The sequence below is a fragment of the Dromiciops gliroides genome, chromosome 1, assembly GCF_019393635.1.
Source record: "Dromiciops gliroides isolate mDroGli1 chromosome 1, mDroGli1.pri, whole genome shotgun sequence".
Classification (NCBI taxonomy): Eukaryota; Metazoa; Chordata; class Mammalia; order Microbiotheria; family Microbiotheriidae; genus Dromiciops; species Dromiciops gliroides.
In genome coordinates this window covers 500961964-501086490 of record NC_057861.1, presented here as the reverse complement: position 1 = coordinate 501086490, position 124527 = coordinate 500961964, and the positions used below count along the sequence as shown (strand labels likewise).

At 37.1% G+C, this 124527-nt stretch overlaps 1 protein-coding gene across 3 annotated transcripts; it reads right to left on the bottom strand.

Annotated features, from left to right (window-relative positions):
• Positions 1-11681: 11681 nt before the first annotated feature.
• TUT7 (terminal uridylyl transferase 7) lies at positions 11682-103419 on the bottom strand. Of its 3 annotated transcripts, XM_043981620.1 has the most exons (31): positions 103274-103419; positions 100125-100662; positions 94058-94236; positions 93628-93744; positions 85033-85210; positions 78243-78331; positions 75989-76040; positions 73185-73254; positions 72406-72532; positions 67982-68101; positions 64399-64533; positions 59890-60070; positions 57477-58570; positions 56987-57137; positions 55558-55644; positions 54604-54704; positions 52958-53015; positions 43712-43741; positions 43254-43357; positions 42710-42799; positions 41944-42057; positions 40689-40766; positions 39890-40067; positions 37627-37674; positions 37449-37540; positions 36708-36823; positions 33507-33832; positions 25719-25792; positions 24892-24955; positions 17130-17180; positions 11682-12714 (listed from the first exon to the last, which is right to left on the bottom strand). In XM_043981620.1, the coding sequence occupies exons 2-30, from the start codon at positions 100633-100635 to the stop codon at positions 17173-17175; spliced, it is 4572 nt and encodes a 1523-aa protein (XP_043837555.1). In that variant the 5' UTR covers positions 100636-100662; positions 103274-103419; the 3' UTR covers positions 11682-12714; positions 17130-17172. The 3 variants fall into 3 exon arrangements, with proteins under 3 accessions (XP_043837555.1, XP_043837540.1, XP_043837546.1); XM_043981605.1 differs by lacking the exons at positions 17130-17180; positions 103274-103419 and adding an exon at positions 102357-103108; XM_043981611.1 differs by lacking the exons at positions 17130-17180; positions 43712-43741.
• Between the last annotated feature and the right edge of the window lie 21108 nt (positions 103420-124527).

Here is a 124527-nt window from a genome sequence, read left to right as displayed (position 1 = left end):
AATGTCAAAGGATTGTGATAAGAACTTTATTTTCTGAGTCTTCAATACATGTGGCTATAGGACCTGCTGCCCAAGATGGTGCCTGAAGGCACTTGCCTGGAAGTATTACTTTTCCCAAAGCTTTTGGGTTCAAAATCCTGGGCTTTCTTCATCAGAGTCTGCTGGGAAATGGTGGTCAAGGCAGTGGTGGTGGCCTGACATGCCTGGCACATTTTGCCTCCTCTCTGCCATGTTGACTTTAGCAACAATTGGTTTGATATGAGAGGCAGTTGGTTGGTAGTTCCTTGGAGGAAGATTGGCTGGAAACAAGACTCTTGGTCTGCAAGGTGCTGCCACTCCCAGGGATCCTGTGTTCATCTGCATGTGGATGCTAGTTGGTCACCTGTTGCTGGTGGTGATGAGGAAGGTGGGTCCCTTCATAATGATTTCTCCCCTCAATGCTGACTGTGGGGACCAGGATAGTGGTTTGGGGAGGATACTTCCTCCCCAAAAGGGGAGGCCTTTTTGGATTTTCTTTTGTTCTGGCTCAAATTCATTTGCAGCTGAGCCAGAGATGTTAGTGGAACATGCAAAAGTGATAAAGGAAACTAACAGTAAGTATTTTTCTGAAATAAAAGGCTTATTCTTTGGCCAAGACATAAAAAAGGGTATACCTAATCTTGGCCTGGGAGCTGTCTGCCTGGCTTTTGTTTAGCTGGGTGTGTCTTCAGCCCAAAGAGCTTTCTCCTCTTACCACTATACAGCAAGAAAATAAAGGCCCAGAAAGGCAAAAACAATTCCTGCAGAGACACTACAGTACCCAGTGAGAAGCAGAGGTTGGAGGGAGGGGTGTAGAGATGTTTCTGTGCCCACTGAACAGGTACAGCCCACATACCATTTATACCTTAGAAATCAAGCACTACAAATCAGGACTTGATTTATTGTTTTAATTAAGAAAGTAATGGAGAAAATGAATGATGCAGATTAGACTTAAGTGTTGTTGTTGTTGTTTTTCATTCTATACGCCACTGTGTATGGATAATCTTCCTTGTGATGGAGTGCTCCTGGCTCAACCCTATCCCAAATGTCCACATAGCTCTCTGTCCTGTCTTCCTATGCAGACATAATCAGACAAAATGACTCATGGTGATTTTTTCCTTGAATTTCCCTATCAGTTTGGTGTGTTTTCTAGGTCTCTTTGGAGGATTTTTTTTGGGGTGAAACTTGTATTTCTTCTTGCTACTCTACCATCTTAGTTCTGCCTCTGATCCAAAATGTTTTTGACTGACTAGAGCATCGAATTGAATCTAATAATAAATGTAATAGTGATAAATGTAAAGCCTTGCACTTGGGTATAAAAAACAACTTCACAAGTATAATATGGTTAGATAGCAGTTCTCCTGAAAAAGATCTAGGGGTTGTAGTACACTGCAAGGCGCAACTGTTGTTGCATTGTAACACAGCAGCCAAAAAAGGTGAAACTGATCTTGGCCTGCAGCAAGAGGGGCATAGAACTTTTAGGAATCAGGAGGGGATGGTCCCACTACACTCTCCCCTTGTCAGACATCCTCTGAAGTATCCTATTAATTTCTGAACACTACAGTTTAAGGACATTCATTAGCTGGAGAGTGTCCAACCAGTTTGGTTCACTGCCTTTAATCCATGTTATATAAGGATTGGCTGAAGGAACTAAGCACATTTAGCCTGGAGAAGAAAAGACTTGGTGGGGCCAGGGAGAGGGAATGTGATAGCTTTCAAGTGTCTGAAGGCCTATTATGTGGATGGGTAATTATATTATTTTGTTTGGCTCCAAAGGATGGAATGAGGAGGTGGAAGTTGCAAAGAGACCAACTTCCTAATATTTAGAGCGATTAAAAATTGAAAGGGCTGCTCTGAGAGGCAGTGAGTTCACAGTCCTCAGAGGTCTTCACTATGAAGCTGGTAGCAAGTGAATACTTGTAAGGTATGTTATAGCTGGATTTCTTTTCATCAATAGGTTGGAATAAATAAGATTATTCCTTCCAGATCTAAAATTTAGTGATTCTGTGACTGGCTTGTGAGCTGTTATTTAGAGTGGACATCCTATGGAGGACCTCACACCTGGGATTGACTGTTCTGCAGACACCAATGGGAGAAGGGGGAGGGGTATATGTGGCATTTCTAAGGTCTGTAAAATGCTTTTACATCTATCATTTCTTTCAATCCTCACAACAACCCTGTGAGGTAGGTGCTTTTATTGTCATTGTTTTACAGGTGATACTATTGAGGCTCAGAATGGTTAACTGATTCATCATATTCAGGTTGCATTAACAATTGATCAAAGCCTACTGACATCAGGTGACCTTTGTCACTTTCAAAAGGGGTTGGACCATATAACAATTAAGGCTTATTTTATGAAGCTTAATTGTTGGATTATAAAAAAATTACTTTGCATTTATTTTGCATATTCTTGTATTTATCCTTATATATGTTACATATTTCCCCCCACTCCCACAGAATGTAAACTCTTTGAGGGCAGGGCCTATTTTATTTTTGTCTTTCCTTCTCCAGAATTGAGCACAGAAAAACAGGAAGGGCCTAATGGTGCCTGGAAATAGGAGGGGCCTAAAAATGCCTAGAAAAAGGTAGGGACATAATAAATACTTATTGAACTGAATTGAATTCCAGAAGAGGGAAAAGGTGGAAACCAGTCAAAGGCAGAAAACAATCAGAGGGGATACCAAAATGAATACTGGAGGATGATGGGACTTAAGAAGAAATGGATGAAAGAGAGGGGAGCAAAATAGGGAAATGGAATAATAATGATAATAATAGCTAACGTTTATATAGGCCTTACTCTGACCCAGGTGCAGTGCTAACTGCTTTGCAATTATGATCTCATTGGATCCTTACAACCCTAGGAGGTTGGTACTATTATTATCCCTATTTTACAGATGAGGAAACTGAGGCAATCAGAGGTTAAGTGACTCGCCCAGAATCACACAGCTAGTAGTAAGTGTCTAAGGTCAAATTTGAACACGAGTCTTCCTGACTCAAGGTCTGGTACTCTAACCAGTGCCTGTGAATAAAACAGGCAAGTGACTGAGAAAGGGTGCTGGATTTAGAGTCAGATGACTTGGATTTGAAGAGTCCGGGTTCTGCTGATTACTAGCCATGTGTCCTTGGGCAAATCACTTCGGCTTTCCGTGCCTCTGTTTCTTCATTTGTAAATGGGGAAAAGACCTGCATTATCTGCTTGTATTGTTAAGGATAATGTTCAGATTTGCTCCTACAAAAATGACACTCCAACACCAGGTGAAGAAAATCAAATTTAATGAGTATTATAGTACAGGAAAAGAGATAGTAGTTTTGCAACAGCAATAAAGTAAGCAGCCTAACAATGTAACTATTAAAGCAAAAGCGAGGGGCGGCTAGGTGGCACAGTGGATAGAACACTGGCCCTGGAGTCAGGAGTACCTGAGTTCAAATCCAGCCTCAGACACTTAACACTTACTAGCTGTGTGACCCTGGGCAAATCACTTAACCCCAATTGCCTCACTTAAAAAAAAAAAAAGCAAAAGCAACCACTATGTAGGGATTTAAAGAGAAATACAACACCAAATCGGGGAAGCACCAACCCCTGGGTCCATTTGGCTGGGGGGTCCCAGTACAGCCTTCCAGAGTCCTGATTGGGAATATCCTGGGCAGAGCTTCCTCTCCACGGGTGAGACTCCAAAGAGGTGGGGGCTTACTTTGACTTATATAGTACCTTAAACAAAAGTGGCTTGAAGCCACCAATAGCAGCTTGTATGATGAGCTAATTTTATGATTGACACCAAGTGAGTTCACACAGGATCACTGCCAGAGAAGTTGGAATAAACATTTAATTTCTCCGGACATACTCCTGAGGGGGAGCCAACCCCCCCAGTACTACTCCTGGAATTGTTTATAGTCCCTAGGAATGGCTAGTTCCTTTGGAGGGAACCTTAGGCAGTTAATCAGGGAGATATGCCTAGAAGGGACCTGGCCTGTATCCCAGCAGGGTATCCACCTTCACGTTCCCACTCTCAGTCAAAACAGGAGCAATTTCCGATGTTAAGCTATGTTTAGACTTAGCAGAAAACATCTGGGAGTTCATAGAAGGGGCAAACACAGACTTGTGAACTAGTCCTATGCCCGGATGATCTTCTAATATTCATTTACCTTTCACTGCTTTACAGGGCTATTGTGAAAATCAAATGAGAAATTGGACATTAAGTACTTTGTAAAGTGTAAATTGGGCTATAAGTATCAGCTATTATTATTATTATTTGCAGGGCAATGAGGGTTAAGTGACTTGCCCAGGGTCACACAGCTAGTAAGTATCAAGTGTCTGAGGTCGGATTTGAACTCAGGTCTTCCTGAATCCAGAGGCGGTGCTTTATCCACTGCACCACCTAGCTGCCCCCAGCTATTATTATTATTAACAATCCTGTCACCACATATCTTTGGTGTTCACCTCTCGTCCCACTCTCACCTGTGGCTTCAAGAAGCTGTACCATGTGGGGGCAGCTAGATGGTACAGTGGATAGTCCTCAGCCTCGCTCTCTCTTCCTTTGAAGTCCAGTGGATAGAACACTGGCACTGGACCTGAGTTCAAATGTGACCTCAGACACTTGACACTTACTAGCTGTGTGACCCTGGGTAAGTCACTTAACCCTCATTGCCCTGTGGCCCCCCCCCCCAAAAAAAAAAGAAGCTGTATCATGTGCACTGGCCACACCTTGGTAAAACCATTTTGACAGACGGGCTAAATCACTCTACTCACACAGGCAAGCAGCATTGAGAATCACTTTTTCTTCCAATGAGAAGAGTCTTATGCAAATGATTCGAGCTTGAACCCTAGTTTACACAACAAATATAGTGGAGGGTAACCGACACACCTCAAATCTGTGCATAAGTTAGGGGGATGTCTACCCTAATCATGTGAAGACTTGTCCTGGAGGAATGGGCAGATGAGAACAATTTGTTCCCAACGGCCATGAAGGCGGCTGAAGCGGGCATTGTACAGCACTTAGAGCTTGGTCAGACATCAAAGACATGAAGATCATCTACTGCATCCGGACCATCAGCAGTAATCTTGATTTTTGTCCTGCCACTGGACTTCAAAGGAAGAGAGAGCGAGGCTGAGGACTTGGGTCAACTCTGCCTCACTTAAATCTAATTCACGTGCAAGTCAAGACATCGCCCTTGTGATATCATTGGTCCTCTTAGAAACAAAGGACAAACAACAACATCTATGTGGCATTTTTAAAGTTTGAAAAATGCTTCACATTTGAACAGGGCAAATACATATAGAAGGCAATGGGAAAGGAGAAAGCTAGAGGACAAAAAGGAGCAAAATAAGTCATTCTGTCATGTTAATACTGTAAGTGTGTAACAGCTAAGAGCTAGTTACAAAGAGCATGTTTCACATGGAGCTAGACATGAAGCAGAGCACTGAAATATTTCCTAAAAGTGCAATTATTCTCCTCTCCCCTAAGAATACATTAGAAAGAAAGTTAATAAGGATAGTTGTCCTTATACCTAAACACTAAGAAAATTCCATTTATAATTGTAATTTACTCATTCAACGAACAATAAGTGTGGTCTATGTTCAAAGCATACAGACAAATGAAGTTTCTTTCCTTATAATCCACATTACCTGTCTCACTGCCTTGCACACAGAAGTGTGCAAGTAACTGCCTAAAACTCCCTCATGTACAGTTTATTCCTCCAACCACTGGTTATGTTTAAATAAATAGATACAATTTAAATAGAATGTTAAAAGTTACTCCCCAATTCTGTCAGAAGCATGTGTATGATAAATCATAGTAACTTTCTGTTCATCCATCTATTCAGCCATATTTCTATCTTTATTTGTTGTGCAAACTAGGGTTCAAGCTCGAATCATTTGCACAAGACTTTTCTCATTGGTAGAAAAAGCGATTCTCAATGCTTCTTGCCTGTGTGAGTGGTCATTGAGAGATCTTGGGTAAAGAGAGATTTTCTTGGTTCCTGCTTCACTTCATGAAAAATCCCAGAGAGAAAGGTAGTTGACCTGGGAAGGAGACACAGAGAGGAGCTGGTATTTCAACATGTCCCTGTTTTTTTGTTTTTGTTTTTTTTTTTTAGTGAGGCAATTGGGGTTAAGTGACTTGCCCAGGATCACAGAGCTAGTAAGTGTTAAGTGTCTGAGGCCGGATTTGAACTCAGGTCCTCCTGAATCCAGGGCCAGTGCTCTATCCACTCACTGTGCTACCTTGCTGCCCCCTACAACTTGCTTTTTAAAAGACTTCAGAGACTTTCCCTTTGGGTAAGATCAGGGACTTTCTCTCCCCCCCTCTCTGTCTCTGTTTCTCTATTGCTAACTTGCTGTCATACATACATACAATATAGGTGTATAATATATGCATGTGTATATATATATATATATATGTAAATGTGTATATATCCATACACACATATTTTCTTGCTCTAATGAGAAAGCTCATTTATTCTGCATATTATACCTGGTCTATTATAATCTGTATAACTTCCTTGATTTCTGTTTGCTATCTTCTTGGATAAAGGGGTTTATTTGCTGCTCACTATTTGTGGTGATCTTTTGTATAATTTGCATTTTGTGTATGTGGGGTCAATCCTTAGGATATAAGCTGGGAGTACTCCTTCCTCTTTAAGGGACAGCAGCACAGGAAGGAAGCTTGAATCCAGGAACAAAATCATTTTCTCTGAGACAAATAATATTTAGGTAGGCGAGCTTTCAGAGATATCTTTTTATGACTCTCTTGGACAACCTACTCAGACATACACAACCTCATATGGACAACCTACTCAGACATATACATCACCTATATGAGTAACACATACATGTTAAAGGTGTATTTATCATTCAATAAGCACCGTTTTGTGTATAAACTCTTAGTTCCAGCAAATAGGTACTCTCTGTTCCCAGTAACAAAAAGCACTGAGTGGTCACTTCTCCCATAATTGCTGTCCTAGCAATCTCTTTCCTCTTAGTAAGGAACATCAGAAGAGAATTTCCCCTTAATGGTTCCTTCACTTTTGGAAGGATGGAATCATCACTAAGGCAACCCAAGAAGTTATTAGCTGTTCTGCTTTTGCAGAGGGAATGCTCTAGCCCATGCTAGAATGAATAATTGTAGTTTCAAATACTACCATAATCATACCTCTGTCAGGCTTTTGACTTGTTTTCCAAACTCAACTAGTTTCAATATCTAGGTGCTTGATATTTTACTCTAATGAAAAAAATAACTTCTTGATCACTCCACTCCAGCCCCTTTTACCTACCTGTTATTGAATCAGGTGTACCTATCCAGTTTCATCTCATCAAGTATCACTGGTCCCTCTTCTTGCCTAAACTTTGGGCATTTGTATATAGACATTGCGTAATGTGGATTTGATTACTAATTCTATCCTTGCATGTTGTCTCCTGTGAACTTCTCGGTGTCTCAGATGCTATTCTTCCTACTTTGTGGCTATATTTTAGAGGATCTAACTGGGCAGCTGTACGTAGGTTGTTCTCTTCATTCTTTTTTGGTTTGTATAGGTTTTGAATAAATTTTTGCATGGCATTTGACAAATGCATTCCCACTAGCCCTTATTAGGTGTATTCTATTTTTGGTCAGGAATATGTCATTTCTATATTGTAAGCCATGGTCCAGAAATCCATAATCCATTCTCAGATACCACCTTCATAGCCAACTGTTCATTTCTCAAATTGGTTTTTCTTTTCTGTATCCCTTGCCTGCAGTAGACAATAATGAGAAAAAAAGAACCTGGGTTCCCAGTGGTTTTCAGTTTCCTACATAGGATTTCACAATCGCGGGCAATAGGTTCCTTGTGGAAATGTCATTTGTACTTACATGAATCATCAGAAGTAGGCAGTTGTCATCCATTTTTATAAGTCTTGGGAGGTTTTCTATTAAATATTTTTAAACATGCCCAGATAAGACAGAAGTAATTCCTTCTATTGTGATTAGGCCCACAAATAGCTTCCTCATTCCCCCAGGGGAGGGAGTGACTAACTACTTCCACTCTTCTTGTGACCCTTACAGGATGATCTCTCACTGAGAACTTCTTTGGTCCTATATCATTCTTAGGAGGTCAAGCAGCTTCTTCCTCCTTAGAGTATCAAGAAGAGCCTCAATTCTGCTTTTAAACTCTAATTATACACGGCATTTTTTTTTCTTCCCCTTTCCCTCTGTTATGTCCTTCATTTTCCTGACATCCTGATCATTCATCTTGGGTTTTTATCTACCAAAGCAACTCACAAATTTAGATTTTCTGGTAGTAGCTATCTTCTCTGACAAGTTGCTGGGGACATGATGAGCAACTAGCATCCAACCCTAACTTCCAACATCTTGAACTCATGAGGCCACCAATAGGGGTGGAGACATTTCTTAGGATTACTATTTGGTGACTTGGGACCCGGTGAAGAAACTTAAAACAGAAGAGGTACCCAGGGACTTGAGGTCCTGTCTCAAGCTCACCAAAGTAAGTACATGTAATGGTTGCCATGTGCTCTTATCTGTCATGTCTTCTGGAAGAGAAACCTCCCCTACGCCTCTTGCTGAAAGTTAGAGATAGGTCCCAAACTTGGCAGGGCCCCAAGAGAGAAGGAGGTAGAGCCATTCTATAGCTGTTATAGCTTGCTAAGGGGGTGGCTGTTCCTGGTAATTACCTTTGTTACGATCTCCAGCCATAGGGACATGTGATAACTAACCAGGAGCCACTGGTTTGGCCCTAAGGGACCAAATCATAGGGCTCAGTAGAAGGGGCCAGAGGACTTGCTCAGTAACGTGGGAAGTGCTGTTTGCTGTTTCCCATTGGGATGTTCCATTTTTGACCTTATGCCTTTTTGCACACCACTGCCTTCCATGTTTGGAATGCTCTTCCCGAGTTTCCTCTTGTAAACTCTTGTTCCTTTGTTTGCTCTTCCTGAGAGGCCTTTTTTAATTGCCTCATTTAAGTGTTCTAGCCCTCCTTCCCACCTGAAATTACTTTGTATTTTTTTCCTGTATGTCAGGTGGCAGTAACATCGATACATTTTGTATTTATCTTTAACATGTTACTTCCATTAGGTAGAATGTGAGTTCTTTGAAGGTTTGAGCCAGAGCCAGGCACGGGACCCGACACAATAGGAACTTAAATATGTACTTGAAAGGTCCTTAACAAAAGCTTGTTGAATTGAATGGCATCAGAATATTTTTTTTGTCTGCCTGGCTCAGAAATTCAAGTTGAAGGAATCTTAGAGGTTATTTTACATCTCGTTGGGCTTCCCTGTATCCCTCCCCTAAATCAACATTACAAGTAAATATTTCTGACAAGCAGTCACCTTGCATAGGTAGAGCAATGAATAGAGTGCTGCGCCTGTAGGTAGAAAGACCCAAGTTCAAATTTGTCCTTAGACCCACAATAGCTGTGTGATCCTGGTCAAGTCACTTAAAATTTTCTGTCTTAGTTTTGTCAACTATAAAATGGAGGATAATAATACTACCTATCTCCCAAGATTATTGTGAGGCTCAAATGAAATAATAATTGTAAAGTGCCTAGCACAGGAAGTGGTACATAGTATTAGCTGCTATTATGATTATGATTATGATATCTCCATTACTCTGGAAGTGATGTGGTACGTAATGAGGAACACTGTGAAAAGAACACAACTCTGAAACTGGAGGACCCGGGTCCAAATCCGGTTTCTGAGATGTGTATGACCTTGGGCAAGTCACAATCTACCTGATCCTCATTTTCCTGATCTGTAAAACAACAGGGATGTAAAATGATTCAACTAGATGACTTCTGAGGTCTTTTCAAACTCTACATCTATGCTTCTATGACCTGCCATTTATTGGATAGCTTTTAAATTATTTTCTGTTCAAATCCCAAGTTCAGCCAGCAACTTATTTAGGCATTGGTCAGTTCTTTTTTGGAGCCAACTATTGTATCTACTACATACTTTCTCTTCTCAATACCAAAACTCTAATCTAGGCCCTTCTTAGTTCACATTTTGAATGACTGCAATTATCGAGTTTATTTCAGTTTCTTGCCTTTTGTCCTTGCATGACACACTTCCAGCAAATTAATTATCATAAAGGTCTGCATCCAGTGTCACTAACAAACATCAAATGGTTTGCTTTTGTCTAAGAAATAAGCTGTAGACTTTTGGATCTGTCATTTAAAAAAATTATTTAAAATTTTTATTTTTTAATTTAATTTTCTTGATCTGTCATTTAATTCCTGCCATGTCTGGCAGTCTCTTATCCTATCACATACAGACATGTCATGATCATTTCAGCTTTCATATTTGCACCATTTGGAATACCTTCCTGTGCTTTTCTCTTAATGTTACTCAACTTTCAAAGCCCAGTTCAAATCCCATCTTCTCCATGAAACTTTACACTACCATTCTAGTCTACCTTGATCTCTACCCTTCTCTTTTAAAAAGTTTTTTAAAAAATATGAATGGGGGGCGGCTAGGTGGCGCAGTGGATAAAGCACAGGCCCTGGAGTCAGGAGTACCTGAGTTCAAATCCGGTCTCAGACACTTAACACTTACTAGCTGTGTGATCCTGGGCAAGTCACTTAACCCCAATTGCCTCACTAAAAAAAAAAAAAAATGAATGTAACATTTTCACAAACAGAAAAAGGATTGTAAATATGATGCCTTTTAAAAATGCATATATAATAATTTATTCCATTATTTCCCTTGAGAGTCTAGATCTTTTGTTATTCCAGATGAGTCATTTTGTCTAGTTCTATAGTTACTCACTGGTTGTGTGATTAGCACAGCACTGACTATAAATGAACTTTTAATTTTTTTTTGGTGAGGCAATTGGGGTTAAGTGACTTGCCCAGGGTCACACAGCTAGTAAGTGTTAAGTGTCTGAGGCCAGATTTGAACTCAGGTCCTCCTGAATCCAGGGCCGGTGCTCTATCCACTGTGCCACCTAGCTGCCCCTATAAATGAACTTTTTTTTTTTTTAAGTTTTTTTTAGTGAGGCAATTGGGGTTAAGTGACTTGCCCAGGGTCACACAGCTAGTAAGCATTAAGTGTCTGAGGCTGGATTTGAACTCAGGTACTCCTGACTCCAGGGCCGGTGCTCTATCCACTACGCCACCTAGCTGCCCCCATAAATGAACTTTTAATAGAGACCCAACCATATGTAATCGTTCTTTCTCCAGTTATTCATTTTTTTAAAGTACTGTTAAGCATTGTTTTGGAATTGTATTTGTATAATTACTGTTGGCAAGTAGATGCATACTGTAGTTATTTTGAATGGAATTATTTTTTCTATTTCCTTTTTAGTGATATGCAGAAATGTAAAAGACAAAATTAAAGTGAACTTTGGAAAGTCTCAGGATCATAAGATACTGAGAAGGAACCTGAGAGGTCATCTAGCCCAGACTCTTTATTTTAAACATGGGATTCAAACTCATGCTCATTAACATTTCCTCAGAATCTCCTGGTCCTTCTGTATTTAGTATCACATATATCTTCTTAATATATTAGAGAAACAACTGGTCACACTGGGCTCAAAACCAATAAGGCCTGAGAATAGCCAGAAAGTTGGATGTGGGTCATATATAATTTTCTTTTATAAAGGAACCGAAAATATTATGACTCACTCTTTTAAATTTATTTTGCCATGCTCTCAAGAAAGGTAGAAACATTAGAAAAAATGTTAGAAAACTAAAGATTGAAAATTTGTTTTTTATTCAAAATCATAAATAATGGAAGCATAGTTCAGACCACTTACTAGACATATTATTTTTCAGTGACTTGTGAAGTTAAAGATTATATCTCTGAAGGTCTCTGAACAGCCCAAGATGATATTGAGATCTTGATTGGCAGGTATGGCCTCTTTGATTTGTAGGGCATTAGAAATCCAGAGTGAAAGAACTTATATTTCTCTGACATGTTTTACAGATAGTAGAAGTATATTCTTAGCAGCATCAGATAGGACAACTTGTTTCACATCTCCATTTTTACATAAGTACAGCAAGTATATCAACTCATATTTAGAGAAGGGGAAAACAAAACAAAAACAAAAACTCAATGGCACTCCTTGTTCACAGAAATTTTACATAAAAGTTTACTAATGTCCATGTTATCAAATTTTCTCAAATTTTCTACAGATGTCTTTAAATTATTTTTGCAGATACAGTGGAGGCAGTCCACATCTGAAACACTTTTACATAAGGACTCAGTAAACAACAATAAATATACTATTTTCCCTTTTCAAAACGAAAAGCACATTTACAGGGGAGGGAGGAGGGCTAATTTCTACATCATATTTTTAGTATGTTTTGAAAGGATTAAAAACCATGGGAAGTATATTTATTACATACTAGGCCTTAACTACACATTTTTTAACCTAGTTATCAAAGACAAACAAAATGGATTTCAATTAAATTGCTCAAATTTAGTGAGAGCAGGTGCCTGTGGCAGGTGGACAATATTTAAAAATTTTTAAAAAAAAATTAGCAATTTCATTAAATAAAAAATAAGAACAACCAACTGCCATTTCCCTTAAATGTTAAGTTGAAGTCTGATATGTGCTGCCATGTCCTGTAACCCAAGCTGCTTTAGCTGAAATAGCCTAATTTTCAGAGTGTACGTGAATGCCATTAATGGTTCTCTGTTCCCTCACGAGTCTTGTTGGGTCCTCTTCGGTGAGGCTTTTCCCTGAGTCATGTATTTATTGGAAAGGCTGCCTAGAGTGGAGAAAAACACAAAATGGCAAACAAACCTTGAATTATTCACTTTGCAATTAGCAAAATTACTTTTTACTTTTAATCATTTGCAGCAGGGAGTATGGCCTTCATTCAAATCTTCACATGACTAGAATTACAAGTGTTTCAAATACGAAGGTTAGCTATAATGAAAATATACCCCCTTTCAAAATGAAGTTAGGTTGTCACAGTAGCACAATTTCATTACGTCCACAATTAGTCATTATGTTGGCGTGGAGGGACATAAGTGAGCTCTAATGGTTAAGTACAACCAGATTTATACATAGAAAATCTGGAAAGAGAAAATAAATGGCAAACGTTCATCTTGCTTGAAATCAATATCCTGAACCAGTATTTTTTAGAAAAAGTCTAAAACAACAGAGATCTGATGACAACTCACTAGGAAGTGGGTGGGAACAAAAGGAAAGATTTTGCTGCTTCCCCTGAACCTATAATGAGGACAACTACTCTCATCCTTACAGTACCACAGAAAAGGGAAGGGAAGCATAAAGTACTAAGAATCTCAGTTGTAATTAAAAAAACCTCAAGAATTAATGTAATATTCATCTGCAGGAAGTCCTCAGTTTTTCTGGAATGAAGACCTAATCAAGTCTTCCTTTAAGTGGAACACTTCCTCAAAGTAGTACTTAAAGTACTATTAATTTCCCAAGTTAGGCAGAAGGTTTGGATAGTGTTTACACATAGCAAATCCTTCATATATGTTTTTTTTTTTTTTTTAGCGAGGCAATTGGGGTTAAGTGACTTGCCCAGGGTCACACAGCTAGTAAGTGTCAAGTGTCTGAAGCCAGATTTGAACTCAGGTCCTCCTGAATCCAGGGCCGGTGCTCTATCCACCGCGCCACCTAGCTGCCCCCATATATGTTTTTTGATTAATGATAGATTGTTAGAGGTAGTTTATGGTGGTCAGACTCAGAGCAGGAATATCTTTTTGTTCATCAAATGAAGAGGTGTCCTTTTAATTTACCACTAATCAGTCTGAAACAGGGAGAAGTCATTAGATGGAGTAGTTAGGTGAAAGACATCTCCAAGTGTACTGGTTCATCAACATCAGTCTCTTTTTAAAATTTCTAAAAACTCTTACTGAAACTATGTCTTTTTGTTCATGGTTGCTGTAAAATTTCATCTTTTGTTTCACAATTTGTCTGTATGTCTCTCTATATTTTCAGGCATGAAAAGGGGTCTGGTAAGGTTGTCCTCTCTCTCCTACTATTACTTGGTTTCTCTTTTTTTGGAATGGATCTGTATTTCCTTCACTTGCTCTTATGAATTCCTTAAAATGCAGCCTCCAGTTCAGGTATCATCTGACCATGGTAAAGCAGAGTTGGAAATAGCACATTCCTATTGACACCATGCCTCTTAATGCAGCCTTAGGCTCCTATATCATACTGTTGATTTTTTCATGAGGACTAAATGCAATATTATTTTGGGACAACAGAGAGGCAGGGAAAGTGCACTTTATTCAAGTTCTGTTCCTCATGTGGATGAATTACTGCATTCTTTCCTGGCTCCTTTACCCTTGCAAAAGCTTCCTAGATCCAACAGGAATTCATTGCTGAAATGTGATTATGAATAAGATGTCCAGAATACTGTACTGCTACTTCAGTAAAATACCCACAGTAAGATCACAAGTGATTTACTATACGTTTAAATATTAATCTGGCCTTATTTTAGTGAATTATACTTCTAGAAGATGGCAGAATGAAAAGTTGCCAGGGAGCCAGTTTCTTCACACCGTCCTCAAAAACAAAGAAATACCCCTTCCTCACCAAACCAACAACAAAAGACTATAAAAATATCAAACAGATAAACATTAAACATACCAAAACTAGAGGTTAGCAGATGCAAGAAAGATGGAAAAAAATCTCATTCTGCAAGATATTCCAAGAGACATGCTCAAATCAAGAATGATATGCTTATAAAAATTTAATCAATAATTACCTTTAGCAAGAAAACTATACCAGGAAATAAAAGGACCTTGCAGAAATCCAAATATCTCTGGAGGAACTAAAGGTAGAAGAGAATGGTGCTAAAAATAATGGGGGTTAGGGAGAAAGAGAGAGAGATGACCAATATGAAGACTATAATAGGATCTGGAAAACATCAGAGAGGATGAAGAGCATAGAATTGTAGATTTAGTGTTGGAAGGGACCTTAGAGGTGAGTGCAAGCACCTCATTATTATTATTATTTTTTTTTTGCGGGGCAGTGGGGGTTAAGTGACTTGCCCAAGGTCACACAGCTATTAAGTGTCAAGTGTCTGAGGCTGGATTTGAACTCAGGAACTCCTGAATCCAGTGCTCTATCAACTACGCCACCTAGCCGCCCAAGCACCTCATTATATAAATAAATGAACTGAAGTTAACTGTCAAGATAATGGAATACTTGCAGAGGCCCTCCCTCTGTAAGACCAATGTCTAAGCGTCACATCCATGAGGGACTGCCCCTCTGGACAAAACTTTTCTCTCTCCCTTTTCTATACTGTTATTTACATATTGTTTGTTAGCATAGGGTGTGTTTCATCAAGGAACACCCTGTTCCTAGAAGAAACAAAGGGGGAAACTGTCAAGATAATGGAATGTGATAGATGAGATTTGGCAGATACTCAGGAGCCCACCTAAATGGATTACTGGCTGATTTGACTGGATTACTAGTTGACTAGATTCTAAGCACATCTGGCTGGTACTTGAGAGTACTTAAGAAAGCACAGTTCTCAGAAGCTAACAAACTTTGAACTTCTGGCCCAGTCAACCAACCAGCTTGAAGAACCTCCCATTTTTGGGAGGGGACAGGAAGGAGGAAGGAGAGCCTGCGCAGGGAGCTCTGTTTCTTTTGGTTCCTGACATTGCGGTGGCGGCAGGGGACTACACAGAGGAGTTGAGGAAAGATAGGATTGTCAGGTTGTAGGAATTCTGTTCTCAATCCTTCTCTTTCTTTTACTATCTTTCAATAAACCCTTAAAAAACTTAAACTTGTTTATCAGTGATTTTAGTCAGTTTCCCCCCAAAACTGGGGGGACAGATTAGAACCTACATTAGAAATTTAAATTACACAGGATCACACAGCTAGTAAAGTGTATGAGGTGGGATCTGAGCCCAGTCAGTCCTAACTGTAAGTCTAGGATTCCATCCACTAGACCAGAGGTGTCAAATATGTGGCTCACAATACTCCTTAAATGTAGCCTGAATCAGATTAAAATGTAATTGGGAAATATTTAACAGAATAAAGATATAATAAAACATAGATAATATTACATTTCAAAACTAAATCAATATGTACCCTGTAGGGATTCTTCTGTATAGTAAACCTTAAATGAGGTTGATACTACTGCACTAGACCAGACTGCAGGAAGTACATGATGCATTTCAATCACAAGCCAGTTCCAAAAGCATGATACAGTAGTGATTTCCAACTAATATTGGTTATCTCTCTGCCCTTCACTCACATTATTTCATCATTATTTTTAGTCCTATTCCATTCTACCTTTAGTTCCTCCATATATATATATATGCAAAGTTCTTTTATTTCCTGGAATGATTTTCTCCCTAATGGTAATTCTTGATTAAATTTTTATAAGCACACCATTGATTTGAGGATATCTCTTGGAATTTTCAAGATGAGATGGTTTTTTTTTCATCTTGACTTTAAATATGATCATAAAGCAGATAAACCAACAGGAAAGATATAATAGATATGACCTCCAGATCAGCTAAGCAAATGTAAACATCTATAAATAAGTATTGTAAGACAAAGGGAAATGAATTAGCACCTAATAGTGAAGTAGAAGCTTCTGTGGATTCCAAGAGAATATGGAATTATAGCAGGATATTCCAAGTAGTTTAAAAGAAAAATAAGAACTGTGAGAGAAGTAATATTGAAAAACTTTAAACTACAGTGACAAACTTCACCAAAGATACAAAAGGGGAACAATTGGGAATGCAAGCAGGCAGAAGTGAAGGACAATTTAGAATAAGAGAAGCAAAAAAAATAATAACATTAAAAGATGATATGATCTAACTTCATTATGTATTATATTTCTTGTCTTCTTACTAGGTGGGAGGAGTGGAGCAGGAAAGAGAGAAATTAGAGCTAAAAGATTTATGGTGTCTTCTAAACAGGACAGATTCAACGATATTTCTCAGCACCACATGAAATTTTTACAAAAAACCTGACCATGTATTATGGCAAAGAGATACTTTAAATAAATGTAAAAAGGCAAAAATATTAAATATGTATATCTTTTAGAAACCATAATTCAAAAAAATAGTAATCAGTTTGGGGAGCACGAACAAGAGACCCAGATACAAAGACTTAAAAATAAAATCTTAACTGAGTTGATCAATTAACTATGTGAAAGAAAATGATAAAGAAACAACATACCAAAATTTCGGGAATGCAGCTAAAGCGGTCCTCAGGAGAAAAATCATATCCCTACAAAAATACATTAACAGAATAGAAAAGGAAAGGATTAATGAACTGAATATGCATTCTAAAAAATTAGAAAGCCAATAAATAAACCTAAAATAAGCCCAAAAGAAGATATTAAAATTAGAGAAACTGATAAAATGGAAACCAAAAAAGCTATAGAAATGATGGATAAAACTGAAAGCTGGTTCTTTGAAAAGGCTAATAAATTTGATAAAACTTCAGCTAATCTAATTAAAAAGGCAAAAAACCCAAAATAAAGCAAATGAGCAAAGAGAAAGCACAACAGAACTATAAGAACTAAAAAGAATTATTAGAACTTACTACATATAGTAATATGCTAGCAAAACTGAGAACATAAAAGAAAAGAGGAATACTCTAATCTAGGAAAAAAAAAAAAGAACTGCGGAGTATAGATGCTGAATGAACCATACTATTTCTTTTGTTTTTGATGCTGTTGTTTTTTTCTATTTTGAGGTTTTTCATCATTGCTCTGATTTTTTTCTCTTATAACATGACTAATGCAGAAATAGGATTAATGTTATTATGTGTATATATATATATAAACCTATATCAGATTGCCTGCTGTCTAGGGGAGGGGGGAGGGAGGGGAGGGAGGGAGAAAAATCTGAAATTGTAAAGCTTGTGTGGACAAAGGTTGAGAACTATCTTTACATGTAATGGAGAAAAAATAAAATACTTTATTAATTAAAAAAAAAGAAACTAATTCAGGCTATTCACTGAATTTCACTTTAGTATTCAAATAGTAAAGCTGAAGTTTAAATACTTTGGCTACATAAAGAGAAGACAGGACTTATTTTACCTTTATTCAGGGGACAAAATGTCAAGAACTTTAACTCATTTGTTATACACAAATAATTGCTGATGATTACCAGTAAGTTCTCTATTCATTAAAATAAACCAAGAAGACTCCTAAACTTTAAAAAAAGAAAAAAAAGAGGGATACTTTAAAAACTTTAAAACACCTGGATAGTCTTAAATCTCAGAAAAAAAAAAAAGAACTAGCTGTAAAGGAACTTTCAAAGAAAAACATACCCAGTCCTGATTGATTCACAAGAGAATTCTATCAAACTTTTAAGGAAGAATTAGTACCAATACTATGCAAATATTCTCAAAAACCAAGAAACCCTACCCAATTCTTTTTATAAGATAAACAGATTCCTAATTATAAGCCAAGGAGGGATAAATCACAAGAGAACTATAGACCAAAATTATTAATGAGAATCAATTTAAAATTTTTAAGTAAAATTCTGTCAGCAATAAAATTATGCTAACAAAGAAAAAAAATCCAAAACCAAATGATTACCTCAACAGATACATGAAAATTCTTTGAAAATGTACAACAAATATTTATGCTAAACCCTCCACAAAGTATAGGCATAGAGGCACCTTGTTTTAGTATCATAAAAGGTATCTCTCTAAAACCAAAAGCAAGTATCATACATAAGTGAGAATGATGAAGAAGTAGGTATGAAGGGAAAACATATTATAAAGTACCAGTCTTCAAAACCATCTGGTATTGGTTAAAAGAAAGAGAAGTACAACAATGGGACACACTAAATAAGGTGGAATCAGAGAAAATGGAACTCTATAACCTTGTATTTGATAAACTGAAAACAAATTATTTAGGAAATACATGGAGACATGTACTGTGTAGTATTTTTTAGAGTGTTGCTCTAAACTTAATTTCTACCAGACTGCATTATAATGTTCTCAGCAGCTTTTATCAAATAAGGAGTTATTTCCTAAATAATTTGTTAAACTATGACCAGGTGGGATTTATACCAGGAATGCAGGGCTAGTTTAATAATAAGAAAACTATCAACATAACTGATCACATTAATGACAGAACCAGTATAAATCATGATTATCTCAATAGATGTAGAAAAAAACCTTTGACAAAATATAGCACCCAATCTAGAGAGCATAGGAATATATGGAGCTTACCTTAAAATAATAAGTAATATTTATCTAAAACCATCAGCTAAGTACAGGAAAAAAACAACAACAAACCAAGGCACATCTACTACATCACCACAGAGTGTAGTATTTGTAAAATGCCCAGGATTCCTGGTTATGCCCCTGTTTATGCTGATTTGCAAAGAAGCAGACACTGGGATAAGGGTATCTTTTCATCAAGATGTTAATGTTCACTGCCTCTCCCTGTTACCCCGTCCCCTTCCTCCACTTGTTTATAAATGATTGCCATTATTGGTCAGATCCAGCAGTAAGTTCATTTTTAAACTGGGGAGGGAGGGGGTGTGTGGGAATTGCATGACTGATGTGGCTTTGTGATGAGGTATTCAGCACCAAATGTCTAAGATGCTTGTCTTAATGGGTTTGTTGGCAAAACTGGTATGTATTGAGGAAAGGGAGGGGAATTACTTCCTCCAAACCCTTGCCACGTGAAAGCTACTTCTAGGGACCATATATAGTTCTGTTGTTGAAGGGTTTTCTAATGTTCTTTCCCACCCTACAGTATTCACTGGCAAGACAAGAAGAGTTGAATTTAAGCATTAGGGAGAAATAAAGGGTAGTCTGTCATTTATCTTTATCAAAACACAAATGCCAAGCAGACCCACCCACCTGCTGCTTGAATCTCTGGGAGTGTGATGGTCATTGCGCCAGTTTGCCTGGCAAATGCTTTTTATGTCATTAGAGCTATAACTTTCACAGGTGTCAGACTCATGTCCTGGCAGGGAAGGTTGTTGTTGTGCTGTTGATTGGACATTAAGCCTCTGCCTCACACGTCCACAGCTCTTTACAGGCTTTCTTCCTGAGAGGTGAAGCCATTGAAAGGAAGTAGTAATGACTTGTGCCCATATTGTCAATATGCCATATCCAGTGTTTGGGACTTTGTATTTTGACATGGGAATTGCCTCTCAGTTCCTTCTATGACCCATCTACTGAACTTTCTAGCTATTGAGTCATTTCAGCAGTGGACATGCCTTTAGTTTTTTGCAGGGGAAAACTCTGAAATTGCCATTTTGTTCTACCTCGTACCTACTATTATTACTAGTTGAACTGATAGCAGTATAATGGGACTTGAAGGTGGTGTGGCTGGAGCAGCTGGGGATGGTGAGAGAACATGGGAGGGGAAGCTGGAAGCCACCTGCTGAGCAACCCGAGGGTAAAAATGTTCATTAAAAAAAAAAAAGAAATACTTGTTGACCAACTGATTGACCAGTCTTAAGCAATGAATAGAATTCAAGGGCTTCAAGGGATCTTACAGATCTTCTAGCCCAACCTCCTTAACTTTACAGAGGGGAAAAGAGACCCAGAACAGTAAAAATAATCTAAGTAATATTGGCTAGGAAATGGCAGAGCTTCTGGGACTAGAACCCAGCACCCAGTAGGTCCCCATGTGGATGTGAAGTCAGGTTGAAGCTTTTCATCCCATTATTTGGAATTTGGAGAGTTTGGTGCTAATGCACTTTATAAAGAAGATGATTATAAGCATTTTCCCCCTTTAACGTGTGTTTCTGTATCAAAAAACATTTGAATAAATTACCCAGGTTTGGGAAGGTGAAACAAAAAACCCACAAAAACAATCAGTGAGCATTATCTGTAATGGGGATAAGCTAGAAGCCTTCCTAATACAATCAGGGATGAAGCAAGGATGCCTATTATCACCTCTGTTATTTAATATTGTACTAGAAATGTTAATTGTAGCAGTAAGAGAAGAAAAAGAAATTAAAGGAATTAGAATAGGTAATGAGGAAATAAAACTATTACTCTGCTTATGATAAGATGTTATATTTAGAAAATCCTAGAGAATCAACTAAAAACTACTTGAAATTATTAACAACTTTAGCAAAGTTGCAGGATTCAAAATAAATCCACATAAATCATCAGCACTTCTATATATTACCAACAAAATCCAGTAGCAAGAGGGACAAAGAGAAATTCCATTTAAAATAACTGTGGACAATATAAAATACTTGGGAGTCTACATGCCAAGACAAACCCAGGAACTATATGAACAAAACTATAAAACACTTTTCACACAAATAAAATCAGATCTAAAGAATTGAAAAAGTAATAATTGCTCATGGGTAGTAATAATATAATGTAATAAAAATGACAATCTTAGCTAAATTAATTTATTTATGATTGTAATGGAATATTATTGTGCTATAAGAAATGATAAGCAGGATGATTTCAGAAAGGCCTGGAAAGACTTGTATGAACTGATGTAAAATGAAGTGAGCAGAACCAGAAGAATGAAGTGCACAGTGACAGCATTATTGTTTGATGAACTATGAATGACTTAACTATTCTCAGCAATACAATGATCCAAGACAATCCCAAAGGACTAATGATAAACCATACTATCCACCTCCAAAGAAAGCACTGATATTGATTGAACACAGACTGAAGCATGCTATTTTTCACTTTATTTCTTTCATTTTTTCTTTTATTTGAATTTTCTTATACAAAATGACTAATATCAATGTTTTACATAATTGTACATGTATAACCTATATCTGATTGCTTACTGCCTCAGGGAGGGAGGAGGGGAGGAAGGGAAGAAGGGATAGAATTTGGAACTCAAAACTTTTCTTTTTTTTTTTTGTGGGACATTGGGGGTTAAGTGATTTGCCCAGGGTCACACAGCTAGTAAGTGTCAAGTGTCTGAGGCCAGATTTGAATTCAGGTACTCCTTAATCCAGGGCTGGTGCTTTATCTACTGCGCCACCTAGCTGCCCCTGAACTCAAAACTTTAAATAAAAATGTTCATTAAAAAAAAAAAAAGAAATACTTGTTGACCAACTGATTGACCAGTCTTAAGCAATGAATAGAATTCAAGGGCTTCAAGGGATCTTACAGATCTTCTAGCCCAACCTCCTTAACTTTACAGAGGGGAAAAGAGACCCAGAACAGTAAAAATAATCTAAGTAATATTGGCTAGGAAATGGCAGAGCTTCTGGGACTAGAACCCAGCACCCAGTAGGTGATTCAAAGAGACAATGGTCAAAGACAGGGATATCATCACAGGGGTAGGTTTTTAATAATATCTCTTTTGGGTGAATAATAAAGAGTATGTGGGATGTGAACAGGTAACATTCTACTGGACATTTTAGTGTGACCTCATTTTAGTTCAACAGAGCAACAGCAATGATAGGAATAAAAATATTCTGAGTCCAGGGGAAAAAAAGGGAAAGTGACAGGGCTACAAACATTTTGTTATTTCCATAGAGAGAATGTAGCTGTACTGGAAAGAGTGATTGGAGAGTGGGTGGGTCTTGGATCTTGATGCAGACAATTCACCACCATATGAAAATATGTAACTCAATTTCTTCTTTAATAAAATGTGGATAATAAGGGCCGTACTGCCTACTATACAGAGTTGTTGTAAAGAAAGCATTCTACAAATTTTCAGGATTTATATATGTCAGTTATTATAATTACATCATACTGTTCTAATTAAAATGAAATTAGTTTAAATTTTACAGTTCTATTTGATTTATTCAATGTTTAACAATTTTCACTTTTTTTTTTTACATTCTCACTAGTACTTGGTTGTTAAGTACATAATTAAAATTATTTTTTCTTTCAATTTTTACTGACTAAAACCTAAAAACACAGGGAATTCCAAAATATAAAAGATGACAAATGACTACTTTTAAGCCTAAAAATCCGTGAAGGTACAATGTATAAAATACAGTGAAATACAGAGGGATGCAGTATTTATCAGGAAAGGCTTCTTAGATTATTTTTACCATAAAAAAGGTTTTACATATTGATTTAAAGCTCTCCCTTTTAAAACATTTTGGGTTTCCTGTACAAATTATCATGCTTCTACTTTCTATCCAACCTCATTTGCTTTTATTTGGCAGCTAGACCTTGTTAACAATTTGGGGCCTTTGCCCCAAATAACAAATAACCTTAGTCTCCAAAAAACAACCATTACAATCTAAATTATACAGAATTAAGAGTTTTTCCCTTGGTATATGATTGAAGAAAAAATTATGTTTCATGTACAATATTTGCTAATGATGAGTTTGGCCCATGACAGACATTTAAAAAAACCTTTGACAGTGGGAATTTTAATTAGGCCAACTTTTCTTGAAGGCTTGAAGGCTACATGTACAAATGTAAAATAATTTATGGAGTAACCTTTTTGTATTTTTAACCCAATAACAAATATATTCCACTGATCATGCAGCCACACAGAAGTCATAATATGATTTAATTTTACAGAATATCAGATGAGGAAAGGACCTCAGGATCCATCTAGTTAAACCCAAACCTGAACAGGAATCATTCCTCTACAACACACCTCCATAAATGGTCATCTAGCCTGAACACTTCTAACCAGTGGAAACCTAGTACCTCCAGAGGCAGTTAATTCCTCTTCTGCATAGTTTTAATAAAGATTTTCTTTACTTTAGGCCTAAATTTACTTCTTTTTAACTTCTACTCATTGTTTTTAGCTCTATCTTCTAGGGTCACGCTAAAAAAATCCATTGCTTCTGCCAATGCCAGTCCTTCAAATGGGAATGTGAACCTTAAGTATTCTCTTCTTCAACCCAACATTCCCAGTTCCTTCAACTGATTTTCATATTGAAAAAAACCAAGACTCTTCACCATCTTGGCTGCTTTCTTTTGGAAATTTGCCAACTTCCTCAAACATGGTGCACAGAATTGAACATAATGCTCCACTGTGGTCAAATGAGGTCTAGGTAGGGCAGGGCAGAGCAGTATTATCACTTCTTGACTCTTGGCCACCATGCTACTCTTAGCGATGTAGCCTAAGAATGCATTAGTTTTTTTGGCAAATATTTCACACTATTGATTCATTTTGAGCACGCAATCCACCAGAATGCCCAGATGTTTTCAGAAAAACTGCCATGTACAAAGCTCAGGACCTTTTCAAGTATCCCTTATTCACTTGTAATATAAATACCAAAGTCACACTGCTTCAAGAAAGTTTACAAATTTTAAGAATTTCTTTAAAAGTATGCATTAAAAAAAGTATGCATTTAGCTTTAAGATCAAAAGCTAGGCTGTACATTTGAAATCAGGTATTATAAAGGCAGAGACCATATGCTATATTTGCTTGCAAGATTTTCCTCTTCCCTTTCATCTTATGAAGGCAGTGGGAAAGGAGATTATATAAGCACCTGATTTCTGGCCTGCTGCTAGTCTTTGTAACTTTTCTTAGTCTTTGAGAGTCTCATCCACTCTTACTAAAAAAAGAAAGGACAAAATTAATTGGCATCAATCCTCTGAGAATTCCTTCATTTCTTTTCAAGACTCAGGATTAGCATTTAAATTCAATATTAATATTTGAACAAAGGTTTAAATGCCTTTGATTTCAGTCAAAGAACTCCCACTGTAGCAGTTCCAGCTCATGGCTGGCTTCTCCCCATAGAGTTTGAGAGTGCACTGCCTGAAGGGCCTAACATGCTTGAAGTTCATTCCAAGAGGTTTAGTAGAAAGATAAGGAACTGAGTGTTAACTGCTATTTCTCTTTCTTCATGAGAGAAACCTAAAAGAGCAAACTACTTGTTCCTTTAGATTAAAATACTCGTCCTGGTAAGTATATATAATGTTCGTGATGGCAACAAGAACTGTTCTTTCAGAAGCAAGAGAAAAAATGGGGTAGCAGAAGGTTCAATCAAAGAAAAAATATAATGCTGTGTGTCAGTATATATTAAAATAAAATGAATTATTATAAAAATCCACATACCTGATTGGGGACTCAAAAATATTTTTGCTTTTTGTTTCTTTTTTTCTTCATGTAAATGAACTGCCTAAAAAATGAGCAAGGTGTATCGATTATTTGTACAATGAAAGCTTGTTGAAAGAACCAATATTTAAACTATATAAAAAAGTGATTAACAGATGATTTAAGTGTCTAAGTTCTGTAATTTTCACTCACAGAAGTATTAACTTTAAAATTTCCTCCCCTTTCCCACATGCAATTGTATAATGCCAGAGAAAATAAAGACATATAAGCTACAATTTATACTTGGATGCCAAAACATATGTATGTGAAATAAAAACCCATTTCAGCAGTGGTTTTTAAAGTGTGTTTTGTAGACTCCTAGGGGTCCCTGAGACCCTTTCAGAGGGTCTGTAAGATCAAAGCTATTGACCAAAACATTTAAGAATTGCTGCATGAAAGCATCTTGTCATCTTCTACTAAAGCCACCTGCTTATTCTTTATCATGGCATGGAAAAGAAGCTTGGTTATTGAAGGCTAGGACAACAGAGAGCAAGTCCTGCTGTGCCCTACACTATGCTGAAAAGTATTTAGTATGTACCCTCTTACCAGAGGAACAGACTGGTCACTCTTAGGACCAACTTTTATAGCTAAAGTAATTCTTAGATCATCTCCTGAGTTATAAAGGGTTGTGATCTGTGCTAGTGCAAAAAAAAAAAAAAACCACACCCAAAGGAATGTAACCATCAGTCCTTATTTCATTGAGATATAAAGCTCCTGATAAATAACTACAAAATGAAATGAAGTACTGAAGGGATACACTGACTTCTTGTGTTTCGACACAGGCTTACCTGATTGAGTTTGCTGGTTTGTTTCAAGGGGCCAGGGGAAGGAGACCCAAATAGACCATCTGATTTAGGCATACCTTTAAAATAAACAGTATTTTATGATTCTACTGTAAATAAAAAGCAGCATCTCTGTGTAAAAATTTTGCATAACATTTTCTGTCAAGGCAAAATCATCTTTTGCCTTGGGTGCATAAGTGATATTTGTAAAGAGGCTATCATTTTGTGAAAAGCTAGTTAATTACTTTAAAATAAAAATATTTTTTTTTGATGTATTTTATTACCTCATCACATTAGTGTCTAAATAAACCCTTTCTCCTCCTTCACTCGGTAAGCCATACACGGTAACAGTTTTAAGAGGAAAAATTAAGGAGTCAGCAAAACCAATCATTAGGTAACCATATCTGCCACTATATGCAATATTACCCATAATCCCTCACCTCTGCAAGGAAGGAAAGAAGCTATGTTTCTCAACCCTTCTCTGACTTGATCATTATAATGTTTTAGTTTTGCTATTGTTTATTCCATTTAAAACTAATTTCTAATGAATCCCCCTAGAATTCTAATGAATACCCTATCCTTTCTCTCCCGCTCCCTCCTCGCCCCTGCTCCCACATTGCTTAACTGGTAATTTAGTATTAGAGATTATGCTTTTTTGGCTTTACTTAAAATTGGAATATGGAATATCTATATTTTCCATTGGCAATCATGAAACAAATTAGAAGACCTCTATAACACTGGATAATGAATTTATGAAAAAAAACCCATGAAGAATAAGAATATGCTAAAAGGTTATGATCTGAAATGGTGTAGGTAGTATACACACACACACACACACACACACACACACACACACACACACAGCAATAATATATACAACAATAAGATAATAGATCTTGATCCTGAAAGCAAACATTCTAATTTGAGCCTCTAGATAAGTTTGTAGGCTTTTAGCCAATGATAAGGATGAGAAAGATGAGAGTAGAAGAGCATCAAATGGATGAAAGATATTCTTTTCCATCTCTAATCTAGTAAAAATAGGTACATGTATGAAATTGGTTCTGTTTCTAAATATACCTTGTTCCATGAAAATTCATTAAGTAAAATTGTTAACATATGGTATCAATGAGATGCACAAGTAGTTTGTTTTGTATAACATAAAGCAATAGACTTTGGAATGTTTCCCAACTGTGGCATCTACTAATATATTCTTCTTCATTTAAAAAAAAAAGGGTCAGCTAGGTGGTGCAGTGGATAGAGCACCAGCCCTGGAATCAGGAGTACCTGAGTTCAAATCCGGCCTCAGACACTTAACACTTACTAGCTGTGTGACCCTGGGCAAGTCACTTAACCCCAATTGCCTCACTAAAAAAAACAAACAAAAAAACCCCACTTACAATGTATATTACCATTGTAAAAGCTGTTTGTCCTAAAAGTTTTTTGTAATTACTGAAAAAAAACCCAAACCAACCCCCCTCCAACTGCCCCCCCCCACAAATGCCACCCTCTCCTTTAAATCTTTAATCTTCTCCCTTATTTACTGGTTTCTTTCCTGTTGCCTACAAACATGCTCCAGGATCTATCATTACTTAACAAAAACCCTCCTATATCTTTACCTGACTCTAACACTTCTTTCTCAAGCTGTTTTCCTATGGCTCTCTTCTCTTTGACCTAGTAAAAGTTGTATATTTTAGTTCCCTCCTCTTCCTCTCTTCTCACTCATTTAATAACTCTGTAATATAATTTCTAAACTTGTCATTGGCCATAATTTACTTATCTAGCCTCATGGCTCAAGAAAAGCAAATTCCTGGGTTTAAGAATTTCTAGAAAACTGGTATTTGGGACAATGATATAATTGTGAGCTTTACTATTATGATGGGATGCAGCAAGCAGTCAAAATAAAGCATATGTACAGAATGGCAATATAAACAAACAGAGGTTTGTATTCTCACACAAGAAATTCACCCAGCTTGAGGGTGAGGGAGACATGCTGGGAAGGGAACACACTCAAAGGTGGGCTTCAGTGGCAAGTGTATATGCCATAAAAAGGGATTTGATTGAGTACAGGTGATTGGTGACAGATGTAGGAGGGTACATTCCTAATAAGACCCAGATGTTGGGGCGTCCTTCATCAATATCAGGGTTAGCTTAGGGAGGGGGAAGGTGGGAGGGAGAAAATTCAGAACTCAAAATTAAGAAGAAAAGATTGTTAAAATTTGTCTTTACAGGGGCAGCTAGGTGGCGCAGTGGATAGAGCACTGGCCCTGGAGTCAGGAGTACCTGAGTTCAAATCCGGCCTCAGACACTTAACACTCACTAGCTGTGTGACCCTGGGCAAGTCACTTAACCCCCATTGCCTCACTAAAAAAAAAAAATTGTCTTTACCTATAATTGAAAAAAAATACTATTAAAAAATTAAGGGGGCAGCTGGGTGGCGTAGTGGATAAAGCACCAGCCCTGGATTCAGGAGGACCTTAGTTCAAATATGACCTCAGATACCTGACACTCACTAGCTGTGTGACCCTGGGCAAGTTACTTAACCCTCAATGCCCCACCAAAAAAAAAAAAATTAAAAACAAATTAGGCTTAGGTGAAGCTCTGGTAAAACTGGTGGCAGGTTCTTAACTATCTAGGGCAGCAGAAGAAGAAAGACTCAAGGCTCCTCCAGTAGGTCAAGAGTGCATCCAATTGGGGCAGCTAGGTGGCACAGTGGATAGAGCACGGGCCCTGGATTCAGGAGGACCTGAGTTCAAATCTGGCCTCAGACACTTAACACTTACTAGCTGTGTGACCCTGGGCAAGTCACTTAACCCCAACTGCCTCACCAAAAACAAAACAAACAAAAAAGAGTGCATCCAATCAAAAAAGCAGTAAGCCTCATCCTCCTGACACAGAGTTAACAATGGAAAAGTAATGATGTTGTTTTATCTATATGCTTCTATGGGCATTATGACCACTTAGCATATAAGTTACTCCATATTGGGAAGTCCTATTTTCATTAATATAACATCAAATAGCATAATGTTTTCAATTATAACAGTATGATATTTTTTTCCAAAACATTTTATACTGCATATCCCTTTTTACATCTAAAATTAGAGAGAAGCAGGAAATTGGGAAAAAAATTTTTAGGGAACTGAATCAAATTTATGAGAATAAAGACCAGCTGATAAATGATCAAATGATTGGGCTATTTTCAGAGGAAGAAATTCAAGCTATTAATGGCCATATGAAAAAATGTTCTATATAATTAGAGAAATGCAAATTAAAACAACTCTGGGGTCCACAGTTGTTTTGTTACCTCAAAAAGGAGGACAATGAGAAAAAATAATAACAAAATTCATTTGAAAGAACAAAAACTCAAGGATATCAAAGGAAACAATGAAAAATGCAAAAGGAGGTGATTTAGCATTATCTCAAATTGTATTATAAAGTGGTATTCATCAAAACAATCTGGTACTGGCTGTGTTAGATCAGTGGAGTAGAATAGGTACAAATTACACTATAGTAAATGACCATAGTAATCTAGTTTATGGTAAATCCAAAGATCCAAGGTTTTGGAACAAAAACTCATTATTTGACAAAAACTGCTGGGAAAACTGTAAAACAGTAGGCAGAAACTAGGCATAGACCAACATCTTACACTGTATACTAAAATAAGGTCAAAATGGGTACATGATTTAAACATAAAAGATCATGGAATAGTTTATCTGTCAGATTTATGGACAGGGGAAGAATTTAGGACCAAAGAAGATTCATTATAAAATTAAAAAGTTTTTGTACAAACAAAACCAATGCAATCAAAACTAAAAGGAAAGAAAACTGGGAAATTTTTGCAACAAGTATCTCTGATAAAGGCCTCATTTCTCAAATATATAGAGAACTGAGATATATGTCATTCCTCAATTGATAAATAGTCAAAGGATATGAACAAGCAGTTGTCAAACAAAGAAATTAAAGCTATCTATAGTCATATGAAAAAACGCTCTAAATCACTATTGATCAGAGAAATGCAACTCTGAGGTACCACCTCACACCTACCAGCGTGGCTAATATGACAAAAATAGAAAATGTTGGATGTTGGAGGGGATGTGGGAAAGCTGGGACATTGATCCACTGTTAGTGGATTAATCCAACCACTCTGGAGAGCAATTTGGAACTATGCCCAAAGGGTTATGGGACTGTGCATACCCTTTGATCCAGCAATACCACTGCTAGGTTTATATTGCAAGGACATTGTACAAGAATGTTTATAGCATTCTCAGTATTAGGGAAGCTGAAAGGAATATAGTTAGAGGGCACAGATGTGAAATGAATATGAAGGGATGATATCTGTATATCATTTATCCTTGTTTTTTGTGGGGCAGGCAAGGTGTGGTGGCTTATATCTGGGGCTGGATTTGGGCTTGGGACCTCCTGGGTCCAGGGCTGGTGTTTTGTCCACTCTTATCTAGTTGACCCATGATGACATCTTTAAAATAAAGTTAAGGGGTAAGAGGAATGCACTGGAAGAAAGGGAAAGGGAGAGGTGGAAGGGTGTAAAGTAGCTCACATAAAAGAAACAAGAAAAAGCTTAAGGAGTGGAGGGGAAAATGGGGAAGGAGCAGGGGAGTGAGTGAGCCTTACTTTCAACAGAATTGGCTCAAAGAGGGAATAACATAAACACTCAAGTGGCTATAGCAATATATTTTGCCCTGAGGGAAATGGGAGGGGAAGGGGAAAAGGGGAGAGAGAGGTGAAGGAAGGGAGGGCAGATTTGGGGACGGGGAAGTAAAAAGCAAAACACTTTCGAGGAGGGATAGGGTGAAAGAAGATAGAAAATAGAGTAAATACCAAGGGGAGGGAATAGGATGGAGAGTAATAGAGCTAGCAATAGTAACTGTGAAAGAAATGATGAACAGGATGCTATCACAAGGAATTATGAAAAATGCAAACCATCAACAGAGGAAGAACTGATGGTATCTGAATACAGATTGAAGTATAATTTTATTTGTTAGCTCCTCTTTCTAAAGTTATTCTGTGTATTTTCTTTCACAACTTGACTAATGTGAAGACGTTTGGCATAACTGCACATGTATGTCTTATATTGAGTTGCATGATTCCATAGTGAGGGGTGAGGAGGGAGGGAGGAAGAAAATTTAGAACACAAAGTTTTAAAAAATCAATGTGAAGAAACAATGAGCAGGCAGATTTCAGAGAAACCTGGAAGGACTTACATGAACTGATGCTGAGTGAGATGAGCAGAACCAGGAGAACACTGTACACAGTATCAACAACATTGTGTGTTGATCAACTGTGATAGACTTGACTCTTCTCAGAAATAAAATGGTCTAAAATAGTTCCAAAGGACTCATGATGGAAAATGGTTTCCAAATCCAGAAAAAAAGAACTGTGGAATCTAGATGCAGATTGCACCATACTATTTCTCCTTTTTTTGTTTTCCTTTTTTGAGGTTTTTCCCTTTTGCTCTGATTCTTCTTTCACAGCATGACTAATGCAGAAATATGTTTAATGTGATTGTACACATATAACCTATATCAGATGGCTGTCTTGGGGAAGGGGAAGGGAGGGAGAAAAATTTGAAACTAGAAATCTTATAAAAACAAATGTTGAAACAAATCTCTACATGTAACTAGAAAATAATAAAATACTTTTATTAAGAATGTTTATATCAGCTTTTTGTGATGGTTAAGAATTGGAAATCAAAGGGATGTCCATCAATTGGGGAATGGCTATACAAGCTGTGGTACATGATTGTGATGGAATATCATTATGCTATAAGAAATGACAAGCAGGATTTCAGAAAAACTTGGAAAGACTTGTAAGAACTGATGTATAGTGAAGTGAACAGAAGCAGGGGAACATTATACACAGTAACACCAATATTGTTCGATGAAGAACTGTGAATGACTTAGCTATTCTTAGCAATAAAATGATCTAAAACAATCCCAAAGGACTAATGATGAAGCATACTATCCACCTCCAGAGAAAGAACTGATATTGATTGAAAACAGACTGAAGCATGCTATTTTTCATGTTCTTTTATTTTTTTGAGCCTTCTTAAACAAAATGACTAATATGGAAATGTTTATATAATTGTACATGTGTAACATATATTTGATTGTTTATCACATCAGGTAGGGGGGAGGGGAGAATTTGGAACTTGAAACTTTAAATAAAAAAATGTTTATTTTTTTTTTTTAAAGGAGGGTAATGGTGATTAGTTCCACTTCATATTTATGTGGCTCATGTAGCCAACAAGTAAAGGAGCATTGATTAAGCATCTACTATATGCCAGGCACTGTAAGTAAAAATTTTCATATAAGTGAAAATAATTTTTTTCATTTTATGAAAATCACATCAAGAAACAAGATACACATATATGTGTGTACATCTGTGTGTGTAGGTGCATGTGTGCACCCCCACCCCCCCACCCCTACCTCCCTTATTTCTCCTTAGGCTTCTCCACAAAGGGTACTGTTCTAATGGCTCTAACAAACATGTTACAGAACATGCAATGGAGAAAAGAGAAAGAAATATTGCATTATTTTTCTTTACCCAGCCATCTACTTATGTGATTCTTTTCTTACTGATCTTACAAAACAGACTAGAATTTGTCCCTTGAACAGGATGGTCAGGATAGAACTATGGATATCATGGTTACTTTTATTTAGTAGTTACTTTAATATTCTAAAATTATTTTATGTGGTTATTGTTATAGTAGTTGCTTTATATTAATGCTCAGGAAAATACTCTACACATTTTTTTCTGTAGTTCTTGAAAAAGTAGAATTATAACAGTCACAGGGTGCCTTTTATTTCAATTCAGAGTCTTTATTCAGAGGGAGATGGTTTAGTTTCTTCCAAGATTATCAAATTCTTTGGCACTTTGGGTAAAACTGAAAAGAAAGATGCTAAATATAGAAACCTTTTTTTTTGGGGGGGGGGTGAGGCAATTGGGGTTAAGTGACTTGCCCAGGGTCACACAGCTAGTAAGTGTTAAGTGTCTGAGGTCGGCTTTGAACTCAGGTACTCTGGACTCCAGGGCCAGTGCTCTATCCACTGCGCTACCTAGCTGCCCCTGAAACTTAACTTTTAATGGAGATGATCAACTCACTTCAAATAAGTCAGTTGGGAATGAATTTGGGCTACTTAGTTATCACCAACAATAGCTGCTACCTATTCCTGCCCTTCCCTCCCTGTAAGTAGATTCTAGGAAGCTGAGGATGGGTTCAGTTGTTTGAATGATATATATCTCCCTCATTAGAATGTGAGCTCACTAAGGACAGGGTTTTTGTTTTTTATTGTATTCCTAGTGTATACATGGTGTTTGGCCCTTAGTAGGCACTAAATAAATGCTTGTTGAAGAATGACAATTGAGAAAAAGCTATTAGACTTGGCAATTAAGAAATCATTGATAATTTTGGAGACAATGGCTTTGAGAGATGAGATCAGAAGAGTGAATAAAGAGGATAAAAAAGATACTTTTGTCTAGAAGTTGAATTTGGAATGAGATAACTATATTTGCTTCAGGAGATGTAAAGATCAAATGAGAGTTTTTTTAAGGATGGGGATGTACAGGCATGTTTGTAGCTAACAAAATGACTGTGGAGGCCTTCTGCTAGAGGAGATTAGATGGGATAAAGGGTTAGCCTTGGTGAGGAGAAGGTTCATTTCTTATTTCTGGAACAAATATGCTTGTCCAGCTAAACAAATAAATAAAAATACTAAAGAATTCTTAAAAATGGACATTTCCAAAACGTAACCTACAAATATTAAGTTGTTTTTATCATACCTGTAGCTCCTTTATATTGTGGACAATCTTTTTTAATATGTCCTTCTCTTCCACAAATAAAACAACGCTTTTCTCTTAAGTCTTTATCATCTTGTCGCTTCCATTTTTCTAATGATTGCCTGGAAACTTTGTCTCTTCCCATTTCCAGTACTGCCCCTCTTCCTTGTTTGATTTTCTGAGGTGTACACTGTAACTTTCCTTCTTTTACCAACATCTCTCTTTCTGTGTTCTTATTTTGAATTTCTTTGTCTTCTTTGTTTCTTTTTTCATTGTTTTCAGGATATCTTTGGTTTTTAATATCTTCATGATCATGCCGGCGCCTCACCCTGTATAAAAATATTACAACAGCATACATTTTAGTATGAAAAATCCTGGTATTAACCTAAAAAGACACAAATTCTTTAGAGAAATGGATGGATTCAGAGAAACTATGGGAGATTTACATATTGGGGTAGAGTGAACAGAACTAGGAGGACATCTTTATACATAACTTATAGCATAACTACAACACTGCAAAGAAAAACAACCTTGAAAGACTTTAAGAACCTTGATCAATGTAATGACGAACCATAATTCCAGAGGACTGATGATAAAGCCTGCTACCCAATTTATGTGAATTACCGAAGGTGATATGTGCTAGACACAGTGCTAAGTGCTTTATAAATATCATCTTATTTGATCTTAACAACCCTATGAGGTAGATGCTTTTATTATCTCCATTTTATAGTTGAGGAAACTGAGGCAGCCAGAAGTTAAATGACTTGCTCAAGGTTACACAGTTAATGTCTGAAGCTGGATTTGAACTCAGGATGTCCTGACTCCAGGTCCATTGCTCTATCTACTGCACCACCTAGCTGCTCACATATAAAGAACTATGGGGCAAATGTTCTTCTCAATAAACCGTTTCTTTTTATTTATTTATTTATTTGGTGAGGCAGTTGGGGTTAAGTGACTTGCCGAGGGTCATACAGCTAGTAAGTGTTAAGTGTCTGAGGTCGGATTTGAACTCAGGTCCTTCTGAATCCAGGGCCGGTGCTCTATCCATTGCGCCACCTAGTTGCCCCAATAAACCGTTTCTTACAGGTACTTATACAGAAAACTCAAAATCATGTTGGGTTCACAACTGATTAGCTGGTAGGGGCATTTTGTTGTGTTTCAAGGGAGAAGAGATACTCTGGTTTGCTTTCCTGTCACTGGCCTCAATATTGACCTCTGTATTTTGGTTAGTCTTGCAGAAGAAATAGTGTAAAGGAAGGCAAAATTTATGTCAAAAAGGGGAAATAACTCAACCCAAACGGGATGACCAGTAATTAACAAATTCTTCTATTTAGTACCTAATAGGCAAGAATCAACCTAATCAAAATTTAATTAGATAATACTTTTTTCCCTTACCTTTCTTTAGTCCCCCCCCCAAATGTATTTATTAATTAGCTGCTTCTTCTTCTTTTTTTTTTGGGGGAGGGGAGCAGGGCAATTGGGGTTAAGTGACTTGCCCAGGGTCACACAGCTAGTAAGTGTTAAGTGTCTGAGGCTGGATTTGAACTCAGGTCCTCCTGACTCCAGAGATGGTGCTCTATCCACTACACCACCTAGCTGCCCCTCCTTACCCTTCTTATATAGATAATCTAGGAATTTAGCATAAATGTGGTCAAATATCAATTTTTTTTGGGGGGGGGCAGGGCATTGAGGTTAAGTGACTTGCCCAGGGTCACACAGCTAGTAAGTGTCAAGTGTCTGAGGCTGGATTTGAACTCAGGTCCTTTTGAATACAGGGCCAGTGCTTTATCCACTGTGTCACCTAGCTGCCCCATGACTGAATATTTTCAGAGAGTCATAATTGATCTGTTGTTTTAACTAAGGATATAACTTTTAAGTATATTTTACTCTGAATGTTAACATAATTTGTACTATTAGGGTTCTTCCTATTTCTCTTTTTTGGGAACATGTGTATTTTTTTCAATTTTAAAACTTAAAAAAAAAATTAATAATCATTTATTCCCCTCCCCACCCCAATCTCCACACCTTGTAAAATATGAATAATCAAAACAAATTTCTAAATCGGCCATTTCTAAAAATATATTTCTCATTCCATATCTTGAATCCTTCCCTTTCAAGCGGTGGGAAGCATACTTCACCTCTGGTCCTCTGGAACCGTGAATGGTCATTACATTGATCAGAGTTCCTAAGTTTTTCAAGATTGTTTTTCTTTACAATGTTGCACTTTATAAATTATTCTTCTGGTTCTGCTTATTTCATTCTGTATCAATTCAAAGTCTTCTTCCCAGGTTTATCTGAAATTTTCCCTTTAATAATTTCTTAGAGGGAAATAGTGAGTTGTTCACCCGTACTCCAATTGATGGGCATCTTCTTAGTTTATAGTTCTTTGCCACTATATACAAGTGTATATACATACCACAACACAAAGAGCTGTTATATATGTATGTACACACAATGTTTATATTCATATGTGTGTGCATGCATATACATAATAATACTAAGACATTATGAAAAGTTTTGCTCTCATGGATCTTTTTAGCTAATTTGGTCAATTTTCTGTGCTGATATGACCTTTCTGTAGTGGCTAGCTATATACCTCTAACAATATTTGAAAATATGGGTCCTTTCCCCCTTTCTATGATCTCTTTGGAGTATAGGTCTAATAATGGAATCACTGGGCCATAGGTTGAACAATTTAGTGACTTTTTGGGAATTGCTTCACACTGCTTTCCAGAATGGCTGGATTAATTCACAGCACAGCACACCAATAGTGTATTAATGTACACATTTCCTAGAAGCCCCTCTAACAACTGTCATTTTACCTTTTTTGGGTGGTCTTTGCTACTCTGATATGTGGGAGCTAGAACCGTGGAATTCCCTCAATTTGCATTTCTTTAATTATTAGTGACTTGGAGCATTTCTTCATATGGCTATTGAGAGGCAGCTAAATGACTGGAGACAGGAGGACCTGAGTTCAAATCTGGCCTTAGACAAATCATATTACTTAACCCTTTTTATCTCAGTTTCCTTATCTGTAAAATGAGGTGAAGGAAATGGCAAATTACCCCAGTATCTTTGCCAAGAAAAATGGGGTCACAAAGAGTCGAAAATACAACTGATGGCCTCAATTTCTTGGACATCTCAACTTCGTTTGTAAAACAAAATACAATTAACAAAAACCCTCTTTTTAAAGCAATGACTTACTTTCTCCGCATGGGACAGTCTTTCATGAAATGTCCAATTTTACCACAAATTCTGCAACATCTGTCATTTGGCGCCAATTCTCCTTCTGTTAATACTTCTGGATCAAAAAAATATTCCTAGAGGAATATAACAGCGAGATTCTGGATTAGAATCAATTTGGAAACTCAAGGACCTTGGGTAGTATTCAGCAGCAATGATTTCTATTTTTAGTAGCAATAAGCATTCATTAAGTACCTGCTTTGTTTCAGGTGCTGTGCTAAACACTAGGGATGAAAATACAAAGAAAACATCTTTACTCTCAATGACTTAATAGTATATTGAAGAAGACACACGTGTATGAGTGTGATAACTATAAAGAGAACAAATACAAGTCAATATAAAATAGTTTGTGGTGGGGAGGAATGAAAAAGAGTCAGCATTCATCCAGCACCAGCTATGTGCCAGGCACTGTGTGGGTTTCTTTACAGATGTTCATTGGATCTTTATAACAACCTTGGGAGGTGGGGCTGTTATTATTTTCATTTTACAGTAGAGGGAACTGAGGCAAATAAAGAAGTAACTTGCCTGGAGTCACATAACTAATAAGGGTCTGAGGCTCGATTTGAATTGATCACCTACTAAAAGAAATCCTGGAAGTCTAGGAACATTAAAGTCAAAATCCAGAGCTTCTGTATCAAAGAAAAATACTTTAAAAAGTGTCTATTAATAGTTATTTTCATTGTTTTCAAAACTGACACTTACCATTTTTGAAGGATATTCTTTAGGGAATCCTTTTACTGGGATACCAAACACTCTTCTACCATTGATAAAAGCTTTCATTATAAAATTCGTCACTAAGAAGAGGACATAAGAAAAAAACTGGTTAGACATATTAAAAGGAAGAACAGAATTTAAAATACTTTCAGACGAAGTAACTTACTTTTTCTTGATAATCCAGCCCCAAGATTATGATTCAAATCAAAGGGATCTAAGTGAAGAAAATTTTGGATAAAAGTCACTTTTATTATTCATTATATAATTAAAAAGAACATATTATAAAGATTAGAACTGTTTTACCTTTTTTTTTTTTTTTTTTTTTTAGTGAGGCAATTGGGGTTAAGTGACTTGCCCAGGGTCACACAGCTAGTAAGTGTTAAGTGTCTGAGGCCGGATTTGAACTCAGGTACTCCTGATTCCAGGGCCGGTACTTACCCACTGCACCACCTAGCTGCCCCACTGTTTTACTTTATTAACAAAACCTTCCATTATCAGAGTTTCTAATCTAAAAGAAAAAATTGCTAAGCAAATATGAATATGGAGGGGAGGGAAGAAACAGCTGACAAAATATATCTACTCAATTCACAAGAAAATATAAAGTATTTTCCTTCCTCTTCCTCATTTCATTTGCTAGTTAAAGTTTAAGACTATGCATAGGATCAATTTGTTTTCACCTTAATAACAAATAAAATTATCCTTAGAAAAAAAATCTCTCCCATAAAAATGCCTCTCCGCTCTACAACTATTTTCCATTTCAGATCTGTTATTGAGAGGAATATGAGAATTGAAACTATGATTCTATGTTATGAAGAACTAGAACATTATTAAAATATTTATAACCTTTGTAGCTCAATTCTAGATTAAGGTATAATATAAATGTGAACTATTATTAATTCAATTGTGGTATCTAATTTTGAGAGTACAGTACTATTACTATTATTGTTTTTGGTTTTTCTTTCTTTTTTTTTTTTTTGCGGGGCAATGAGGGTTAAGTGACTTGCTCAGAGTCACATAGCTAGTAAGTGTCAAGTGTCTGAAGCCGGATTTGAACTCAGGTCCTCCTGAATCAAGGGACAGTGCTTTATCTATTGCACCACCTAACTGCCCCTGTACTATTACTATTAAATAGAATCAATAAAAAAAAAATAGAATCAATGATGGAAAGATTTTGTAAAAAATATGCCTTTATGTTTTTTACTTTTTTTTCTTAAGCATATTATATCAAACAAATCAAGGTTTCTGAGCAGAAAAATCTGTTCATGTTACAAAATCCATGAAAAAAACTGCATGTGTTAAAAAAAATCCAAGTACTATACATAAATTTAGGACTGAAGAAATCTCTTAAAATTCTATTTATTCTAATTTTAGACAAAATACTACTAAACTTGTTTAATTAACTTTTGTTTGATGATTCATAGTTATTATTGTAAAAGTCAGTTACCAACAAGGGTAGTAAAGTAATATCCTCAAGGTTTTAGTTTTAACATGTCTATTATCTTCCTTAAAGATTTGTTTTTAACGTCACAAAAATGGTTAGTTTATCTGCTCTAAGAAATGCTCACTCATTTCGGTAAAAACAGGATGCAACATAAATTTTCCTGTTCCTTTCCACTGATAGTATTCAAAATTATTCCCAACATAAAAATGTTGGAAGTGAAAAAAACATAGTGCAGATTCCTCTCCCTACTTGATTACCTCTATCACCTATTGTTCACACTAAAGAGTAGGACGACTCTGGCAATTTGGCTAAAGTTTTAGTGAGACAGAAATGGTTTTTATGCATCTAACTTTATAATTCAGATTACTCTCTTGCATTTTTCTCCATCTTTCCTTAGTAAAACTTGTACAGGGGCAGCTAGGTGGCGCAGTGGATAAAGCACCGGCCCTGGATTCAGGAGTACCTGAGTTCAAATCCGGCCTCAGACACTTGACACTTACTAGCTGTGTGACCCTGGGCAAGTCACTTAACCCTCATTGCCCAGCCAAAAAACCCCCCAAAAAAACAACAACAAAAAAATAAACTTGTACAGATCATTATTGTACACTTAAATAAGATGAGAGTAGCATATAAAGCTAACAACTTAGATGTTCCATTTTAATGTCTGATATTGACCTGTTTCCATAGAATTGATGGAATATTAGAATAGGTACAGGCCTTAATGATCATCTAATCCAATTAATTTTAGAAATGTAGTACCAAATATAGGATTTTAACAATGAACCTCCAAATTCTTTTAGAGGTATGTAATTTTTGAAAGCAAATTTGACACATGCAGTCCTTAAGTTTTCATAGGATATATCAAAATAGATACCTATTTAGGTAAAATGTGTTAACAGTCATCATTAAACTGATTTTTAACAATGTCTACACTTTGTATTCTATACATAGATTTCTGCAGTCAATTCTACAGAGTTTTGATATGTACCTTCAATAACAATGTACTTTGAGGTCCACTGCTTCTTGAAAGTTGTAAGCAGACTTTTTCTCCTGATACAAATAACATGTTCTTTAAAATCAAATTCTTCCGTATAGAATCGAAGAAGTCCCAGCCACAGCTCCCCAACTGATTCTGTATTTTTGCCGTGTTCTGGCCAAAAGGCTGGCTAGAAGTCACCAAGAGAAATATGTCATGTTCTTTTAAGGTATTAAATACAAATAGTTCATAACTCTATTGATATCTACTTAGTCCAAATGAGAAGACTGAATGCCTTTTCCTAAAAAATTGTAATTAATTATACTTTTCTCTCATGTTTTAGGAGATAGCCTTCAAAAATTTATTCTTACACTATCCTTTTGAGATATCAAAGAAAACTCTCACTTTTAAGACTATATCACAGAACACACAGCTTACCAGTGAAAGAACTAGAAAAACATTTCAAGAAATTTCATTTTTAGTCTATAGAATAGATCTCTGTGTTTCAAAGTAGCTCTTACACTTGGATAAAAATTATGAGACAACATGTTCACTGAATCTTTAATCCATATGGTTTGTAGTTAACATTAAACCAGCGTAATCTTTCTCTCTGTTCAGAATAAAATTGAAAGAATTTTTTCCCATTCCATTCCAACTTAAACAATGCATTCTGGTAACTTTTACTTGTAGCTGTGCTACCCAATTTTAGGCCACTTGCCCAAAATGGTTAAAGTTCATATTTTAGAATATTTACATTAATTTTATTATACTTGTAAAATACAAGAAAAAAAATTACCCTGAAAATACCTACCAATTCACATATTCGATCAAAAAAATAAGTGTTCCAACCATCGACAATTATTTCAGGTCTTTTTTCCTCTTCATAGATCTAAAATTGATTTGGGAAATATTCATTTAATTCAATTCAAACATTTATTAAGTACCCAAGGCATAATGCTAGGAGGTTATGATGTCATTTGGGGAAGAGAATACCACATGCACACAAATATAATGCAAATTAAATAAATTAAATACATTCATCTGAGAAGCCAAATGGAGTGTTATGAAAGATATGAAGAATGTGAAGTTACTTTTTGGGGGGGGGGCAGGGTAATAGGGAGGGGTTAAGTGACTTGCTCAGGGTCACACAGCTAGTGTCAAGTGTCTGAGGCCGCATTTGAACTCAGGTCCTGAATCCAGGGCTGGTGCTTTATCCGCTGTGCCACCTAGCTGCCCCTTGAAGTTACTTTTGATTAGGGAAGGTTCTGTGGAGGAGATACAACTTGAACTGGGACTTAAAGGAAGGGAAACAGTGTGTGTGCTCCATTACAATACTGAAGAACAGCAGGCATAAGTGCAATGACAGAGAGGGCAGGATGTGATCACAGAATAGCTAGTACTCTAATGAAAATGAAACATAAGAATGTGTGGAAGTGATCTTAGAGAGGATCCCTCTACCCTCCCATGTTACAGAGGAGGGAAGTAAAGCACAGACGTCAATACCACTGAACACTGAGGTTTTCATGGTGCCAAACGTGCATTTTCTCATTTGACCCTGACAACTATCACGAGAGGTAGGCACTATCACCCTTATTTTGCAGAAGAGGAAACTGAGATTTAAAGAATTTCAATGACTTGCTAATGGTCATTCTTTTCTGCTAAGAGCATGAGGCAGGATTTGAACCTAGGTTTCTCCTGACTCCAATCCATGCCCTTTCCACTCCTTTCCCAATGGTAGAATGAAGGCAGATTTTGGAGTGCCTTATGTCCTTTATCTTTTATAGGGAATTGGGAGCCATTGAAAGTCTTGAGCAAAGGGAAGAGACAGCATTAGATATGTATACATGAAAGATGACTTGGGTAGCGGTGTTAAGAAAAGATTTTATTACTGTTGCTGCTGGCTGTCTTTCATTCTCAAAGAGGAATAACGTCCAAGAATTAAGTTCAAAATTTGAACAATGTCTTTCAGAAAAATTACGTTAAAAGGCTAACTGCAGAACCATGGAATTTAAGAATAAGAAGGGGATGCTGCAATTATACAGTCTAATAGTCCCTCCCTCGCCCACCTCTTGAAGAACAGGAATAACTGGTGGATCCCTTTGTTGGAGGAAGTAGAGCACCATAAGAGTATATGCATATGATGACAAACTTCCTCTTGATGCATCACCGATATCACACATCTACAGGGAATGGAAGAAGGAAAAATGGAATCAAAAGCCATCTTTCTTATTGAATTGACATGTATTTTATTGATTTCTATTTGCATGAGAAGTCTTAACAGCTTTTATCTGTGGAACAAAATGAAAATCATAAATTGTTCCCAAAGCACTAAAATACAAAAAAATAAGACAAAACCATATATCTAACACCCCAAAATGCACATCTAAATTATATTAAAATAAAAAAAAATCACAGTGGTTTGGATAGATGATGGATTTTATATATCACCAAATATCTTACTTCTGTATAGCAATTTCCAGTTTACATATATTATTATCTTGTGAGCTTTACAAAGCTCTGTGAGGTGGAGATAAATAGAACATTATATAATCTTCATTGTACAAATGAGGGAATAGGAAAGTAATTTGCACAAGGTTTTATAGCTAGTGAGTAAGCACTCAAGACCAGGTGGTCTTAATCTAGTTCTTAATCTAGTTTTTTCCATGCAACCACTCTATAATAAACTGTAGATGTTTAAAAGGAAGGAGAAAATATTTGTTTTATTTTGTACTGAAATTTTAAAACGATTTATAATGAACACAAAAGTCATTTAAAAGAATAAGGTAATTTTATTTCCTAATAAATCATAATGGACATTCTTTTATGACTCACCTTTGTAAATACCTTCATAGTATAGCACAAATACTTCACTCTGGGATCAATGGCTGAATAAGCAGCTAAAAGCTTGGTATTATGAAGAGCCTGTTAAAAGGATCAGAAATTACACTGTAGGGCAATCATACATTTGAAGAAAAAGAGCTTCTAATATAGGAGGCAATGAAGAATGAACTAATTTGCTCAAAGCATTTCAGAATTAAAAAGAGATGTAATATAAAACTGTGTGCTGCTGGCAAAAAACTTGTTATGTAAGATGAAATGTAAAAGAAAAATGGTCAAGAATCAGGGAAATCCCATAGCACACAGGCCTTGGCATCCCTCTTTTACAAGAAGTATTTTGTTACTTTCTTTTTATTTTAAACATATAATCTAAGATATGGGGTGGCAGAGTCAATACACTTTTCCACTGAAATAGTAGAAATGCTTCAAGAAATGGCAGTATTTAAATTAATGCTAATATGAACAACAACAAATTCTAAAGGCCTGAAGAAATGAATTCTTGTCTACAAACTAAAGAAATATTTGGAGGGAATCTTACCAGTGTGTTATACAAACTGATATCCACTTCCAGACCACTTCTCACATGGAAGAACTTGACAATCGGTACTTTTGCTGTAGTAATGGGCAAGACATTTCTGAGCCCTAGGATGGAAAATTTAATTGAACACTATCATTTAATATGTTATCATTTAACGTCATTTAATATGATAACATTATTTAAACAGCCCATAGATAGAAATTCATCTTAATAACTTAGTATTGTCCTGCAATTAAGCCTGACCCCATCCTATATCATTTCATTTACCTTGTTGTGTTGTGGACCACAACAATTAGGGAAAATCTTTTGTGTTTAATTTTGTTTACTGCCCGAATCAAAACTTTCTATCATATTAGACAAGTCTATTTTAAACACAGATTTAAGTTTTATCTGCTTTACAAAAAGGATTTAAGATAGGAAAGAAAAGAAAAAGAAAGCCATTTGCAAATAAACTCAACTCATCATTGGTGATGTCTGGTTTCCCCCACCTAGAAAAGCAAACACAGTGGAGTAAGCAAATTTCTCTATTTGGGAACATTCACCTCTCTTTGAAGAATGTCAATGAAAAGGCCAACTGTAATGATCTGTGGGCAGATTAGGGAACTGATTGAGAGCACCAACTCAATTCACTTGCTCCCATATTTCTCCCTTTCTCTTCTAGTCTGTTTAATCCTTTCCATTCCATTGACTACATTTTCTTTTGTAATTTTTTGCCTTCAAATATACATAATTTTCCCCTATTCTGCTGAAAAAAAAAATTTCCTTATCTTCTTTTGATCCTGCTGCCCCTTCAGACTATCATGGATTCTATTTTCACCTTCCTTTTATTGCCAAACTTCATGGAATGGTCTGTGCCGACTCCCTCCATTTTTTGACTCTTCTTTTCTTCCTTAGTCTTTCTACCATTTGGCTATGCCTGCCACTCTACAGAATTAACTCTCCTAAGTCTTTAACGACCTCTTTAAGTGTTATTGTCCTCGCGATTTGTGAACAACGATGATGACATCCTTTCCTCCCTTTCCTTTCATGACACTGTACAAATGCCTCCTTAGTCTTTCCCCCTAACTGCTCTTCTTCCTCCTATTACAAGGAATGTACTCCAGGGACTTACTAAACATTTTCTGTTTTGGTACTCTTCAAGGATCCAACCATCACCCCTATTTAAATGAATTCTTTATCTTCCATCCAAATCTAGTACTATGCCTCTAACTGCGTAGTGGAAATTTCCACGTAGATGTTATTTTTTTTTACCATGAACTCTTTCCCAAATTACTGCCCCTTTACAGCTTCCATATTTTGGTGAAAGCACCACTAATTACCCATTCATCATCTTGGGCACAGCTTTTCTTTATCTCCTAAAACTACAACCACAACCAATTTGTAGCCTTTAAGATCTTTTAATTATCCCTTCATTTCTTTTCTTTTTTTTTGGTGAGGCAATTGGGGTTAAGTGACTTGCCTAGGGTCACACAGCTAGTAATTGTTAAGTGTCTGAGGTTGGATTTGAACTCAGGTCCTCCTGAATCCAGGGCCGGTGCTCTATCCACTGCACCACTTAGCTGCCCCCATCCCTTCATTTCTAAAGCTCCAAATCTAATTATTGTCCCCATTAACTCTTGGAAGGATTACTGCCCAGTCTTCTAACTGGTCTGTCAATCATCTGATTCATTCAGAATTATGCCAGATGAATTTTCTTTAAGCACTCTGCTGGGAAAAACTTTTCAATAACTACTACTCACATTTATATATAGGGTTTTATATAACTACCCAAGGCCTTAAGTATTAAGTTCAAATGACTTAATCTGATCAGAGAATCTAACAGTAACAGAAGGGGTCACTGAGGTGATTTAGGCCAACCCTTACTTGAAATATTATTCTCCTACTTTCATTCAAGCTTTTCAAAAACCATCTTTGGGAGCAGGTAGCTCCTTTCACTTTGGGACACCTGGAATCGCTATTCAATTCTTTCTTATACTTGGTTGAAATCTACTTCCCTGAAACTTCTATATACTGGTCCTAATATTCCCTTCTGGAGCCATATCAAGTAAGTATAACCTCTCTTTCAAATAACTCTTCAAGTATCTTTATACAGTTAACTATGTCTCTTCAATCTTCTAGTTCCCATGTCTCTTCAATTTTCTTTAAGCTTGGTCATCCTTCTCAGGAAATGCTCCAGTTTGCCAATGTTCCTCTTAAAAATGTAGTTTTCAAGCTCTTTTCTCCCACTATTCTTCCAAATGCCTTTTCTACTATGACCAGGTCAGTCTTTTAGAACACTTTTCCCTTCGCAATTCCAACCCCTTGGTGAAGCAGTTTAGTTCTACATAATCTATTCTTCAACCCCCTGATCTTTTGTCTTCTTACTGATTACACTTTGCTAAAGCCCAACCCTATACTACTTCACTTCTGCCCCCTTCACTCTTTTTAAAAAATTTTTTTTTTTTTTAGTGAGGCAACTGGGGTTAAGTGACTTGCCCAGGGTCACACAGCTAGTAAGTGTTAAGTGTCCTGAGGCTGAATTTGAACTCAGGTACTCCTGACTCCAGGGCCAGTGCTCTATCCACTGTGCCATCTAGCTGCCCCTTATTTATTCATTTATTTATTTATTCATCTATCTATCTATTTATTTATTAAATTATATTAATTAATTAATTTAGGTGGGGGCAATGAGGGTTAAGTGACTTGCCCAGGGTCACACAGCTAGTAAGTGTCAAATGTCTGAGACTGGATTTGAACTCAGGTCTTCCTGAATTCAGGGCCAGTGCTTTATCCACTGTGCCACCTAGTTACTCCCTTTACAAATGGCCAGATTTTCTGGCATACTGAGTGCAGTATCATCTTTTAGGGTTTTTTTTTTTGGCAGGGCAATGAGGGTTAAGTGACTTGTCCAGGGTCACGCAGCTAGTTAGGTGTCAAGTGTCTGAAGCTGGATTTGAACTCAGGGAGTCCTGAATTCAGGGCCAGTGCTTTATCCACTGCGCCACCTAGCTGACCCCTGCCTCCTTCACTCTTATTCCTGTGCTGCTGAATGGAGCTAGGGGAAGTCACTAAACTGGATTCACTACAAATTTGTTTTCTAATCTCAACTGGGCTTTCACTGAAGCAAGGCAATTCTTTACCCTAATTGATTTTCTTTACTGCTCATCACAGTGGCCATTCCAACCCTCGTCATCTCTCTGCAAGCCTCCTCCAGCAACCCTATCTGCTCACCTTCTCAACTACAAACACACATTTTACCCCTCAAAATTGAAGCCACTCATTGAGAGATCCTTTCCCTGTTTTCTTCATCTTACATCCCTCTAATATTGTTCTCTCATATTTTTTCAACTTTTCTCTAAAGAGGCAGACCTACTCACTGCTAAGACCAACTCCTCTACATGCATTTTTTTTTTTTTTAGTGAGGCAATTGGGGTTAAGTGACTTGCCCAGGGTCACACAGCTAGTAAGTGTTAAGTGTCTGAGGCCGGATTTGAACCCAGGTACTCCTGACTCCAGGGCCGGTGCTCTATCCACTGTGCCACCTAGCTGCCCCCTCTACATGCATTTTTGATCACTTCCTCTTTCATCTCCTTCAGCAGAATGCTTCTTCTGTTAATTTCACTCTCTAATCTTCAATCTCTCCTCTATTGACTCTCTGCTACCTAAAAACATGTTTACCTTGACAAAACTTAAAAAGCCTTTACTTTATCCTGCTAGTTATCATCTTATAATTTCTCCTATCAGCTACATGTCTCTTACTTCTTTTCCTCTAATTTTCTTCTAAAGGTGAAATCTGATTTCCAGCCTAATTATTCTTTTTTTTTTTCCCTTTAAGTGAGGCAACCGGGATCTTGCCCAGGGTCACACAGCCAGCAAGTGTCAAGTGTCTGAGGCCGGACCTGAACCCAGGCACTCCCAATTCCAGGGCCAGAGCTCCATCCACTGTGCCATGTAGCTGCCCCCCAGCCTAATTATTCATTTCAAACCACTTACTCTAAAATGACCAGATATCACTTAAATGCAAAATCTAATGTTGTTTTCTTAATTTTCATCCTTTTTGACTTTTGCAGTGTGGGAATTTATTTTGATTTAGGGACCCTGCCTTTGGGCTGAGATTAAAAAGCCTTAGGCTCTCAAGGGTTTTTGGTGTGAGGGGCTGGTGCCCCTCCCCCTTCAGCTGAGCCAAAAAAGCCCTGTGGGCTTTTCAGGACACCAGGTCAGACCACTGGGGGTGGGGGTGGGGTGGGAAAGCCCCAGTTCCCTACTCCCGGGAGATCCCAGGCTTGTCCTGCCAGGCCCTAGCATAGCCAGTGGGGAGGTCCCAGGCATGCAAGCAGGGGGCACAGCCCCTCGAGCCCCACTGGGCACAGCTCTAGTGCAGCCGGCGGATTAGCTTGGCATGTTCGGGCGTAGAGAGCCTGAGGTTTGAGGGGAGAGAAGGAACATATATACAGAGCTAGCGAGACAGTGAAGGGGGTATGCCGGAGGACTAGGAGGATGCAAGGGAGGCCGGAAGATTAAGAGAACAGGGGGTGGTCTGCACAGAGGAGGCAGAGAAAAAGCTATGCTGGGGGAATGCAGGTAGACGCCAGAGGACTAGGAGAATGGAAGGAGAGGTCAGTGAGAGAGACACAGGGGTTCAGTGCAGCAGCACAGAGAGGAAAGTTAGACAGTAAGGGGGGGTCGACAAAGTGAAAGGGGCTTGGAGTTAGAAGAAAGCAGCTGAGCAGTGAAAGCACAGGGAAGCTGGAGGGAAGGAGTGAAAGTTGGAGAAAGCTGGATCGTACTCTAAGGCAAGAGGCAGCAACGGCCCTTATTGTATTAAAAGCAGAGAAAGGTTGTATTATTTGCATTTCTTAACCCTTATCGCTTACACTGATTTTTATAAATAAATTCTGCTTTGGATATTTAATTAAGAGGCTTCTTAATCTTTTGCTTATCAATTTGGGAGCAGAGCAGTGGGGGAAATTTTATAAACGGCTCATAGGAAATTAATAGCAGTCAGATAGCCAGCCAGTGAAAAACCCCCAGATTAGACCTGTGGTTAGATTAGGCCTCCCAGTCAAATTAGGCCCCTAAATTAGTAAAATATTTTTACATTTTAATGGTGACCATGGCAGGACTTACGGCCCAATTATAATTTTTCTAAAGTTATAATTTTTCATAGAAGTCCAGTTATTATAATTTTTCAGATTAGATATAGTTAATTTTTTTTGTTTTTTTACAGCAGTATTTCACACCGTTGATCACCTTCACCTCTTGGATACTCTCTTCACTCTGGATTTTTGTGATGCTGTTCTCTTTTGGTTCTCTTTACTACTCCTTTACTCAGTCTCCTGTGTGGGTTCTTCATCCATGTTATGCTCAATTACTGTGAGGGTTCCCCCAAGGCTCTAGGCTGGGGTCCTCATCTGTTTTCTCTCTATACAACAGTACTTGGTACTTTCATGGGTTCTTCTATTATCTATATGCAGATGATGCTCAGATTTATATATCCCAGATCTAGTCTCTCTTCTGAGTCCCAGTCCCAACTGTTTCTTGGACATTTTGAACTCAAAATCCTGTAGAGATCCTAATAGACATTTCCAAAATAGAACTTAATACCTTTCAAACAAAACCATACCTTCTATTCTTTCCTATTATACTACCATCCAGGGCACAACCATCCTCCCAGTGACACAGGTTTGCCACCTTGCTGTCATCCTCAACTCAATCCTCTACATATTTAATTGTCAAATCTTGTCATTTTAACCTTCAACAATGTCTCTGGTATATGTCCCTTTCTCTCCACTGACAACTGCCACTCTAGTTCAGGCCCTCAACAACTCCTGCAAAAGCCTTGGTCTCCCTTCCTCAAGGTTCTCCCCACTCCAGCCCATCATTCACTTCTCTGCCAAAGTGATTGTCTTAAAGCATAAATCTGATCATTTCATTCATTGCTATTAAATATACTTCAATGGCTTCCAATTACCTCAAGGATCAAATATCATCTGCTTGATATTTAGAACTCTTTACAGTTTAGTCCCTTCCAACTTTGCAGTCTCCTGACACTTTACTCCCCTTCTACAGACTATGATTCAGTTATACTGCCCTACTTGCTGTTCCTTAAAAATGTTCCTGTCTCCATGTGCCGGTAATGGTTGTCCTGATGCGCGGAATGCTCTCTTTTAAACCTCTACCTCTCGGGATCTCTGGTTTCCTTCAAAACTCATTTCAAATGCTACTTTTTACAGGAGACCTTTTCTGGTACACCCAGATGCTAGAACCTTTCCCTCTAAGGTTACATTCCACCTACTCTATACATAAGATAGGTACATATTTATTTACATGTGGTCTCCCCTGTTACAATATAAGCTCCTTGAAGGCAATAGACTATTTTGCCTTTCTTCATATTCCCAAGCTGTGGCATATAATATTTAGTAAGTGTGTGTTGAGTAACTACTAAGGTTATCACTGTTTTTCCACTCACTCTGGAATACTCTCTTTTTTTTTTTGCAGGGTAATGGGGGTTAAGTGACTTGCCCAGGGTCACACAGCTAGTAAGTGTCAAGTGTTTGAGGCTGGATTTGAACTCAGGTACACCTGAATCCAGGGCCAGTGCTCTATCCACTATGCCACCTAGCTGCCCCTGGAATACTCTCTTTTAACCTCTCCATTTCAAGCTCCATGACTATCCCGAGAGCATATGGTTCCACTCCATAATAGAACTGCTTTCTTTTCTGAACTTTTATTGGTGCAACCACACATTACTGATGCTCATTGTTTTTTCATGTGCCTTACCTCCTCAATGAGACTGTTAAGATGACCAAGTGTAAGGAAGGACCATGCTGCTATTTCTTTTGTAGTCCCCTCTCCCTCCATTGGTTATTATAGGGACTCAGACATAGTAAATACTGCTGAATTGAATGAAATAGTTAAATAGTTTCAAACCTATTTAGTTCCTTTGATCCCATTCCTTCTTGTATCCTCCAAAACCTTGCTTGAATAACTTCATCCTTGCTCTCTCCCTCTCTCCCAGCTCCTTCACCTTTGTCCAAAAGGCCAAGTTTCTTTTCTTAAAGAAAACAAACACTCCATCCACCTTCACTTGATCATGTTACCCCCCTTACATTAATATCCGATCTTCATTTCTATTGGTCCGTCCTCACCCCGTGAAACTCTTTCTCTTTACTACTTATTTCTAGAAAGGATAGCTTCCATTTGTTGTATCTATTTCTTTACTCCAAAATCACTCCTCAAGCTAACTACTCTGTCCTTATTGATTTCTGTTACAATGCCCTCTCCTAGTTCCTTTTCAGTCTCATTCACTATATCATTTTCTTCTTCCTAATGTATGAGTTTGACCATTTCACATTTTTGATCAAAAATGTTCAGTGGCTCTCCACTGCTTATCTTTTAAAACATCATAGTGTAAAAAAAATTATTAAGTATATCTAATTTGAAAAAATATAACTGGACTGATATGAAAAATAATTATATGAAAAATTCTAAGTTTAGAAAAATTATAATTCAACCATAAGTCCCATCTGGGTTGCCATTCAAATGTAAAGATATTTTAACTGACTAGGGCTAATTTGGGGGGACGAGTCTGACTGGGGAGCCCTAATCTGACTGGAGGACTAATCTAGGGACTTTTGACTCACTGGCTATCTGACTGCTATTGGGCTGTGCCCAGAGGGGCTCGAGGGGCCTGTGCCCCCTGCTGCATGCCTGGGACCTCCACACGGGCTATGCTAGGGCCTGGCAGGACAAGCCTGAGATCTCCCGGGGCAGCTCTCCTCAGGGTGTAGGGAGCTGAGGTTTTTTCTCCCAGCCATCTAACCACGGGGCTTTTTTTGGCTCAGCTGAAGTGGAAGGGGAGGGGCAGCAGCCCCTCACACAGAAAAAAACCTGAGGGCCTAAGGCTTTTTAATCTCAGCCCAAAGGCAGGGTCCCCAAATCAAAATAAATTTCCACAATAGGAAGAGACAGATCCTCCACAATCTGTCCTTTATCTTCTTCCCCATGGTTCACTCCACTCCACACAAAAATCCAGCTAAAATAGACTATTAGGTATTCACTGCCCTCACTTGCCTTTCCTCCCTTTTTGCACTGGTATAGGCTGGCCCTCAAGCCTGGAAAATCCTCCCTTCATATGTCTGCCTTCTGAAATTCTCTTCCTTCAAGGCTTACCTCCTATCCTCCATAAAACCTATCTTGATCACTGTAGCTAAAAGTGACTTTTCCTTCTTCATATTTCTAGTAGCACCATTTAGATGACCCCTTTGCTCTTATCACATTCTAACTTGTACTACACTTGGCTATGTACAAATTACATCCTCACTATTAGAACATAAGTTCCTTAAGGAAAATAACTCTCCTACCTCAGATACTTACTAGCTGAGGAAGTCTCTGTGACTTAGTTGTCTCGACTGTAAAATGAGTGGGCTTTGAGGTTTCTCCTAGGTCTAAATTTGTGATCCTATGATTATGTTTCTTTGCGTATAGTCCTAGAGCCTACTATAATGCTTTGCACATAGCAAGTGCATTGTAATTATTTCTATTTAGAATGAATCTGCCATAAACTTGATCAATAGTAGAAAAAAACATTTTCCTCCAGAAATCTTTAATCATCATATTCCCTATTCACCCAATACTTTGTACATATCCTTAAGTTTTAACATTAAATATATAGATAAGAAATTCTTGGGTAAAGTAATATTGGTTGTAGGCCATGGTTCATATTAAATTATTCAACACAAAATTTGCTGAATTATTTTCAAAGTAAGTTGATACTCCCAGCCAGTTGCCTAGTGTAACTTTACAAATGCCATTCTTCAAGAGCTTTATGAATTTGGAAAAAGAAACTTTTTATAGTTTGTTTCTCTGGGATGGGGAAATTATTATAATTTCATTAAATGCAGTCTTACTAGAAAGCATAACACCATAGAATTTGTCCACACTATCTGGAAGTAAAGAAAATTCCCCCATTTGAAATAAATTCTTGGTTCCCCAATGATCAGACCTAATTATGTCTGTGTACATATATGAAAAACCAACTGACACTCACGCTAACTTTCAATTCCACTAGAAACATGGGGAGGAAAAGATTTAAGATTTGTCCAGTTACCCCAATGACAGGTAAAGTCTTTATTCAAACTCCTAGAAATAAAGAATACAAAGGAAAAGAAGACTTTAACTCTTATAGCAGGTGTATGCACTATGAATTTAAGCATTACAACCATGCCTGTCTTTAACTAAAAGTATGAAAAACAGTTCAATGTACTTTTATGAAGGGAAAAAAAAAAAGTTTACCAGCGTTGCTTATAACAATAGTGGTAACTTTAGACTGCTGCTAAATATTTAAGGACAAGTAGAAAGCACTTTAAACTTATTTAAGATGAACAAACTCTATACTATGTTTAGTCCCAGGTAGGTAAAAGCGTAAGCTTTTCAAAACTAACATGCCATGCCTTTCTGGTACCTGTTTTGTAATGAATTGAAACCCAAATTGTTGAAAGATGCATGCGAAATATCACAGGCTCCTTGATGATTTCCAATTCTCTCTCAAAACAGGTCAAAACCATTTTTGCTTAATTACATGGAATATTTTTGCAAAAAAGCATCAAAATGGCAAATTTACAGTAATAAAAAATTTGATTTAACACAATGCTACATAGCTGAAATTTTAGGTAATTCAGAGGCTTATTAAGGAGAAGGCAAAATCCACTTAGCTTATAGAGTACCTGAATGTTTTTTGAGGACTCTTGACAGGTCTTCAATCATTCTTATGCAATCTAATCCCTGCAATTAAAGTAGCAAATCATTATATCAATTTGAAAGAGCTTTTCTTAAAACGGCGGCGTAAATACAAGTGTCCGTTACCTTTGGAATTGCTCAAATTCATTTCAGTTCAGAAGCATGGTTTTGTGGAGCTATGGATTTGGAGTGAGAAGACTAGGGTTTGAATGACAGAACCATGATAAGATATAAGCGACCTGAGGGTAGAAACTGTTTAATTTTTTCTTTGTACCCCTAGTACATAATAGGTGCTTAATAAATGTTTGTTGATTCAGTAAGATATGGATTTAAAAAGTCAGTCTGAATATCTTATAATCCTAAAACAACATTGTTCCTCCTCCTTTCTTGAAGAGGACCAATGACGGCAAGAGGGTGATTTCTTGATTTGTGCATGAACTGGATTTAAGTGAGACAGTGCTGGATAAAGTCATCAGCCTCATTCTCTCCTCCAGAGTCATCAAAGTCCAATGGGAAGACAATAATCAAGGTGACAGGTGATGGCCTGGGAGTTTATACTGCATAAAATGTTTTGGGGTTTAAGGGCTAGATTTTTAAATTTTATTTTAATCATCTATCCATCCACCCATCCCCATCCATCTACCCATCCCCATCCAGCCACTCATCCATCCATCCATCCATCCATCCATTCATCATTTTCAAAAAGGTGGGCAATTTACTTTTTTTGACCTGTATAGTTTTCATTTATGATTTCTTGAAGTATAGCTCTGAAAAAACAGGCTTAAAAAAGCTCATTGTGTTTCAAATAGAACTAACTTGTTTAGTCACTGAAGTCCTTTCTGACTCTTTATGACCCCAATTGGGGTTTTCTCAGCAAAGATACTGTAGTGGTTTCCCATTTCCTTCTCTAGCTCATTTTAGAGATGAGGAACTAAGGCAAACAGGATTAAGTGACTTGCCCAGGGTCACACAGCTAGTCTGAGGCCACATCTGAACTCAGGAAGATGAGTCTTCCTAACTCTAGGCTCAGCACTCTATCCACTGTGCCACCTAGCTGACTATGCCTTTAAACCCAAATCACTCTAGCTTTCATAGAATGGCCAATAATATAACTTGGTGGCCTTGGCAATTCTGAAGATGTGAACAATTCAAAGGTGATGAAGCATCACCGAATTTCCAATTATTTCGGAAAATACCACATTGAAGCATAGTATTCTGTAGTTTAAAAAATTTACTGATTCATATTATTAATAACAAATGTAAATTATATATGAACATCAAGGGACATGTAGTACAGTGTTCTAAAGTTTAAAAAAACTTTGTCTCATCTTACAATAACAAATATAAATTATATATGACCACCCAGGGACATGTACTATGGGAGTAAAATGCACTGGGCTCAGGAGAGAATTGGATTTGAACCCTGGTTCTGATCATATTAGCTGTATGACCTTGGGCAAATTTTTCCTGAGACTTGGTTTCCTCACCTATAAATTGGGAATGACAATCGTTTTTCCTGTCTACCTCACAAGGTTATCATGAGGGAAGTGCTCTGTAAGTCAAAAGATACTAAATAATTGGGATTCCCTTATCATCATCATCACCATCATCGACTTCATCATCATCACTCTACCTCAGCAGTTTCAAGTCCATCAATAGTCATACAGATGTCCAGGTCACTCTGTTTGAACCCAAATCCATTTTTGGAAGACCCAAATAAGCTCAATTTGGTGCCTGTTAGGGATATATTATAAATAGTAATTGATTTTTTTGGAAGGCATTTTATTTTCACATAGGCATTCTCAAGAATGGGTAACTGAGTTAGATACTTCTGACAAAAGAAAATTAAATACCTTATTCTGTGTAAAAAAATGTAAAAATTTAAAATTACAACTTTCAAAAGTCTAAAGTATACAAATTAGGGTCCCAACTCACTAACAATCTCATTAAAGACACATATTTATCTCTCTTAACTTCAGGTTTATTTTAGAACCCCATCTCTTGTTTACCTCAAAGTTTGTTTTTTATTAAAGGTAAACTATATAAAGCAAGAAAAGTGGCCATGTGTCACTTGTCAAATCTTAGGACCGAAAAATTTCAAGGTAAAATCTACAGCATCTCTCTATATCTAGTTATTAAATTTATTTTTCTTTGAAAAACTTATTTTAGATATGTGATTTTAAATTTTGATTAACACTTCAAATGGAAACAAAATATATGCATAGCATGTGTTAATACAAACAGTATTTTAATATTCAACCTATTGGTGCACTAAAATGTTTTATATCAACTACAACACCAATCACACCATTTATTTTTCTCTAAGTCAGTAAGTTTGTTTTGTTTTGTTTTTTTTTGTTTTTTTTTTTTTAGTAAGGCAATGGGGGGTTAAGTGACTTGCCCAGGGTCACACAGCTAGTAAGGTGTCAAGTGTCTGAGGCTGGATTTGAACTCAGGTACTCCTGAATTCAGGGCCGGTGCTTTATCCACTGAGCCACCTAGCTGCCCCCATAAGTAAGTAAGTTTGGAACAAAATTACTGGTCTAGAAATGATAAGCTAAGAAAAGAATGTGATAAATAATCTTACCTGGAAACTCCTGTCTTATGAAACTTTCTAAGTTTTGCCGAATATGTTCACGAGCCTGATCTTCTAAAACAGTTGCAGAAAAATCCCCTGTTTAAAACAAATAGAAACATTTGTCAAAGAGCTTTCAAAATTTTGCCCAAAAAGTAGAAACAAGCTTTCATTAGAAAACAGTTCTCTCCATGCACAAATTTCTAAGCATCTCTTATATGAATAACATAGCAGCAATGCAGAAGCAATGTAATCAGAACATAAAAACACATCCCTATCAAGAAAGTCACAATAAATTACTAAGAATTACTGAAATTATCTTATCAAGAGAAAACTTCATTTTGGTATTAAAAATAAGGGTGGTGTGGGGCAGCTAGATGGCGCAGTGGTTAAAGCACCGGCCCTGGATTCAGGAGTACCTGAGTTCAAATCCGACCTCAGACACTTAACACTTACTAGCTGTGTGACCCTGGGCAAGTCACTTAACCCCCATTGCCCCGCAAAAAAAAAATATATACATAAGGGTGGTGGTGGTGTGGGGCAGTTAGATGGCGCAGTGGCTAGAGCACTGGCCCTGGAGTCAGGAGTACATGAGTTCAAATCTGGCCTCGGACACTTAACACTTACTAGCTGTGTGACCCTGGGCAAGTCACTTAACCCCAATTGCCTCACTAAAAAAAAAAAAAAGGGTGGTGGGGGCAGCTAGGTAGCATAGTAGATAGAGCACCAGCCCTGGATTCAGGAGGACCCGAATTCAAATCCGGTCTCAGACCCATGACAATTATTAGCTATGTGACCCTGGGCAAGTCACTTAACCTCAATTGCCTCCTCTCCCCCCCCCCCCCAATAAGGGTGGCTTAGATAGATCAGCCTGAAACTTTCAGAATATGATTTTGTTAAGATGGTCTGTTTTGAACAGCTCTGAACTCTGAACAACCTTCTATGATTTCAGGGGATTGATGATGAAGGCTACCCACTTCCTTTCAGAGAGGTGACTGGATGAGATATATTTTTTGGACATGTCTAATATGGGCATTTGTTTCGCTTGACTGTATATTTGCTACAAGAGTTTGTTTTTGGGGGGCAGGGGGGAAGGCAGGTATGTGGTGGGATGAGAGGGAGATAAAACCAATTTTTGTTAATTAAAAAATACTGGTAAAACAAAGAAACTGTTTTGATTAGTTATTTATAATGCTTAAAATGAAAATATTATCAAAAGTTTTGCTGTATTTTACTTCTTTCAGTTGAAGCTTGGAACCCTAAAGATTAAAGAAATCTTTATAATGAACCCAATACCAGAAGAGTTAGAAATGAAAATAAGTGAAGATTAATAAACGGATATTGTTATTTCTCAATATTTTAAGCCATCACCTAGTTTGCTCATTTTTTGAAGCCTACTTTAATGTTCCTAGAAATGAGTAAGAAAATGTTGACAACTTACTGTAACACTGGATGCAAACTTGATCTAAGATATTTGAAAATCTGGGTGTTAATTGTGGCAAAGGATCCAGTTCAATTTTTTTGAAGTCTTCGGGACAATCCTTCTTTAGGTGGCCCTCTCGCTTGCACAAACTACATACTACAGTAGGAGGCTACGTGAAAGGGAAAAGGGAAGAGTCAAAAGACTTAAATGTACTTTCTGACATGGAGGTTCCTAACCTTTTCTAGCAAAGTATTCTACTTTTAACTCCCTCAAAGAGACACTGTCATTAGGGGTGGGGTACAGTGTGGTATAATTGGAATATTTAACAACTTTTAATGGGGGGAGTGCTAAGAACTAGGATGAAGCTTGGTTAAGCTGGGGTTAAAGATCAAATCAATAATTAATTACTACCAACACTAAGCATGTTCTACTAAATGAAAACTAAATTTATATACACACAAAAAAAAATCCAAGCTGTTTCTTTGGAAGTTATTTTATTTTTTTTTACCTTGCCCTTGGTGAAGACAGGCTTACTAAATTCATAGAATAGGTCCAAGTGATCTACAGCTGAATCTTCCTCACATACATTCTCTTCCTTAAGAGGATGCTTTTCACTTAATTCCATTAGCAAGGGTTCACCTATATTTCTTCTAGCTTCTTTCAAATCTTCATATTTAACAGGAACAACCATTCCATCCTCTTCAGAGAGGGCGTCCTCATCTCCATATCCAGTGTGTGTGTCCAACTCATCTCGTATAGTAATGCCACCCTTTTCATTGATGGCATGCCTGGCTTCTTCTTCGTCCTCTTCTTCATCATCTGAATTAGTGATTTCTGATGTCTGGCCCTGGACAGAATGTGCAACATCATTTGAGTCTTCTAATTCATCTGTACCGTCTGTGCTTTCCTCATCTATGTCAGCCTTGTCATCCATAGTAACGAAGTCGTCCCTTTCAGCTATTGTAATGTTTTGTGAACTCTCTAAATCTGAAATGCTGTCAGTCTCCACGTCAAGGTCATCGGCACGGACAAACAGTTCTCCGTTCTCACCGTCTTCATCCAATTCTTGATCCACAGTTGTCGAATTTTTCTCCCAGTCTTGTCTTATGCCAAGTTCTTCCTCCTCTTCCTCCTCTTCCTCATTTCCACTTTCTGTTTCTTCATAGTGTGGTTTGAAATCCTCAGAGTCATCCAAAATCACTTCTTCAATGATACAATCTAAGTCTCCTTGATTCATCCCAACTTGAACATCTCCTGGCTCCTCTTTTGGGCTTTCAAAACCATCAAATATCTTTATAGTATTTCTCTGATGTTCCTTGGAGTTTTCTACAGTATTGGTAGCATCAATGCAGTCACCCAGAACCATGATTTTGTTATTTATTACTTGTACTTCAGGGTCATGCTTTACATCATCTTCTTGGTGTTTAGATGTTTGAGATGCATCTAGATTTATATTCAGAGGCTTTTGGGGAGTAGTCTTTGTTGCTTTTTTGTGTGGGATAGCAAAATATTTATATGTTGCTCTTAAACAATGAAGGATATATTCATAAACCAGTTGACTGTTCAAGGTTCTTGCAACATTTCTTTTAACGGAGTATGGATCTGTAACAACAAAAAATGCAATAGCTTTATATTTTACCTTGAAAACAATCAATGTATTTTAGATTAAAAAGCAACAATAAACCAGGCAAAATAAATCCTATATCTTAAGTGTGGCTATTTTCATTTGGGAGTCAAGATGGAGGGGAAAAAATGTCATTTCTCAAAGGAAGAAATCTCTCACGTGAAGAAACTCCAAATGTCAAAATTCTCTCTCATAACCAACCCACCTTGTACAACACCAGTATCCCTTCCTTATTTAGTTATGTGATAGTGGCAGTGGAAAAGAAATGATCGATCTGGCTCTTAAGCCTTTAGGGACTACATCCTACACTGAAAAGCTCTGCTGAGGGCTCTCTCTGCCTCCCCCACTCAGCCAGTCACTTTGTAAAGCTTACCTCCACTCTTCCGCCCTGTGAAGCCCCATCACTGAACTGGCTGGACTGAATTCCAGGGGTGAGAGGGAGGCACGAGGAGGAGACACCACTTCTCACAATCTGCTCTCCTCCCCTAAAACTCCAGCAGGGTAGGCAATTGGCCAGAAGAGCTGAGCCAGAGAAACTGCAGGGGAGGGTTTAAAAATGTGAGATCCCCATGACTGCACACAGAATTTTATGCAAAATGCAAAAAACCCTTTTATGCAACATAAAGCTTGAAAAAAAAATCAAGCAAAAATAAGGGAATTCCATACTGAAGATTCCTTCAGCTATAATTATAAGGAAGTTCTTAAAAATGTTTTTAAAGGGGCAAAATTTAGATTTCTATATGAGCTTCATCTATGGAACGGCCTAACATCTAAAAGTTGAAAATGGTTTAAGAGGCCAGCCCACTTTCCAATGCCTACTAAATATATCAGTGTGTTTCACTGCAATGTAGATTTGGTTTAATGAGCCCTATGCAAAATAATATATGCATACATTTAAAATATTACTAGAGGCTTCATAAAAATACAACATGCCTACAAACTGCTGGAGTCCATGAAACTAATCAATTAATATAAAATGGGGAAAACTGAACCTAGAAGTAAAGATTTATAGTCAGGTTTTGCTTTTTTTTTTTTTTAAAACTTTAAGGAATCATTTAAATTTTGTGAATGTGTAATTAGGATACTGCCTGTGCTACAGTTTTTAAAAAGTGAGATGAGACTGTACTGAGCTAAATGACATTTAGAGCTCTAGTACAAGGAGGATCCTGACTGTTTACTTTACTGCTGGGTTCTGGTATACCTTGCATGAAGGTGCTGAAAGAAGACTGAAATAAAGTACATGCTGTTAGATCTGCACTTGTTTTTAGGGTTTTTTTTAGGGGAAAAATCTGGATACCTTCCACAGCAATGCGCTTTTTGGGCCAATCCTTTGCTTCACGAGATATAGCTTCTTTGGCACGTATACTGATGACCAAATCACCCAAATTAAATTCTAAAGCATAGAAACGAAGCAATTCCACCCAGAGCTGCCCAACTGGTGCAGAACACTGGTTTTCTACGTCAAATATCAATGGAACCTATTAATATCAAAAAGAACAAATTTTCATTATTACATATGTCCAAACAATCAGATAAAACAAAATTATACAAATTCAGTTTTAACAAAATGAAAACTAAGGGAAGGTATGAATGTGCAAATCCTTTCATGTAAACCTTAAACTGACTACAAAAAAATTAAGCTCTATATCAGTAACTGGTTTTTATTATACTTTAGATAGAATAGGAATCTTATCAAGACAGCCTGGAATAGTGGGAAGGAAACTGGAATTGGACTTAGGAGAAATGTGAAGTGTCTGTAAAGTTCTTTTGTAAACACTACATTGTTACTGTGTCAAGTTATTGCATGGGCAATCTCTCAACAACAGCTACTCCTGTGTCACTCCTGGCTGTGTTTGCTAAAAAACAGTCACTTTAGCCACATTTGCTACTCTCAATTTATGAAATGCAGTGAAGACAGCAAGGATTGTGTAAGAGGTGCTAACATTCTCAGTCCTGTTCCCTGCCTAGGCCATCAATACCTCTGAAGTGGGTACTGAAAAAAAAAGAAATAGGATTCTAGGCTACTCAAATTTATAAGGATATTGTATTTATGGTTGGATATTTAGTTTTGATGTCAGTTAATTTCTGATCAAAAGGTTTGGATTTTAAAATATATATATATATATATACCTGGATGTATCCATTGAAAGAAAAATGCAAGGATTTTCTCTTACATAATTCAGCTATCCAAATTTGTACAAAACACCTGTAATGATTGGAATGACGCCACCTGCTGGAGATTTACTGTAGGAAAGTTCCACCATGAGGAGAAGGCCTCTGAGGGCAAGACCATGTGGCTTTTCTTTGGCATCAGGAAGTGACGTTGGCTTGGGGGAGGAAGAGGGGGCGAGGCTGGGGCTCTCGCTTTTTTTTCGTGAAGACTCTGGTGGAGAGTGGAGCACGAAATGCTCTCTCCCTTTAATAGATAGAGGAATCTAGGCCTTTCTCTCTCTCTTTACCAAATTCTTACTCTCCTTAATAAATGCTTAAAAGTCTAACTCTTGCTAAAGCTTATAATTTATTGGCGACTACTCATTAGATATTTTAGACAGACTAGCTAGAATTTTAGCCCCTTACAGATGGCTGACCACAAAGAGGAAAGCTGAAACCTCCATCTTCGGATCTTCTGGTTGGGTAAGAAATTTCCCCTACCCTGTCCCTTTAAATCTGAACTACTGCTAAAGTACCTGCTGTTTTCTGTTTAAATTTGTTAGAACAACAAGCAAGGTGTTCACACAAGAAAATATAAAAATAGCCCCCTCTCTCAACCATGGTTTTTCAGAGAAACCTCTGACTCCTGCATTTTTTTCAAATTCTTATGCTAAGAGGTTCTCTAATTTTGTATGCCTGGAGGCCACGACACAGCCTCTAGAAGCCTTTCCAGTCCTGAGTTCAAAACCAAGTATGATTCAAATTGTCCTGGTCCCTCCCCTCCTCTCTGGACCCCACCCTTTCCCCCACCTCCTACCACTCCCTTGGTCAAGCCCCTTAATCCTCCTGCCAGGGAAGTCCAGAGATCTAATGTGCATGCGCAGCTTTCTTTACTTACATTTGCAGCTTCTACTCAGTTATTAGCTTCAGCCCTTCCCCAGCCTGGCTGTGATTCTGACTTGAACTTCTATGGTTCCCTGAAACCAACCTTGGAAAAACCCTTTAAATCCCAGATATGCTCTTTTTGTTCATAATTTTGCTAATCTGCTTTTGTCTTTAATTAGTAACCTTATAAAGCATTTATATGAAAGGACCGACAGACAATATGGAGGGGTTAAAGAAGACAAACTTAAGCTGAATAAAAATGACAATCATCATCATATTTCAAGAAGACATATTTTACAGAAATGTAGAAGTAAGCAGCAAGGTATTAATATGAGTATTGGGGATTTTAGATACTGGAATCAAAAGTGCTCTAAATTCACTCAGAGAAATAATGTTAGTTCAGAGGTTACATAGGATTTCTATGCTATTACATCTACATTTTGAAATTAATGGTATGGGTTTATTTTCATAGAGATTTTCATGCTTTTGAGATTGTGTTTTATACTTGGTTTTTTTTTTTAAAACAAAGGGAGAATATTTGTAAAAGCTTTTTATAGTCTTGTGATCAAGTTTATATTTTGTAATACTCTTATTAATGTTTTATTTATTTATTTTTTTAATTTTAATTTTTTTAGTGAGGCAATTGGGGTTAAGTGACTTGCCCAGGGTCACACAGCTAGTAAGTGTTAAGTTTCTGAGGCCGGATTTGAACTCAGGTACTCCTGACTCCAGGGCCGGTGCTCTATCCACTGCGCCACCTAGCTGCCCCTCTTATTAATGTTAAGTTTATATTCATTTAGATTTCCCTAGTTTGCATTTCATTGTCTTTTATTCTTCCATGTGTATTAACTTCTATGCATCTCTCTAATTTTGAAACAATGCAAGATGCTTTTGATTTCATAATACAACGTTAATTCTGGGAGTATTGTGCTTCCATATTCTGAGTTGTTTGTTTTTGTTATTTTTTTCTCTCAACTGATTATTTGATAGAACTCTATTTCCCTGGCAAATTGGTTGCCATGGCAAGTGTAAATTGATTCTAAAAGTATTATTTTTGATAAGCATATTCCAAAAAAAAAAAGAGGGGAATATTTGTAAAAGTTTTTTTTTTTAAAGTTTTCTTTAAGATTGTGTTGTGTTTTAACTTGTATTTAAATATGTTCTGGTTTTTCACAAAAGTAATTGTATACTTAGTAAAATTTTAGCCCCTTACACACCCAAATCCAACTATTTATTTAGGTTTTTTATTACTACTGTCCTTTTGCTTTTTTCAAACATTTAAAGAATTGTCCCACTGGGAAGAACTAAGGACCGATGGGTAGAAGTTATAAGCAGGCAAATTTTGGTCCAATATAAGGAAAAATTTCCTAAGGATCAGAACTCCTTAGACGTGGAATGGACTGCCTTATGTAATGAGTTTCCTATCAATGGAGGTCTTCAAGCAGAGAATGAAAGACTGCTTTCCAGGAAGTTATAGGAGGGAATGGATCCTACTAGCTTGCTTTGGATTAGATGACCTCTGGGATCCTTGGCAATTAGAAACTGTAGGACTCTTCATATAACAGTTTTAGGTGCTTTGGGTCAAGGTTTGTGATTTCATAAGTGTAGGAATACCTACAGAAATAATGATCAATCTATCTATCGATCTATCTCACTAACTTATCTGTGATTTAGAGAGTTTCCTTTAGCACTGACAAGTTAGGTGACTTGCCCATGGTTATATAGGCATTATGTATTATCGGATGAGGGATCTGAACCCAAGTTTTTTATGAACCCAAGTTCATAGTTGTTATAATTCATAGTATAATTTCTCTTTGTTTCTGTGTCTCTCTCAACCTCATTTAAACCTGTAAAGAGAAACTGTACTTTGATATTCAAAAAATATTATGGAAGATTGGTCTTTCAAAATGGGGAGACCATTTTAGCAGGTGACAAAAGTAGAAGGAAGAAAACTAAGCCACAAATAACAAGTAACATTTTGCTTATTATTTTTCACCTCCTTTTGCACAAACCTTTTATTAAAATTAATCATTAAGGTTGAAAAGACTGATATAGACAGCTCTAAGTAAAGCTTTTTCAATTGGTATGAGGGAGTCTCTCTACAAACGAAGACTGGTAGTACCTGCTCTGCACCTCAGTCAGAGTATTGTCTGGGTCACTAAAAGGTTTAAGTGACTTGCAATTTTTGAACAGAGGTCTCCCTAATTTTGAGATGGGAACTCTGTCCATTATGCCATGCTTTTTCTCAGAAGGCTTCTTCAAAGGATGTTTATGTATTTCATTGTTATTATAGATTTTATTACTCAAACCTAGAAGTCAAGAGTTTTGCCTGTAGGTAATCTCATTTCACCTCAGAAAATGAAAGAGCTTTAATGAGTTAAAGTTAGTAACCAGGCTGGGCCTGGAGCCCAGATTTTCCCTGTGTTCTAGCTACTTGAAGATCATCTTAGTCTTGCTTCTAAATCCAAATGACTGTTGGTATGTTAGCCATAACATTATGGCAGAAATGTAAGAAAATTAATCTTGAAATGCCATGTAACATTTCTCTCATTGCTGTCTTAAATATATTGGTTTATTACTTGAATTTTACCTCTTCTTCTCATCCTCTTTCAAAAATGCCAACCAATGAGATTAACAAAACAAAACTAAGAATAAAAGAATGTGGAAGAAACCTAAAAAATCCATAAAATGAAAAACCACCTCTTGGTTAATGAAAAACTGACCAAGTTTTTCAGTTTAATAATAAAAGGAGATAAAAATGAGTTCAGACCTTTCCTCTTTTAAAAGATGTTTCCTTAGATGATTCGTCATCTCTTGCTGAAGTAGTCTGTTCCCAAACCACCAAATCATTTTCAACTTCTTTAAGGTTAAAATTTACTAGTTTGTTCAACGAGAATCCTTCAATCTAGGAAAACAGGACAAATACAATAATAACAAAGTTAAAACTGTGTTTACTGTTATATCAATGCTTACAAATCTTATATAAATAATTGCTAGAGTGTATTCAACAAAAAATTCCATTACAGAATATAAAGAGTGTCCTAAGGAATCTTGGTGAGCTATCTACAAAGATTTTTTAACATATGTGGGAAAATGGTGGCTCTCAGTGTACTGCTTTCTTACTTGAAGTATTTTTTTTTTAAAGTGGCACCAACTGGAAACATTAGTTGTAGAAAGGAGCCTTATAAAGACTCATTTCACATAAACCTTTTATTAAAGTTAAAAAGTAAGGCTAAAAGGACTAATAAAGGGGAGACTCATAAAGATGTATAACTCTTTTTTGTCTTTCCCCACTGCAGTTTCAGCTTCGTGGGTTGGCATAAGAAATCAAATGGGAACTTCTGGGAAATTTTGTGGAAGCACCGATGACACGCGAAGGCCAGCAGACAACACAGATGCTATGACCAAATACTTCACCCAAATTTTACAATAAGGTACTGTAAATACCCCATAAAAGAAAAAAGATAAAATTCAGACTTCTCAGGTACAAAGGAGGGACAAAAATGTTATGCAGATTTTCCAGATTGTGGGGGCACCATTCCCCTATTCCTAGTTATTTGGAAGGGATAACTATACTAAATATTACACACTATCTATTTTATTCCTCGATGGACTAGTTAATCAATGGCCTAGAAAGTGGAAGAATCAACTAGAAATTCATGTGGATTAAGAAGTTTTCTCCCCTTCCCTCCTTTAATGCAAATAGCTAATAGGATATTTAAGATTATGAGTTATTCATAATTCACTGTGATAACTTTATTTTATCACTCAATCAAAATCTTGCTGAGAATAGCACTACTTGGGAAATGGGAGTTGTGATTAAGAAAGGAAAGCTGGGGCAGCTAGGTGGAGCAGTGGATAAAGCACCAGCCCTGGATTCAGGAGTACCTGAGTTCAAATCCGGCCTCAAGACACTTGACACTTACTAGCTGTGTGACCCTGGGCAAGTCACTTAATCCCCATTGCCCCACCAAAAAAAAAAAAAAAAAAAAAGAAAAGAAAGAAAGGAAAACTGAGGTGGAGGAGGGAACTTTGGATAACCAGAGGAAAACAGGAAGGCAGTGGATCTTTAGGAAATAGGAGAAAAGGAAAGTGAAAGTACTTTTCTAAGAAATGTTTTTCTACTTTGTCATTTATGTAAAACTGATGGGAACTTCCATGTCACTGAATATTATATACTAACCCCGGTATTAGTAACCTACCCTGCAATTTTTTTGGGGGGGGGGGCGGAATGAGGGTTAAGTGACTTGCCCAGGGTCACACAGCTAGTAAGTGTCAAGTGTTTGAGGTCGGATTTGAACTCAGGTCCTCCTGAATCCAGGACCAGTGCTTTATCCACTGCGCCACCTAGCTTCCCCCTTGACCCTGCATTTTTAAAGCTCAGAGTAAACTGCCAGTACCAAATAAATTATAATCATAAAAACTGTAAAAGACCTGAGAAAACTTCTGATTGAATGCTGAGATGACACAAGTCCCAGTAGCATTTAGTTGGTGAGTTAAAACAGCATCTGGGATGAGAACACAGGAACGCCTCTTTATTAAATCTAGCGTTGCTTATCCTGATTCAAATTGAGTTCAAATGAGTAGGATTAGTTCTGGAAGGCTGAAAATCTCAGGGCCTTCCTCAATGAAATCTAATTCAGCCCAACATCTCTAGTTCAGTTCAGCTCAGTGGAAAGAAGGGATGAGGGAAAGAGAAAAAAGAAAGACAAAGTTGGAGTGTATGTGCACATGTCCTTCTTTCCCTTTATGTGCAGAACAATAAAGGGTTTTACTATTCCTATGAGAATTTTGCATATCTATAAAATGTGAAGGTATATGATAATAAAATATTATTTTTTATAGAAGCACATAGAAAGCATTTTTCTTTACATAATAGAAAACAGAATGTAGAGAAGAAAAAGCACTGGATGTAGAATCAGAAGACCTGAGTTTGAAACAGGTTTATAAATGAATGAATGAAAATGCTTATTACATATAAAGCACTGTGCCAAGCTTGGAAGACACATAGAGAAAATGAGGTGATTATACTAGAGTTTTTCTAACGTCTCTTCCAGCTCTAAAATCATATGATCCGAAACAAACAAACAAACAAAAAAAACCCCAAACCCTCCAAATAAAATCATATGATCTCATGATCAGATCAAGATGAATAACTTGGAAGTTAAGAATAAAGGATTCTAGGGGCAGCTAGGTGGCACAGTGGATAGAGCACCAGCCCTGGAGCCAGGAGGGACTGAGTTCAAACCTGGCCTCAGACACTTGACACTTACTAGTTGTGTGACCCTGGGCAAGTCACTTAACCCCAAGTGCGTTGCCAAAAAAAAAAGAGAGAGAGAGAGAATAAAGGATTCTTGAGGATCACAAAAATACCACTTTCTGTAATTTCATATTTTCTCTAGATTACGTGTACGTACATTTAGAATTGAGTGTACTTTACTCTTCTTTCAGGAATACACACCACCCTCACTCCCACTCATACCCATACTCACCCCTGTGATTTTATTGTTGTAGAGAACTCTTCCTGGTAAGGAGAAACTCCTAAGTTCTACAACCTACAATCTTAAAGAGTTTCTGTGACAGAGACTAAATGACTGATCAGGCTCATGTGGCCAGAATGTATCTGATGCAGGACTTGAAGCAGGTCTGGACTCACAGGCAGACACTGTGCTTTGCTCCAGCTTCCCACATCTCATAAAGTTAGCACTTTTAAATGCTTCCATGTCTCTTTGGGGAATAAAAGTCAGGCACCTCAGAGATATACTACACAGAAAGTAACCTGCCAATAATCAAATGCTTAGTCTCCTAACAATTCTTCCTACCTCTATTCTCTACCCAACCCCTCTAATACATCCTTATGCATCCACCTAGTCACGTCTCTCCTCTGCTCAAAAATATTTGGTGGCTATCACTGCCTCTGGCATCACTCAAACTTTTACACCATAACTCATATCACTAACATGTATGCTAATCTTCAGAAAAATTAGGTTATTCTATTTCTTAAGCATACAATGAACCTGTCCATTTCTGTGCTTTTGCTTAAGTCATTTCCTTTGCTTAGAATATCCTCTCCCCTTCTTTTTCAATTCCTACCAATCTTTAAAGATCAACTCCAATGGTCTTCCTTCTTCTCCTCTCTGAACATTCAATCTCTAACATACTTAGTTATTTCGTAAGGCTATCTTCTCTAAATTTTGAATGTTCCCCAGTACCTAAACCTATTTAATTGAACTGAATTAGCCTGGCTAGAAGGGAAATATGAATTCAATGGTAGAATTGAGAAAACTGCTCCAAAGCAAATGTATTTATTATTAAAGATACAATTTCATAATTTTAAATCAAGTGAAACTTACCCATGATCCTAGATACACAGGCAGAACTGGTTCTTTTCTTTGTTGAAGAAAGAAAATGGTCATTAGGGCAAACACATAGGGTGGTAAGCCCCCTTCTTCTGGATGATCTGTACAGCAAAGCTAAAATAAAAGGGGGAAAAAGTGTATGAGTGTATTTCCACTAAACTTTTCATTTTCCAAGATTGTTTACATATAAAAAATAAGCTTCATCAATTTCAACCATCTGTTAAGAAAACCAGATGGGTAAAGTATAAGCAATTTAGCACACTGGCTCCTAACCAAATAGGTCATATGCACATAGTAAGTGCTCAGTGAACTTGTTGATTTGATCTGCTTTGAAGTCCAAAGCTCAGCTGGTTACAACAGTAAAAGTCACTGTTTTAGATCCTTATTGTGGGCAAGGTTAGATTTTTCATTTATTATTTTATTTATTAATTTTTATTATTTATTAATAATAGCTAGCTAGCATTTATATTTTAAGGTTTGTAAATCTCTTCACAGTTATAGAATTTTATCCTCACAATAACCCTGAGAGGTAGATGCTAATAATCACCTACAATTTCCAGATGAGGAGACTTGAGTCAGAGATGTTATTTGACCTGCCCAAGCTCACATAGCTAGTAAGTGTCTGAGGCCAGATTTGAACTTCCTGACTCCAGGTCTAGTACTTTATTCACTGTTCCACCAACTGTCCCTCAGCTGTACACCTAACTTGGTTTTTATGAAAGAAACTAATTGTTGTTGTTTGTCCTTGTTCTTGAAGAGAGCCAATGACACCATGAGGGTAATGTCTTGACTTGTGCATGAACTGGATTTAAGTGAGGCAAAGCTGCACAAAGTCATGAGCCTCACTCTCTCCTCCAGAGTCATCAACGTCTAGTGGCAGGACAAAAGTCAAGATGACTAGTGGTGACCTGGGAGCTTATATTTTGTTAAATATTTTGGGGGCTAGATTTTAAAATTTTCTTCTTCTTCATCATCATCATCCATTCATTCAACCATCCATCCATCCAACCATCCATCCACCCACCCATCATTTTCTTGTTTGGTTTTTATTCATTCATTCATTCATTTATTTATTTTGCAGGGCAATGGGGGTTAAATTACTTGCCATGGTCACACAGCTAATAAGTGTCAAGTGTCTGAGGCTGGATTTGATCTCAGGTATTCCTGAATCCAGGGCCAGTGCTTTATCCACTGCACCACCTAGCCGCCCCTGCACCCATCACTTTCAAAAAGTTGAGCAATTTACTTTGTGTCTTGTATAGTTTTCATTTATGATTTCTTGAAATATAGCTCTGAAAATCGGGCTTAAAAAAAAAATCCCAATGTGGGGGCAGCTAGGTGGTGCAGTGGATAAAGCACCAACCCTGGATTCAGGAGGACCTGAGTTCAAATCCAGCCTCAGACACTTGACACTTACTAGTTGTGTGACCCTGGGCAAGTCACTTAACCTTCATTGCCCCACCCCACCAAAAAAAAAATCCCATTATGTTTCAAATGGAGCTAACTTGTTGTTTAGTCGATGAAGTCCTTTCTGACTCCATTTGGGGTTTTCTGGGCAAAGATACTGTAGTGGTTTGCCATTTCCTTCTCTAGCTCATTTTAGACATGAGGAACTGAGGCAAACAGGATTAAGTGACTTGCCCAGGGTCACCCGGCTGGTCAGAGGACACATTTGAACTCCGGAAAGTTGAGTCTTCCTGATTCTGGGCCCAGCACTCTATCCACTGTACCACCTAGCTGACTATGCCTTTAAACCCAAATCACTCTAACTTTCATAGAATGGCCCTTGGTATAACTTGGTGCCCTTGGCAAATTCTGAGGATGTAAACAATTCAAAGGTGATGAAGCATCACCCAATTTCCAATTATCTGGGAAAATACCATACTGAAGCATAGTATTCTGTAGTTTAAAAAATTTCCTGACTCCTATTTCTAATAACAAATGTAAATTATATATGAACACCCAGGGCCATGTAGTATGGGAGTAAAACCCACTGGGCCAGTGCTCAGGAGAGAACTAGATTTGAACCCTAGTTCTTATCTGATCATACTAGCTGTATGACCTTGGGTAAATTTTGCCTTTGAGACTTGGTTCCCTCACCTATAAATTGGGAATGACAATCTTTTTTCCTGTTTATCTCACAAGGTTACCATGAGGGAAGTGCTCTGTAAGTCAAAAGATACTATATAATTGTGATTCCTCTGTCATCACCATCAATGCTCCACCTCAGCAGTTTCAAGTCCATCAACAGTCATACAGATGTCCAGTTCACTCTGTTTGAACCCAAATCCATTTTTGGAAGAACCAAATAAGCTTAATTTGGTGCCTGGAAATCTCTTAGAACACTGGTGGATTCAAGTATATCTATTACTACTATCATGAAAACAATTCCAATTCATGAGCCATTTACTGCTTGTTTTTTTTTTTTTTTGTTTTTAGTGAGGCAATTGGGGTTAAGTGACTTGCCCAGGGTCACACAGCTAGTAAGCGTTAAGTGTCTGAGGCCGGATTTGAACTCAGGTACTCCAGACTCCAGGGCTGGTGCTTTATCCACTGCGCCACCTAGCCGCCCCCATTTACTGCTAATCTGATGGCTGGGCACAATGGGCAGTCCATTATTAGTTTTGCCAATTACATAGGAAAGGCAACTTTCATGTGTCTGCTATTCAGCTACTGCAAGTTTATATGATTATATAATCATCTGCATTTCTAAATGATAAAAGAAAAATTGTACTACCACTTCAGTTTGATTTAAAAATTTTGCAGCATTCTTTGATCACTATTTTAATTGTACTAACTGTAAAATCTCAAACATTCAGAATGTATCTTATCCCCATTTGAGCTCCAAATCAATAAACTTTAGTTAAAATGTAATATTTACCTTGGTTTTGAAAAAAGGGAGGACATTTAAAATCAAAAGATTTTAAGGAAATGAAAATATCAAAATTTCTATTCCTTCTTCAAATTTTGTTTTTTTTGGGTGAGACAATTGGGGTTAAGTGACTTGCCCTGGGTTACACAGATAGTAAGTGTCAAGTGTCTGAGGCTGGATTTGAACTCAGGCCCTCCTGACTACAGGGCCGGTGCTCTGTCCACTGTGCCACCTAGCTGCCTCCTTCTTCAAATTTTTTGACATCTCTTCCATTTGCCCAGAAAGTACTAATTTTTCATACAGATTCTAATACATATATAAGTTTTAAAAAGTAAAAAATAAGAGGCTAAAAACTTAAAGCATATTGAATGTGCAGATTTATCCTCATGTAAGGATATAAACTATGGGTTGTGATCCCATATGGGGGTCATGAAAAATTTGGCAACATTAAAAGGTTGTAAAAATATTTTAACTGACTAGGGTCCAATTTGGGGGGACTAATCTGACTGGAGGACTAATCTGGGGACTTCTGACTAATCTGTGGATGTTTGACTGGCTATCTGACTACTATTAATTTAATATGGGCCATTTACAAAATTTCTCCACACTGCTCCCAAATTGATAAGCAAACAATTAAGAAGCCTCTTAATTAAATAATCAAGGCAGAATTTATTTATGAGATACAATTTAAACATAAAAATACAGGGAAATAAAATGTACAACCTGACTGCTTTCTGGCGCGTCTCTTTCCACCTACCGCGCCTGGAACTTTTTAGCCTCCTCCTGCGTACCAACGGACCTTCTTCTAGCGTTCCCCTCACTGAAAAGCCCCCTGCTTGCTACTCTTTCTCTGGAGTCCTTCTCTTCTCCTAATCTTCCGGTCTCACTTCATGTCCTCCTAGTCCTCCGGAGTCCCCCCTTTTTCCTTGCTCTTAGCCTTTTTTCCTTCTCCGTCAGCCCCTCTCTTTACACAGCCTCAGTCTCCTTAGCATCCTTCTAGTCTTCCGGTGTCCCCCTTTTACTGTCTTCTCCCCTCTATATATGTTCCTTCTCTCCCCTCAAATCTTGGGCTCCCTGTGCCCTTACACATGCCAAGCTAATCTGCCGGCTGCACGAGGGCTGTGCCCAGTGGGGCTCGAGGGGCCTGTGCTCCCTGCTGCGCGCCTAGGACCTCAGCACCTGCTATGCTAGGGCCTGGCAGGACAAGCCTGGGATCTCCCGGGGAGATCCTCTCAGGGCAAAGGGAGCTGGGGCTTTTTCCACCAGGACGGCTGGCGTCCTGAAAAGCCCATGGGGCTTTTTTGGCTCAGCTGAAGTGGAGGGGGAGGGACACTAGCCCCTCACACAGAAAAAACCCCTGAGAGCCTAAGGCTTTTTAATCTCAGCCCAAAGGCAGAGCCCCCAAATCAAAATAAATTTCCACAAGGTAATGTATATCTATTTTATATATCTATATATCCAGGGTTGGGTAAAAATTTCTAGGGTGAAAAGGGGTTGCCCAAGTGGAAAAGTTTAAGAAGCCCTGATTTAGAGGACCCATACTTACCTTTGCCCAATACCTGAATGCAATTACCAAAGGGACAAGTTTAGGTTCTAGTTTTCCAAGAGCAGCCAAATGATTTGTAGTCAGACAAGCATTTTCATTTCCTGCACTCACTTTACAAATGAGGCCACTAAAACAATGAAAAAAACAAAACAAAACAAAACCTCAAGATGTAGAACTGTTTTTTCTTTCCCCAAATTAAGATTTAAGATAATCATAAAAGTCTGAAAATCATTGGTGTTTAATAAAAATTGACTGAGCTGAAACTACTTCATAGTTCAACTTTTGAAAACTGTTTCTAAGAAACAGGAACAAGAATGAAAAAGCTAATTTCTCATTAAAAATAGACACAGTAGAACTATGTATTACAAAACATGGGAACGTGTGCAGAGAAAAGGAGACATTTATACCTACCAAGGAGTCAGTGTTGCTTTTTATGTGACTACGAATGGGTGGAGAGACCGATGGCCATATTCATGCTATCGTGTCATTACTGTGCAATGCATCCAAAATGGAATGATGGAAAATTTAGTGGCAGATCAGTTTTAGTCATATAATTGAAATGGGTGAGAAATGTTTCCCCCTCAATACTGTTTTCTTTGATAGAAATGGCTTTTAAAAAAATGACATACTAGATACAGAAAATGTCAATAGTAAATTTCTGAAATACTAATGTATGCATCAACTTATTTTGGCAATTGAATCACTTAAGACAATTACATACGTTTGCCTGTTGATCTATGTGACCTTAATGCCTATAAACAGTAGATACAAACTGAGACCTTTGTTTTTCTCGGCACACCACCACTGGCACCCTAGCATGGAAATCTGCATCAATATAAATGAAAGATTCTGAGGAAAGAAAAAAAAAATTATGCATGTTAATAAAAGCTTTTGTAAAAATAGAACTTGATAAAGTACAAGCATTAGGAGAGGCTTTTTTGATTTGGCATTTTAAAAGATAACTACTGAAAAAAGAAATACTATGAACCTATGTATAAAAATGAAAAACATTAGGGTCCAAAGATGCAGAAGGAATTATACAATTTTCTTTTTGAGATTTCACTCAAACTGAAGTGTAGCAGCAACTGAGGGGTCTAATCCTGCTGCTGAATGAGATGGAAGCTTTGACTGGCTCCATTTCTGAGGTAGAAAGGCTCTTGTTTTCATAGGTGGTCAGCCGAGTGCCTTCTCCTGGGGCCCCCCCATATTGGTGCTAGACACGGCGGACACCTACTTCAGCTTGTAACTCCTGAGCTAAAGGACTCAATATGTCTCACACTCTCCAGTTGTAGTGTTTAATAGATTTCCTTTTTAATTAAAATTTTTTTTTAAATGACATGAGAAAAGCTGATGATTGGTTAGGAAAGCATCTAGTACATATTAGATGACACTACTTATGTTTAAAGGGGTAGCAGACTAAGACATGGACATTTAAGGATGCAGGAATTTTATAAACATGACTAAAATTTGTTTTACCATGTCTATAATAATCAGCCTTTTTAACAATTCTTTTTTTTTTTTGGTGAGGTAATTGGGGTTAAGTGACTTGCCCAGGGTTACACAGCTAGTAAGAGTCAAAGGTCTGAGGCTGGATTTGAACTCAGGTCCTCCTGAATCCAGGGCCGGTGCTCTATCCATTGCGCCACCTAGCTGCCCCCTTTTAACCATTCTTAAAAGAAAGCTTTCGGACATTTATGCTAATAGCCTTCCTCCTCAATGATCTTGTATTGATTTTGTATATACTTATATATGAGAAGAAGCAAGGTTGGGGTTATGGAGAGAGAAGTGGTCCAGGAGCCAGAAGATTGGCATCAGGTACTGCCTCTGCTACATTCTGTCACACACACAGATCTGTGTGACCCTGAAAAGGTGGCTTAGTCTTGTACCCTTTGAAGGCTCTAAGCTGCATAGGTAGAGGGCATTTCCTCATCTAGGAGTTCCCTCTGTAAATGAGTCCTGGTTATTATTCCCATCCTGGTACTCCCATGGGATACGTGTATTTGTAGTTTTCTCTGCATGTTCCATGAGAGTAAGGATTATTTCTCTTTTTTTGTCTTTGTATCCCCAGGGCCTAATACCAATAGCTAACAAAGAGAATGGGCACTTAATACTTGCTGATTGATAGATCTTGGGCAAAAGCAAAATGAAAAATGGAAAAGACCAACTCCAATAGTAGTGATATCTTCACAACATTTTTCACGATTCCCATAAGAGTAGTAAAACTAGTAAAGCTGGGATCTGAATCCAGTTCACTTGACTCCCAAACCAGTGCTCTTTACACTATAAGATAACTCAGAAATGTCCCCTTCATCACTATAAACTTTCACATTTATCACAACTAATACTACCTTTTGAATTCTAACCATAGTAAACAGAAAAATGTTTTGCAACTTTCCATCAACAACTGGCAAATTGATAGATGATGCCTAGATTGACACTTCTGCTTATTTAAACTATGGCTGCCATCTTCTTTTCTTTAGGGACTTTCAGTGATGAAAATAGGATGAACTGCTTGTGTTTTCCTTTACTTCTCAGGCTCAATGCTGAAAGCTTTATTAAAAATGCCTTTTTGATATGCGACGAGTAGTCAGAAAATTAATCATTAGACAATGGTTCCCCACACTGAAGAACATAAAGTATTCTGTTGAGAATTGGACACTGCATTAACCAACTGACAAACTTTAGCTTCACCACAGACCACTTCTCCAAAACTCACTTCAGGCTGAAGCCAATATGTGCATGTATATCAAGATTAAAGAACAACTGTAAAAGGGAAGAGACAGTAATTTACACATTTTAAAAATTGCAGCCTGTCAGTTATTTATTTCAACTGAAGCTCCCTTCATTTATTTTACTCATTACTACAAGAGACAGGGGGCTTGAAGATGCATGGTACAATGGAAAGAACACTGGATTGGGAATCAAGAAACCTAGGCTGAGTTCTGGTGATCTTAAGCATGTCAATTAACCTCCTTGGGTCTCAATCTTCTCTTGCAGAAAATAAACGGTATGGAGGGTAGATTCCATTATCTGTCATCCTATGATTTATAAAAGTCATATATATTAGGTTCCACCCCAATACATTAGGCCTAATATATCAGGATCCAACCTGATTAATTTTTTTTTTAATGTAGGAACAGCTTTCATCCATAAACATAATCACACTTAACCTAACAGACTATTCACAATAGAACTACTAGATGGATTTTTAGCCTGGCATAGTGGAAAGCTGCCTACATTTGGATTTAGTGGACTTCTGTTTAAATCCTGGCTATTCTATACTTATGTGATTTGGGAGAATAACTTCACATTTTTGGGTCTTAATAATCCCATGTGTAAAATGAAAGGGTCAGACTGTGATCTGAATGATCCAAAGGTAGAGTTCCTTTCAGCAATAAATCCTGCAATTTCCTATGAATCAGAAATCCCTATAAATTCAATGTCTTTATTTTTACACATATATTCAAACAATATATATCTAATGTTCCTCTTACCCCAAAAATGTCAGGATTGAATGGACAATTTCAACACAAATGAATGATTCGTAAGAGTACAAATATATGTAAAAAAAGATACATCTCACCACTGTTCTTTAAATTTTCTTGAATAATTAAGAGCACATCTGGTTGAGTCATCTATGAAATAATCCAAATACACCAAAAAATGAGATAGGTCAGTTCACAAGTGTTTTAATCTTAATTGTGATGATATACAATTCAAAACAGAAATGTACATGCTGATATTGAAATCAAAAGTCTAATAATTACAAAGGCAAATGTACATTAGGTATTTAATCTTTAGGACACAAAACTTTCACTTTTAAACTATGATGAAGATACCTAGAAGAACAACTATTACATAGTTACTCTTTGGAAAGCTGGTATCTAGGCAACTGGAATATTAAATAACTAATAGTACCTCACCTGTGAAGACTTTGGGGAAGAGCTGACACAAAGACATAAGGATCAACTAAGAAGTATTACGAATGGGTGGATAATTGATCTGAATATTCGAAGGCTAAAGGCTTCCTTTATTTATGATTGGTTGGTGAGTTGCCCAAGTAGCCATAAAAACCAATCCCCATGGGGTATGCAGAAAACTAGGGAAGCTGAAGTGAACAGAGCATTAGCAGGAGAGGGGGGGAAATTAGTGAAATACAGAAGGTAAGGGGAGGACTACAATATTGACATCAATCTGCATCTCCATTTCTGTTCTCTAGAACAACCAGTTCCTCAACTGTGATGGGTAAACAAAGATACTATGATTAAAATGTGGGCTTTTCAATTTTTACTCAAAGAGGCACAATAATACAAAAAAAACTTAGCAAGGTTCCTGACTGTATTTGTATATTCTAAATTACAAAAAAAAAAAAAAAAGCTACATGCTATAGGGTAAATGTTTGACATATTCTGTGAGGTTGGGACATTTTTTTCCATTTATGAGTAATAAAAAGAAGAGGTTATAAAGACTGAGGAAGCATAAGAGGGTTAGATTAGATGATGAGGGAGGCCCTTTCTAGCTCTTAATGATGCCTGCTATGTAGAGAAATCTGCATTGATCAAAAGTCCTGGTACCAGGCCCAGCTTTCTTGCTACCTGCAGGCCTGACTGAGTAAATTAACCTTTTTGGGTCTTAGTTTCCTCACCTGTAAATGAGGAGAAAGGGAGGTAGTGAACTAAGTGAACTCTAAGGTTCCTTCCAGTTTTAAAATTCTAACACCACAATCTTTACAGACCATATAAATACATGGTAAATATGAGCCAGTAAAAGTTTACTAGCTTTGTGATCCAGCTCTACTATTACCAAATGGCACATAATTTAAAAAGAGCAATTGGACTAGAATGGCAGTTTTCTAAGTATGGTCCATGAACTCCTAGGCATCTCCTAGGTTAAAACTATTTTTGCAATAGTAAGACATTATCTGTCTATTAAAATACTTATTTTTCCAACTACATATATTTGTGTGAGGTTGAATTTTCTTCATATATGTCAACCAAAACAACATGTAGCAACATAATGAATACAGAAGCAGAGATAAAAATGCAGCTGTCTTCTATTAAGCCAAACATTAAAATGATTTGCAAAAATATGTAAAATTATACCACTCTTCCAATGAAATATTTTTGTTTTGGGAAATAGTTTTTTTCCATATAGATTGTTATTTTTTAATGAATTAAATACTTAAAAATTGATCAGTTTTAATTTCTAATATGGTAAAAATCAATAAATTTAGCCTCACATAAACGAAAGGTTTTTGAGGTCCTCAATAATTTTTCATAGTGTAAAAGGGTCCTGAGATAAAAATGCTCAATAACCATTAGATTAGAAAATGAAAGCACACTGGACTGTTTGATATAAAGAAATTCCTTGTAAGCGAAACTCCCTGATCTTTGTAGCCATAATGGTAACTTAGTATAATGCTTTATACTTAATAAATGTGTTTTACTGAGGATGGATTTTGTGGGAGGAAACTTAAAAAAATAAACCTATGACCAGGAAATTTTAAGTTTTTTTCAAGTGAACAGAACCTAGCAATCTGTCAGATCCAAAAGAACAGCAGCTTGGTAGGTATCTGTAAAACTATTAAGAATATAAACTTAAAATAAAGTTCATTAAATCAAAGATTATTTATAAGTTGTGACAAACTGCTACCAGAAAAGACAAGCTGAAATGTCTGAGAAGGGAGCTAGCAAATTTCAATTAAAGCTGATGTTTATCTGAAATCACTCCAAAGAAAGAGTTCAAATAAAGTTAATGATATATTCTTATAGAACTTATATTCATAAAGATTTCATCACAATTTGCTATGGTTTTAGAAAAAAACATTTCATACTTACAGTGGCTGGAAATTGAACATCAATGTTTAAGTCTGAATTTTTGAAACCAAATCTGCTATAAGATGACCCATACAATCTTAAAGAACAATCTAAAAATAAAAATAAAAATACTCTCATCAGCAATATTTAATTTATAAAAACTTACCAAAAAAGGAGACAAGTTTCATTTTTCCTTCCCAAGAGGGAATCAAATTAAATAGATTCACATGTAAAAACAAATATACATTAAATTTCAGGGCAAATAAGGAGGGAGTATCCAACTTCAGTGTAGCTAAATTTCATCACTAAAATATAACAGTTTTAATAAGCCAAGAAATATTTTTCCACGTAATTATTTTAGATTTTATGCAGAAAGCGAGTTTCATATATTTGCACAATGTTTAGAAAATACTGTTAAATGTGACTAGAGATTCAAATACAATATTTTGAAAAACTAACATTATTTTGAAATGCATAGAATATAAAATCTAATTTGGGTTTAACATTTAAAACCTTACTTAAAAGTACTGGGAAACAAACACAAACATTAATTTTCATTCTAACCCCACATTTATTTTTTTTTTAATTAAAACATAATGTCAATAATTAATCATATAGAGGCATTGTGGTGAAGTGGAAAGAGAAGCAGACTTGGAGTCAGAGGACCTGGGTCTGAATCCTGGCTCTATTACTAACTAGCTATGTGACTCTGGGCAAGTCACAATTTCTCTGGGCTTCTTGTTTACTCATTTGTAAGGTAAGGAGTTAACCTAGATGACTTTTAAGTTTACTTCCAGGGCTAAATCCTATAATACTATTACCTCAGAGGGTTGTTGTGAGGAAGGTGGTTTGTAAACTTTCAAGTCTTGTAAAAATGTGAACTATTACTATTTTGGGAAATAAATTATGGAAATAAACTTTTTGTACCCAAACCATTCTCATAATACCTCATAAAGTATACAAACATGGCACAAAAATATTTACACAAGATAATCACTTTAGAGACAACAACTCTTTAAGAATACTTACAATGGCACAGATTGAATTTAAAAGACTATACAAGACAGGACACATCCCCCTTTCCAGTAGATCGAGCCTCAAGGAAATGCAGTTTCTGGCAAAATATTTTAAGTTTATATTCTTTATTTGTACTGTGCAACTTAATTTTGAGTATTACTATTTTTTTTGTCAGAAAATTATCGGTTTTCCTTCATGTTTTCATGTGACTTACTTCTTGGGACTACGACATTTTTTCATTATAAGCCTATCCAATTTAATAATTAGAAAATGATTTACTTTACAGCCAACTAGGCACATAGTAAGTCAAGAAGGAAAAAAAAAAGTTTCCCTTATTTCTGTGAAAGTACAAATAAGCCTTACAGTACTGTTAAAGGTAGAAAGGAATTAATAGTACTCTTTCAGACATAATTGATGATTCTTTTGATAATGCCATGACAGCTACACCCAAAAATCATTTGCCTGAACTATCACAGGAAAAACAAAACACACTGAAAAAAATGAAAAATTTAAAATAGACGAGGTTATGTAATACTGCTGACAACTTGAGAAATCAAAGTTTTATGATGAATAAACTCAAAACTCTTCTAAATTCATTTCCAATTGTTTCTTTAAAAATAGTTCATAAAGCTTGAAGATCATTTTAATTCAACTGACTTTACAAATGAGGACCCAATTTCCAAACTGAAGCCCAGAGAGGAAAAGTGACTTCCTTTAAGTCATATGGCTAATCGTGGAAGAACTAGGATTTGAACCCAGAGCTTGAGATTCCAAATCTACTGATCTTTCCATTTCACCATATTACCTCTGTGGCTTAGTTAAATTTACTTTTGCTCATGGAAAAAGCCACAGTGATCAAAGATTTACCTTTATTCTGTACCTGGATAAATCTTTGATCTCACTAATTAGGGTCTCTCTTTTTCAGAAGTGCAGAACACAACACATCCATGTCTTCTAATCTTGTGTGCCTACTGTTCATGCCCTCCTCTAAGTCAATAATCCACACCGAGTTCACACAATTTGCTGAGGTCTTTATTTTAGGCCCAAAGTAGCCTGACACTGTGTCAGCATCACTGATGTATGCAGGTTGTCTATTATGCTTCTCTTTATTAACTAGTGTACCTCTTTTCCCAGTAGTATACCTATTTCATATAATTTTTTTTTTTTTTTAGTGAGGCAAATGGGGTTAAGTGACTTGCCCAGGGTCACACAGCTAGTATGTGTTAAGTGTCTGAGGCTGGATTTGAACTCAGGTACTCCTGACTTCAGGGCCGGTGCTCTATCCACTGCGCCACCTAGCTGCCCCTTCATATAATTTTTTTTTTTTAAGTGAGGCAATTGGGGTTAAGTGACTTGCCCAGGGTCACACAGCGAGTAAGTGTCAAGTGTCTGAGGCCGGATTTGAACTCGGGTACTCCTGACTCCAGGGCCGGTGCTTTATCCACTGTGCCACCTAGCCGCCCCCATATAATTTTTAATATTGCTTCTCATATACAATATTTTATTGGTAATTTGTGGCAGATTATTCATGTCTAATATATATATATATCTCCACTGCTTTGTTCAATTCACAACTCTTAAGAACTTGGAGAAATGTAGTATTCCATGATTTGTAGTCATATAACACCAACAGAAGACTGAATACTAGTGTGAAAAACAAGGGTTTTTATTTCAGAGAGAAGTTTGGGGATTGTTAATGTGAAGTTTCATCAATGCAATCCAGCTAGTGCTCTTCTTTTTAATTCTAGGCTCAGTTTACTGTCCATATGCAGTCCGTGTTCATATAACAACTGATGGATTAGCTCTATGTACTGACCATTTTTTTCTTCCTGTGTGGTTCAATCTTTTGAATGATTTTGGATCTTATTTAGGAGGTTGCAATATTTGGGGCATGAAGCAATCAATACAATGTCATCCACATACAGAAACATCTAAAAGGAAAATCATAGATAGATCTCTTCAATTTGGACTTTACGCTGGACATCCTCCATGACTGCAGCAAGCACCTTTAGTTAGAAGACATCTGTTTTATGCCTTGTTTGATATTAATAATAAAAGTTTTTGGTTGTTAAATTCAATAAATACTTTTAGAATAAAAGACTGCTGAACTCAATTTTAATATTTATGACATAGGAGACATCTTGTTGGACCCTTTACAGGAGCATTATGCTTTACTTCATCTTTAAAAAAATAGTCAATAAGTACACAGTAGGACTTGTAATTCTTGAAGCTGCATGACTAAAAAGACATTGATATGCAAGATCCTGCTCACTTCTCTCTCATACCTTCATCAAAGAAGTTCTCAATGCTTTGTGGCTTATTTTCATATCTTGTAGAGATGGGAAAAAGAGGCATGTGGATCAGGAGTTATTATTTTCTCTATTGTCTTTTTTGAGTAGTAATAATGACCATGATTGTTTCCCTTTTTAAATATTGTTTTATTGGTGCTCTTTCTTTTTTGTTACATTATTGTCATCCCCCCAAAATACTTCCCACCCTTAAATAAGTCCTCTCCTGTGTTATACAAATCAACACATTGGCCACTTCTGAAAATGTACCCCTTATTCTTAACTTACAATTCAAGAAACAGAAGGTATACGTCTTCAGTCTTCTAAAGCCACCAGTAATCACTGAGAGTTCTCAAGAAGTTCAGGATGGTTTTTTGTTTGTTATATATTAATATGCTCATCATGTAAATTATTCTCCTGGTTCTGCTTTTATTTCACTTTGCATCATTTTATGTAAGTCTTCTTAATTTTCTCTGAATTCTTCATATTTGTCATTTCTTCTAGTATAGTAATATTCAATCACATTCAGCCATTAAGCATCTTCTTTTAGTTCTTTGCTACTACAAAAAGTATTGTTATAAATATTTTTGTATGTGCAGGAAATATAACTTTCATCTCCTTGGCGTATTTGCTTAGTAGCAGTTACACTGTGTCAAAAGGTACATGAAGTTGAGTGAATTTGGTAGAATTCTAAATCACTTTCCAGAAAAATCCCTAGCTCTACTAATAGTGCATAAATGTGTCTGTATTTTCACAAGCCCGATTTACCATTTTCTTCATGACTTTTAAAAATTATTTAGTATCTTCCTCTTTTTTGAAGTACACTCAAATTTTTGTCACTTCTCATATAGATTTCTTTTGTATATACTTGATTGGGACCAACTGTACTCATCTTAATTTTCTTTAGTGCCATTTTTACTTTCTACTATGTGACTGCAGTCACATGTGACTTTCTATATGGTAACTGTGCTTTTAAAAGTGCAAAATATGGCGATTTTACTTGTCCTTAAGAGTGAAAACAACTTGTCACAGAAATCTTGACAGATCTTATACACCTCTCCCCATCTGATGTCCTTCTTCTAATTTCATCCTTAAAAATGCTCTTGGGGGGCAGCTAGGTGGTACAGTGGATAAAGCACTGGCCCTGGAATCAGGAGTACCTGAGTTCAAATCTGGCCTCAGACACTTAACACTTACTAGCTGTGTGACTCTGGGCAAGTCACTTAACCCCAATTGCCTCACTAAAAAAAAAAAAAAAAAGTAAAAAAAAAAAGCTCTTGGTTAAATGGGCTTCTTGTCAAATGTTATCTTGTTTTTCCCATCATTACACCTCCCTGTTTTATGAAATAATATTGTTCATAATCTCCTGTCATTCTCTTCTACATTAATTTAAAAATCTTTTTATGTTCTAAAGTGGTTCTGCCATATCTCTTTCTTGTAAGGGCCTAAAATTCTAGCTGTGATGTCTAAAATCTAATGAGTGGTCGCCTTAAATTAGAAAACGTATGGCACCAATCTTTGGGCATTAAGTATTTATTAAAGTATATTAGGGGTTAGTAAAGAGAAACATACATGGATAAAGTATGAGATTTATCTACTCTCCCTATTCTGCCTGTCCCTGCCACCAAGGCCCTGTCTGGAATGGAAAAACCCCTCTCCCCGAGGCTTCTGGGAGAAGCCTCCTGTGAAACTAGAAACAGGGCTGTCCCCATACACACAGCTCCAAGCTAATTGGCTGGTAGCTCTAATTGACAGGACTAACAGGTGGCAGACACGACTTCCTGACTCCGATCTGACCTTCGAAGTCCCAGAAAAGGTCACTTCCGATGCTAACTCACATGCATTCTTTTCATGGCAGAACTTCCCTGCAATATCTTTCTCAGCAGGCTGGTAGTGTTCTAATTCTCACATTCTGCTTGGAAAGGAGATCGTTTGTTGGCTAAGGGTTCCCAGGCTCTTTTAGTCTTCTCATGGAGGCCGACCAGTTTACAACAATTAAACTTTCTTGAGAAATGGCCAGAGTTTGTATCAATATGTTTCTTTATCCATCTCCTATTTTTTGTATCAATAACATTTAAATTTTAACTTTAAATAAGTCACAGAGTTATTTTAATTAAGTGTCATACTTTCTTATTTTATTCATTTTTCTGATGAGGTATTGTTTCTGATCTTTGCTCTAATAAGTCAACAGTCTGGATAGAAAGAGAAATCTCATTTGGGAACAGGTTCCAACATAGATGATTAGTTGTTCCTTGTTAATGTATAACCAATTTTGTTTTTTGTGATGTTATTTGGTGCTTAAATGCTCAGAGCCTCCCAACTTTCTTCCCAAAGAAAGTATTTATGATATGTAGCAGTGAGGCTTCTGTGAAGTCTGCAAGCCACTGGTCCTCTCATTTTTTTAATACCGAACTGTATTTTCTAATATATTTTTTGCTGTTCTCCATACCATTTTTGAATGGAAATAACTGACAATGTTTATACTGACTTAATTTGGAAGGCCTTCAAAGAATTTCTTCCTTTGCAACAGATTAATACATAAACTAGAATGATTTTCAGGGTGGTCTTTTTGTTATGTTCATCATGAGCTCAAGAAGATGATCAACTGTCCCATGCTTTTGATAAAAAAGATGAAAGATAAAACCAATTTTGTCAACTCTTATATCTGTCTTTCCAAGAAGGACCTGGGAGCCATCCTTCCATTTAGCTATAATGTCATTTTATCTTGTTACGGTTTGTTGTGGGGACTATCAATAGTGATAAGATTTAGTTCCTCTTGTAATATATCCATTCACTTGTGCCTGGATGATCTCACATTTTTAGAGTACCAGCAGCTAAGATAGTTTTTGTAGATCCTCTAAAACTATGATTCCAACACTATGGAGAAGGAGGTTGTACAGAACTAAGGATCATTTTGTCTTTTAGTTTTTTGGATTGTCATGGCCAGAGAATTCATCACCTAGTGGCTAGCCTAGTCTAAAAAAAGTATCTTGTCCCCAGGAAGATAGTTAAAATCTTTCTAGCATGGTAGAAGCTTCTAGAGCTTGTACCCCAAAGGCATATAGCCTTTGAGAACCCAGGGTCAACTCTACATAATAAAGAGATATTAGAGTAATACTCTGTCCAATGACAAAAATTTTGGCTTTCACTCAACTCAAAATTATTTTTAATAGTAGAAAAGTAGGAAGGGATATTTTCTATTGCTATATTATACAAGAATATAATAGAGATATTTTATATCTCCATATTTAAATATAATATAGAGATATAAAAATATGAATTTTGTGCTGACATCAAAACATGTGTGATTAAGAAAAAAGTCATAAAGAAGAAGAACCCTTAACTGTAGCTTGCACAAGTAATTTTACCCTGGATGTGGGAAATATATAGAAAGAGCTTCAGGACAGACCATGTCCATTTCCCTTAATGGTTAAAAATCACCAGCAATAAGCAACGCAAGAGAGCTATTTTTACTATATAAATCAAAAGGCAAGTCTAGAGAATACCTGGTAACTTCTGATGGAACAGTTTTTCCATGGTTTGTTTTATTTCAAGTCTTTGTTCTAAGTCTTCATTATTTAAGCCAAATTCCTCTACCACTTTGTCAATGGCAACACCAATAGCTTTTATCTGGGAGGGTGTTGGTGGAGGCAAGGTAGTAAGCAGCTGTTCTTCATGTTTTTCCTTAAGATAAATTGTTACATTAAGCACTTAGAAAGAACAATTAAACACAAAATTCATTCTAATACTTCACTGAGTCAAAACCCAAGGGAATTTTCTGGAGTTCCCTTTTATATTCCCTCTCCCTTTCCCCAGCTGTTTGTTTCAGCCATATTAAATATATACTTTAACATGTGCTTTATCTGGATAAATGATAGTAGGAAGAAATAAAGAGAAAAATCATGGGAAAACTTTAAAAGTGGTAATTATAAAATGATATCTTTTACTGAAGGGGTCTTTGTATAATATGCAACTGTTTAAAAATATATATGCCTAGTACCTGACTGATGATTTCATACATATTAAGAAATCAGTGTGCAGGCTCCTGGGCTGCACCTTTATACTTACTCTGATGGATCCAATTTATGTTAAGAATATGGGGATCAACTCAATTGATAAGGATATCAAGGTATAAATGCCCTCCCATTCTGTGATTCTTATACAACAGGGGCCAAAAGTCATGATGTTTTAATAACTTTTTGAAAATTACCTTTTCTTTACTTTTCACCATTTACAAGATTTGATTTTTCACATGTAAATTCATTTCCTATACTGTATATGCTACTATGGTATTGTAAATTAAAAACAAAAAATAAAGGAGTTATTAAATACTGAAACCTCTTTGTGACTTTTGGCCCACCTTGTACATATCTGTGCATAAGTATTCCAGAGGACTGAACTAATATGCTGTATGGAGGTCTTTCTCTGGTTCACCTAATATTCTGTGGATACCATTACAACATTATTGCAGACCATCTGTTAATCTAGTTCTAGCTACAAGACTGGTCAGTCCACTTGGTTTTTTAGTTTTTTATGCTTCTTATACTAGCTTTTGCACACAAATCATTCATCAGTGGTAATATACTGCTGCCTACTTAGCCCCATTGTATGTCATTCCATTTTATTTTGGGTCACCTGTAATTATGATTCCTCTGAGATTATGGAAGTCCATAATCTGCAGCCATATGGTATTATGGAAAGATTATTCATGGTGAAAAGACAGACTTGTATGTCAGGGAGAAGCTTGGGATCATTTAAAGTTTTGCAGATCTTTTTTTTTCTTTCCTTTTTTTGAAAATTCTTTATTATAAGAGACGGCTCTCTGAGAGGAGGTGGGGAGGTAGGATTAAAAATATATGAGATTTGAAAAGATAAATCATTAAAAATTTATATTAAAAATAGTACTATATAATTTCCCAAATGGTATCCTGTCAAGCCTTCTAATCAATTCTAGGCTTAGCTCACTGTTAATCTGAAGTATGGGCCCAAGATATATGGCCTGACAGTCTAGCTCAATATATTGCCCAACCAATTATATGTCACATTGTCACATTCTGGACAATAAATATTATTCATCTAATTTGGGGGAGGTTTTGGGTGCAGATTAATAAGTTTATCCCATTTGAGAAATCATGGATCCCCATTGAGGAATTCTTGTAGTATTCTGGGGCTTGTGTAATTTACCTGCAATGAACAGTAATTCCCAAATAGGAGAATTTAGATTCATATCACTCCACTGCTAGCTTCAGTAGCAAAATAAGCAGGAGGCAGATTTCAACTAAAAAACGAAAAGGAATTCTGAAGGCAATGGAGAATTTTGGTATTGTGATTTTGAATTGGTGGAGGGAGATCTTGGGAAGAACTTTGTCAAAGGAGGAAGAATTGAGCTGAAGGATTAGAAGCACCTAAAGAGAGGAACCCAAGGATAGAAAAAGGCTTAAGTAAGAATCAGCAGGAAGTTGGTAAGACAAGGTAAAAAGACAAACTGGCAAAATAGGCAACTGGGAAGGGTGATAAATTGGTAAAATAAAAGAAGTTAGGTATGAATGTCAAGGGACAGTCAAGTTTGTATGGTTCTAACAAGGTGATAAGAAAAGTGAAAAATGTGGAGCTAAAGCTTCCCACAAACAGAACTTCTGCTTGCTACAGAAGTTCTCCAGGTTAACTGAGAGCCAAAATGATAGAAAGTGGCATTTCTTATATGATATGGCCAAATGGCTGCTATCTATGCTCCAAGTGTGAGCTCAGTTCTGTCCTAGAAGAGAAGTAAAGAACACCTTTTCATATCTCCAGGCTATTAAGAAGACTAAAGTGCTCTGAAACCCCCAACAAAACTGAATAATAGCTTCAATGTGAAAAAGAAGAAAAAGGGATGAAAGATGCAGAGGGAAATCCTGACAGGAGTCAAGAAATAGGAAGAGCAGAAAAAATGTGGTCTTAAATGCAATGCAAAGAACCCTTAGAGCCATGCTGAATCAGATAATGAGGAAATAGTAGCTATTATAGTTCTAGGAATGATGATGATGTATAACCAGAGATACTGCCAGGTAAAAGGTCTAAGGAAAAAGAGATGAGAAGGAAGAGGTTGGTAACCACCTGCTGAGAGGCAATTATTTATTAACCTAACAACAATAGAGATATCATCTGTCTTCCTAAGGCATGTATTTAGAAAATAAGACCTTCCAAAGACTTGTAAAACTAGATGACTATTAACAACTTATGTTAAATTACATAAAAACAAATAATACTGCCAAAAGGAATCTAGAAAGCATTGCTAAAAATTATTCAGCCTTGAGCAAGAAACTAAAGTCCTTATGGGCAGAAATGGCATTTTCATCATTATTAGCGACTGCGAGCAAGAACTTCTGTAAATAGATAAAAATATAGAAATAGAAATGACATCCTCCTAGAGAAAGGTAAATTGTAGGACCAATAAAAACTTATATTCCTGGAGTTTTACAAATCTATTCGAAAAGGCCTTAAACAGAAAAAAAGGGGAAGAAATCTGTTTATGAATATCTACCAAACTAGAAACTATAGAGTATAGCTAAACTTTGTAAGGAGAGCAGTAGAGGCATTCAGAAATTCACAAGAGACAAAATCCAAGAAAGGAATCAAGAATAAAACCCATTGCCCCAGTGGTCTATGTAGAGATGAGCAGCATGCGTGTGTGCATGTGCATGTGCATGTGCATGTATGTGGGTGTGTGTAAAGTAAGGTAAACTAGAGATCCAAGTGTAAGAAACCAAGTTAGAATCCATAGGCATCACTGAGAATTGTTAGGCTGAGACCTTTGACTGGAATTTGGCCTAGTAATACCTAGTATATCTTTTTCAAAAGGGACAGGATAAGAAAATGAGGGGACATATTATAAATATATATTAGGAAAAAATGGTGAAGGAGTTGATCCCCAGATAAATAGCGAGATAGTAACAAATCACCTAAGTACCCTTAATAAATTGAAGTCACCAGGCCCAGATGTTACTGAAATGGTAGATGTGATGATTAAGCTATTGATTATAATCTGTACAAGACCATGAAGAATAGGAAAGGCATTGCAGAATTGGAGAAGGGCAAATGTTCTGATTTTTGAAAACAGAAAAATAAAAGAATTTGTAAATTATAGGTCAGTGAGCTTAATTTCAAATGCTGGCAATTTTTTTTTAAAGTATTACTAAAGGCACAGTTGGTGAACATCCAAAAAGGGAGGCAGAAATTACAAAAAGCCAGCACAGCTTTGTTAAGAACAGGTTATACTAGACTAACTTTATTTTATTTTACAGTATTACTAGACTGACAGATCACAATTTAACTTAATCAACAAACATTTATATTGTCTGCTATATGCCAAGCATTGTGCAACGTGCTGAGGATAGAAAAGCAAAAAAAGGGGCAGCTAGGTGGTGCAGTGGATAAAGCACCGGCCCTGGATTCAGGAGGACCTGAGTTCAAATCCGGACTCAGACACTTGACACTTACTAGCTGTGTGACCCTGGGCAAGTCACTTAACCCCCAGTGCCCCACAAAAAACACCCAACCCCCCCCCCCAAAAAAAAAGAAAAGCAAAAAAAACCATCTCTCATATGATTCTGGGGGAAAAGATTTGGGTTAGATGATAGTAAAATTAGTTGAATTCAGAGTTGTTTGAATGACAAGAGCGTAGACATTAATAGTTTGATGTCAGTATGGAAAGCTTTCTGTGGAGTGTTTGAGGGATGTGTGAGGGACAGCTAATCTGATGGATCAGTCAAACTTGATGAGTCTCTTGACAGGCTAGAATGCTGTATCAAATCTAATAAGTTGAAGTTCAACGGGGAAAATGTAAACACATCAATGTTAATATATACATGTAGGTATAGATGTGTGTCTATATGAACATACATGTACATAGACAGAGATACACATGTATATATTCATAAGTACAAGCTAGAAGGTGTCTATAGACAGTTCTTTAAGTAAATTTACATTATGCATATTCAACTTTCTGTAAATCGACATTCCAAAAATCTCCCATCAAATTAACTTTGCTGTATAGTACTGTGCTCACTCTCTCTGCTCTTGCCTCTCAGCTTGGCATTCCACAGCTTCCCATTCCCCTTACCAAAAAAAGGTCTTAAAAAATCCCTAAGTAAAACCACCTCCAAGTAAAAACAGAACAGACTGCTGGAGACTACTATCACTGGATGGGGACTTGGCTTCAGACCTTCAGGGTGGTGAGAGGAAACCTCTGTCCTGCTCTGCTCACCTGCCTGCAAGTCTGTCCAGACTGCAGATCTGTCCCTGGGCCTCCTGCAAGTTCCTCCTCTTACAATCGCTTCTCTGTTCCTGGCCCCCGTGTGTCCTTGAACTATGCTGGCACCCTCCCTCCACTGGTCAGTGATCCCCATCTTGTTTCCATCTTTTCCTCCCTTCCCCATGTCTACTGGCAAATTGGCATTACCTAAAAATTGCTTTATGTAGAGATCTGTGAACAGTCCACTTACATAAAGCTAGAACTGTCTGTATCTAGAAAAGAGTTCATCTGAAAAAGATTTGAGGGTTTTTGCTAATAGAATCTCAAGCTGCATCAACAGAGACAAAAGGTACAGGGCTGGGGGTGGGGTGGGGTGGCGCAACACACCCCCTGCACTTTGCCCTAGAGTAACTAGTAATTTAGTTACTAGAGTAACTGAGAAACCCAGGAAAGCTTTCAAAGAATAGTAACCAAGATCATGGTGATTATTTCATCCAACCCTTTTATTTTATGAGAGGAAACTGAGGCTCAGACAGGGAAATAATTTAGCCAAGTACATGGCAGGATTCATATCAAGGTCACTGGCTTTAAATCCAGGCCTTCCTGACCATACCAGCTGCAGTGCCTTAAGATCATGCCATATAAACACTGGCTGAAGGACATGAAGATGTTTAGAAGGCCCAGGAGTGACATGGCAGCCATCTTCGAATATGTGAAGGGCTGTCGTGTGAAAGAAGGATTATACATGCTCTGTTTGACTCCAAAGGTCAGAATAAGGAGCAATGAGTGTAAAATGCAAAGACACAAATTTAAGGTGCATGTAACAGAAACAACTGGAGCCATATAAAAGTGAATGAGTTGCCTTGAGACAAAGGGTCTGCTCCTCACCAGAGATCTTCAATCAAAAGCTAGATGATCTCTTGAGATTCTTCTTCAGGTTTAGGCTGGATTAGAGAGCCTATAAAGGTCTCTTCCAACTCAGTGATTTAATGATCTGTGATGCATTTTCTGTACAGAATTCCTATTTAGACTTTGTACAAGGCAGTCTTTGGCACACTGGTGAATACTTTTGGTGAGCATATGCTCATGAAACTGACCACAAGCGGTTCATTTAACAAACTCATCTCTGTGGCATACATCAAAGAACTTTGTGTGACACTTATGCGTGGGAGACAGCTTGCTGGAAGCTGAAAGTTGTAAGAGGAGGAACATGCAGGAGGCCCAGGGACGGACTTGCAGGCAGGTGGGCAGAGCAGAACAGGTTTCCTTTCACCACCCTGAAGGTCTGAAGCCAAGTCTCCATCCAATGATAGTAATAAACTACACTGCGTCTGCTATATATACTGATTCAAACACTTGTTTGTAATCACCAAAGAGCAGAATCTTGTTTTCTCTGTCTCTATATTGTGTGATTGTGAAGGTGTGGTTTCCTGTAGAACATAGTCTATAGAATTTTGCCTACTCTCTCTTTATATTTTCATCAATAGTCTCTGTATGTATATAGCCTATTTTTTTTTTTTTAGTGAGGCAATGGGGGTTAAGTGACTTGCCCAGGGTCACACAGCCAACAAGTGTCAAGTGTCTGAAGCCGGATTTGAACTCAGGTACTCCTGACTCCAGGGCCGGAGCTCTATCCACTGTGCCACCTAGCTGCCCCTATATAGCCTATTTTTATCAAGGTTTTATGGAGATGAAGATAGGCACATGGTTGGTATTTACAGGTGTCTTCTTGATTGCCTTCTATTGATAATAATACCATCCATAACCTTTTGGAATCATCTTTCTGGACATCCTGGAAATGGATCTAAGTGACTTTAAAACTATTCTGCCTTCTTTGCGTATTTCCTCTGAATGTATTTGGTTTGTTCAGATGCTCTTCTTTACTTCATTGTTTTGGGTACCATTTCTACTTCCTCACCAGATATTAAGAAGCCAAATGTGTTGGTTCTTCTCTCCCTATTAGTAGATTAATATAAAATGCTGGCATATTTTTCTATTGCATTGATTTGTTATTTTTGTCTATAAATGCTCTTGGGATAATCCCACTTAGTTCAGTCTCTCACTAAGTTTTCTGCACTACTGTTTCTTCCAACACTTCATTGTTTTGTGAAGCAAAACTGGTCATAATCTTTCCATATTCACCTGTACAATATTTAGCAAATGAGCTTGTATTCTAAACTGATGATGTGCTTGGCTAGCATATCTTTCCACTGAGCAAAGACTTTAAGTGTTTCCTGGCTGAGACAATATTAAAATTTTTTTGGCCTCCTTGTTGTGGTGATTGGAGTACTTGTTAAACTCTAAGAAATAGTCATAATTAGAATTAATATCCTTATTATCTATTTCCCATAGCTTGTTCAAATGTTATTTATTTTTTCTGTAATAATAATAATTGCATTTATATAGCACTTTGAAATTCATAAAACACTTTTCTCACAAAAACCCTATGAGCCAGGGTGTTTGGATTACCCCCATTTTATATATGGGAAACTAAAACTCTGAGAAATTGAATTACTTGCCCATGAACACAGCTAGCAAGTATCTGAGGCAGAATTTGAATTCGTTTCCTCATTCAAGTTCAACACTATACCACACTGCCTCCATGAAATCAATGATCTGAATGTCATGCTGATAGATATTGTTGAAAGGAGTCCCACTTTAGTAACCAGACATTTCTTACTATCAAGACATAGTAAATTTCATTTTTAAAAAAACAACTGATATTGTTTAGTGCTTGCCCTGCCTTCTGATGCTTTCTGAAACAAGTACTGATGATACATACGTGAGGCTTCTGAGTAATTTATATGCCTCTGGTCTCTTTTAATTTCTTAATTCTGAACCATATTTTCCAACACATTTTTTGGCTGTTTTCCCTGTGCCCACCTTCATACTGAAGTCACTGAGTATCAAGGTATATGTTCACTTGGTTTTGAGGAACTTGTCAAGTTCTTCGTACTTTTTCTTCTGCAAGAAATGTTAGCACATATGCTACAATTATTGTTATAGCAGTCCCCTTTGTCTACGTCTATCAGGAGATTTGGCCAAGATGTGATGATCAGGTATTTTGTGAAATGACATTTTTATTGCCCTCTGAATAAAACCAGTCCTGTCAACTCCTTTATTCATTTCTACAAAGAGAACCTGGGTCTAACCCATTCTTCTATTTAATTCCAACTTCTGTGTCTTCTGGTTTCAATCTAGACATGGTTCAGTTTCTCTAATACTGTATCAACTACCTGGATCACTGTACAAAGATCTTAGACTTATGAGTAGCAACAAGTCAACAGTCCATAGACAGCTTTCTTTCCTGCTTCTTTGCTACCATTGACTATAAGCAGAAGGGAGTTGCACAGGCCTGAGGGCCAATTTTTATCTATTTCATGTTAGGCATGGAATAGTGGATAGAGAACTGGCCTTGAAGCCCATAAGACCTGGGTTCAATTCCTGTCTTTGACACATACTGGCTGTGTGACTCTGGGCAAGTCCCTTACCCTTTTAGCGGTCTAAACAACTTTCTAGGACTACTAGTTGCAGACAAGGTACCTATCAGCATTGTGAAAGGGAGTTTCCTCATCTGGGAGAGTTCCCTATATCAACGAAATCACAAGTTCAGTCTCTATCACTAGTCTATGTGTTATTATCATAGCCAAAGACTTCATCACTGAGTGGCCAGTGTTCTGATGGTGAACTTCTTCATCTTAGCTAAGCTGGTCATTAGGAAGTAGGCATAGTCTCCTACCATGACCCTAGCAAAGATTTCAAAATCAGGGTACTAATGTAGAGAAAGATATGAATATCAAAATGACAACTGATAACAAAACACAAATTTCTATGCATATTAATCAAATTATATTACATGTTAACTTACCTTTATGTTTTTCTTGTGCCTCTTCTCTTTGATGTGCTTATGAGCAGATGCAATGGATTCAACTAAGACATCACAGAGTTTGCATATGTATTTTGCCATGGGGTAGTTTCGTGAACGCTGAAATTTAGAAAGATATGTTATCAGTTATAAGTTAGCCCAAAAGTTAGATTCTATTACCTAAAGTGCAGCATAGTAAATGAACTTTATTTATCATGACATATCACTAACTTTAAGTCACTGAATTTAATCCCAGAAATTTTGTAAAAACAGTTACATTTATGTGGAATATGCAATTCCATGTAATTTAATTCAACTGAATGTGGTCTAACATGTAGTGTTTGATCCTTAATAATAAAAAAGTAACATTTAAATAGTTCCAACATTAAAAAATACTGCCTATTGTTAATGAAAGCATATGAAAAAACATTACCTTTTTTAGCCTGTCAATGCAATCTCTCTTTAATCGTTCCTCAGCCTGTTGTAAGCCCAGCAGTTCTTTCACTGACAGTGCTGACTCATCTATAACAGGGCCATCCATTTCTTCCTCTTGATCATGCTCCTCTTTTCTAGTTCTCCTTGATTTTCTGGGTTTCTTTGGCTTCTTGTTTTCTTAAGTTAAAATGAATTTCATTAGCAGAATTCCACTTAAAAATGTTAGGTGTGACTAATTATCCATTTTAGCTGAAAACACTTGAACTGACTGTTAAATTGACCAATAGAAAAGATCGTGGATTTCTTATAGTCAGTTCACTTGAACATTTAAGTACCTCATCTGGATATTTCAATCTTTCATAAGGTATATAAAGGATTCTTTCCTGAAATCTTAATTTAAATCTTCTGTTCTTACATCACATTCATTTCTAAATTTATCTGTCCCCTACTGAGTAAGTCATACCTTATAAAAAAGAATAAGAGGGGGAAAAACCCAGTTCAGCCAAACCAGTTCAATCTAACAGTATGTTCAATACTCCACATCCACAGTCTTCCACCTCTGTAAAGACAAGGTCATATATTTTCTGGACTCTTCTGCAAGGCCAAGTTTCTTGGAAATTATAGTCACACAGAAACTAGCTTTTTGGTTTTGTTTATAATGAATTTTTATGGTGTGCTTAGAAAATGGAAAGCCTTAAGTAAGAAAATGTACTTAATCTTTATTTTTTATTCTTTTCTTGTGGTTTAGTGGAAAAGAAACTTAAGGGTAAAGATTATGACTTCTGAAAGCAAGTCTGTACACACTATTCAGATAAAAGTCAACTTCTACTCGATTATAAGCTCTTTTTGAGGATAGAAACCACATCATTAAAAATATTTGCATCCTGAGAACCTAGCAGTGACTTTTATGTAAGAGGTGCTTAAAAAAAATCTTTGTAAAAGTAAATTCAGATAAGCTTTCATTTTTAACTCCAGAATAAAAAAACAACAAAAACAAAAACCCATATCAAAGACTCATGAATAAAACACACACTACAAAGAAAACCCAATATTTGGCTATTAAATCTTTGAGTAAAAGTCAATTTATAAGATACCCCAAAGTCCTGAGGACACAAATGGTCAAAATATGTCAATTTCTACTAACACTTATTAACATTAATCTATTTCTTATTTTCTTCAAATTTTTACTTTTTCCCATCTACCATTACCTATTTAGTTTACATATTTTAAGTAATATGAGAAAGGGGAAGAGTTAATAGTATTGAAATAAAATTTTCTTCCAAAAATACATTTATTTCTTCATAAACTCTGCTAGGTTCTCATTACCCTCAGGCCAAACAAATAATGGGCTCTTCTTACTAAATGTAAATATCTGTTTATGGGACTGAATCAAGGATTATAAGGTTTAACTTTGAAAAATTATTTGGTTGTATGCAATTCTGTATGGGTCCTTGCACAGTTTTGAAAATGAAGCTATTTGAATGGCATTTGAATCTCAAGTTCAAGTTCTGATTCTAATGGTAAATGTAAGCCAATAGAAAAATGCACACAATTTCTAAGTCAAGTAAATGGCCTAACTCAGCATACACAGTCCATCTGTATGTGTAAGACAAGCAATGAATCAGTCATTCGAAAGAAAAATTCTGTGGCAGTTGACGGTCCTGGATCTTTATTCCAAACCAAAACAAACAGGAAAAAAAATTGTTGATAAGAGCTGTAAATACTAAGCAACACTCTACTTATACTTCCATATAATAAACATAAATTTTGTTCACTGAGAAGCTTCTAAGAATACTATCTCTGGTTGTTGGGGGAAAAAAGTCAAAAAGTAAAAGTTGGTGTAAGTGCAATTGAAAAGTAGTAGTACAAAAGGAAGGTCCCCAACAAAAGATTTTAAATGACAGTGTTATAAAGAAAGAGAATTGTTTTAGGGAGAGAAGTGAGGGGAAAAAAAATTTATTTTAGAAAGTGCATTTTGTTTGAGGTTCAAAAATAAAGTCATTATCCTGGAATCTGGTAGATCTGAGTTCAAATCCAGCCTCAGTCATTTACTAGTTGTATAACCCAAGGCAAGTCATATAACCCATTGCCTCAATTTTTTCAACTTTAAAATGGGGATAATAATAGCACCAACCACCCAGGATGATCATTTTGAGGATTATAAGAGATAATAATGGTAAAGCACTTAGCAAAGGACTGGCACATAGTAAGTGCTTGTTTCCTTGCTTCCTTTTCTTTTCTAAGTAGCAATTATCATAAGAGGGCTTCTTTGGTGAGATCAGCAAGACGATACCACTGCAAGGTTTCCAGATAAAAAGCTGCTGTTGTGCACCTTCAAGTGGTTTCCCAACTTCATAAAATCAATCTAAGTTATCTCAACAATAGGAAGCAACGAGGCAAACTAAATTGAAGCTATGATGATATAGCATATTATGAGTAACTTTAAAAAAGCAATCTCTTTATATTTTTGTGAATAATTTTAAGCGGATATACTACCTTAATGGTATTAACTAATATAATCCAACAATTGTTATTAACTGTATATTGAATTAATTATACTTCTTTCATTTCCCCTAAAAATAAAAAAAAAAAACAACAACCCAACAATTTGGTCAGGGTCAATTTGGTCAACACTGAACTTTGTTTTGCAAATATTCCAAAGGAATGCATATTATCTGTCACATGTTTTATGATTATATCAAAATTTATTGTTCTGAAAGTGACTATCCAAGACCAAATTTGTAACATACAGTATTGTCAAAAGCTTCTCGGAACATATTATCAAGATTTTCAAATCAGGCATGGTTCCACTGTCATTTGCCCACTCTTTAATAATGTAATTTTCCTTCAGTGACTATATCTGAATTATATTTCCTTCATCACAGAAGGATTTTTCTAACTTGAGACTAGACAATAAGAAAGAGTTAAATTAATGCAGTTTCTATGATTACCTGGTTGGGGTGGGGAGGAGTTAACAATGTAATAATGAGGTCTATCCACTGGCTTTGCTTCTTTGGGCTTTATTGAAGGGCTTTTATTGGGTAGAAAAGTGGCAGGAGAAGTCTGAGAATCATTTAATTTTTACAATGGAACCAAGTTTCTTTATATCTGTTTTGTTCCTATCTTCTTCAGGATCATTTGGATTACCAGCATATTATATCTATTATCTTCTGTTGCTTACTCAACACATCCAAACAATTATCCTTATGTCTGTAGCTTCTTTCTATGGAATGACATTAACACCACATTGTCTACATACAGTGGAAGAGACTTGAAGACCGTTGATGTTTGGCCAGAATTCAGTTACCACGGAAGAAGCACAATCATAAAAAGCAATCAGAAAATCTTTGCCTATATCAGAACAACTCAAAAAGAAATGTCTAGAATGAATGCATAGCATGTAAGAGTCACACATTTTCATGGCTGGGAGGTCTCATCAAGCTTCCTATCAATATTTTATTCTCAAAATGTAAGCAGCCTTGCCTAGTGCTAGAATGTATATGAGCCAAGGACACAAGACAGAAAAAGTAACTGGTTACAGACCCACATGTACAGAAGAAATTATTACTAATGTGTGCTTTCCGCACATGTAGTTTGCTCAGTGGAATCATAGATCTCACCCAGAAAGGTACTTTCTATATGTAAAAATCTGTTTTTCTACCTTAAACAACAGAATTTACATCTCTCTCTTTTTTTATAGGTATATCATTTCATCCCTAAGACATGAATTTGGCATAGAGATAGGCCCTATGATTTCACTGGTGTACAAAGTTCCCACTGCTTCTGCCAAGGCAGGGCAGCACTTCTTTCAAGAGTTACTGATTAAAAAAAAAAAATTTACTGAGCACTGAGAAGTTTGGTGACTTGCCCAGGGTCACACACCCAAGACATCAGAGATGGGACTTGAATTCAGGTCTTCCTGGCTTGAGAGAATATGTTTGCATGGATTTATTTTTAAGTAATAACACTGATAGAACTGCCATTCAATTCTTACACAAAATTGACTATCTGGCAGAATTTTTTTGGAGAAAAGATTGCAAAAATAGAAAATTAGCCAAAGAAATATAGCAAATCCCACATTTCCTTAACACTTTAAATGGGAAAGGTGCTTTAAAAAAAATTGTTATTTGATTTAATACATGATTACTATGCAATCAGAACCTATCTATAAAACTACTTAAGAGTCTGGTATAGAATCATCTCATAGGGGTTTTTCTACCTTTAACAATATCTTAGTAATTCAGTGACTAAACTTCTATTCATATTGTTTTCATGTTACTATGATAGTCAATCCTTTATTTAGCTTCTGTTACTATATATATATATATACACAGGATGTACCCACTTCACCTCCCCTGCCCCTCTCCATAGCACCCCTCCCCCCCAAAAAAGGTATCTCTGGAACAGCAACAGTAAGTAATAAAGTCTTAAGTATCACCTCTGACATATACTGGCTGTGTGATTTTCCACAAAGTCCTAATTAACTTTCTAAGGCAGAAGAATTGTCTTTTCTGGCAAAAATAGATTTTTCATGGGGGGCGGGGCGCCCCACTCTCCTCCCAAAGCTAATTAATCCAGAGGATCAGGACAAATCCTCTTCCAAATAGTTAAAAGTTACAAAATCTGAAGAGATAAAGACAAAAGAGTTTTTCATTCTGAATACTTTTCTCTAGTAATGTCTTTTTTTTTCTTTTTTTTTTTTAGTGAGGCAATTGGGGTTAAGTGACTTGCCCAGGGTCACACAGCTAGTAAGTGTTAAGTGTCTGAGGCCGGATTTGAACTCAGGTACTCCTGACTCCAGGGCCGGTGCTCTATCCACTGCGCCATCTAGCTGCCCCTCTAGTAATGTCTTTGAAGTATCATTGTCTCAAATTTGAATGTTGCTTCAAGAACAAAGATTCTGCAAATATGAATGGCAACTTGTGCTGCTCAACTGTAACTTTTAAAAAATGTTATTTGTTATCTAGTTTTTTCTTAAAGTCCCAACTACAGAATTCTAATCAACTTTGACAGTCCTACCTTTTCTGTATAAAATATCAACCATAACCCTTACCTGAAGGTGGAAGTAACAGAAACATTAATTTTTTTTAACCTGCAAAATGAAAAGTCCCCTATTTTAAAAGAACAACATAATTCCAGCTTTTCTCTTTATGTCCTTTGTTATGTTTTTAAAAATATATATATGCTAAATTAACTAATGGACTTTCGTTTGTACACTTGTTCTACAAATTAACTGACCTCAGAATGCTATTTAATTGGACCTTGGTTTCTTCATCTGTAAAATAAGTATTCAAACAAATTCTTAAGTAGTAACTATGTATATTTTTTCTGATATTCCCAGTAAAAAACCAAAAATAATTTAATACAACTTAATACAATTTCCTATGATGTGATAGACATTCTGATAATAAAATCATGGCTTTTTCTTATGCACTTACCAAATATTCTTTTAACATTTCCTGATGTTACACCAACTATTTTCTTCAAGTAATTGATAACCTTTTCTAAACAATTAAACTTTCTAATCTAATTCAGGATTTTTCATATATTGTTGATTTATTGATAAAGACATATCTATAGCTACTGTACATCTGATAAAAATTATGATTCAGATGGCTCTTCATAGAGTTAAAACATACAAAGAAATTACTTGCCTTTCACTTTTTGGAAAAACTTATAATAAGCAATTCTTTCTGAATAGCTAGTATCAACCACATGAGGATCCTTTCAAAAGGTTTCAGTGTTTCCAGAAACTAAGCATCAAAACTTTTATCTGTATTTGATTTTCTAAATGCATTAATTAATAGAAACAAAATTATCACCATGACATTACATTCTGGTAGGAGCAAGACATGAACTATTCTGCTGCTGTCCAAACAAATGCCATGATTATATTTCTTAAAATAATGCTTTAAATAAGTGACTACTTTTTGGAAAGCAGAACTGAAATGGAAAAAATGGAGCTGCATTGCTGAGAGCAATAAAAATTCATTTAGACAGGAAAATGCTAGATGAAAAGACATTCTTGCATTGGGGTTTTAACTGCAGAAGTTGAGGTATATTACCAGAGCCTCCTGTTTGCATTTCTGAAATTTCTATGTTTGTTAGGTCTTTCTGAAGTTGTCGTCTTACACTTCTGCATCCTCTTCCATCTTGCCATCTATGGCCATCTTCACCTTCCTGAAAGGGGTCTTTTCTTGGTCGGTTTATAACAGGAATCCTAGTGCCAGTTTTGCAATCCATCCAGTTGTCTCTTTCATTCAATTCATCAGATAGCCATCTCTTAATATTATCTTTGTGGCTGTCATTTATTCTTGCTCCTTGACTGTGACCCATGTTTTTAGATGCATTTGGACTGCTTGAAATAGCATGTGGTCCTTTCCTGGGGCTGTTCCCATAGTTCCCGGGTGTCCCTTTTTTGGGGGGAAGGCCTTTTTCTGTTTTACTGCTATGTCCATTACCAGAATCATCCATTATTAAATAGTCTGGTTGTGGAGAAGCCCTCCTGAAATCATCATCTATAATGCCACGTTCTTTATTTCGCTTGAAAAAACAAGGTTTTGCCGCATCTCCCATTGTCTGTGCTCTTCAGTTTGCAGGTACCTGAAAAAAAATTTTTTTTGGTGGTTTATTTTAACAAGTAACATTATACTACTATAAAAAACTGAACAAATTTACTACACAAAAGTACCAGAAAGTTTTACCAAGAAATTATCTTTGTTTAAGGAAATCAGAAACATGACATTTCAATAGTTAGCTATAAATGAAAGTAAGGCTTGGGTGTTATTTACCACTTTTATAATACTGTTTCTGAAACTGGATAGAACTTAAAGCATGGAATTTTAGTGCCTCAGAAAATAATTTTTCCAAATAAATAAATAAGCGAATAATGTTTTTTTCAAAATTCTGAGGCAATAAGTTGCTTTTAGTAAAATAAGTTGCTTCATTATAAAATTTGTATCACAGTAACCACATATTTTAACTGGTATTTGAATCAATTATGTTGTAAATTTTAACCAGAGAACATTTTTTACCACAACAGTACACTAAGTCTGCTGTCAAAGAGAACTTTATTTTAAGGTGATATAATAGTCATATTATAAAAACAAAGTCTTATCTTATAAAGATTATTTGAAATTTAGTTTAAATTACTTTATCTCCATGATAATATATAAACAGTGAAGATCTTTCAAAACTATGTCCTACCGCCCCCTCCCCACATTCCTCTTAACACACTAGAAGAAATGGAACAATGACTTGTAATTATTTTTGTTATCTTCTTAAGGGTTGTCCACACTGTTTGAGATGTATCCTTTTAGTTTAGTCTGTTCCCCATCACCTCTGATGTTAGTTTAGTCAGAGGCTGAGTAATGTAAGGTCACCAACTAGATTCAGTACCTAGAATGCATGAGTTCACACCCCTCCCCCCATGCTTAATTCTTTGCAAACTTAAAGTGTTATGTATATTTCAATGATTAGAAATGTTTAGTTCCTTAGTCATCTGACAAGTAGAACTGGGATAGGGAGAGGAGGAGCTGCATTGAGGTATTCCACTATTCCCCAGGATTTAGACCTGGAAGGGACTTAAGGGCTTACTTAATTCAAATCCTTTACTTTGCAAAATTATGAAAATCATCAACAAACATGAACATTCCTATGTATTAAAAAGGCCAGAAAATTAAAATTGTATCTAAAACACTGAATCTATTACATATAGCTTTTAAAATAGACATTAAAATTTAACACGGTGGTATATGGTACTGATTATTTGTGACTCCTAAAATTCATCTTACAGGTATTTTAAAATGTTTAACTGATGCACTTTCTTTTCTTCTGTTTTCTGAACAACCACCAAATAAAAATCCTCCCTTTGTAACGAATAAATGTAGTCAAGCAATAGTTGCGCTGGTTGTGTCTGAAAAAAGCATTTTCTACACTCAACCAACACCTCCTCACCAAGGGGTGGGAGGCGTATCTCTACAGCACAGTCTTAACCTGGGGTCCAAGAATTCGTTTTTCAAAAATATATGGGTAACTTCAACAGTTTCCTTTGTAATCCCATTGCATATTTAAAAAAACTTCTTGGAATGGGTTAATGAGGTTTCACTAAAATGCCACCAAAAAAAAGGTTAAGATCTATAAACTTCTGGAGTCAAGATGGGTCATTTCTTTCTCTTAGAATTAAGTTTTTCAAAGCTATTTTCATTTACAATATTGTGGCCATTATATATAAATATAAATGTGTGTGTGTGTGTGTGTGTGTGTGTGTGTGTGTGTATGGCTCTGGCTTTACTCACGTCACTCTGCTTGAGTTCACGAAGGTCTTCCCAGGATTCTCTGAATTAGTCCCTCTCACCATTTCTTACGGCACAATTATACATATCCCTTACCTTCACATCCCATAATTTGTTCATCTATTCCCTAACCGACCGGTACCCCACTTTGTTTCCAGTTCTTTTACAGAAACAAAAAGCGCTACCAGGCTTCAGTATGTACAGACCCTATAGCAGTCTTGGAACCCTCTGAAAGGTAGCTTCCTTAATAGAGGTAAAGGTGGGTCAAGCTATGCAGTCTGCTTACTTTCTGCCAAACCTCTCATTTTACAGAGGAGGAAATCAAAGCTCAGGAAAGTTAAAGAACTCGTCCAAGGTCCCACATAAAGTAAGGTATCCCAGTCTAAATTCGAACTCAGATCCTCTTGACTTGAAACGCAGCGCTTCTTACACTACAAACACCAGAGTCTCCCTAGTCTACCCTCGGTCTCCACATCACTGGAGGAAGAGGGGACAGGAGAAGAAACTGCTCCTGCTGCCTTCACTCCCTACCAGGGGGGCGGTGGAATGACCCGGGGCTCCCCACCCCAAACACTAGGGAAAAGCCTGGTCCCGTTCGGTGCCCCCACTAACAAAGAGGAACAAAACAAGCTCCGCCTCGGCCTCCCAACCTCAGCCCGGAGTCGCCCTGGGGGAGCGCCCCGGCCCTGGGAGACTGCCCCGGGGGGCGAGGGGGAGGGCGAGAACAGGGGCAACCGTACACCCGGCCCGGGGGACCCGACCTGGCCCTGTCCTGCCTTGCCGGCGGTCTTGGGGCTCTGCGGCGGCGGCAGCAGCTCGGACTGACCCCGAGGGGCGAAGCCAAGGACCCAGGCAGGAGGGGAAGAGACCAGACCAACCTCTCGCCCCCCCACTCCCATCCCCCTCGGGTACACACTCACCGCCTCCGTCGCGAACCCCCACCTCTTCCGGCCTCGGTCCCTGCTCGGTCTTGTTTTCTTTCGGCCCCACTTCCGGCGCTCAGCCCCGCTTCATTGTGCGCGATTGGGAGCCGCGAGTGTCACAGCCCGAGACGTCCGCCGCACTCGCGGGAAACACGCGCCACGCAAACAGAGGGCCCGCCGGCGTTCCCAAGCTCCAGTCGGGCTCCGCGGAGTCTCCGCCTCCTTTCTTCACGTTCCCTACCTCTCCTATCCGCCTCCCGAGCTCGCCTGGGCTACCTCTGCGGCGGGAATTTCCCTCCGGCCTCGGACTAAGTGGGAAGGTGTTTGAGACCCCTCACCCTAGCCCCTACCCAGTGTAGATCTTCTATTACTTCATCCTGGGGTGGGGAACTGCGTGCGAGAAGCCTTGAAGGCCGTCGTCACAATCTGTCCATTCTCTCCTTGCAGTACTTGCTCTCTGGTTCTCTGAGTCTATCCAGCCTAATCTCATGCTGCTAGTGGGGGGTGGGTGGGGGGGTCCCAAGAATGCTACACCTTCCCCCTTCGCGCTTCTGCTACAGAAGACCCTGCGCTTTCGTAGGGTGGAGTGGGTGGGTAACTTCACTAGAAACTCAGCAGCGCCCCTAAAATCGCAGTGGCATCTACCAACTGAATTTCTATATTCTATTTTCTTTAAATATATTAGATGCAGGAAAGCCTTGCATCTTTTCTTGTGCACACCGCAGCGTCTTGCATCCATTCATCCTTTCTTTCTTTCTTTCTTTCTTTCTTTCTTTCTTTCTTTCTTTCTTTCTTTCTTTCTTTCTTTCTTTCTTTCTTTCTTTCTTTCTTTCTTCCTTCCTTCCTTCCTTCCTTCCTTCCTTCCTCTCTCTCTCTCTCTCTCTCTCTCTCTCTCTCTCTCTTTCTTTCCTTTTTTCCTTTTCTTCCTCCCTCCCTTCCTCCTCTTTCTTCTCTCTCTGTCATTCTGTTATTTTATTCATGTAGAGAACTTCCTGTTGTGTAAAATCCCCCCTGCCAAAGCACATCTGCAACTGTAGAGGGGGCAAGGTTTCTTTCTTTTTCTTTTGGTATTTCCAACACTTAGTATACTGCCTGGCACATAACAAGCTCCTAATAAATGTTTATCGATATTATTGTACAGTCTGTCACTGGGTAGTCTGTAATTTATGATTCTAGAACCTAGAGAGTTGCCCAGAGCAATGAAAGTCTCACTTCATTCGACTCAATTCAATTCAACCACTTTTTTTTTTAAACATTTACTAGTGCAAAGCTCTGGAGGGATACGGAAGGAAGGAAGGAAGGAAGGAAGGAAGGAAGGAAGGAAGGAAGGAAGGAAGGAAGGAAGGAAGGAAGGAAGGAAGGAAGGAAGGAAGGAAGGAAGGAAGGAAGGAAGGAAGGAAGGAAGGAAGGAAGGAAGGAAGGAAGGAAGGAAGGAAGGAAGGAAGGAAGGAAGGAAGGAAGGAAATCAAGGAAATCAAGAAAAGAAGAAAAAGAAAAAAGAAAAGCATTCTCTGTCCTCTAGGGTCCTCACGTAGGAGGTGGTAGAATCTTGAATGAAGCTACAGATTCTAAAAGTTGGATGTGAGGAATGCCTGCATTGCAGTGTAGGTGGGAGGTAAAATTTTGTGTATGAAGAACAGAGCTAAGTCAAGGGTTTAGCATGAATGGGTTGGAAAGTCAACACGCATTTATTAATTGCTGTGTGCCAGGCACTGTGCTAAAGATAGGTTAGGCACAAACTGGCCTATTTGCTGTTTTCCATAAATGATATTTCAAATGCAATCCTCTTCCCTTGGTACAAAAAACGACCCAAGTACTCTCCTGGCTACCTTTAAGGCTCAGCTCAAGTGCTACAGGCTTCAAGATTTTCCTAATTCCCCTGGTTGTTAGTGTTGCAGCCTTCAGTTACTTTGTATTTCTTGTGCATGTATCTTGTGTGTGTGTTTTTTTTAAACTTAACTTTGTATAGGCCGTTTCCCGTTTCCCCCTAGGATAATGCAAATTCCTCGAGGCCAGGGACTGTTTTACTTTTGTGTCTCCACCTAGTCAAGTGAGGTACATTACAGTTTCTCTCTCTCTCTTCTCTCTGTTGGGCAGGGTGGGGGGGTGTGGGGGGTGTGGGGGTGTGTGTGGGGGGGTGGTAATAAATTATGTTACATTGTTGCCCCACAAAATTACCTTGGAGTTTAAATGTACAAGACCTTAAAAATAATCAAGCTTATAATCAATTTAACTGACACTGACAGTGCCCTTTAATAAAGATTCATCAGGGTGTGGTAGGTTATACTTTGGTTTCTTACATTCCATCATTGAAGTTATTATTGCAGCACAGCCACCACACCCAGTTAGTAATGTTATTATAAAAAGACTGGCTTAGATTAAATCTGTTTAGAAAGTTCAGGATTTGGGGATGACTTTTTAGTATTAAAATTTTAATCTTTTGCATTTTCTAAAAATATTTGCTATTTCTTTTTTCAGGGCAATGGGGGTTAAGTGACTTGCCCAGGGTCACACAGGTAGTAAGTGTCAAGTAAGTGTCAAGTGTCTGAGGTTGGATTTGAACTCAGGCCCTCCTAAATCCAGGGACTGCTTTATCCACTGCTCCACCTAGCTGCCCCCATTTGTCCTTCATTTTTTTTAGTGGGCAGTTGGGGTGACTTGCCCAGGGTCACACAGCTAGTAAGTGTTAAGTGTCTGAGGCCGGATTTGAATTCAGGTACTCCTGACTCCAGGGCTGGTGCTCTATCCACTGCGCCACCTAACTGCCCCTAGAATGTAATTTTCAAAGCTATCATGATTGTGTGTTTCCTTTTGTTCTTTTCTGTATATTTAAAAAGAATCTTCAATGAATTTCCTTCCTTCCTTCCTTGTCCCCATATAAATCACATCTTCCTTCCCTATTCCTATTCTCTCTCTTCTTCTCAGACTCTTCCTAATTAAATAAAAAAGAAACACAAACCCGGTCAAAATTTTAATGTGATTCATAAGGGGAACTTTTGTTGAAAAGACAATTCTTTGGGCTTTTACCCAGATTAACAGGCAAAACTCAGGACAAAGAGAATCAAAAGGAGTTTATTTATAAGTATATAAAGGTAGCAACATTGACAGACTGATCACTGAAGATCAAGTGATAGCTTCAATGTGGGGCCTATTTTTATTTATAACTTTCATAATGAAATAAAGACAATTCAAATAGGTCTATTATCAGTAATTGGGGCAGCTGGGTGGCACAGTGGAAAGCTCTGGGCCCAATGTCAGAAAGATCTGAGTACAAATCTGTTCTCAGACACTCGCTAGTTGTGTGACCCTAGGCAAGTCACTTAAGTCCTTACCTCAATTTCCTCATCTGTAAAATGGGCTGGAGAAGGAAATGGCAAACCACTCAAGTATCCTTGACAAGAAAACACCAAATGGAGTCACTTAACTCTCTTTGCCTCAGTTTCCTCATCTGTAAAACGGGCTGGAGAAGGAAATGACAAACTAGTATCCTTGCCAAGAAAACTTCAAATGGAGTCAGGAAGAGTTAGACATGATTGAATAACAACAACAAAATTTATCCTGTATATAGATTGTTTTGTATATATTTGTTTGCATTGGATGTAAGCTCCTCTTTTGCCTCTGTATTCTCAGCACTTAGAACAGTGCTTGGTACATAGTAGGCAGTTAATAAATATTGATTGAGTTTGCATAGTGTGTGGTGAAACCTCAGGTTTGTTTTTATTTGCAATTCTCTTATTAATAATTATTTGGAACATTCTTTTGTATGATTTTTAATATTTCACAAATTGTTTGAAAACTGCTTATATCCTTTGACCACTTTACTGGGGAGGGGCTTTTATGTTTCTCTTTTAATTTTTTCTAATAGTATAATCTTAATATTACAGTTACATTCATTTAGACTGTATTGTGGAACATTGTATAAAGTGTTGGTCTAAGCCTAATTTCTTTAAACTTCTTTCCAGGTTTCTGAACATCTTTTTAATTTTTTAAAAAATCAAGTAGAAGGGGGCAGCTAGATAGCACAGTGGATAAAGCACTGGCCCTGGATTCAGGAGTACCTGAGTTCAAATCTGGCCTCGGACACTTGACACTTACTAGCTGTGTGACCCTGGGCAAGTCACTTAACCCCCATTGCCCCACAAAAAAAAAAAAAAAAGAATTAAAAAAAAAAATCAAGTAGAGAATTCTTTCCAAAGTAATTTATGTTTTCTGGTTGATGTAACATTGGCTTATTGAGTTCAATTCTTTCTTATTCTCCCTTGACTAATTTCTATTTCATTAATCTACTTCTCTATTTTTTAAAAACGAATAACAAATGATTATGATGACTTTTACTTTATAAATAAAGTTTTGAGGTGTGAAAGTTCATCTTTATCTCTTTTCATTATTTCCCTTAATAGTCTAGACCTTTATTTTTTCCAAATAATTTAATTGGTATAAAATTAAAAGTGTAAATTAAATTTGGAAGTCTTTTCATTTTTTATTATATTGGTATGGTCTACACATGAGAACTGTATATTCCTCCAATTGCTTAAGTTCTTTATCTTATTAAGGAGTATTTGGTAATTGAATTTATACAATTTATTTTGTGTGCTTTGATATGCCAAAATATTTATAGCCTCACTTTTCATGATAATAAAGAATTGGAAACAAAATAGATACTCATTGATTCGAGCATAGCCGAACAAATTGTGGTACATGAATGTAATGGAATATTAGTGTGGTACAAGAAATGATAAATGTGATGAGTGCAGAGAAGCATGGAAAGAGTTACATGAACTAAAGAAGAGTGAATAGCAGAACAACATATACACCAACTATGAGAGTATAAATGGAAGGAATGACCACAAAATGATAAAAAAATGAATGTTATAAAATTACAAAGCATAAACATAGCTCCAAACAAGAGATCGATCCATCGCTTTGCAGAGGTGGATGGTCCACAGGTGTGATATACTACATATATTTCAGAATTTTGTTGTTATATTGATCAATTTTATTTTTCTTCCCAAATATTATTTGTTTTATGGATTAGCTCTCTAGGAAGGGGAAGAGAAGGGATACTGAAGAGAGATGTTGGCGATGCAAAATACAAAAGCTATCAAAACTTATTTAAGAAAAGACATTTTAATGTGATTATAGAAAACTTTAGAGAATCCAGTTACTACATTATGTTTGCTTTTCTTTGAATATATTAGTGTAAGAGATCATTTAAAAAATCTCCAATCAGATCTTTCCTTATAGACACTTTTTGTAATTTCCCTCCTCTTATATGCATCTTATTTTCAGTTATGCATTATGAGTATATAATGATTATCACATAGTTATGGTATTTGTGCATGTCTTACTTCCCCTCCTCCCCTTTAGATGATACATTCCAAGATGGCAGTGGATTCTATCTTACTTCTTTGTATCTACCTAGTGGCTAGTTCACTTCTCCTTGTGACTTGAAAGGAGAGTTCATGGGTTTAACTGAACCTCCTGTGTAGAGAGAAAGGAGGTTAAAAACTTTCCCAGGCAGTATGGTGCTGGAATCTATGCTTCTAGTAGAGAAGAGAGATTTCTTGACCAAGGCCAGCTTTGGAGCCTATCTTAAAAGTAACATAGGATGAGTGGGATGCTTTCAGAAAAACCTGGAAAGACTTACATGAACTGATACAAAGTGAAGTGAGCAGAAACAGGAGGACCTTGTATATAGTAGCAGCAATGTTATAGGATGATCAACTCTGAATGCCTTAGCTATTTTCAGCAATACAATTATCTAACACATTTCTGAAAGACTCATGATGAAAAATATTCTCCTACAGAGAAAGAATTGATGGAATCGGAATGCAGATCAAAGCATAATTTTTTAACTTTATTTTTTTTTGGGGGGGGGTGTCTGTTTTTTTTTCCAACATGACTAATATGGAAACATTTTTGCTTGACAGCACATGTATAACCATATAAAGTTGCTTGTCTTCTCAATAAGGGGGGAGGGGAAGGAGGGTGAGAATTTGGAACTCAAAATTTTAAGAAAGAATGTTAATTTTTTAACATGTAACTGGAAAAAATAAAATATTTGGGAAAAAGATAACATAGGAACCTAGTATATGGCTTTTGAATTAATGAATGAATAATTAATCTAGGTGATTGTTGTTTTTTTTAACACCAAGTTAGTTCCAAAGTCTAAAGGCAGGCATACAGTTTATTGCAAACATTTCAGCTATGATGATGCATCTAAAACAGGTAAAACTTGAAACAACACAATGCCCTCTTTTCTATAGACCCATGGAGTCAGCAATTACTGACCAAATTAGATCCAATGTTTTGTCATATTTCCTGGCATGTTTCCCAAGTACTCCTAGAAAGGAAGCATAGTATTTTTTTAAAGAGCATTGCACTTGGGGAGCAGGGTAAGGAAGACTTTAGAATCATAGGATTTAGATCTGTAAAGGACTTTAGAGATAATCTGGTCCAATTCTTTTAATTTAACAGATGAAGAGACTGAGACTCAGAAGGGTCATAGGATTTGCCCATTGTCACATAAGTAACTCACAAATAGTAGCTTCTGGATCTGTCTGCCACTTACTCTGTGACCTTGAGCAGTTCCACCTTTAATTTAAAATTTAGCTTAATTTGTAAAATGTGCTACCCACATCATAGACTTGTGGATGCATTTTACCTGTACATAGAGTCATGTAAATGAGAATTTTTATTTTTGCTTTTCAGACATAGTACTTTTTTGTTTTTTTGGTGAGGCAATTGGGGCTAAGTGACTTGCCCAGAGCCACACAGCTAGTAAGTGTTAAGTGTCTGATGTCGGATTTGAACTCAGGTCCTCCTGAATCCAGGGCCAGTGCTCTATCCACTGCACCACCTAGCTGCCCCCAGACATAGTACTTTAAGGGCAGTTTATTAGGAAGAGCTCTCTGATCAATTTGATGTCTCTCCTTCCTAAAGCATATCTCTTAGACATATTCATCGGAACCTTCTTAAGAGGGCTGATGAATAGCAATGGGGATAAGCTACAAGCTTTACCAATAAGATCAGAGGTGAGGCAAGGATGCTCATTATTGCTACTATTATTCAATATTGTACTAAAAATATTAGATATAGCAATAAGACAAGAAAAAGAAATCAAAGGAATTAGAATAGGCAATAAAGAAACAAAACTATCATTCTTTGCAGATGATATACTGGGAGAATCCTAGAGAATCAATGAAAAAACTAGTTGAAATGATTAACATCTTTAGCAAAGTTGCAGGATATAAAATAAAGCCACTTAAGTTATCAACATTTCTATATATTACCAACAAAGTTCAGCAGCAAGAGATGGAAAAAGAAATTCCATTTAAAATAATGTAGACCATATTCAATACTTGGGAGTCTCTCTGACAAGAGAAACCCAAGACCTTTATGAACACAATTACAAAACACTTTTCACACAAATAAAGTCAGATCTGAACAATTGAAAAACTATTAATTTAGAATGGACAGGCTGAGCCAATATAATAAAAATGACAATTCTGCCTAAATCAACTTACTTATTCAGTGTTATACCAATCAAACTACCAAAAAATATTTTATAGAGCTAGAAAAATAAAAACAAAATTCATTTGGAATATTAAGGGAATTAACGAAAAAAAATGTGGAGGAAGGTTGGCCTAGCAGTTCCAGACTTCAAACTGTTATTATAAAGCAGTAATCATCAGAAAAATCTGGCACTGGTTAAAAGATAGAGTGGTGGGCTAGTGGAGTAGATTGGGTACATAATACACGGTAGGTAATGACCATAGCGTTTGATAAGTGCAAGATCCAAGCTTTTGGGGCAAGAACTCACTATCTGACAAAAACTACTGGGAAAACTGAAATGTAGTTTGGCAGAAATTGGGTATAGACCAACACCTTACACCATATACCAAATGGGTACATGATTTAGACATAAAGGGTGGTTCGGTTCAGCCATTTTTCAGTCAAGTCTGACTCGTTTTGACCCCTTTAGGGGTTTTCTTGGCAAAAATACTAGAGTGGTTTGCCATTTTCTTCTCCATCTCATTTTTACAGATGAGGAAACTGAGGCAAATGGGGTTAAGTGACTTGTTCGGGATCACATAGAAAGTAAGTGTCTGAGGTCAGATTTGAACTCAGGAAGTAAAGTCTTCTTCTGGGCTCAGCCCTCTTCCCACTGTGTCAACTAGCTGCCCATCATAGAGAGTGATAGCATAAGGAACTTAGGGGAACATGGAATAGTTTACCTGTCAGAACTATGGTTAAGGGAAGAATTTATGACCAAATAAAAGATAGAGAGCATTATAGGATGTAAGATGTATAATTTGATTACATTAAATTAAAAGGGTTTTGGACAAACAAAACCAATGCAGCCAAGACTTGAAAAAAGCAGAAAACTGGGGCAAAATTTTTATTGCAAGTTTTTCTGATAAAGGCTTCATTTTTCAACATATATAGAGAACAGAACCAAATTTATAAGAATATTAATTCCTTCCCAATTGATAAGTGGTCAAAGGATATGAACAGGCAGTTTTCAGAAAAAGAAATCAAAGCTATCTATAATCATATGAAAAATCCTCTAAATCACTTGTTTTTTTGGGCAGGGCAATGAGGATTAAGTGATTTGCCCAAGGTCATACAGCTAGTAAGTGTCCAGTGTCTGAGGCCGGATTTGAACTCAGGTCTTCCTGAATCCAGGGCCAGTGCTCTATCTACTGAACCACCTAGCTGCCCCCTCTAAATCAATTTTGCACTTGGAGAAATGCAAATTCAAACAACTCTGAGGTACTACCTCATATCTGTCAGATTGGCTAATATGACAGAAAAGGTAAATGACTAATGATGGAGAGGATGTGGGAAAATTAGTACATTAATACACTATTGATGGAGTTGTGAACTGATACAACCATTCTGGCAAGTGATTTGAAACTATGCTCAAAGGGCTATAGAACTTCCATACACTTTGATCCAGCAATGCCACTACTAGGTCTGAATCTCAAAGAAATAAAAAAAGAATCTATATATACAAAAATATTTGTAGCAGCTCTTTTTGTGGTGGCAAAGCACTGGAAATTGAAGGGATGTCCATCAAATGGGGAATAGCCGAACAGCTTGTGGTGTATGATTGTAATTGAATATTATTGGGCTATAAGAAAAGATGAACAAGATGCTTTCAGAAAAACCTGGAAAGACTTAAGTGGACTAATGCTGAGTGAAGTGAGCAGAACCAGGATAACATTGTACACAGTAATAGCAATATTGTATAATGATCAACTTTGAATGGCTTAGCTATTCTCAGAAATACAAAGATCCAAAACAATTCTTAAGGACTTATGATGAAAAATGCTATCCTTCTTCAGAAAATAAAACAACCTGATGGAATCTGGATGCAGATCAAAGCATACTGTTTTTTTTACTTTATTTTTGGTGGGTTTTTTGTTTGTGTTTTCTTTCACAACATGACTAATATGGATATATACTTGCATGACTGCACATGTATAATCTATATAAAATTTTTTGCCATTTTAGAGTGGGGGGAGGGAGGAAAAAGGAGAATCTGGAACTAAAAATTAAAAAAAAGAATGTTAAATTGTTTTTATATGTAATTGGAAAAAATATGTAAAATAGGGAAAAAAGAGGGCTGGTAAGTGAATGAATGAATGGAAAAGATTTATTAGGCACACATCGTGTTCAAAGCACTATGCTGAGTGCTGGGAATAGAAAATAGAAAAACAAGACAGTCTCTGGTTTCAAGGCACTCACATTCTAATAGGGAGAGACAACACGTGTAGGAGGTTACAGTTTCAAATTAGATGGAGTCAAGGTTATTTGGATGGAATCCTCCCAATCAATTTGATGAGTTTGCTTCTCTCTATAGAGTGTATGGACATATCTCATTGGCTCTTTGTTAGGACAAAAACAACTCCTAGTTTGTTTTCAGAAACTGAAGCTGCCTCCAAGATGATTGGTTGGCTGGGACTCTTAGGAGGACAGATTCTGGTTAGAAGAACCATTTTTATGTGGTGACAGACAACTGTCATGTTTTCTTTTCTTTTTTCTTTTTTTTTGGTGAGGCAATTGGGGTTAAGTGACTTGCCCAGGGTCACACAGCTAGTAAGTGTTAAGTGTCTGAGGCCAGATTTGAACTCAGGTACTCATGAATCGAGGGCAGGTGCTTTATCCACTGTGCCATCTAGCTGCCCCAACTGTCATGTTTTTACATTTCTTTTGGAGTACACTAGAGAGGAGAAGGAATTTCTTCCTTCCCTTCTCTCCAGCCTCTTACTTGGTCCCTGCCCCTCTGACCCAATAAAAGAAGATATATTTTTTTTTTTGGCAGAAACACATAGGAGTTACCTGTGCTTGCCTAAAACTTTCTTTCCTACTCAGCCTAACAGATTTACTAATACTTGTTCTTGTTCTTCAGTCTTTAAATTGTATCTGACTCTTTGTGACCCTATGGATCATAGCATACCAGACCCTCCTATCCCCCATTATTTTCTGAAGTCTGCCCAAGTTCATGTTTGTTGCTTCCATGACACTATTACATCCATCTTATCCTCTGCCACTCCCTTTTTCCTTTGCCTTCTATCTTTCCCAACATCAGGATCTTTTCCAATTTTACAATCAGAATCTTTTCTCATTTTGTGGCCAAGGTATTTATGTTTCAGCTTTGGTATTTGAGCTTCCAGTGAATAAATTACTTGAAATGGACTTTTGCAATCCAAGAGATGGCATTTGATGGGGCAGTGGGGTGGAAAGAGACATATGCTTCCCTTTTTGACCTGAGAGGAGAGCAAATGGGTTAAATTGACAACTTCTTTGTAGACAAAGGGGGTTATATATTTTCTAGGCAGTGTGGTTCTGGAATCTAATCTAGTAGAGAAGGGAGATTTTGTGGGCAGTGCCAGCTTTGGAACTATCTTAAGAATAAACTCGGGGCAGCTAGATGGCGCAGTGGATAGAGCACCGGCCCTGGAGTCAGGAGTACCTGAGTTCAAATCCGGCCTCAGACACTTAACACTTACTAGCTGTGTGACCCTGGGCAAGTCACTTAACCCCAATTGCCTCACTAAAAAAAAAAAAAAAAAAAAAAAAAGAATAAACTCAAGTTAAAAATGCCTTAAACATTTTGCCTCTTAGAGAAAGGACTTCCCTTATGATTACTGAAATTGGAGGGCAAAGCCACAACATTTGATCATAGGATCACAGATCTCAGAGATCAGCTAGTACAACACCCTCATTTTACACATGAGGACACTGAGAATAAGGGAAGTGAGGTCACGGAAGCAATAAGCAATAGAGGAGGAATTTGGGTCCGTGTCCACTGATTCTCGAAACAGTAGTTTTTCCACAGAACCACATGCCTTCCTGGGAATGAGAGCAAGATATTGGGATTTTTCCATCTTCTGCTATTATTGTGGGTGATTCAGAGTGTTGGGGTAATGAGAAAGGGTATTGCTCATCTATCATCTTCAGAGTATCTTTGGCTCCTGGAGAGAATCTAAACCACAGATTGACACTACAACTTTGGAAAGGACTGGGTAGGCCTCTGTAGGAAAGAGAAATTTTATCTAAATATCAAGGAGTTACTCTGATGCCAACCCCTAGTTCAATTCTTTTCTGAGGGGAGTTTATGGGCTAAAGTGAATATTTGTTGTTTTTTTCTCTCTCTGTTTATGGGTTCCTGCAAATCATTTGTGCCTTGTCCATTTCTGTGGTGTAAAACAAAGATTATCCTGTACTCAACACACATTTGTTACATTAATGCTCACAGAGGGGTTGTGGGCTTTGTTACTTACATTTGTGGAGGCTGAGATATGAGCATTTTTGGAGATGTTCCAGAGTAAACTCTGAATTGGAACATAATGAGTCAAAGGAAAAAATGACTTTGAGTTCAATCCTGAGATTGGAACTAGTTGATATTATTCTAGAGTTAGGGTCATTGGGCCACTAGTAACATTCTTATAGCTCCTCAAGTTTGGATACTCCCTACATACATTTGGATGCATTATTCAACTACTTATGTTGTTTAGTTCAAGGTTATATGTGAGAAATGTGTGTATCACTAATAAAGGTGACTGCGGTTTTACTTAAAAAAGCAGAAGTATTGTTTTGCTTGTGAGAACAGGAAACCAAGGGTACAACAGTAATGGGCAACAGGTCAATTGTGTCAACAAGTCCAAGTTCCAAAATGAGGCAACCACTCTGAGGGAGAGATCATCCTGATTGGCAGAAGAAGAAAGAAACCACAAGTTAAGTGCAAAGCTGGACTATTTCAGAAGGAGGGCATGCATCAGAACAATTTTGCAGATTCATTTCTCTGATCTTACTTAACTATGATGTCCTAGACTGACCCATGGGTCATAATGCAATTGTAAACAGTGCATCAATTAGCACAGGGCCTGGCATGTAATAAGCCTTTAATAAATGCTCTATCTCTATCTTCTATCAAATGTCTGTCTCTCTATTTCTTTTGTGTGTGTGTTTTTTTGCGGGGGCAGTGAGGGTTAAGTGACTTGCCCAGGGTCACACAGCAAGTGTCAAGTGTCTGAGGCTGGATTTGAACTCAGGTCCTCCTGAATCCAGGGCCTGTGTTTTATCCACTGTACCACCTAGCTGCCCCTGTCTCTCTATTTTTCTCAATGAAGTCTATGGTTAGAAGGAGCAGGAACAAGAGAAAATATTTTGAGTCACAGCAGGAGAGATGATGTTTATTTATTTAGTGTACTAAAGATTTTCCATTACTTCTCTTCAAAAAAGTAGCTTGAATGATGCTATAAATATTCTTTGCTCAATTGCTGAACTCTGTGGGCAAAAATATTTGCCTATTAAAATAGGGGCAGAGATATATTTGTACCAGGTATGGATACTGGGTATGTGAAATTGATTGCAGACTGTCAGGACTATCTGTCCAGCAAGTAGGCTGACATATGATGCTTCCATATGAAGGTGAAGGTGTTACTTATGGGACTAGATGATGTCCTCCAATGCACATCACATTTAGGTGTATATGAAACTCTGACACGTGCTATATTACTACATTGATTACTGTATTTAGTATACAACTTTGCTATGTGATGGCATGCATGTTTGCTTGTGATCTGTGTCATAGCAACTTTGCTGTATGATGTATATTATATTTCTGCATGTGACCTATGTTTCAGTTTAAGGCTTGTAGTGTTGATTTGGATATTATGTACTACATAGCTGCATGTGCTGTGTATTTGATATAGTTGTTAGCAGTTATATCTATCTGGTACTGTAGCAAGAAGAGCACTGGACTTGAAATTAAAAAATTCAGAATCCTACCTTTGCTACTTATTCTCTGTGACACCTTGGGCAAATCATTGAACTCCTTGAGCCTCAGTTTTTTTGCCTATAAAATGGGAATAATAATACCTTCTCTATTGACATATTATTGTGAGGATCAAATGAGATAATATATGAAAGGGTACCTTTAAAGTAATTTAATTGAATTGGGCATACAACTTCCTGGGCATACAACAAGCAAGAGTGCCTCTCATCTCATCTTCTTTTATGATAGTAGAACCCATAGTGGTTATCCAGCCTAACCCCTTCATTTTTGTTGTCGTTCAGTTGTTCAGTTATATCTGACTTTATGTAACTCCATGGACATTTGTCCATGGGATTTTCTTGGCAAATATACTAGAAAGGCTTGCCATTTCCTTCTCCAGTGTGTCCCCATTTCATAGATGAGGAACTGAAGTAAAAAGGGGTTATGTGACTTGTCCAGGGTCACACAGCTAGTAAGTGTCTGAGGTTGGATTTGAATTCAGATTTTCCTGACTCCAAGCCCAGTGCTCTATTCACTATACCAATTAGTTGCCCCCTCATTTTACAGGTGAAGCAACTGAGTCCTAGAGAAAGTGACTTGTCCAACATTAGACAGATTGTAAATGTAGAGCAGGAATTCTAATACAGATTCTGTGACTCCAAGTTCAGAGCTCTTTCCACTTAACTACCTTACCTCCTATCATGTGTTACTGCCATGAGTAATGTTGTAGCCTCTACAACTTCAGTATTTACAGTTTCTCAGACTGATATTTTCTTCTATTGATAGAGAGTATCTTCTAACTTGTGAGTTCCTTGAACTCTAATGTTTCTTAGCAAAACTTTGTCACCCTGCTGTTATTCTTGGTAATGAATTTGAGCATTTTACTTTTGTTTTTGTTTTTTGAGGGGTGATGAGGGTTAAGTAAATTGCTTAGGGTCACACAGCTAGTAAGTGTCAAGTGTCTGAGGCCGGATTTGAACTCAGGTCTTCCTGAATCCCGGGCCCGTGCTTTATCCACTGCATCACCTAGCTGCCCCAAAGCTTCTAATTTATAAGTAAACCCTAGCTATCTTGTACACTTGGGACAGGAATAAGGCGATCACATACTAGATTTTAAACATCACAATATGTATGTATATATGTATGTGTATACACACACACACACACACACACATACATATGGTCTCTTGGGGATATAGAATGTAAGTTTATTGAAAGCAAGGATTGTTTTTTCTGTCTTCGTATCCCAGGACAGCACTTGGTACATGGTACAAACTCCATAGATACTCACTGACTGTTTGCATGAATGATGAAGGAACTCAAGTCCATGTCACATAAGGATCTCTTGAAGAAGCTCTAGATATTTATCCTGGAGGAGAAAAGACTCAGGGGGAACATGAGAACTGTATCTGAGTGTCTAAAAGGCTTCATGCCAAAGAGCAATTAGAATTGTTCGGTTTGAGGGCCAGCTAGGTGGCGCAGCAGATAGAGCATTGGCCCTGGAGTCAGGAGTACCTGAGTTCAAATCCGGCCTCAGACACTTAACACTTACTAGCTGTGTGACCCTGGGCAAGTCACTTAACCTCAATTGCCTCAATTAAAAAAAAAAAAAAGAATTGTTCTGTTTGGATGCAGAGGTAGCACCAGATACCATGGTCAGAAGTTGCAAAGAAATAAATTTAAGCTTGATACAAGGAAAATCTTCTAAAAATTGGAGGCATCTAAAAGTGGAAGAGGTGACCTCAGGAGAGAGTAGGTTTCCCTCATTGAATGTTTTTTAAAGCAGAAGCTAAGTGACCAGTTATGGGGTATTTTATAGTGGGGATTTTTTTTATATATTGGACTAGATGGCTGCTAAGGTCCTGTCTGACTCTGAAATTTTATGGTTTTATGATGTCAGCCACAAGTTATACAAACCAAGAAAAAAACACTTTTATACTATATAACCCTTTATTTTGGTTTGGAAAATACATGTACTGTAATTATGATCAATATCTGGGGAAATAATGCATGCCAACTGAACTCTTAAGAGATTGATCGGGTTAGACTAGATAGCCCCTTCAGTCTCTTAATCTATGATCCTGTACTGCTATGATTTATTTATTTATTTATTTAATTTTTAAAAAAATTTTACTCTTTTTTGGCCTGGCAATGGGGGTTAAGTGACTTGCCCAGGGTCACACAGCTAGTAAGTGTCAAGTGTCTGAGGCCAGATTTGAACTCAGGTCCTCCTGAATCCAGGGCTGGTGCTTTATCCACTGTGCTGCCTAGCTCCCCTCTGCTATGATTTATAAATCAGAGTATAAACATATTCATTCCAAATGTGAGCTCTAGCCAGCAATAAATGAGCTAACATCATCTGCACAGGGTACTCCTTCCTGGTGGGTAGGTCCACTAAAGAGATCATAGAAGTATGGATTTTGAGCTGGAAGTGACTATCTAGTCTAACTTCATTTAACAGATGACAAAACTGATTTTCATGGAGAGGAGTGAGCTGCCCAAGGTTACACAGATAGTATTTGGGAGAAAAGGGATTTGAACCTAGGTCTCCTAACTCTACACCTAGCACACTTTCCATTTTATTACAGATAGCTTCTTGATCCAAAATGTTTCTTAAGGGATAATTTTATTAGCTTTGGAGTTTCCTTATCATGCTAAAGATATTTTTATTTAGATAGATTATTATTTATAGTTATTAGAAACAGAACACCTGCTTCCTCATACAGTACTGAGGATACCTTGACATTTTCCAACTCTTTTGCTCATCTTTTCCTAGACTCAGTGTGGACCACAATCACCACCACCCTGACAAAGTTATCTTGAATATACTGTGATAAAATTGAGATCACATATTATTTAACTTTAACTTGAAAATGATGTCTTCCAAAGAGAGTTTCCAGAGACACCCTCATTAACAACCCATTTAATCACCATCTGTTGGGAATGGTTTACTTTTACAACTGGCTAATTTAATCCTTTTGAAATTGACTTTTTGGTTTGCATTTCAAAGTGGGATAGTTTTGCTTCTGTGTCCCTCCCCCCTCCCCCCCCCCCAATTATTGGGGCTTATGAACTCTCAGTGCACTGATTACCTTCTTCTGGGCAGTACCTAGAATATGAATCTCACAGATGATTAAATAATCATAATGATGTTTAATCTTCTCATTAAATAAAACCAAGCATCTGATATTACATGTCATTCAAAATGTAGGTAACTAGCTCATGATCATTTATAACATTTTCAAGTATTTCTTTACATAAATGTAGCCTATGAATGGCTCTGGCCCACTTATTCTGGCAGTGTAGCTCATTGTTCTGAAGCCAGAGGTCCCTGAAGACCAGAAGAATCTGTCCCCAAAATGAAAACATTCAAGGGATACTTTATTTCTGCCCATTTGAAACTAAGTTTTTCTGACTGAACCCCCAAATTTCATCTCAGTAAATTTGGCTTCTGAAGTTTTTCTGACTGAACCCTGAAATTTCATCTCAGTAAATTTGGCTTCTGAAGTGTAAGCTATATTAAATTCAAGGAAGTTAGGTAGTATTCTGGATAGAGCACTCTCCCTGGACTCAGGAAGACCCGAGTTGAAATCTAGCCTCAGACATTTACTAGCTGTGTGACCCTGGGAAAGTCATTTAACTTGTTTGTCTCAGCTTCCTCAAATGTAAAATAGGGCTAATCATAGTACTTGTCTCCCACGATTGTTGTGAGGATCAAATGAGATAATATTTGTAAAGTGTATAGCACAGAGTAGGTGCTATAATCAATGTTTATTCTTTCTTATCCTTTTAGTAATATCTTCCTCATCTTTGTATTAAGGTCTCTTCTTCTCTTCTTTGCAGTTATTTTATTATATATATTTTTGTTTATTTAGAATTTTATTTTTCCCCAATTACATTGTAAAAACAATTTTAAACATCTATTTAAAAAAATTGTGTTCCAAATACTCTTTCTTCTTCCCTCCCCATCCCCCTTCCAGAAGGCAAGCAATTCAATATAAGTTATACATGTGTAGTCATGCAAAACATTTCCATATCAGTCAGGCTGTAAGAGAAATCAGACAAAAACCTTAAGAAAAATAAAGTAAAATAAATTATGCTTCAATCTGTATTCAAACACCATTAGTCTTTTCTCTGGGAATGGACAGCATTTTTCATCATCAGTCCTTCAGAGTTGTCTTGGATCATTGTATTGCTGAGAACAGCCAAGTCATTCACAGCTGATCATCTTACAATATTGCTGTTACTTTGTACACAGCATGTTTCACTTTGCCTCAGCTCATGTAAGTCTTTTCAGGTTTTTCTGAGAGCATCCTGATCATCACTTCTTATGGCATAATAGTGTTCCATCATAATCACATACCACAATTTATTCAGCCATTCCCCAATTGGGCATCCTCTCAATTTCCAATTCATTGCCACCAGAAAACAGCAGCTATAAATATTTTTTGTATATATAGGTAGGTCCTTTAACTTTTTGTTTTTTATCTCCTTTTATATACCTACCTAGTAGTGGTATTGCTAGGTCAAAGAGTATGCATGGTTTTATAGCCCTTTGGCCATAGTTCCAAATTGTTCTACAGAACGGTTGAATCAGTTTACAACTTCACCAATAGTGCATCAATGTCTCATTTTCCCTGCATCCCCTACAACATTCATCATTTTCCTCTGCTGTCCTATTATCCAATCAAGTAGGTATGAGGTAGTACCCCAGAATTGTTTTGACTTGCATCTTTCTTTCTTTCTTTTTTTTTTTTTTTCAGGGCAATGGGGGTTAAGTGACTTGCCCAGGGTCACACAGCTAGTAAGTGTCAAGTGTCTGAGGCCGAATTTGAACTCAGGTACTCCTGAATTCAGGGCCAGTGCTTTATCCACTGTGCCACCTAGCTGCCCCTGACTTGCATCTTTCTAATCAATAGTGAGTTAGAACATTTTTTTTCATATAGCTATAGATAGCTTTGATTATTTCATTTGTAAACTGTTCATATCTTTTGATCATTTTTCAATTTGGGAATGACTCTTATTTTAATAAATTTGACTCAGTTCTCTGTATGTTTGGGAAATGAGGCCTTTATCATACAAACTTGCTTCAAAATTTTTTTCACAGTTACTATTATTAACCGTATTCTCCTCCATCCTATTCCCTCCCCATGCCGTTTACTCTTGTCTATAGCCTTTCACCCTGCCCCTCCTCAAAAGTGTTTTGCTTCTGATTGCACCCTTCCCGAATCTGCCCTCCCTTTTTTTTTATCACTCTCTCCCCCATCCCCTTCCCATCCTACGTAAGATAGATTTCTATACCAAATTGAGTGTATATGTTATTCCCTCTTTGAGGCAATTCTGATGAGAGTAAGGTTCACTTACTCCCCCACACCTCCTCCATCTTCCCGCTTTTTCTTGCTTCTTTTATGTGAGATACTTTACCCCATTTCAACTCTCCCTTTCCCTTTCTCTCAGTCCATTCCTCTCTCACCCCTTAATTTTATTTTTTAAACCATATTCATATTCAACTTATACCTGTGTCCTCTGTCTAAATATACTCCATCCAGCTGCCCTAATAATGAGAAAGTTCTTATGAGTTACAAGTATCATCTTCCCATGTAGAAATAGAAAAATTTTAACCTTTTAAGATCCTTTATGATTTCTTTTTCCTTTTTACCTTTTTATGCTTCTCTTGAGTCTTATATTTGAAAGTCAAATTTTCTATTCATCTAGGTCTTTTCATCAAGAATGCTTGAATGTTCTCTCTTTCATTGAATGCCCATTATTTCCCCTGAAGATTTATACTCAGTTTTGCTGAGTAGGTGATTCCTGGTTGTAATCCCAGTTCCTTTGCCATCTGGAATATCATATTTCAAGCCCTTTGATCCTTTAATGTAGAAGATGTTAATCTTGTGCTATCCTTACTGTGGTTCCACAATACTAGAATTGTTTCTTTCTAGCTGCTTGCAGTATTTTCTCCTTGACCTGGGAGCTCTAGAATTTGGCTATAATATTCCCGGGGGTTTTCATTTTGGGATCTCTTTCAGGAAGTGATCAGTGGATTCTTTCAATTTCTATTTTGCCCTCTGGTTCTAGAATATCAGGGCAATTTTCCCTGACAATTTCTTGGAGGATGATGTCTAGGCTCTTTTTTTTGATGATGATTTTTGGGTAGTCCAATAATTTTCAAATTATCTCTCCTGGATCTATTTTCCAAGTCAGTTGTTTTTCCAATAAGATATTTCACATTGCTTTCTATTTTTCATTTTTTTTGGTTTTGTTTCTTGATTTCTCATAAAGTCATTAGCTTCCATTTGCTCAATCCTAATTTTTAGTAATTTTTTTTTTAAGTTGGGGTGGGGCAATGAGGGTTAAGTGACTTGCCATGGTCACACAGCTAGCAAGCATCAAGTGTCTGAGGCCGGATTTGAACTCAGGTCCTCCTGAATTCAGGGTCAGTGCTTTATCCACTGTGTCACCTAGCTGCCCCCTCAATTCTAATTTTTAAGGAGTTATTTTCTTCAGTGAGCTTTTGTACCTTCTTTTCCATTTGGCCAACTTGGCTTTTCAAGGCACTCTTTTCCTCATCGGCTTTTTGTACCTCTTTTTACCATTTGGCCTAGTCTGTTTTTTAAGTTGTTATTTTCTTCAGTATTTTTTGTGTTTGTGTCTCCTTTACCAAGCTGTTGAGTTTTAAAAAATGATTTTCTTGCATCACTGTCATTTCTCTTCCCATTTTTTCTCTACTTCTTTTACTTTATTTTCAAAGTCCTTTCAGAGAACTTCTATGGCCTGAGATGAATTCATATTTTTTCTTGAAAGCTTTGTATATAGGAGCTTTGACTTTGTTAACTTCTTCTGAGGGTGTATTTTCATCTTCCTTGTCATGATAGTAACTTTCTATGGTTAGAATATCTTTCTTTTTGCTCATTTTCCAGCTTATTTCCTGACTTTTAATTATTTGTTAAAGTAAGGCACTGCTTCTATGGTGTAGGGTGTACTTTCTCAAGCTTCAAGGGGTTTGTGTAGCTCTTTTCATAGATACTTCTAGGGATTTGTAAGTTTTCAGTTCTTCCAAGGTTGTATGATTTAAGGAGAGGTATGTTTACTACTTTCCTGGCCTGTGCTCTGGAATGCAAACAACCACAAAATTGCTTTTCTTCCCTGGAACTATGAGGAATGTCCAGCTTCAGTGTGACTGCAAGATCTGCTGTGCTTGTGCTCCTCCCCAGCCTGAGACCACCACTAAAGACTTTGACCTGGATCTGAGTATGGGCAAAACAAGAGTCCTGCCTCCATGCTAGCAAAAAGACCCCTGTAATCTCCTTCTGGCCAAGTGTTGACTGCCTTACCCTCTCTAGGCTGAATTCCAGAAGCAGTTGCTGCTGCTGCTGATTCAGTGGCTTTCAAGGCCTGCTCCTAGTTTGTTGGAGTTGGGTCTGCACTGGTGTAGCCTGTGATAGACTGTGCTGCACTTTCACTCTGGTGACAGATCTTTTCTGTAGATCTAAGTTGTCTTTGTCCTTGTCCTTTTGTGTGTTCTGCTGCTCTCAGAATTGTCTTATAGCATTATTTGAAGGTATTTGGAAGGGTCTTAGGAAGAGCACAGGCAAGTCATTGCCTTTCCTCCACCATTTTGGCTCTGCCCCGCAAGGGTCATTCTTCAAGGGAGATCCAAAGTATTTTGTGAGTTTACATTCACTCAAAATCATAACTACCATGCCAATGTGTTTACTTTTGCTAGTCAGCTAGAGGCCAAAATTAGTTCAATGCAAAGGAACTTACTGGAAAGACTTATATGAACTGATGTAAAGTGAAGTGAGCAGAACCATGAGAATGTTGTGCATGGTAACAGAAATATTTTACAGTGAAGAACTGTGAATGACATAGCTATCCTCAGCAATACAATGATCCAAGATAATCCCAATGGACTAATGATGAAGTATACTATCTGCCTCCAGAGGGGAAAAAAGACCTGATA

Coding starts and splice junctions, on each gene's coding strand:
- TUT7 (XM_043981605.1), bottom strand. CDS start 100,635: ATGGGAGATGCGGCAAAACCTTGTTTTTTCAAGCGAAATAAAGAACGT. Junction 76,041..78,242: donor ATGTTCAATTTCCAGCCACT/GTAAGTATGAAA, acceptor ATTATTTCATAG/ATGACTCAACCAGATGTGCT. Junction 33,833..36,707: donor GACTGTCCCATGCGGAGAAA/GTAAGTCATTGC, acceptor ATTTTTATACAG/GGTGAGGCGCCGGCATGATC.